At 42.1% G+C, this 144,179-nt stretch overlaps 3 protein-coding genes across 5 annotated transcripts in view; 1 reads left to right on the forward strand and 2 right to left on the reverse strand.

Annotated features, from left to right (window-relative positions):
- Positions 1-7,735: 7,735 nt before the first annotated feature.
- On the reverse strand, positions 7,736-79,719 carry gpr4 (G protein-coupled receptor 4). The gene is made up of 4 exons (XM_061719864.1): positions 79,651-79,719; positions 19,817-20,565; positions 13,448-13,712; positions 7,736-11,841 (listed from the first exon to the last, which is right to left on the reverse strand). The coding sequence occupies exons 2-4, from the start codon at positions 19,943-19,945 to the stop codon at positions 11,120-11,122; spliced, it is 1,116 nt and encodes a 371-aa protein (XP_061575848.1). The 5' UTR covers positions 19,946-20,565; positions 79,651-79,719; the 3' UTR covers positions 7,736-11,119.
- On the forward strand, positions 32,337-73,162 carry LOC133442576 (uncharacterized protein DDB_G0271670-like; the record flags this gene model as incomplete). The annotated part of the gene is made up of 3 exons (XM_061720583.1): positions 32,337-32,510; positions 68,943-69,160; positions 72,448-73,162. Coding segments are annotated over exons 1-3 (1,107 nt in total), but the record flags the coding sequence as incomplete, so codon positions are not given.
- A 21,524-nt stretch (positions 79,720-101,243) lies between the features above and the next one.
- Positions 101,244-144,179, reverse strand: part of eml2 (EMAP like 2) — a 57,653-nt gene continuing 14,717 nt past the window's right edge. For 2 of the 3 annotated variants that reach the window (XR_009782505.1, XR_009782506.1), the window contains exons 2-23: positions 138,209-138,436; positions 138,002-138,119; positions 135,512-135,613; positions 122,759-122,917; positions 121,583-121,732; positions 120,526-120,595; positions 120,259-120,369; positions 119,367-119,462; positions 119,147-119,281; positions 118,124-118,223; positions 116,901-117,055; positions 115,284-115,409; positions 115,068-115,199; positions 113,942-114,009; positions 111,652-111,740; positions 111,478-111,575; positions 110,494-110,581; positions 110,314-110,409; positions 109,195-109,282; positions 109,015-109,110; positions 105,612-105,742; positions 102,357-102,494 (exon numbers count right to left, since the gene is read on the reverse strand). Coding sequence is in view for 1 of the 3 variants with exons in the window: in XM_061719861.1 (XP_061575845.1) it covers positions 102,369-102,494; positions 105,612-105,742; positions 110,314-110,409; positions 110,494-110,581; positions 111,478-111,575; positions 111,652-111,740; positions 113,942-114,009; positions 115,068-115,199; positions 115,284-115,409; positions 116,901-117,055; positions 118,124-118,223; positions 119,147-119,281; positions 119,367-119,462; positions 120,259-120,369; positions 120,526-120,595; positions 121,583-121,732; positions 122,759-122,917; positions 135,512-135,613; positions 138,002-138,119; positions 138,209-138,436 (2,378 nt within the window). In the remaining 2 variants the exon portion in view is untranslated. Of the gene's footprint in view, positions 102,495-105,611; positions 105,743-109,014; positions 109,111-109,194; positions 109,283-110,313; positions 110,410-110,493; positions 110,582-111,477; positions 111,576-111,651; positions 111,741-113,941; positions 114,010-115,067; positions 115,200-115,283; positions 115,410-116,900; positions 117,056-118,123; positions 118,224-119,146; positions 119,282-119,366; positions 119,463-120,258; positions 120,370-120,525; positions 120,596-121,582; positions 121,733-122,758; positions 122,918-135,511; positions 135,614-138,001; positions 138,120-138,208; positions 138,437-144,179 lie in introns of all 3 variants that reach the window. The other variant, XM_061719861.1, reaches the window with a different exon arrangement.

Genomic DNA, 144,179 nt, shown 5'->3' on the forward strand with positions numbered 1-144,179 from the left:
ATACAATACAGAGCGTCTTGTCACCTTTTTAGACACACTCTACAGGGATCTCATCCCTGAACAAGAGAGGGCTCAGATTGGAGATAACTTGCCAAAGTATGTGATAGTTTGGGACAATGTCAGTTTCCATCGCTCCAACATCATCAGGCAATGGTTTGCCACCCACAACAGGATGCTGATGGAGTTCCTCCCACCCTATTCCCCATTCCTTAACCCCATTGAGAAATTTTTCTCAGCATGGAGATTGAAAGTGTACGATCACCAGCCACATACACAAATGACCCTTCTGGCTGCCATGGATGCAGCGTGTGATGACATCACAGCAGATGCCTGCAGAGGCTGGATAAGACACTCCAAAAGATTCTTTCCACGCTGCATCGCAAGAGAAGATATTCCTTGTGACGTGGATGAGAATTTGGGGCCCAACAGACAGGAACGTCAGGAGGTGTAAGAAGACTGCACTGTAATTCCTACAGTACTGCATGTACAGTTTTCCCTATGGAGATTGTCCTATGTTACATTTCTATTTTTGTTTTTTTTGTTTTTTGTCCTTTTGCTCTGCAGTGCTGTCTTTTTCTTTTCTGTATCGCAATGACATGATCTGTCAACAAATTGTGGTACAAACAATACAAATGTAAATGTGAATCTTGTCCAGTCTCTTGCAATCAATCTCCCACATACACTAAGGTGTAACTTTACAATTTACAGTAATTGTCATCAAAACTTTAGCCATAGTTTACATCAGAACATCCCTCCAGAGTACACTGACATATTGAACATGACTAAGCAATTTGACTGTCTTATCCGTACACAATGACACAAGCACTTGTGATTCTGATGCACTGACACGTTCATTGACACAGATATTTAATTTTGAGAGATGAACTAAGGATTTTGAGCAAGAGACTAGCTTTTGCAAGTAATCCATGGTGTTTTGCTATTTGTACGAACTGTTTTGAGAAATGCACTTACTGTTTTACAAATGTCGAGGATGATCTGAGAAATGTACCAAAGCGACTGAGAAAAACTGTAATTTCATCTACGCTTCACCTGCTACGCACCCTATTTTCAACATCAAAGGCCCACCCCTGCGTTTCACATTTTACATCTTCATTTCCTTCGGGATTGTTTTTTTTCGTGTCCAGAGCCGAATGTGAGTCCATGTATCCCACACTGAAGCTCGGCCTGAAGTGGGTCAGGTAAAACCAACAAGGATCTCAAACGCCTCAGAGATACTACTGCAGGATGACTGAAAAGGGAAATAATCAATATGTTGCTGGTAGAAGTCTGGATCTGGACCTGAGCTGTGAAAAGTAATTTCTTAGAAAGTTAAAAAGCCTTCTTTCAAGAAATAAGACTGTTTTCAGACTATTTTGCTACTTTTAAGAGTTCTAGACAAGAAAATCTTTCTTACTCCGTCATTGGCTGAGATATTTTTGCTCATAATAAGACAAATTTGACTAAATTTAAAAATATTAGACTTATTTCTAGCAGGGCTGTTTTTGTAGTGTGAGCTGTGAAACAAAAATATCTGCAACCTTCCCTGCCAACAAAAGCTCGTTCAACTTAGGGGCTGACGTCGCTCGCAGTTCAAAGATCTGAGCTGCAACATCACTGGATCTCCCCAGAGATTACAGATGATTACATCATCGAACTGATAAACTGATTTTCACTTCTACTGATTTTACGAAGGACATTTACACCAGCATCTTAAACTTGCGGTGGGAAAGTGTTGCATGTTCATCCACGTGTTTAATCCACATGATACTCAACTATAAAATTGATTAAAAAAATGAATTGGGTCCAGTGTTAAAAAAAATCGGAGATATTATTTGAAGGCGTATTGATCAGCCCAGATCATGTGACTCATATTTCTCTTGACTTTGCAGCAAAACAAAGCTGGAAGTAAAACTGATATTGAATGTTTTGCACATTTTCAAGGCTCTGCAGAGGGGTTTTAACAGCCCTGGTTTCCATAGCGATATAAAACGGATGTGCTGATAGATGTGTTTCAGACAGTCACACCGATCAGGTTGTTGGATAAAAGCCACACCACCTCTCTCTATTTCCCCGCGGGTTTAGTTTCTTCTCACCTGAAGAGAGATCGTTGCCGTAATCAGGTGAGCTGGTGGTAATGACATTGAGGCCTCTGGCGAACTTCTATTTATAGGCCGACGGCGGAGGCGGCCAATGAAGCGTGGAGGACGGGAGACAATGTTCCCGTCTGAGACAGCATGAGTTATGTCTCCTCTGAGGACATCAGGGCATGTAGGTGTGCAGTTTCCCCTCCTCTCCTTCACACACACACACAGCATATCATTACTGTGCTGCTCATTGCTCTTATTCCAGACCGTCCCGTCTTGTGTAAGACTGTGGACGTGCGTCCCCACGAGGACGGGTCATGAATACCGGGTTTCCTCTGATGTAACGGAACAATGGAAGGGACGGGGCTGCAAAACGCAGAAAATAAATACCCGAGCAGACGTGGTGCAATCGTTGCAACGCATGCACACAGAGACTTGCGCGCCCCCGCCGAGCGCACAGCGGGTCCTCGATGTTGTTCATTAGCGGTGCAGCCCCCAGAGTCTCTCCACAAAGTGAAGAGTGACAAAGGTGACTTTGTGTTGGCAGCATCCCAGACCTGCTCTCTCTGATCCCTCTCAAAACAGCGCTGCAGCTCTTACGCAACTCTCTCCGTGTTGTGTGATGTGCTGCAGTCGAACCTCCGGCCCGCAAACTGCTGTCCTCCAGCAACAGAGATCTCTTCTCCTGCACATTTGCTCAAACCTGACACAGGTAAAACACTTTAAACCTTGGGTCCCACCGGAGTCAGAAGTGATGCAGATGAGTCACGCTACAGCCTGAGAGACGTCACTGAAGAGACTCAACATATGCATCAAGTCGGCAGGTTGAATGTTGACCTCATTTAGGCTCATGCAGGGTGCATCTAAACTAAAAAACTGTAGAAATGAAAATCTTAAGTGTAGTATTTATTCACCAGGATCACTCCAGAGAATATGTAAGCATACATGCATCATCTGGAGTCCTGGCTTCAAATTGTAATTTACATCAAAGTTTTTTCTGCTCACGTCTGGTCTCTTTGTTCAATCCCAGTCTTGGGGTTTTAATCCCTCATGGAGGCTTTTGGGATTCGCTTTCTTATCGTGTCGGTTTGTGTAACTTACTGTGGCCCTTAAAGTGTCAGTTTATGACATGAACAATGATTCCAGCACCATCAAGAGCGTCCACGTGTCCTTGAGCAGGACAGTGAACAAGTTCCTCCACAGTGCACCTGGCTCTCAGTGTCTCCATTGACTTTACTGCTTTATCATTTATAATTTGATTTATTTAAGCACTCAAGTCACCTTTACAGTGAGCACAAACATCGATTAAAAGAGCAAAAAAGGACAATATAAATGCAATAAAATCAGAAATAAGGCTCTGGACCCCATAGTGGACAGACGGGCAACAGGCACAGTGATGCTGATGGAGGAGGCTGTGTTGTGACACAAGCTCCTCGCGTCCCCAGTCCCTCCCCTGCACGACATCATAGGGCGAGGGCTCGGCCAGCAGCCAGCACAGGTGTGGCTGATTCCAATCAGCCCAGCTGCTCCACCATGATCATCAAGGGATGCCTACATAAGCTGCTGAGAGACGACGCCCAGCGCTTAGACGTTGACTACTGTGGCAAGTACCTGCAACAGCAAGTTTAGTCTCTAGCGTGTGTGTTATTGTAGATCTGCTATTTTTGTCCTAACTGTTTCCCTTTGTTCCAGGCTCCCTCCACCCAAACCAGTGTCTCCCCGCTCCACCGCTCCATCCCCCCCTGCCCCCGTTTGCTAGCTATCCGCCAGGGGTCACGTTCTGTGGCCCAGTATACACTGCAGTTTCGCATCCTTGCGGCGGAGAGCCGTTGGAATGACCTCGCCCTGCTGAGTGCATATCGCAAAGGTCTGAATGATTCCTTTAAGATCTTATTGTCCGTGACAATCCAACGACCCTCAACAAGCTTGTATCCCTGGCGCTCAAGATGGACACCCGACTCCAGGAGCGCCAGGCCAACAAACGCATGCCCAGCCGCTCTGCTGCAGTGTCCCATGGCGTGTCTTCTTCTACGGCAAGTCCAAACCCCCATTCACTCATGCTTCCCCCTACTACGTTCAGGCCTGGGGAGCCCATGGAGATTCACCGTTCGTGCATCTCACGAGAAGAGAGAAAACAGAGAAGGTCCAACCAGCTGTCTCTCTACTGTGGGGAGTCGTGACATTACATCCAAGCCAGTCCGACCCGCCCAAAAGGTCCAGTTCGCCAGTAGGGGCAATACTGGTGAGCAAGGCAACTTCTCCTCAGCCCAAGAACAGTCCCAACCGTCTTTTCCCCACTACTCTCTCCTGGGACCAAGAGACGCTGTCTGTTAGTGCCCTCATTGATTCCGGTGGGGACGAAAGCCTCATGGACATCTCCCTAGCTCGCCAGGCGGGCATCCCTTTAGTTCCCCTGAACCGCACTCTGTCCCCCCGGGCTATCAACGGGAACTCCTTGGGTACCATTTCTTATTCCACTGAGCCTCTCACGCTCACTCTTTCTGGTAACCACCCCGAGTCCATCTGCTTTTTCATTCTTCATGCTCCCACTGCGCCCCTGGTGTTGGGTAGACCCTGGTTGGAGAGGCATGAACCGCACATCTCCTGGGCCTCTGGTCGGATCTTGGGTTGCAGCACTGCTTGCCATGCGGCCTGTCTGCGCTCCGACTTGTCTCCTCCCGGTGGTCCAGGTTCCATGTCCTCTCCACCTGATCTCACTGGTGTTCCCCCTGCTTACCTTGACCTTGCCCTGGTGTTTAGTAAAGATAAAGCCTTATCTATTCCCCCACACAGGCCATATGATTGCGCCATCGACCTCCTCCCCGGGGCACCCCATCCTAAAGGGGGACTCTACAACCTCTCCCTCCCGGAGAAGGAGGCGATGCACAACTATATTGCGGAGTCCCTGCTCTCAGGCATTATAATACCATCGTCTTCTCCCCTCGGGACAGGCTTCTTTTTTGTGGAAAAGAAGGATGGCGGCCTGAGGCCATGTATTGACTTTCGGGGTCTTAATAACATCACGGTGAAAAATAAGTATCCACTTCCTCTTATCAGTTCCACTTTCAAGCCACTGACTCACGCCTGGGTGTTCACCAAGCTTGATCTCTGCAACGCCTATCACTTAGTCCGCATCAGGGAGTGGGACGAATGGAAGACGGCTTTCAACACCCATCTCGGCCATTTTGAGTACTTGGTTATGCCATTGGTCTCTGCAACGCCCCGGCAGTCTTCTAAGCCCTCGTGAATGATGTTCTAAGAGACATGCTCAACGTCTTTGTGGTGGTTTACCTGGATGACATTCTCATCTTCTCCAAGTCCTTGGAAGACCACCACCAGCATGTACACCTAGTTCTCCAGCGGTTGTTGGAGAACCGCCTCTTTGTCAAGGCTGAAAAGTGTGTTTTCCACTCAGACTCTGTGACATACCTTGGCAATGTAGTTGAAGCTGGACAGATGCGTGCTGATCCCACCAAGGTCAAGGCAGTGGAGCAGTGGCTGCGTCCCACCGACTGGACTCATCTGAGACGCTTCCTGGGTTTCACCGGTTTTGTTCGCTGCTTTATCAGGGGATTCAGTCAGATCGCTGCCCCTCTCAATGCCCTGACCTCCGTCTCACGCCCCTTTTCCTGGACTCCCAAAACCGAGGCAGCCTTCTCCAAGCTCACGGGCCTCTTCTCTATGGCACCTGTGCTCATCCACCCGGATCCTGCAAGACAGTTCATTGTGGAAGTGGATGCTTCGGATTCAGGCATTGGAGCCGTCCTTTCCCAGCAGTCGGAGGAGGACCAAAGGATGCATCCGTGCGCCTATTTCTCTAGGAGCTATGAGCCTGCTGAGAAGAATTACGACGTCGGTAACAAGGAGTTACTCGCGGTCCACGACGCTCTGAAGGAATGGAGACACTGGTTGGAGGGAGCGAAGCTGCCGTTCATCGTGTGGTCGGACCACAAAAATCTGACCTATTTGCAAACGGCGAAGAGGCTGAACTCCAGACAGGCCCGTTGGGCCCTTTTCCTAAGCCGTTTTTATTTCACTCTCACTTACCGCCCAGGCTCCAAGAATGTCAAGGCCGACGCGCTTTCCCGTCAGTTCTGTCGAAAGCCCTACTGTCCAAAAGAGTTCTGACACCATCCTTCCGCCCGCCCGGGTAGTAGGTGTTGTCACCTGGGCCATCGAGTCTGTGATGAGAGAGGCCTTACAGGCCCAGCCGGACCCGGGTAATGGTCCTCCGGACAGGCAGTTTGTTCCTGATGCAGACCGGCCTCAGGTGTTGGAGTGGGGTCACTCTAGTCGGGTGGCCTGTCACCCCGGGGAGTGCCGGACAGCGACCTTCATCAGCCAGAGGTTCTGGTGGCCAACCCTTAAGAAGGATGTCAGGAAGTTTTTAGCCGCCTGCACCATCTGTGCTCGGAGTAAGGCTTCTCATCGTCCTCTGGCAGGCCTTCTGCAACCCCTTCCCATTCCTAGTTGACCCTGGTCTCACATAGCCATGGACTTTGTGACAGGGCTCCCTGTGTCCCAAGGCTTTGACACCATCCTGACTGTGGTCGACCGGTTCTCTAAGGCAGTCCATTTTGTTCCTCTCTCCAAATTCCCTTCTGCTGCTGAAACCGCAGACCTCCTCAAACTCCATGTCGTCCGCCTTCACGGAATTCCTTCTGACATCGTGTCTGACCGTGGTCCCCAGTTCGTCTCCAAAGTGTGCCAGGCCTTTTGCAAGGGAATTGGAGCCACAGCCAGCCTCTCCTCTGGGTACCACTCGCAGTCGAACAGGTAGGCAGAGCGTGCCAACCAGGCAGTCGAGGCAGCCCTTCGCTTCCTGGGCCAAGTACCTATCTTGGCTGGAGTATTCCCTCAACACCATGGTTAGCTCTGCCACCGGGATGTCACCTTTTCAGTGCTCGCTGGGTTATCAACCCCCTCTGTTTCCCCAACAAGAGCTGGAGGTGGCTGTACCGTCCGCCAGGGCACACCTCTGCCGGTGTCGTCGCATCTGGAAGACTGCCCGAGCTGCGCTATTCCACGCTTCTGTGCGTGCTCGGCATGGTGCCAACCGGCGGAGAGTGCGTGCCCCCCTCTACCAGCCTGGCCAGAAGGTTTGGCTGTTGGCCCAGGACCTACCTCTCCAGACGTCTACTCGCAAGTTGCTATATTTATTTACTTATCTTAATTTGCACTTTATATAAGGACCAGCACCTGCGATGAAGCACCTGTAATTTCATTATATATGAACATGACAATAAAGGATTGTAGCACGGCAAGTGCTACGGGGGCCGACCGACAGGATGGAGAGGACCCGGAGTTTTGTGCAGAACCCTTTTATTACAGCATACACCAGAGACGCCAACACACGTGCTCCAGCACCTTCTCCCACAGCATCAGCAGCAGCTTCTCCTCTTATAAGGTTGGCAGGGTGGGGCTGACGGAACACACCTGTGTCCCATCAGCCTGAGTGGCTGCACCTCCTCCACCCTGCCACAAGGATCTTGAATCAAGACTTTCCACATGTACTTGACTTTGCTGAAATTGATTTTGCTTGTTTATTATTAGTTTCATAAACGTTAACAATAATGAGTACAATGGTATAAGATTGGATACGAAGGATAAAAGCGGCAAAGAAACTCAGAATAATCCTTTACTCCCCTAAAAACGTGGGGTTGCTGATTCTGCAGAGCTTCCATCCAGCTTTGCAGCATCAAATGAACAAAGACCAGTAGATGCAAAGGTTCATATGCATAATTTATTTCTCACACAGACATCGTTGATGAACAAATGCACGTTCGGAAGCACGGCAGTCCTGTCAATGGCACGTAAAGCAGAGCTGACAGCGACAGCAGCAAGCCGGGGGGATGCACAGACCTGACTTCACATAAGCACTGAATCTAGTCATGCTTTCATGCCAAAACACAGGAGTCCCATATTTCTCTGTTGGTACCAAACAGAACCACCGTTCTGGATGGGAATTATACGAGCAATATGTGTTATCTCACACCAAGGCCTTGTAATAATGTAAACAGATGCTTTGATGAAATGTTATTACCACGAGTCCAGAAGTACAAAAACAGAGAGAGAAATGTTTTAAAAAAAAAAGGGAACAGTCGAGGATGCTTTTATGATGATAGACTTTGTGATGGATGCCCCATAAGTCAAGTAATAACAAATAATGTTGGTCTTCTACCAGCTCCAAATGTAGCAGTGCACTGCTGGTGTATTCAGATTTTATTGGGAGGAAGCACGTTTTCTTTACATGTTCATGAACAAAACAGTGACGTATCTAGTTCAGGCGACGACCTCGGAGGTGAGGCTGTGGTTGTCCGTAAAACTGTCTCAATAACCAAACTAAACACAGTAAAAACGTGAATTAGAACTGTGTAGCAGGTTCTAGGGCTCGAGTGAATGGAACATTACTGATTTCAGTTTGATGACGGGCCAGACGGACCGCTGTGTACGGTGTTCTCCACCGTATCCCAAGGATTCTTGCATGTGGTTCAGTTCTGGACTCTGTGGTGGTTTCTTGTTCCCTAGACCACTCTTCCACATTTTGAGTGAGTGGTTATTAACGGAAAAACCTGGTCAGTGATTGACCGCAGTCAGCTGAGGCGATCCCACATCATAACACTGCCACCACACACTCGGCTCATCACTTCACCAGGGAGCGTTTGAAAAAGGGTAAATTTGGACTCATGAGACCAGATGACCTTCTGCCCAATCTTTGGTCACTCCAGAAATATGAAACTTTTTTTTCTCCTTTCAATGAGTCTCAAAGAAAAGTCAATGGTTTTTTCTAAAGTTCACCGCTACCTTCCCAGTTTTAATAATATTTTACGATTCTTAACCCATTTTCAGTCGCGTCAGTAGTCTCCTTTCGTTTAACTCGATGCAGACTGATAATCTGACCCTTCTGAAACGAAAGCAACTTCTTTTCCGTGGCCACAGGATGTATCTTTGGACGTGGTTGCACCCATGGAGAAGCTACTGACTGCATCAGTTAAGGTTAAATTATTCTTTGGAGCTAAAACGAATTAATAACCGCAGTACTTTTTCATTGGAGGTTCCTGTCTAGTTGTGCAATGAAATCCAGGCAATGACTCTTTTGTGTGCAGTGTTGTGCAAAAGTCCTAGGCACCCCAAGTGTTGTTATTTTATCAAAGTATTGGACATGTTCTTAATCAGAAAACTCATATGAGTGGACCTCTGTCGGCAAGTTCGTGGTTATTTTTTGTTTCTCGCCTTCCTTTCTCATGTGTGAGGTTACAGCTCCGGCCATTCCGCCTCGTATCCTTGAGTCCCAGCGCGGTCCTGCTGGTGTTTTGGGCTGGACTTGCCCTGAGTTAGTTTATTAAACTTTTATTTGCCAAGTTGTTCGTTCGTGGGTCTGTTTCCCTGAGAACTGTTCAGCCTTTTTACAGAGCGTGGCCAATACTGATGTTTGACATGGTATTGGTAAGGATTTCATCTGTTATGGTTTAAAAGGTTCCCATATTCTCGGTTTGTGTCTTAAAGAGTCCGGGAAGTAATTGTTTGTCTTTAAAACGTGGATAAAGACAAGACATGGGGTGTATCAGACTTTTGTGCTTTATTTCCTTATAAAGCATTACGTTTCATTTTCTTTGATATCTTAAGTTAACTGGGATTCATTTGCTGGATTTAGTGGTTGTTAAATAAAAAAAAAATAAGAACAAAACATGGCTCACAGTAAATTAGACATTTCTCCTCTAAACCTTTTTGTTATCACAGTTTAGAAGCTGAGGTACTTAATATGGCTTTCAATTTATCCCACAAAAAAAAGAAGCAACATAAAGACATTTCGTACAAATGTGGCAAATCTTTCAGATCAGCAATCCTTGGTTGAGTAATTAGTGAAAGGTTTCTCTTCTCGGTCCCCGAGCAAGTCATGCAGAGGACAACCTGTTTAAATAATTTCTATTAAATATTCAAAGGTTTTTTGTAGGCATCATAAGAGACTCCTGGCTCGTTGAGAACTGGTCTAAATACCAACATTACAAATAGATGATGAAATCTTTATGAACCACACCAGTATGGGTCAGCTGTGGTGAAAATCAACACATTTGGTCCACAGCCGTCCTTGTCTTAAACCCCTGACAGAGTCCAGAGGGACCTGGAGTCAACCCCTGCTACCATCGGGTGAGGAGAGGCTTCGCCCTTTAGAGAGGTCACCTGTCCATCACAGGCTCACCTGGAGACACACGAGACAAACGACCATGCAAACTCGCACCTGAGGAGCCGTATCCACATAGCATGCATGTTTTTGGACGGTGGAGGAAAGCCGGAAACCCCACACAGGTGAGGGGAGAGCATGCAAACCCAACATCAAGGGGCCCCGGTCTTAACTCAGAACCCTGTTGATGCATCGCCTCAGCGCTCACTGCCACGTCGCCCAGTTTGGTCCACAGTGACGTCAAATTTACTGGATGGATTTGCATGACATTGGCCTGAGACCTGCAGACTTTTCCTCTGGAACCACCAGCAGGTCAAATCCTGCATCATTAAGATGCCTCTAATTGTAACTAGCTGCATCAGTGCTGGGACACAGGTTGGCCAGCGATGCAGACTTTAGACCGACAATCTCTCAGTCTGAGGCTAAAAACACCAACTGGGATGCGAGATCCTTACAAATAAAATGTTTTTACAAATTAAAGTCAGCTTGAAGAACCCTGTTGATGCCCAACATGAGCTGTTAGGTGGCACTTTTACCTTCCTCTGCTAATCTGTGGACCTAAAAAAGAAGATTTCTCCCGTGGAAGTTCTCCAGCCTGACAACGGTTACAGACTACGTTTAGTTGACTTTAATCTAACTCTGGCTTGTTAATACGTCCTGCGATGGAAACCTCGACCTGCCCGTTTAGATAAATCTTTTCCCACTGGCAGATTTTTCTACTTATTTCAAGTGAAAATTTACTTGATTGATTACGTCTGACTTCAACCTGTTCTGGTACAAATCCCACCATGGAGGTAGAAGACCGTCCATTTGGCTGAACTGGCCGCTTTGAACCTGTCGCTGTGGGCGGACTTCACTTCTTAACACTGAGAATGGTCATCTGCAGACACTCCTCCTTCAGAGCCACCAGCTCAGTCTTGTAGTTGCTGGTCTTGCCTCCGTCGGCATAGACACACGGCTGCTTCTTGGTTGACAGCGGCGTGTCCATGGTTACCGAGCCAGCGTTCAGCATGTCGGCGTGCGACGGTGAAGAGGACGAGCGCCTGTAGCAGGTTGCAGACATCATGGCGGAGAGGGCTCGGCCCACGTCGTGCCTCGCGCCCTCGTTGACGAAACAGTACAAGATGGGGTCGGCCACGCAGTTCAGGCTGGTCAGCGCCAGCGACACGTGGTACGCAGCGAACAGGGTCTCCTCCGAGCCACAGTCACACGGCTTCCTGATGAACATAATGCTCCGCACCAGGAGGAGGACGTGGTACGGTCCGAAGCAGAGCAGGACGATCAGGATCAGACTCAAAGCCAGCCGCTGGATTTTGGCTTTTTCCTGCCGCTCCGTCGAGACGTTGCACCGCACGGCGGCGAGGATCCCTCTGTAGGCGACCAGCATGGCGGTCCACGGCGCGAGGAACCCAAGAAATGTCCTGTAGAGGTTCATCCCCGCCACCCAGTCCTGCATGGGGTACTTCTCGAAGCAGAAAGTGTGGTTGAAGCGATCCTGGAAGAGCTCGTCGTGGAAGAGGGGAGCCGAGTTGGCGACGATCTCGATGATCCACACCATGACGCTGACCAGGACGGCTACAACATTCAAGAGAGGAGACACTGCAGTCAGCTCCATACTTACTAATGTCACAAAAGCCCCTAATACAGAAAAGTTTAAACAGTCATGCAGAAATCTAACAGACCATTTATTCATCAAACACTAAACCAAAAGGCTTTTACTGACCAGATGAGAAACATTGTCAAAATTCAGTAATGTGCTTCTAGTTGGTGATTTAATTTATGTATTAAGCTACATGATGCACATAAATGCTATTATTAATTTCCCAACATGGAAATGACCTGATCTCTTTTGGCTTTTACCAATTAGGACACCAAATACAGTATACTCACTCCGCAGTTTTGGGGGACAGATAATCGCAGTGGCCTAGTTTTGATTCAGGCCATGTTTACACGTAGCCGGGTATTTACAAAAACTGATATTTTCCCCTCTACGTTTTAAAAAATATCCTCGTTTACACGGACCCGCATGAAAACGTTGTTAACGTCATGCCAGCCAATCAGAATCCTGGAAAAAACATCAACAAATGACACGTGTAAGTTCCAGTTAAGGCTGATTTATAGTTCTGCGTTACACCAACGCAGAGCCTACGGCGTAGGGTACGCGGCGACGCGCACCGTACGGCGTAGGCTCTGCGTCGATTTAACGCGGGACCATAATTCAGGCTTTACGTCCAAGACAGAACGAGAGTCTTTCGTTTGGAGTGACAGAGAAGTGGAGTTACTTTTAAGTGTGACTAGAATATAAAAAATTTTGAAAAAAAAAAATATTGACGGTGGCCAAACTAATTGTAAACACAGGTCGCACTCATGACGCTGGTGAGTTTCTGTTGCATAATGTGACGTTCTGAAGCTTAAATCTCCGTTTTCCTCTGTTTTCCTCCGTTTTCCTCCGTTTTCCTCCGTTTTCCTCTGTTTAGACGCAAACGTGAAAACTGAGTTTTTGAAAATCTCCACTTTGGCCGGAGTTTTCAGAGATGATCGTTTTTGGTGACTTTGAGCTGCGTTTTTGTGTAAACGAACGGCCAAAACGCATGAAAACGCCTCAGTTTTTGCTCCGTGTAAACGGGGTCTCAGTGTCAGGGACCTGAGCCCGTTGTGTGTTTCCCCGTGTTTTTCCCGCACCCCCTAAAACGACCCCCGCTCCCTTTCACATTCAAACAAAAAACAATATATATATATATATATATATATATATATATATATATATATATATATATCTATATATATATATATATATATATATACACACACACACACACACACACACACACACACACACACACACACATTAAAATAAAATACATATGATACATATTATATATTAAAAATGCATATATATGCCTTGGGTTTTTACCAACTTGTTATTAACCATTAATATATATGCAGACAAAAAATAAAGGAAACCAAATATCAAAAAAATCTTTAATTTCACATAAAAGAGGATCATGTGGCGGATCTGAAAGTAGTTTCTCTTAATTATCATTAGAGTCAGTCAGTTTTCTCAGAATCAATATGACATCTTAGATTATTAGATTCATTATATTCGATTCCTCCTCCAGGGAAAGATACAGTTACATCAGCTGTTCTCCCAACATTTGAGTATATTTTCAGTGAGCCACACCTGTTTTGATTCGTCGAACCTTAATGAAGCGAAGGGGGTACGCCACCGCCAGGTACCTGTCCAGCGATATGCAGCACAGGAAGGCAATGCTGACGTAGATGTTGGTGTAGAAGATGAAGCCGAACAGCTTGCAGCTCTCCTGACCGTGGATCCAGTCATCGTGCTGCAGGAAGTAGTCGATCCACAGGGGCAGGGTGGTGATGTAGAGGAGGTCGGCCACCGACAGGTTGATCAGGTAGATGCCCAGCTCGTTGCGTTGGCGAACCTGAGAAGGTGCGAAGATGATGTAAATAAAAATATAAGAAAATAAAAGAGATGGACGTCAAAAGCTAGAAAAGCTCAAATTACATCCTTTTGAATGCAAACCTTTAAAATGTAACGAATGTATGATAGACCTGAACCTGAATCTGTGGACGGCGTAGAATCATCTGTTCTTACAAAACACCTTCTGGAAGTTTTCCTGAATCAATGCAGTAATTTATTAGACATATGTTTTAAATTAAAAACGGTCTAAAGTCCGAAGATCACAGCATCTTGTACCGGTTTTTAGCCTTGCCACATTTGCACTTTCTCCAGGTTTTTACGTGATAATAGTTACTGCAGATGAGTTATTCAGTGTCTTAACAATTTGCTTTAGACTATGAAACATTGTTCAGATTTTTATTTTTTTAGGGTTTTTATACATTGTTTTTATCCAGTCATGTCACTGAAATGCTCCTCTAGGTGTTTTTTTCTCTACCACTTACTTTTTCAGTCTTGGTTGCCTAAACTTAAATTTTGGACATGTGTTGCTGGTGTGTTAAATGGTCTCAGTGTTTTCTATGTTCTATTGTGAATAAAACATAGATTCATCATATTGATATTCAGATCATTTCAGTCTGTTTGTCTTTGCTTTTACACACTGCCCCAACATTTTAGTTGGAATCGGGTTTGAAGCTTTGCAAAATCTTCAAATCACTTGGTTTTCTGAACGTTGAAGCAACAACATTGATTCTTTGTTGTTTTTGTCTCTGTAAGGGGCTGAGCGGAAAAATCAGAGCAGCACAGAGGATCGATGGTTTCAGATCTTCCAAGCAATGCACCTGAAGCTTCAACGACACCTTCAGAAAACGCACGGTCCTTCCTTGAGCCAGCAATAGTGCATAAATGTTATTTATATACAACTTGGTGTATATAAACAGTGTATGTTGTATATAAGTGGTGTATATAATGTGTACAAATGTTATTTTATTTTTTTTAACAATAAAGTTGCCATTTGTGAACATTCAGTGTTGATTTCTTTACAGTTAACATGATTCATTTGTCTTGTAGAAATTAAATGATGAGGAATCGGAGTAAAGAACTGTGGTGTACCTGTTTAGAATTCAATTAAAGCTTCCTGTGTGAATTAATGTAATCTTCAGGTAACTAAAGGCTGATTTACGGTTCCGCGTTACACCAACGCCGAGCCTACGGCGTAGGGAACGCGACGATTTAACGCAGAACCGTAATTCAGGTGTAGTAGAAAGGTTAACAGTTTTATATAATCATTTTTGTTGAATACTATTAAAACGTAGGAAGTCAAAAGTCTTAAGATACTGAAAGCTTTGTTGACCGTAAAAAAAATCTCTGCAACTCTGCTCAACACAAAGGAATGCTGTAAAGCCTGTTTTGGGCCCAAATTGGAAGAAAGCACACGAGGCCTCTCTCCTTTGTGAGCGGATTGCTCCCCTCCCTGTGTGCAAACCCCCCCCCCCCTTTTTGTGTACAGATTGCCCCCTTTTTTTGAGCAGTTTACACTGAGATTCGTAGAAACAGGTGTCCTTCGGGGGCTCTCCCCCTGTGTGCGCACAAGACACAACATTCTGAGAAAAGACACAAAATTCAGAGAAAAGATGTGGGTGAGGGTGTTTAAAGTTTAAAAAAATGAAAGGTTGTTTCTCTTTCCTCCGATAAATTATAAGTGTGAGAACTAACGGAGGAAAATGAGTTGTAACCATGATAATAAATAAAAGCTGGGGGGTGTGGCCCCCAGGCCCTTTGAGAATATATAAGATTTTAGAGTTGTCTGTTCGAATGGTTAACTCTCCTGTGGTTGGTACTAATTGTATTCATACAATAAAAACCTCCGCAGTATTGAACGGAACACCACGCGATCTGACTCTTCGCATTTTTCTTCAGTCCAATTGGCAAAGGTGATATAATTATAGAAACTAAATTTATGTAGGGGGACCAGAATTATCCACTACACAGGCTTTAACATCCCAGGGAGTCGTTTACACCGTGTCATAACTGCATGCGAGCGTCCGACTATGGCGTCGAGCTGCGTGACATCGGACGCTCTCTGTCCACACTGAAACCGTTAAACTCACGGCCAGTTAGGACAGTCCAATACAAAAAAAATAAAGCAATGGAATTTATTTTGTCGCTGACGCTCGCTCGCATTGGACACGCTTTAATAGTGTCCCATGCTGCTCTTCAGCACGGAGCGAGGCTTTGTCTCCTCCCCTGCTACACGTCATTCAGGCAGCCAATCAGCACAGAGCCTCATTATCATAGCCCCGCCCCTCAGAATCCCTCACAGATAAAGAGGTTAGAAGTGGTAAAAATAGAGACATGGCCCAGAGGCTGGATTTTTAATTTCTGTAGAAAAAACAATCAAAAGCTTGTTTTTAAACCATTCAAGGCCTGTTTAAAATACACATTAAATACCATAATAGGTCACCTTTAAACAATAATAACTCAAATCAACAAGGTGACAAAATAAAATAGTCAACTAAATGTGTGCAATATTGCCAAAACTTGTTGATAATAAAGATTAAATATACAAAATAATTAAGTGTTTACCTAAAGTATTTGTGAATTTAATGAAACCAAAAAAATGTTACCAGACTTTGTTTGGTCTGCGTATGTGGACGCTTATGCAGTAATTCACAGAATTCTTCCAAGCTTGAGAGAAAGCTGTGATACTCCACGTTGTCCTGCAGCTGTATGCAAGTTTCCCAATTTGTCCCTTCACTGAGACATTTGAACCTGAACCTTTTAATGACATTAGTTCCTGAAATATATGAATAAATGAAACTGCGTGAATGGAAAGTTAATAAGGATGCTTCTCGCAGCTGCCAAAGCAAACCGACAGCTTATGGGAAACTAAATCTCAGACATGTTTGACGTTGTGTGGGTAAATATCTCAAGGGCTCTGTTGATCCTATCTGTCAGACGGAGTTAAACAGCAACTCACAGGCATAGCTCACGGCCCCCTTCATCTTCTATTTACTGAACCGCTTACTGTTTTCACTACAGACATCCAGTAGGTCTTCTGACAAGGATCAGGTGAACTTCAGGTGTAAATCTGATTACTGAACCTAAATAATATATAACCATAATGCATGGAAAAAAGACAGATTTACATTGTTAAGGGAATAGGCAACGCACAAGGGACAACGTCCAGTTGTCAAGCTGATGCCAAAATCTGCAGTTCCTCAACTGACCACTAAGAGCTGAATACAAATGCAGGTTGATTTCCATCCCCAAGTAAAAATAATCTAACTTTAACTTGATACTGATGCAGATATTCGCCCTTCCTGAATCTTTTTTCTTCCCGTTAAAGTTGAGTTTTCCTTCCCACGGTCGCCTGGTGCTTGATCAGGACAGGGATGGTTTAAATCTGTAGATCTTCTTACCAAAGCAGTACTTATTGTTGTTATCGTATTGGCTTTTGCATTAATTGGACTATTATGAGATTATATTTGTTGTGATTTGGCCCTACATAAATAAAGTTGAACTGAACTGAATTAGGTTTAATGTCCATGACCACTGACGGAGAGGGAGTTTCTATGTACCTTATCAATTAAAACTATATTCAACCACACATTTATGCATAAGTAGGTACATTTCTTCATCCCTCTTCCTTTCTGTTTGTTTTTCTTGAGTGAAATCTACACTACAGTCCACGGTGTCAACCAGTTGCCATCACTTGTAGCTATTAAGTACTTTTGATGGCTTCTGAGTTTTAACGAAGGACGAAGGCCAGTCGCTGGAGGACAAGAAGCCAGATTGCTGCTAGCTCATGAGATGACGGCTTCCCCGGCCGTCGGCTTGTGGTGGCATGATGATATACAAATTTGATCAAAATGAATAACATTCATATAAAAGTGATGGGTGAAGTCAACTCGTGCCAACATGGTGTTGACCAGAGCTTTAAAACGGGTCCTTAGGAAATATGAGGGTTACATCACAGTTCGATTGTTTTTATGCAGTTTATGGGAGTGCATCATATTGATCTGTGTGTGTGTGTGTGTGTGTGTGTGTGTGTGTGTGTGTGTGTGTGTGTGTGTGTGTGTAGTGCTGGGCGGTATACCGGTTCATACCGAATACCGCTGTTTATTTTTCTTATGATATGAATTTTTCATATACCGTAATACTGAGTATGTACAGTAGCGTACACAACGTTGGGAGCGCCGCTGGACACTGTTTGTGAGGGGACTGTTTAGCAGTTGCATTGTTTACAGCGGACACATGTGGCTGAAGATGGCCCACAACTGTTCCAGAACATGACACAGGGGAACTTGTTCCGAAAAGAGGAGCCGTGTCGGCTGTGTGGAAATTCTTTGGCTTTAAAAAAGACGACGCCCAACAAACAACAATCATCTGCAAGTGTTGTAAAGCTAAAGTTGTAGCCGCGGAGCCGGGAGGCAACACTAGCAACCTGCTTCACCACCTCAGCCGCAAACATGTGATAGAATATCAAGAACGCATGAAGCTGAGATCTGCGTCCACCACGTCTACAGCACACTAGAAGTGTGGGAGAAAAGTCAAGTCAGACAACACTTAAAGACGCCTTTGCTAGGGGGACTGCCTATGATAAAAAGAGCAAACGGTGGATTGAGATTACAAACGCGATCACGGTCCACCTAGCCCAGTGGTTCTTAACCTGGGTTCGATCGAACCCTAGGGGTTCGGTGAGTCGGTCTCAGGGGTTCGGTGGAGCCTCCGCCGCAGAGGTCCACCCCTCAGTCTAGTCTGCAGTTAGTGGCACAGTCATTGAAAGCGTCCTGTTCTGGGATTTCCTACCGGTCCGCTTTGAGAGCGCTGGCACCGGAATGGTGTGACGTTGGGTTAGCGTTAGTGACGCCGACCCCACGGACACCTCCAACCGCCACAACGTGTGACTGTCGGTGTGTCGTGTGATTTCTTACGGAATATTTTAATCCATGCTAACTATGTCGGGCAAAAAAAGAAAGTGGTCGGACGAATATATAAAACATGGATTTACATGTATCACGGAACGTGACGGGAGTCATGATTTGCAATGCCAAGTTGAGCAACTCTAGTCTCACACCTGTAAAACTGAAGGAACACTTCTTGAAGCTGCATGGAGATGGGGAATACAAGAACACAACGCTTGCTGAATTCAAGGTGAAGAGAGCCAGATTCGACGAAAAGGCCACTCTGCCCGCTCTTGGATTTGTACCCATCAACAAACCGATCCTCACAGCATCGCACGAAGTTGCTTATCTGATCGTAAAGCAGGGCAAACCGCACACCATTGGCGAAACACTCGTAAAACCAGCTGCGTTAAAGATGGCGAGTTCATGCACTGTGTTGGTTTTGTTATTTGAACAAGGTGATGTTAATGCACAATTCATTTCGTGCACCAGTAAAAAAAATCGTATTTTATTTTTACTAAAGAAGGGTTCGGTGAATGAGCATATGAAACTGGTGGGGTTCGGTGCCTCCAACAAGGTTAAGAACCACTGACCTAGCCAAAGACATGGTACCACTTAGTACCGTAGAAAAACACGGCTTCAGGGAGTTGATCAAAACTCTGGATCCAAGATTCGAGATACCGAGTCAAAAATATTTTAGCCAAACAGCAATCCCCAACTTATACGAAAAGCACAGAGCTAAGCTACAAGCAGACGTCGCTACCGCTCCCCACTTCTCCGCAACGTTGTTTGCAAATTTTGATAAATAAAAGGGTTCTGTATTTTGACTACAACTGTCATGCATTCTGATTCCTTCACTTCATTAGAATCATCTCATTGTAAACGGCATCATTTTGTGAGGCCATGCAAACCTGTATTTATACTAGTGTGGACATTAATGTTTTTCTACAATATTTCCTCCTCATGACAGTAAAATAGGTCATTCTAAGCCAATTTACTGCAGCAATTCCTTTCCAAATCATTAGAAAATGTGGTTAACACCCAGTTGTGCATGAAAAAAAAAATACCGTGATATACCGTGAAACCGATATCATTTTGAAAAATACAGTCATATACATTTTTGGTCATACTGCCCAGCACTATGTGTGTGTGTGCGTGTGTGTGTGTGTGTGTGTGTGTGTGTGTGTGTGTGTGTGTGTGTGTGTGTGTGTACACATCTCACCTGCATGTAGGCAGCCCACAGGGCCATGCAGTTGGTGGGCAGCCCCAGAACGATGACTATGATGTAGAGCGTGGGCTGGAAGAACTGGTCCACCTTACTGTCCACATCACAGAAGGAGATGTTGCACATTGTCCTGTGTGAGCCTCTCTTTGAGTGCGTGTGTGCGTGTGTGTGTGTGTGATAAGTGCCCAACTCCCCTCAGCTGTGTGTTTCTGCCGTCTGTAGTTTCACTAATTTCCCGCTCCAGCAGTTCGACAGTGACATGCCGACCCTGGCGTCCTGCTCAGCGGCGATATCGGAGTGGTGGCAGAAACCAGAGCTTGTTTTCTGGGGGTATCTCATGGTCCTTGCGATACAATCAAAGTCCTTCTCGCCCACAGGCTTTGGGATGTCGTCATCGTCTCTCACACTTCAAAGCCAGCCCCCATGTCCCCCAATGTGCAGCGAAGGTGGACGAGAAGAAAGCAGCAAGGGATAAAATGTGGTGACATAAAAGTGGCTTATCGACGGCGGGCCAGGCCTCCTGCACTCGGGCAGGAGCTCATCAATCTTTTAGAGATTAGAGGTCTGCCAGGTCTACTGTAAAAGGGATGGGGCTGAACACTAGTTCTTGTGTGCGTGGCTGTTCAAGGTCCTGATGGAGCACAAAGCACCGCGGGGACGGCTGCATCAAAACACAGGAGTGACTTTCCAGAGGGTCAGCATTGTGGAGCTGACAGGTCGTCCATTTACTCAGGAACTCCGGATCCCTGCAGGAGAGAGGCAGGCAGAGCATTAAATTATGATAGTTAAGGACTAAACACAGCTCAGGCGTACATAAAAGAGACAAAAGGCCCTGCTTTCCCTAGTAAAACTTTTGATTGTTGCATTTTTATTCATTTAAAAAGTATAATATGAAAAAATCTGCCACGAATAAAAAAAAAAATACAAGGGGATAAATCAAACAATTCAAATCAAACTTTGTAGCACTTTTCATACAATAAAATGCCCCCTCCCACGTTACGGCAACCGGATGCATAGGAAACACTGGAGTCTAAAAGTAAAAAGAAAAATATAGAAATAAGATAAAAGGATAAATATATAAAAAGAAAAAAAATTACCAAATAAAAATTATAATAGTAATAATACCTGTATATTGTAATATAAATAGACAAATGAGTAAATAACTATCAGCAATAAATAACAGTAAAGTGTGTTAGATAACATGGCTAAACAGAGAATATAAGATGGAAAGTTTAAAACAGGATTAAAACTTTATTAGTTAAAAGCAAGATTTAAAAAGTGAAACATTAACATTCTCTGGGGTGCAGTGTTGGAAAGCAGAGGGGTCTTGTATTAACGAGGGGGGCTGAGGGACCCGGAGGTCCACAAGGGTTCAGGTGGTGAAAGAAAAATTTTGGAATAAAAAAAAAAGAAATACCTTAAAAACAATTTTGAAAGACAAGAGGAGCCAATGCATTGATTTTAAAATTAGTGTAATGTGAGCTCGTTTTCTGGTCCTCGTCAACACACGAGCAGCCGATTTCTGAAGAAGCTGAAGTTGTGAACATTTTTATTGAGGAGGAAGACCAGAATGCAGGGCATCTTGGGTAATCAATGCAACTTGAGATAAAAGCATCAGCATCTCGATGTTGGTCTGAGATAGAAAAGAGCAGACTCTGGATAGATTCTTAAAATGATAAAAACCTATTTTAACCACACGCTTGACGTGTGGAATGACGCACAGGCTCTTTACTTGATCGGATGTCTTCAAATATAGTGCATGGAAATTAGACAAATGTTTCCCTCTCTTAGCGTTGGGACAGATAACTAAAACTGCCATCCATGATTTAATATCTAAAATACAGTTAAAATGTCATCAACTGGCCGTGTGTCTTCAGGAGACATGTTAGCGTACAGCTGTGTGTCATCAGCATAGCTGTGAAAATGAATGTAATGTCTCCTAATGACATCCCCAAGTGGATGAATATATCAATTAAAAAGAATTGGGGCGAGAACTGAGCCTTGGGGAACACCACATTTGATTTTATGGATCCCTGAGAACTATGAATGTGCATATGAAGACATATGAATGTGCAGCAAGAAAAAAAAAACTATTTTGAGAAAAAAGCTGAAAAAGGGGAGGTCAATTTTTCCCCCCTGTGTGATATCCAGGATTAGATTTGAGGTTTAGTCATGTTAAAGTGTTGGGCAGGGTTGTTAATTCCCCTGACCTGCACAGCACTGCTCCTTTCGGACGTGCAGTAATGAGGAGATGTTGGTTGAACCTTCAACAAACAAACTTAATTCCCAACTATGAAACCTTACTCACCTTAATATAATAGAACATATGTGCATTCATAAAAATGTGACGTAAAAATGGATAAAGGGGAGTGTAAAATAACTGTCTTGATGTTTCTTATTCTTATTCTCAAGATTAGATTATTATTGAATTTCCCTCAGGATTAATAAATTATCTATCTATCTATCTATCTATCTATCTATCTATCTATCTATCTATCTATCTATCTATCTATCTATCTATCTATCTATCTATCTATCTATCTATCTATCTATCTATCTATCTATCTATCTATCTATCTATCTATCCCCCTTCTCCCCTCACTGTTGATAATAATCATTGTAGTATGACATTGTTATGATGTACAGCTGGTTACTGCTGCAAAGGGTTTACTCTCAGGGAGTGGCGGTAAATGGGTCTATGATAGAATGAAAACTCATCAGTGTCTGTTTATGTGGAAATTAAATTGTGTTTGTTACACTGAACATGCTGATGCGCGAGGTCGTTTGGGAGCATTTCACAAAATGTGATATAATATGTTGCTAAGTGAATCTATTTTTGCATCCATCAGCATGATAGTACAAGAAAAGCTTTTGCAGAGACCGGGTTTATATCTCGGCTCACTTCTGTTACGACAGAGATCAGATTTGAGTCCCAAACAACTGGACTAAAAAGAAGATTACAAAAGCTGTTAAAACTTCAGGAAAAATGTACGTGGAAGACATACACAAAATTTGATCTAATGGCTTTACAAAGTGACCAAGATCAGACTTAACTCAGACAAACTCTTGTTTAATTATTGAATTGGGGTGTTTGGAGCAAAGATACATGCTGTGAGGTCAGTTTACAATTAAAGCACTTAAGTGTAACTGCTGGCGTCATGTTAGCTGAAACACTATGAAGCAGCTATGTATGAAGAGGACATTCCGAGTTAGTGTTGGTGTTTAATTCCTGGTCCAAAAACAAGGCCTCAGGGACGTCTGTCACCAAAACAGTGATGGGAAGAACAGTTTCAGCGACTGAAGAGAAGTGAGCTGGTGAGGAACTTTGAGCCGACGGCGACACAAACACACAAACACAGCAGTGTTAAATGAGCGGAGACCTTTCTGGTGAAAGAAGATTAGCTGCAGGACACAGCTGTCTTCGCACATCTCCACTGGAGCTAATATTGTTTTGCTTTTCCTTCAAATTCCTCAACAGGTTTTTGTTTGCAGAAATCCACTTAAACAGAAACCAGCAGCTAAAGATGAAAGAGATTTTCTGTTTCAATCTTTTACTGCAACTAAAGTGTGGGAGGAATATGATGTCTTCTTTCATTCACTTACTAAATTTGGGATATAAATTAAAAAGCAGCCTTGGTGGAAGATATATATATATATATATATATATATATATATATATATATATATATATATATATATATATATACATACATATATATATATATATACACACACACACACACACACACACACACACACACACACACACACACACACACACACACACACACACACACACACACACACACACACACACTCCAGTGCTCCTACTAACCTCATTCCAGTCTCAGAGGTATAATATATGTATAAATAATTGTTTTAATTCAATTTTAATTCAATTTGATGATTATTACATTATTAATAATTTATAATAATACAATTAACTTATTATCTGGACCGGCTGACAGCAGGGTGCAAACTGCCACTACAATAACAACAGTCCTTGGTGAATAAGAACAATAAACTCTGCGCTGGTTTAAACTTCCTCCTCCTCTCTCGCCGCTTTGCTCCTGCTCTACATTAATGATGTCTCCCCTTCCACTGGTGGGGGATTTGGGTTCTTAATCCGGATATAGTTTGCTATGGTTACCCATCATAACAGGTGGTTAAAAAGGTGGTCCTAACCCGAACCCTAGCTCCCCTGGCTGGGGAGAGGGAAGCCTGGATGGATGGATGGATGGATGGATGGATGGATGGATGGATGGATGGATGGATGGATAGATGGATGTTAGATGGATGTATTGTTGTTGAATAGCACCGGCAGCTTAATGCGATTAGCTCTTTGATTGGATTCTGCCTCAATCAATCGAGAGCAACGATAGTGATACTGCGACCCTGGAGACAAATTGAGCGTGACAGTCCTGCTCTGAAATGTCTTATGTCTTCCAGATAACTCAATTATACAATTCCTCATGTTACATTTTGCGTTCGTCATATCTTGGACCAGTTCATGCAATGACCAAGGAAAGTAACAAAACACTGCTGGTTGAAAGAAACGCTCCTCAGAGAGTAAAAGAGAAGCATTTCTTGCTCATCCTCAAAAGCTTTGAACAGTTGCAGCTGCCCTGAGCGGATGTGGCGGTTCAAAAGAGCGTTCCCACACCCCTCTGTAAGGCTCGCAGGTTTCAGAGCAACGTCAACCTCTATGATTTATTGCAGTTCATGCAATCGATGCGATCTGATAATATAATTTCAAGGATGCTTTCATGCAGAGAAGAGAGGTGATAACAGCAAACACTTTCACAAAGAGCGACTTGACAAAAAGACACTTATGTGGGAAGCATCTCTTATTCCTGACAGAAATGACAGTGTGGACTTTTCTAGAAATATATCTCTTTGTCCCTGCAGACACATCTGTCAGCAACACAGCGCACCATTTCTCTTCCTCGTTAGATAAATCAGAGCCACATACCGGAGATAAAAACCCAAGCCAGTCGGATCAGTCGCCTCGGAAATTCTGCTCTAAGCATGCGGCTTGTCCTCAGATCAAACTGCTTTCTGATTAAATAAAAGCTCTGTTAACTTTAGATAAAATTAAATCAGATTTAAGTAGCATACACTCTGTCCAGCAGCTACAGAAGAAGACGTGTGGCATCGCGTCTGGCTCAAAGGAACGCTGTCAGTCCTCATCAGCAACATGACTAACCCAGGATGACATAAGTTTGTGTCCCAGCACGTATCAAGCATCACTCGCGTTATCTCCGTGCACCTCGTCACCAGAAATGTTTTTTTTTATTATTGTACTGCAGGTAAGGATGCGTGGACTGTGATTTTTGCACTTGCACTTTTGTCCTCCTGCAACAAAGTTCCTAACGGAAAAATAAAGTACTTTTGAGTTTGAAATGTGGTCGGTTCGCTGTTTGCTGATCCTCCACGAGCATGAGATGCAAAAGGATTTTCTGTTGGTGCTTAAATGTTGATCCGTCTACTAGACTTGTAGTTCTCGAGACCGTACTTGTTCTCAAGACCACTTTTTTGTGGTCCTGATCTTGTCTCGGACTCGGATAACTGAGATGCCGTTACACACCAAGGTGACAGAATCTGGTCATCAGCAGTTCTTCCTCTTGTTAATGAGTTTTGTAAACTATTTGTATTTTGCATTTGATTTAATGTTTTGAGCATCTGCATGTGTCTGTATTTTATTACAGTTTTGTATTTATAACGGCCTTGTTTGAATAAACATGGATAATATTTGCATATCGTTGTGATTAATTAAGCATCAGGTCCATTTCACTGATACTGATATACTGTGTAATCTGATTACTATAACGGTAAATCATGTAATTTCAAGTCGATAATTGTATCTTTACTATTTAAAATTCATGTTTAATCTCCAAATTCAGTCCAATTTAAATCAGTAACATTTACTATTCATTCCTTTTCTGAGGTGGAGGGGGGTGTTGGAGCTGGTTATTCTGCTAGACGACTTTGGGACTAGTTAGTAGTCGTGTCAATCCTTAAAAGCACTGGAGTCAATCCTCCAATAGTGTAGAAATAGCGGTAGTGCAGTCGCCACACATATCTGATCTCAGCTGATGGATGAAAACATTTATAGTGAGTTCAACATCATCATCCACTTCTCTGTGTTATTGAGCTGCAGTTGAAAACAAGCTCATATGGAAACTAGCTGAACCAGGATGATGTTCTACAATCACGCAGGATCAGGACATTACTAGGTTTGTTTTTGGTCTCAGTCTCGAGTTGAAATAGTCTTGGTCTTGGTTTAGGCCAGAGGTCGGCAACCCGCAGCTCCAGAGCCGCATGCGGCTCTTTAGCGCCGCCCTAGTGGCTCCTGGAGCTTTTTCGAAAATGTTTGACCTTTTTTTTCCTTTTTTTCTTCTTTTTTTCCTTTTTCTCTTTTTCTTCTTCCTTTTCCTTTCCTTTTTAATCTCCACATTTCGACTTTTTTCTTGAAATTTTGACTTTTTTCTCGACATTTTGACTTTTTTCTCAACATTTCGACATTTTTCTCAACATTTCAACTTCTTTCTCAAGATTGTACTTCATTATTAATCCCGACATTTCGACTTTGTTCTAAAAATTTTGACTTTTTTCTCAACATTTCGACTTTTTTCTTGACGTTTCGACTATTTTCTCGACATTTCGACTTTTTTTTCTCAAGATTGTACTTCAACATTAATCTTGACATTTCAACTTTTTTCTTGAAATTTTGACTTTTTTCTCTAAGTGCATAATGAAAAAAAAATCTTCCCCCAGTTATACTTAATATAATACTATAACTAATAGCTACATGCAGCATGTGTTGCCTTCATTCTAAGGCTTATACAAGACTTTTCATTTTTTGCGGCTCCAGATGTATTTGTTTTTTTGTATTTTTGGTCCAATACGGCTCTTTTAACATTTTGGGTTGCAGACCCCGGGTTTAGGCGGTCTTGACTACAAGTCTACCGTCTACTCTCTTCACGAAGGTCAAGTAGCAGCAGGAGACAACCTCAACCAGGAACCACACATTTCCTCTGTGGTTGAACGTAGTTTCACCGTTACATGCATCTGCAGAGTGCAGTGAGCCATAAACCATCAACACATTCAATCTTTGACTCTGGTTAAATGTAACAGCAGCTATCTGGTCATGCTCAAGCGTGCTCCTCCTGCTCACCTTCATCTGAGGGTTTAGTCCACGACTGCCTTCACACCACAAATACACAACACCTTCAAATGATCAAATCAAGTGAAAATGATGAGGTTCTTCTGTTTGAATTTTAAAATACGTGCAGAAATAACGACGTAGTAAATTTGTGTACATGTCTGGTCAGAGTGTAGCGCCTGAAAGTCAGGGTCACATGCACTAGTGGAGCAGGCGGGGGCGCAGGGTTCTCTGCCCATCGCTGGATGAAACCATCCAGCTGTCATAATATTAATTATTTCTGATAACATTGTCATGACGCTGAATATATGGCCTTTCCTATATTGTTTGTTGCTGTTTGACCGCTGTGTCGCTCGGTCATTGTGTTAAATACATGTCGTCGCACATTGTAAACTGTTGTCGTGTATCGTGTTGTCGTTAAACACGTGTGTCTGAATTGTGCTACTCGAGAATAAGATGAAAACTTAGCCTTAAAAATATTCCCACGATAAGTCAAAATTATGAGATAAAAATCGAAATTATGAATTAGAAAGTCGAAATTATGAGATAGAAAGTCGAAATTATGAGATAGAAAGTCGAAATTATGAGATAGAAAGTCAAAATTATGAGATAGAAAGTCGAAATTATGAGATATAAAGTTGAAATTATGAGATAGAAAGTCGAAATTATGAGATAGAAAGTCGAAATTATGAGATAGAAAGTCAAAATTATGAGATAGAAAGTCAAAATTATGAGATAGAAAGTCAAAATTATGAGATAGAAAGTCAAAATTATGAGATAGAAAGTCGAAATTATGAGATAGAAAGTCATAATTATGAGATAAAAAGTTGAAATTACTTTTTATGTCATAAACATGACTTACCGTGGGGATATTTTTATTTCTAAGGCTAAGATCTCATTTTATTTGTTTCTTTTACGGGGGGAAATGGGCTTCCATCACTGGATGTCATTAGATTTTTATCTCCAGTTTGATACTTATATCTTAAAGTCTGCATTAGGCTTATAATTAGGTTTGACATAATGACTGGTAAATCCCTGGTGCTGAAACCTCATGTGAAGGTTCTGACCGTGTCGCCTGCTGCTGTGGTTGTGTGTCAGAGGAGCTGATCTGTGGCATTTTTTTTAGCGATTATGTTTTAACGGGGATGTTTAGGCCACAAGGGCCCATCGAGAATGCTTCGCCCCCCTAGGCTGGGACCCCTGCTCCGCCCCTGGTCACATGTCTCAGACTATGGAGCCAGGAAGGAAGACGCCACAAACAAAAAGAAGAGGAAACCTGAGGGTCAACAATGATGCCAGGTTCATAGAAAGATCGTAATTGCGACCCTTGGGAGGTAATTATTTGATTTCTGTATCTAAGGTCCGCCTCTCATTGTCAGATTAACGACTCACTTTCATTAGATTACATATAGCGGATGGTTTTATCCCAACGGAGCAATACCCCAATCAAACCCCGGGAACAGAGTAGATGTCGATGATTAAGTTGTGTGAAATGTGCTATATGAATACATTTGCCTTGCCTTGCCTTGCTGAAATGATATTAAAGTGCTCAGGAAGTTAAAAAGGGAGCAAAATTCACGACAGTTTTCAACACCTTCTCTTTCATCCGTCTTGGATCCATTATTACTATATGATTTTTATTAAAGTAGTTTTCTTTAATGTGATAATGCTGCATAAACTGTAGGACTTGCTAAGACCTGGAAACATGCTCATATTAATAAATCAGAGGAGCGGTGAAACAACCCGACACATCAGATAAAACCACATGATACAGCGGAGACGGCCCTAGTGAAGGAGGTCCGGGTTCAAGTCACGCTTTTCAGAAGTCATTATCACATCAAATTTACAAGAGGTGAACAAGAGTCAACATTCAGACTCATTGCAGTCAGGAGCACATCTATATCCTCCACATGAAACTCTCTCACCCACCGCTGCTTTAGCCATGACTGTATTTTTCTGAGTGATGTAAATCTGTTTGTCTCCACTTGGAAAACCTTATGGTAAATCAGCGCATCAACGCCACCAACGTAGAGAGAAGTCTCATGTGTAACTGCTGTTCTTAAACCAGTCTTAAATGCTGAAGTTTTTCACTTTGTCCCGCACACTGAACCAACGTGCCTCTTGGCCAGGTCTCGCTCCAAAAACAGATTTTATCTCGAGGGGCTTCCTGGTAAAAAAACAATCAAAAAACAAGCTGCCAGGAACTTTTTAAGCTTGTTGTCGTTGCAGTTTCCAGTAAACACTTTTTCCAAGTTTGTTGCATTCAGGCAATAGTGCTCTGATAGCTTTTGTGTGCGTTATTTGCGCGTGATACTTTTCAGAATCAGAATCAGCTTTATTGGCATATTTTTTTGAACATGCCAGACAGGGAATTTGACTTATTTCGATCACTGTACCCTGATTTAAATATTAGCAAACAGTAAATAGACAAATGTAGCTCTTATTAACATGTATACAATAAAAAAAAAGTGAAAGGTGCAGCAGTATGAGATAGTCATGGTTATGTTTATCATTCATTTAAGGTACCATCCCGTCCAGGAGCACCAGGAACCCCCTCGTCTGTGGTCCAGACTGAGCTGGACCACTTTCTAGTGCAGGGGTCGGCAACCCAAAATGTTAAAAGAGCCATATTGGACCAAAAACACAAAAAACAAATATGTCTGGAGCCGCAAAAAATGAAATGTCTTGTATCCGCCTTAGAATGAAGGCAACACATGCTGCATGTTTCTATATTAGTTATAACTGGGTGAAGATTTTTTTTTTGATTATGCACTTCGAGAAAAAAGTCGAAATGTCGAGATTAATGTTGAAGTACAAATCTCGCGAAAAAAATCGAATGTTGAGAAAAAGTCAAAATTTCAAGAAAAAAGTCGAAATGTCGAGAAAAAAGTAAAAATGTTGAGAAAAAAGTTGAAATGTTGAGAAAAAAGTAAAAATGTTGAGAAAAAGTATAAAATGTCAAGAAAAAAGTAAAAATGCAGAGAAAAAAGTTGAAATGTTGAGGAAAAAAGTCGAAATTTTGAGAAAAAAGTAAAAATGTCGAGAAAAAAGTCAAAATGTTGAGATTAAAAAGGAAAAAGGAAGAAAAAAAGAGAAAAAAAGGAAAAAAAAGAGAAAAAAGGAAAAAAAGAAGAAAAAAGGAAAAAAAGAAAAAGAAAAAAAGAAAAAAAAAGGTAAAACATTTTTGAAAAAGCTCCAGGAGCCACTAGGGCAGCGCTAAAGAGCACCAGAGCATGCGGCTCTGGAGCCGTGGGTTGCGACCCTGTTCTAGTGGGTCTGGACGGAGGAAAAATAAGATAAAGCTGAAGGGCAGCAGGTTGAAAGGTTTCTTGTTTTTTTTGCCCAAGATTAAAGTTCTTACTAAAACGTAACTACTTGAATTTCATTTCATGCCTTGTGAATGAAAAACGACTAAAATGTTTACAGGAGAAATAAAGCGAGAATCCACGCTTCGAGGGTAACGTCATGGCTGTTTGCCAAACATTCCTGTTGACAGTCAAACAGCGGAAGCAGGAAGACTGAAGGTAATGACACACATTAAACACACACACACACACACACACACACACACACACACACACACACACACACACACACACACACACACACACACACACACACACACACACACACACTCCGGTGCTCCTACTAACCTCATTCCAGTCTCAGAGGACGAAGGACAATAATCCGGACCGAGACAGGGATAATCCTCCGCAGGTACGGACACTAACCGCCCGTTTCCTGCCTGACAGGGAGGTTTATACGTTTGGACACATACAATAGAGAACTACAGTAGAAACCGAGGTCACGCCGGGTTAAAATGACTGTTACACTTCATAAATGTCAACACGTCCATTTTCCTGTCATAAATCTCTTCACAGCAACTTTTTTTAGCCGGTGAAATTGAAACTTCCTATCTGAAAGCTGGCGACCAAAGAGCTGAGCATTGTCTTCTTATTCTGAGAATAAAACTAATAAATCGGTGAACCCAAAAAAGCAGCATGGGAAACAAATATAGACTCAATTAAAAGAGTGAAACGAGCCCGAGGTGCTTTTCCTTAACTAAAATTTCTCCAACTCGATACATTTTCAGAGCTATCTGGCTCGTGACCCGTCCTGATGTCCTTATTTTTAGAGATGTTTGAGGTTGTCCATAATTTTATTTTGCCTAATCTGCTCTGATAACATTGCTTTTTATTGTATTTTCCAGTTCTGGAGACGTGTCCAGACAGATACCAGACACTTTTTTTTTTTTTCTAAGGAAACAGATCTAATGCCAGCTCACGTCTGTGAGGTCACCATGGAAACATCAGTCTCGTGGGTTGGGACGTGTCAGCTCTCCGGGATTCGATTTTCTTAAAGTGAAACAACAAAGGCGGGAACTTGAGCCGAGAGGTCGGCAGACACCGGGACAGTCGGGGCCGCCGGGGCCGCCGGGGCCGCCGTGACCCGGCGTTGTCCCCTCCGGGTCGGCCCACCCAGGTTCCCCTGTTCCTGACCTCAGCTTCCCAACATTCATGTTTTTGATACTTGCAGTAGTTTTGTTTGCAGTAGCGCGTCCCGAGCTTCAGTTACTTCATTAGTTTGTTGTTCAGATCTGAAGAAAGTCCATTTCCTGAATTAAATTAACTTGGAGGCCACCGACTTCGACCCTGACACCGACTACTAAAACATTCTGCACGCCAGAGACGATGCTGCTGTCCCACCGTGTTTTATGTCTTTGGTCACTTCTTCCTCCTCCTTACAGCTCAAAGAGATAATTATCATGATTTTATTTGATTAACATTTGCTATAAACACTGCGATTGTTTTAAGGTTGATTATTCAAGACATCTTGTCTTGTGAGGTTATTTTTCATTTAACCCTTGTGCTGTCTTCGGGTCAAAATGACCTAATTCTCCTATCCTTCTTTACTCCTGCTCTCTCCTTCCTTCCTTCCTTCCTTCCTTCCTCCCTTCCTTCCTTCCTTCCTTCCTTCCTTCCTTCCTTCCTTCCTTGACCCGAAAACAGCACAAGGGTTAATTCATGAACAACAAAAGAACAAGCAAGACTAGCAAATATCTGTGATAAAAAATAATAAATAAAGCCCCCACGAAGAGTGAAATGACACAAATCGATCAATCAATCAATCGATGAGTGTGACTGTGCCCCTTCCTCTCGCCTGAAAATGAGCTGGGAAAGGCTCCAGCAGACCCCCGTGACCCTACAAAGGATATAGCGGGTATAGATAATGGATGGATGCATGGACGTTTTTATTTTTTTGTGGATTTCCAGGGTATCAGATGGAAACACAACTTTAAAGTGGGGCTGCACATCTTTCATGCATCTAAGGAAACAAGCAGCAGCACTGGCGATGGCCGGCAGCACCGGGGCCGACCTGCTGGCTGCGTCTTCCGTCCACATGGCTCGGAGTCGGACACTGGCGCCCCAGAGGGGCCCGACTGTCACGACGAGCTGTAAACAGGAGGGAGGACGGCTCAGTGTCAGCTCCCATAAGTGTGGTGGGAAAAGCCCCAGCATCACCCTGGTGAATCATGCAGCAATAAACACAGCAAAGCGAGAGGGGAGGGGGAGGGGGCTTGTTGAGGCGATCTTGACTTATCAACGCCACGACTGTGAGCGTAGACACTGACTGGGTTCAAGCTGAACCGAGGACGCACGTCATGAGTGTCTGTTTGTTTGTTTGATGCAATTTTGTGCAAATCTGAGCATTAGACCTTCAGAAAGGGGACTTTTTGTTGGAGATATGTGGAAATATCCCCTAAATGTTGCTCATGTAGAAGGAAGGTCATCGGTTGTGTGAAAGTACAAATGCATAACACCATATGGATATGAGATATGTGTCAGGCCTGCTGTCAGGCTGGTGTGGTGAGGACCCAGATGCAGGAGAGCGAGGCAAGAGTTCAACAAAAAAAAACAGGGTTTATTCCAGAAAAGGCAAGAACCAAAAACCAAAAGCGCTGCTTGGCAGGATCAAAAAACAGAAACAGGGATCAAAACCTGGAGCAAAAACAGGAAACATGGAGGGAAGCACAGTACGGAACCGCAAGGAGCAAGGGATTGACAAGACCAGATATACACAGGAGATAACGAGACACAACGAGACACAGGTGCAGACAATCAGGGCAGATGGGACACAGGTGGGGCAAAACAGAAACTGAAAGACTGGGGGGAATGTCAAACCCTGACAATATGAGGTGTGAGATACCCAGAGCATATCTTCTAATCACTTATCCGGACTCGCGTCTCATTATCCAGAAGAAGAAACTGTTGCATCTCTTTCTGACATTACGGCCCAATCCCAATCTCCACCCTCGCAGACTCGTAGACTTACGTGCGCGCTCCCGCACCTTGCGTAAGGGCTTAGGGCTGTCCCATTCCTCAAGTGGTTAAGTGCGCGAGGGCTCCCGGCAGCCATTTTGAGCCCTTACTGCCCCCTTCCCGCAAGTCAGCATCCCAGCACACTTTTGGAAAGGGAATTACCCACAGTTCATTGCGTTTTGACATGAAAGGAGGTTACCAGGGAGAATGTAAACAAAACAGGGGGCGGAGGAAAAGGAACCATGTGCGACTGTGAGAAGAAAGTTCACCTGTAAATATACAACTGTTGTCCCGTGATGATTTTTCAACGGCCCTATTATTTCCTTTACAAACAGGGAGCGACCAACAAACATATTATTTAACTATTGTTCTTTGGTTTAAATATATATATATATATATATATATATATATATATATATATATATATATATATATATATATATATATATATATATATATATAAACATTTTTCAAAAAAAAAAAAAAAAAAAATATATATATATATATATTTTTTTTTTTTTTTTTTTTTTCTCTTTTCTTTTTTTTGAGCATGTTTGAAATAAAGTTTTTCATTCACACATTCATTCATTCAAACGGAGGAAAGAAATCCAAAAAGAGGACAAATGACGTTTTGGACTTTCTTCAACACTAAAGACAGGAAAAGAGGCTGAGGGAGCTGGATGAAAAGGAGGAGGAGAGGGAAAGGAAGAGGGATGACCAGTTATCTAAGTTCATTGACATTTGTGGGAAGATGGAGGACAAAATGTTGTTTTCTTCATCATTTTTTCATTCATAATTTGAGGTTCAATTTCATTTGTTTTCATTTTATATTAGACCAGTGTTTTTCAATCCTGGTCCTCGTGGGCCCCAGTCCTGCATGTTTTAGATGCTTCCCTGCTTCAGCACACCGTGATAAAAGTACCTGTGTCATCAACAGAACTGTGCAGACCTTGGTGACAAGCTAATGAGGACCTTTAATTAGAATCAGGTGTGTTGGTGCAGGGAAACATCTAAAACATGCAGGACAGTGGTACTCGAGGACCAGGATTGAGAAGCACTGTATTAGACAAATCCTCAGTTGACCTGCTGGTGTTGAATAAACAAGACTTGCTTTTATTTAATCTGAGTACAGTGTTTGATTAAGATTCCCTATGTTAACAGAAATGCATACATGTAAATACTAGCAAGATAGTTTTAGATCCAACACAAACAAGTCAGGCAGTAATTTGGTTATTAATTTATTTATGACCACAAAATTTAAACAATTTCAGCAAGTTGAACAAAAACGTTGCAGTAAATAGTAATAAGATAACTGTAATATTTAGCTCAGGTTACCATCAATTTATACGCTCTCTTACAAAAATGAAATGACATCATGCTGAAAAATGGAAAGTAATATTAGATGGTCATAACACAGCTGGAATATTTAACTCAGTTTACACGCGCTTACAAAAAAGAAATTACTGGGCGATTGATCCTGGCATACTGGATGTGCTGGTATGGGTAGATTGAAAGGAAGACAATGTTAACAAGGAAATACATATTGTACTGTGCGCATGTTTAAATTGTGTTCTTTGTTGAATTTTATGCTCCTTTATATAGGCTACCACTTGGTTTTCAAACATCCGGATGATCATTCCCAAACTTATACCGGTACCTAACATTTTGATCTGACTAGGAATTTTGTAAATTGAAATTTTAAATAAAGTTTATTGAAAAAAACCCCCCAAAAAACAGACGTTTTTATCTGACTTGTTTCCGGTTTCTGCTAAGTGTGTCCCATTCCTATTTATACCATTTGGAGCCCTCACACCCTCTCACACTTGATCACGTGACGCTGACGTCACTGAAAGTCTGTGAGGGCTCAGGGCTTGAGGGTTTAGGGTGGAGTTTGGGATTGGGCCTACACCTTCAAAGGGCAAAATGTGAGCTGGAACAAAGCAAAACTGAATCAACGACTTACAGAAGAAGAGATGATGACCCCAAGAGGACGGAGGAAAAGCCAGAAAGGGAAGACTAATAGCAGAAGGAAGGATGGAGATAGAGAAGCTATTTCCTGACTTATCAGTAAACGAGAGAGCAATCTGAGCTTCGGTCACACTTGAAGATACACAAAGAGAACGGCCCTGCGGACAAAAATTCTGTATCTGTCAACAGGAACAAGAACACAGGCATACCCAGGAGATTGTTTCTCCCTTTCTAGATTTGAACACACGCATCTTGATTAGGTTCCAGCAGAAAAGCAAAAGAGTGGGCAAAAGAAATATTGGCACTCATAAAATCAGGAAGGTTTAAAACAAACTTAAATTACATAAAATGTCATTACAGACACAGATTTACTAACATGGTTGCAAATCACTGAGGGGTGCTGGCGGGAGCGTCTGGTTCTTTATGATCTACAAGGACAACCGAGCCGTTTCGATAATGAGCCGAGTCACTAACAAACATCTGTTATCACCATTTACCCGTGACATGGATGAAGTTTGTCTCTGCAGGTTATTGTTTTATAGATGCACGAGTTGGAAGCCTGTGCATTGTGTTTTATTTTGAAAATTCACCAGCTATATGCCGTTCACCTGCCCGGGACACTTCTAACCTGACTAGAAAGGCACATCCATACATAACTATAGCCAGTACTCGAGTTGTAAAAAAAAATCAGGGGGGATGGTGGATTTTATCATATGGGGACAGATAATTTGTGCTGATTACAAATAATATAATATATTACAAATAATAGCACTGACCAAAACACCTGCAGAAATACTGCAGGAATGACATAGCAGCAGTTAAATGCAGCCTTCTGTAAGCTTTAAATATCCACTGGGCTTACATCAAATACATCAAAACACAACAATAAAAAACACTTTTCTGAACTTATCAATATGACTCTGTCCTTCACAGGATAAGTAAAATGGATCACTGCAAAAACTCAAAATCTTAACAAGAATATTTGTCTTATTTCTAGTTAAAATGTCTCATTTTAGTAAAAAAAATCTCATTACACTTAAAACAAAACTCATCACTGGAAAAAACAACAATTTTCACCTGTTTCAAGTAGATTTTCACTTGAAATTAGTAGAAAAATCTGCCAGTGGAACAAGATTTTTTTGCTTGTAGGATAAATCCCACTGGCAGATTTTCCTACTTATTTCAAGTGAAAATTTACTTGAAACAGGTGAAAATTGTCAAATAAGTTATTTTTCTGGTGATGACTCTAAATGTTGAAATAGCAGTAAAACCACATTCATTGATGAAATGACATAAGGGATGGAAAGGGGGGATGACAGTTTTACAGGGGGGATGATTTGGACCGTTTTTATTTCAGGGGGGGATGCCGGCCCCCCTCAACTCCAGTACTGGCTACAGCTACTTATACTAGTCTGCTACCATATATTGTGATATAGCACACAACACACAATATATAAGATATAAAGAGAATATATCAAGAATATATATATATATATATATATATATATATATATATATATATATATATATATATATATATATATTCTTGATATATATGATATATATATATATATATATATATTCTTGATATATATGATATATATATATATATATATATATATGATATATATATATATATATATATATATATATATATATAGGTATTAACCATGAATATATCTGCAGACTAAGGGGGAAAAATAAAGAAAAAAGGAATGGCAGAGAGGTTGCTACGGTGCAGTTTCACAGCACTTCTGCACCCGTGGAGGCTATTTAAACTCCTCAGTGAGCGGCAGAGGGCTTCACGCTATGGTTCTTGACTCGTCAGCACGTACGCTAAAAAGTCACCAGTGTTACGTTAATACTAGCAAAGTGTGTTTAACACTTTTAAAACCATTAATTATCTAACAATGAACCAAAAATACTGCAACACTGCATGGTGAACGTACGACCAGAAGGCTCACAATCCGGCCCAGGTAGCTAGTTGCAAGTTCAATAACAATACTGGCAAAAATACTATGTGGAATATTTCCACACAAATCCAGTTAAACTGCATCATTTTAACCAAATATTTCTCAAAAACTTGGTGTTTAATGAAGCAAAACTTTGCAGCAGCAACGTTAAACCACCTCTGCAGACATTGGAAGGGGTTTCTCTACCGAAAATAGGGGTGTGGTCAATTTAACACTGCAGGTGTTGAAAACCACCCAAAACATACACTATACTTGATGACATTTACTATGAAAGTGTAATTTCTGATCTAAAAAGTGTTAAACATGAACTCTGGCAGATTTCTGTGTATAAATGAGGCATGAGAGACTCAGTCTCTCCAACCTCCGGATGCGTCATCTGTTAAATGTGATGAAACCGACCCCAAATGTGGTAACAATGCGGCCCCCCGTGTATGTATTTTTGCATCCACTGACCTGGTCGACTGGTTTTGTGGCCGTTGCGCGTTTTGCTGCGAGGTTGAGTTATAAATACATCGGCCTCATCAGTTGATTGTTTGTCTTGAAATCGGCCCAATGAAGTCACAGTGTCTCTTTTCCGTGACGAGAGATAAAATACGTGTGTTTTCAAATGTCAAAAAAAAGGACGATGATCAAAAACTAGACTTCAGAGACAGAAAATGAGAAGCTACGAGGAAAGATCACGGCTGAGCCGCAGTGGAGTGTCTGCTCGTTCATGCTCTGCAGCTCCCAGATGGCTGAATCTATTCTCTTCCTGCGGGGCTTAAGGGACTCTGCACTGCCTAAACACGTCTTACTGTAATTCTCTTTTGAGCTATTGCTGGGGAAAAACAAACTTTATGCACCAATTAACACAACTAAACTCTTTTGTTGTCACATTTCATTTGCTAAAAGGAAGGAAACTGGATGCGATGCCATCTGGTTGGGGGCAGAGATGAGATCAGGTGAAGTTCCAGCTCGTTTAAGAGCTCACAAAGAGATTTCATCTCTTTTTAAATTGGGTGTCGAATTGAAAACAAACATTTGCTGTGCGAATTCATTCTGGATAGTTATTTAACCCCAGAAATAATGCTGGTTTAAACCGTGACCTTTCTCCCTGCCACTGCATAGTTTAGAGAGCATGTGCTCCATGCCGTCAATACGTAAGAAACTGAATAAAAAGCAGCATGTTTCAGACGCTGAACTGTAGCCTTGCTGTCCAGACCAGATTTCATGCATCATGGTTCTCCAAACACATCACACGTGAGTGTGTGTGTGGGTTCTGCTTGTTGCTCCTCACATCAGCTCGCCAGAGTTCCGATAAAAACATGAAATATCCCCACAGATAGTCACAGGCGTTTGGCTCGCTGGAGTAAACACAACATCTGAGGCGTGCTGGGATGTATCCGCCGTGTCACGTGGAAGCAGTCCAGCGGCTGCATCCTCGGCGCTCATGTTTCAGCGGCGCTGCAGGACGGAGAGCTGCTGATGACGGCTTCTTCCACAGTCATCTACTCGGCATGTAGCAGGCTTGTTTGTCTGGGCATCATGTTACATCCCATTGTAATTAGTAGTGAAAGAGCCACCGAGTCTGCACAGAGGAGACTGACAGGAGGCTGGGCGAACAAAACACTGGACCTTGAAGAGTTTCCACCTAAAAACTGAAACCCAGTAATACTTTATACTCCATCGCTGTTCTGAAATCCCACCTGCATGGTCAATACCGCACCCACAACCAACAAAAGCCGCGTTCGCTTTGATTCTTCATTTCTAAGATGCGTCACAATGCAAATGTGTACAACTCTGAATTGCATTGACGCGATATAAAAAAAGAGCCTGCAGCACACACACAAAGTTACAATATCCCATTAATAATTGGCGATTTTCCAGCCTCACTTGACACTAATAATAACCCTTTTCCACCAAACCGGTTCCAGAGCTTGTTCTGAGAACCGATTTGTTTTTCCATAGCTCGACTGCTAAAGGGAGTCACGTCATTACTTCACTACAAACGACTGCGTTTGAGTGAAAATTGAAGCAACAACAACGTATTTGCTTTTAATACGGACTTGGTCCTCGTAGCTCCTCCATGGACACATCTCTAAAAGACAGGTTGTCTCCTCCTCAGACCCATGATGCTTTGCTGTAGGGATGGGCGGTATGGACTAAAACATTTATCACCATCATTTCTGGCATTTATCCCGATAACGATAAAAATTACGATAAAAAAAATACCAATTCAACTCCACCTTTTTAACTATAAATCTATCACACTCTCAGATCCGCCATGTTTGTTACACAAAAACGTCATCAAGGGGAATTTATCCTTCTTTCTTTCTTTCTTTCTTTCTTTCTTTCTTTCTTTCTTTCTTTCTTTCTTTCTTTCAGGCTCGTTTCTTTCTTTCTTTCTTTCTTTCTTTCTTTCTTTCTTTCTTTCTGGCTCGTTTCTTTCTTTCTTTCTGGCTCGTTTCTTTCTTTCTTTCTTTCTTTCTTTCTTTCAGGCTCGTTTCTTTCTTTCTTTCTTTCTTTCTGGCTCGTTTCTTTCTTTCTTTCTTTCTTTCTTTCTTTCTGGCTCGTTTCTTTCTTTCTTTCTTTCTTTCAGGCTCGTTTCTTTCTTTCTTTCTTTCTTTCAGGCTCGTTTCTTTCTTTCTTTCTTTCAGGCTCGTTTCTTTCTTTCTTTCTTTCTGGCTCGTTTCTTTCTTTCTTTCTTTCTTTCTGGCTCGTTTCTTGCTTTCTTTCTTTCTTTCAGGCTCGTTTCTTTCTTTCTTTCTTTCTTTCTTTCTTTCTTTCAGGCTCGTTTCTTTCTTTCTTTCTTTCTTTCTTTCTTTCAGGCTCGTTTCTTTCTTTCTTTCTTTCTTTCTTTCTTTCTTTCTTTCTTTCTTTCTTTCTTTCAGGCTCGTTTCTTTCTTTCTTTCTTTCTTTCTTTCTTTCAGGCTCGTTTCTTTCTTTCTTTCTTTCTTTCAGGCTCGTTTCTTTCTTTCTTTCTTTCTTTCTTTCTTTCTTTCTTTCTTTCTTTCTTTCTTTCTTTCTTTCTTTCTTTCTTTCTTTCTTTCTTTCTTTCTTTCTTTCTTTCTTTCTTTCTTTCTTTCTTTCTTTCTTTCTCTTTCTTTCAGGCTAATTTCCTTCCTTCCTTCCTTCCTTCCTTCCTTCCTTCCTTCCTTCCTTCCTTCCTTCCTTCCTTCCTTCCTTCCTTCCTTCCTTCCTTCCTTCCTTCCTTCCTTCCTTCCTTCCTTCCTTCCTTCCTTCTTGTACGTTGTGCGTGGATTTATCTCAGAACCATAAATCAGCTTTACACAAAAACGTCATCAACGGGAATTTATCGTTTTTACCGCGAGATGACAAATTCTTACCGTGGGGAATTTCTTTGACGGAATATCGTGAACGGTAAAATATCACCCATTCTTACTTTGCTGCATCCGGATTCATTCTTATTTGAAAATGTCTCCGTCTCCCAGTCTTGCTATTTCCGTTGGTCATAATAACTCCTCTCTTAAGAGTTGGTGATACCTTGGAACTGGGTTTTCTGGCTCGGAGCCAGTTCTTTGTCAGTGGAAACAGAAAGCCCGGTTCCAAACTCAGCACTGGCCCAGAACCAGAACCAGAACCGGTTTGGTGGCAAAGGGGTAATAAAGTGACAGTTGTGTTCAGCTGCTGCAAAAGAACCAACAAGATGAAGTTATGTTTCACAGCTGTGACGTTATTCTAACCTGCTAACATTCTGAGTTATGAACCTATATGGGGGGGGTCTTCTGTCCTCACTGATGCTTCTTTTTCTCTGAAACAATCAGAGGTGCTTGATGGATTTTATTACTTGCTTTATGTCCTACAAATAAATACAGCATCTCCTAAAAAATGATGACATCTTTTGAAATTATATATATTGATTTAACTGAAGAAAATTCTGGTAAATCCACTCTTTCATTTGATCAGTGTTTGAGTTGGATTATAGTCTCCTGGGGAGATGGTTATATATATTTGTGTGTCATCTGCATAGTTATGTTATCATATTTAGTTCTTTTTCATAATTTGAGCGAGTGAGAGCATATAGATTGTTAAACAACAGAGGCCCCAGAATTGAACCCTGAGGAACTCCACATGTTATTTTTGTTGGCTCAGAATTGAAGGTACCTAAAGACACAAAATAGTCCCTGTCTTTCAGATAGAATGCCAACCAGGCAAGTGCTGTGCCAGAAAGTCCCCTCCCACTTCTTCAACTGGTCTATAAACATATTAACCGATGTTACTCATTCAAACAGCCACTGAGAGGCACCAGGTAAGCGTTTCTAACGCAGATCAAATATGAACCAAAGGATGGAATGAGGCGATTGTCCGGACAGGCTACGACGTTTTCTGGCATTTAATAAACCTCTCCTCTCGACCAATACAGCAAGATGTTGAAATGTTGGCTCTGATTCTGTCTTAAGGCTGATACTGAAGCTGTCTGAAGCTGGTAAAAAACCACACACCTTCCCCGGTGCCACCACCTTTCAAAATAAAAAAGCATATAGCTGCAACTCAAATAGACTGAAACAATAAAACTGACTGAACTAATTATGCAAAACAAACACAAACACAATGAAAATACAACATAGCAAAAACACATAACTGCATAGCTCCCACAACCGTTATTCCTTTAAGAAGTGTCGGAAGTTTCAATCCACAGCATGAAACAGACGTGTGATGACGTCACGAACTAATAATCCATCATTAGCAACTAGTTTTGTCAATGACTTTTATCGACTTCCTTGAAGCTCTTCATTTAGGTTTTGATTAAATATGGCATGCTTTGGTCAGTATGTCACAGGGAGACTATACAAAAGCTTATTTTTTTCAAACCATAAACATGTGAAAGATAGTAATTTCTCTTCTTTAGGGTACTTTGTGCAACTGGCCCCGGATCTCCAGCTTTAGATGTCACGGGTGTGGTTGATATGACCCAGACGCAGGAGACCGGGAGGCCAAAAATAGTGATTTATAAACTTAAACAAAACCAAAAACACTGCTTAGCAGGATTGCAAAAAAACAGAGATTAAACATGATTAAAACTACAAAAACATGACATGGCACATGGAGGAAGGAAACAGTAAGGACCAGCAGGGAAAGACGAGACCAGATATACACAGAAGAGTTGACGAGACACAGGTGCAGACAATCAGGGCAGATGGGAACAAAGGAAGTCAAGACATAACTGAAACAAAGGCACGGGTTTCAAAATAAAACAGGAACTAAATAACAAAACTGTGACATTAGAATAGTTCTGTCATTAACTGGCATAGGATTTGACCCATTGATGGTGTTCCTTATAACAAAATATGTTAGAAAATAAAATAAAATAAACCTTTTTTTAGTATTTGACATCATGGACCATGTATTTGGGAGTCTGAAGTAACGTCTGCCTCTAAACTTTGATGTTGCATAAGTCACTTTCAGTAGTTGTTTGTTCTTCACAGTGTTCGGGAGAACAATGAGATGGAAATTTTAAGTTTTATTATTTATTCTATGAAATTCTTGAAGCGGTTTAGAGTTTGTCAACTGTTTTTGTTTCCTGCAGTAATGGTAGTTTACATTTCTGAACAAGAGGCTCATTCTTGATCTAAAGCAAGGGTGTCAAATGTGCGGCCCGCGGGAAGAGAGAGATTTTCATGCGGCCCGCGAGAAGTTTCCAACGCAAAAAACTGAAATGTTAATTTACTAAAAAGGAAGGCATAAGTAATTGCCATGAATCGCAGCATATCTGATAATATATTTCTTCTACAAATCCATCGTTATTCCACAAATAGAGCAGTTTTCGACATTTTTTTAGTTTTCTAGAATGCATTTGCCGATTTTATTTCTTTGTAGACGCTCGTTTATTTTGACAACTATTATATATTTTCGCAGGAAAAATATCACTGCTAAAAAATATGATAGAAGATATTTATTTGGAGAATTTTCAGTTTTGAATACGCGCCAATTTTTAAAAATAAATACACTTAATTGTACTGGAAAAATCTCTAAATCACAAAGAAACACTCTCGGATGTAATAAGAAAGATTTTGCTTTTAATTAAATTTCCTATAAAAAAGCAAAATATAAAAAAAACATACTTGTTTCTGTTTATCTTTGTAAAATGATATTAAAAGTATGTTACATAATTTGAAAAAAAAAACGAGAAAAGATCCTGAAGAAATATATTTTACATAATTAGAGTGTAAACAAAGTGCATATTTCCTTTAAAATGAACTAAACTGATATTGGATTAGATAACAATAGTAAAAAAAAAAGAATTAGAGAAAACATTTTCCGCACTGTTTTTGTTATTTTTAGCGTGCGGCCCGCGAGAAGAAAATTGGTCAAATCCGGCCCGCCAAGCAAAATGAGTTTGACACCCCTGATCTAAAGTTAAGTTTCAGCTCCTATGTTAGTGATATTAAATGCAAAAACTTTCCATGATCTCTCCATCATGTTTTCTAAATCCTCTGGAAGAGGAAATGCTGACAGAAAGCTGTCAGCGGCGGCGCGACGGCCGTCCAGGATCGCTGTGTTTACAACAGTCAATCAAACGTCTCACCTTTTCCCAGGTGAGTCTCCACAGACGGTGACTTCAGATAAGATTACGCCGAAGATGACTGGGTACGTGTGCAGCAAACACAACCAGACCGTATTATTAGAAAGGCCCAGTCTTCTGCAAAGTAATCAGTTTTGGGTTTTATTTATATCTTTGGAGTAAACGGCCCATGCTAAGGCATCTGGCTTCACTGCTGCTGCAGGGCCTGAGTCACCGCTGTGCAGCATTCAGCCTGCATCAGCTGTTTCACACGTGTCAGGCTTGTTAAGCTCAGCAGGTCGTTGCAGCACGCCGGCCGTCACGTAGACCTGAACTGGTCCCAAATAAAGTTGCTTTGGTCAACGAAAATTATGACTAAATATCGTTGTCAACGAACCTTTATCACCTGAGGAAAACCAGATGAGACGCAACGAAAATGCTGGTCATGTGACGATAACGATAATTAAATATATAATGCAATATCGTAGAGGAATAAAAACCAGACTAAAATGTAGATTACAAAATAAAAACTCTGCTAAAATGTGTCTTCATTTTCGATGACCAAAACGAGACGAAATGTTCCAACAAAGATCCTTAATGTCCATGTTTTCAGTAGTTTCTCTGGTTTAGTTCTGCTGGGTGACGTTAGTCCTCAATCCCAGTCGCTGCAGCGGGGAATCAGATCCAGAAGATGCAGCTGCAGAGTTAGAGGCTGATGCCGTTAACGCAGAGATCTAGGTTCATGTCCATTAAGTAATATTCTAATTTTGTGACACAAGGAATTTTGGATTTTCATTTGTTGCCACTTCAAATCATCACAATTAAGTGAAATAAACATTTTAATGCATCAGTCTTTGTGCAATGAATACATATAATGTACAAGTTACACCTTTTGACTGCAATTACTGAAATAAATCAAGTTTTTCAAAATATTCTAATTTACTGGCTTTTACCTGTATACTGAACTGTATAAATCTCCCTCTGTGTTATAGTAATGACATGCAAGATTCATGCACTCAACACCAGCTTTTCTTTATAATCACCAAACGTATTTGCCCATCTTTTCTCAAGGTCTCTGCAATCTACTGTTTTTTTTGTTTTGTCCCTGTGACACGGTGTGTGTGTGTGGGTGTGTGTAATCTTGTCGTTTTAAGTGTGTCTTTTGCGTCTTTTTATTCTGCACTTTAAGGGTTTGTACTGCCAATTTTGTTGTACTGGTACAATGACAATCAAGACAATTTTAATTGTAATTCTAATTTTTTACGCTGTGGTGCCGCTGTGGTTGGCCGGACTGCAGCTGCACGATTTAACTCCGGTTATCCCTCCAGATGAGGTGTCGCCACGCGGCCAACGTGTCCAGCGTGGTGTCTTTTCCTTTTGGCGACAAAGTGAGACGAAGCCTCGCTGCTGGTGACGGTGATGAGTGACGTCTGCTTGTGGCCAGGCTGAGGCTGAATTATATTACTCCTGTATTATTTCCACATTTTAATAGTAAAAACAGAACAAAAAATAAATGAATAATTTCATAAGAATTCATAAAAATTAAAAACCTGGTGGCTGTTTAAAAAACATATATTTGAATTTTTGGATCTTCCATCCCTGAAGCGTTTACAGCAAATCAGCAACATTCCTCAGACTCATCACATGTCATAGTACCACGCTGAGGGAGCAGCAACAATAGTCTGGACCCAATAGCACGACTCAAACACAGCGCTAGGCAAGGTAACAGTTTTTACTGGAGAAAACCGGTTCGGTACACAGGTACCGGGAGCAAACTAAACAGATAAGGATTAGGCAAAAAGCCAGTACACAGGCAGGTGTCGGAAACCAGGAAACTAGAAAACTACTAAAGAGCGATAAAGGCAACGAGTAAACGCACAGGGATGAAAAGACGAACTGGCAACGAACTGGGGAAATACAGGGACTACATGAAGCTGCACAAAGAACAGGTGAAAGTAATAATAATAATAATAATGACTTGGATTTATATAGCGCCCTTCTAGGCACCCAGAGCGCTTTTACAGAAATCATTATTCATTCATACACATTCTCTCTGGTGGTGGTAAGCTACATTTGTAGCCACAGCTGCCCTGGGGCAGACTGACAGAAGCGTGGCTGCCATATCGCGCCTAACGGCCCCTCCGACCACCTCCGTTCACCACCAACATTCATACACACTCAAACACATTCACACGAGGCAAGGTGGGTAAGGTGTCTTGCCCAAGGACACTACGACAGCAAACTGGGACAGAGCGGGATTCGACCTTCGGATCATTGGACGACCCGCTCTACCACCTGAGCTACTGCCGCCCCGGTAAGTAATGAGGGTGGCAGCAGACAATCAAGGAGACGGATGAAACCACACGAGGGGAGGGGATTGCAATGAGAGGAGAAGTCAATACAACAAGATCACACAGAACACAGAACTAACACATAGAGCTTGTTATGGCCGTATTGTTGGGACTAGTGTTGTTTTTGTCAATTCACTTTCATCCTCCTTTTAGTCGTGTCAAGTTTCAGTCAACTAAAAGTCTGAGCATTTTAGTCTTATTTTAGTCAGAATTGTAGCGCCAGGACAACCGAATCACTTAAAGGAGCTGTATGTAAGAGCAATAATAAAACAAATCATAAAATGACCCCGATATGTCAACAGACATTTAAAAATCATGTTCATTTCAAATACTTATGTCACTGACAACAGCACTCAAGCCAGGATATTCCAGTTTAAAAAGAGGAGTTGCAGCCCTCAACTGATGTTTATGTTGTCATTTTTTGTTTTGGCCTGAAGCTCCACCCTCCACCTTTCCCCCCTATCACGAAGTCAGTATTGTTTCTGAAGCTCTACCCTCCACCTATCTCCCAATCACCAAGTCAGTATTGTTTCTGAAGCTCCACCCTCCACCTATCTCCCAATCACCAAGTCAGTATTGTTTCTGAAGCTCCACCCTCCACCTATCTCCCAATCACCAAGTCAGTATTGTTTCTGAAGCTCCACCCTCCACCTATCTCCCAATCACCAAGTCAGTATTGTTTCTGAAGCTCCACCCTCCACCTATCTCCCAATCACCAAGTCAGTATTGTTTCTGAAGCTCCACCCTCCACCTATCTCCCAATCACCAAGTCAGTATTGTTTCGGCATCCGGGTTGCCAGCTCGGCTCTAATTATGGCAGCCATGGCAGCCTACGTTCCTGCTGCATTCTGCAGCCTACCTGGCAACCTCTGGTCGGGGGGAGGAGGGGGAGGGTACACGCCGCTCAACAATATTTTGAAAGAGACTGCAGTACCAGTTGTGGACATTTCTTACAGACGGCTCCTTTAAGTTACTTGAGAAAATAAGGAGAACCAAGTCATTAATTACTTCTGTTAATACGGCTGCAACTACATGTCATCAGCGTAACACCATACTGGAGAAAAGTACGTTTGACTATTTTGGACATTCTAAATTTAAAGGGGTCTGAATAAAAGTAATCTGTAAAGATCGCAGCATTGAGGAAATGAGGACAGAAAATGAGTCTGAACCAGAAATGCTGTACTACTCAGCCTTAGAACCTCATCGAACGGCTTTCGGATGACAAAACACTTCCTGTTTGGAACGGACACAGATTCTGATACTAGCAGTAGTGGGATTCATGGTACCTGCACAATCACAGCTGCTACTTAACTACTACAACTACTTATCGTAGCTGAGTACTACCCAGAAATACTGCCACTACAGAAACTGCGTGGTACTTGGAGTACATCTAATTCGGGGTTGTGAAGACGTACCACACAAAAGTCTAGTACAACAACAGGTTTTACCACAAAAGCTGCAATTACTGACTCCTACTGTGGTGTTTTTACTGCGTCCACCAGCAGAACCAGTTAATACACCAACCGGACCTGCTGAACCTCAGCTTGGAGGTGTTCAGGATGTACAGAGCCCAGACCAAAGAGATGGAAAAGAATAGCTCCTATCTTCAAACATGGGCTGTAACCAGTTTTAAAGCAAGACTTGCTGGTCTGAGTGTTTTTTAGAAACTTTCCGAGAGGAACCAGGGGCCGGATTCACAAAACATTCTTAAGAAAAAAAATCTTCTTAAGTGTCATTTTTTTCTTAAATTCAGTCTTAAGTAGAAAAAAGAGAAGAAGTCATATTCTCCAAAAAAGTTCTTAAGTATTTTTTCAACTTTATTCTTAAGTTTCTTCTTAAGAAAAAACTTAAGAATAAATGGTATTCTTGAAATAAAAGTTCTCAAATTTGTTCTTGACTTTTTTCTTAACTTTAAGACAACCTTGACCTGTCTTAAAATTTCTTCTGTGAAAAGGTAAGACTCTAATATCACCTTTTTCAACACATTTTAGACAAGTTTAGACTAGTAGGCCATAGTTTGAGGATATAATTTGTAATTAATTACACAAAGAGTCTGTTAACTGTTTGTTAGCATGTTAGTTAGCGTGGTAGTTAATTATTATTAATTTTCCCCAATAGTATTTTTTTCAACACATTAATCTCATCCACCATAACCTTGAAAAGTTCCTGCATCTCTTTTTCTCCTTCTCCATGTTTAGTGAGTGACTGACGGTTAAAACGCAAACTACCTGTATAAATGTTGTTTGTTGGCGCCTGCAATACAATGACATATTTTAAGAAGTTCTTAAGTAGGAAAAATAAGAAATTCGTAAGAAATTACAGTTCTTAAGACGGTTCTTAAGAAAATATTGAGGAATTGCACTTAAGAACTTTCTTATGAACTTCTTAATTTTAGATCTTAAGACATTTCTTAAGATTGTTCTTAAGAACATATTGGTGAATCCGGCCCCAGTACGTCAAATCTGAATGCACCCTGAGCGAACTGCAAAGGAGCTCAGATATTGCCATTCATACCGTTTAAAGTGCGTCTTAGAGAATTAAAGGAGAAATCAAAGTCAGTCCTGCACTTTGCTACAACAACTATAACCGTACATGTCTTTATTTCTCCAGCAGGGAGGATCTCAACTACTACATGAGAGCGAGCAGAACATTACGAGTGAGGTAATGGTCAGATCGGATGTGTTGGGTCTGTGTCACCACGGTGCATGTCAGACACGACGACAGCGCTGCTGAGAGCGGCCCGGGACAACAACACAGATCAACCACATGATTGCAGCCTCCAGCCTCTCATCAGCTCCAGAGCTGAGTCATGAGGCCGAATCCCGCCGAGGCGTCACGCGCCCGCCTCCACCGTGACTTTGTGAAACACTGACTCAGTACTCTCCAAGTGTTTCAAGTCAGACCTGCAGGAGCTGCACAGAGCTGATTGACTTAAGTAACAGATCCACCGTGAAAAGTGGCAGCAGAGGAACAAGGATTTCAATAACTCAATCAAGGAATTGTGTTACCCATAATTATTGCTCTTTAAGTTGACGTCCAAAGGTAATAATTATTTCAGCGAATGAGTGTAGCGCACACACCGCGGCTGGGAGGCGCGGGAGGGTTAATGGTGAATCCACTACTTGTAGGGCAGGGGGAGAGAAAACAAGTCTTTCCTGGGAATAAATGTGTAGGGGGCAGACCAACACGACAAGCTAACAACAAACTCTAGCTATACTAAAAACTAACTAGAGGCTTTAGGGCTGGGCGATATATCGAGATTTTAATATATATCGATATATTTTCAAACGCGATATGGTACGAGACAATATTGTTTATATCGATTTAAAAAAATATATATATATGATTTTGATATACTGTAGCTTATTTTGTGACAAATTGACTTGAATGTTTTATTTGAGATTTGCACAAATGTTTTTTTATTTGCACAACTGTCAACCTCAGTGGAAAAGTCTGCCTGTTACTGTCTACATTGTATTAATTGCACAGTGTATTTTAATTTAATTGTTATGCAGGAAAGGGATATTTGTTTTATTTTATTCAATAAGCATTTTTATTCTATATATGCAGGCAGTTTATTTTTATTTCATTTGTTTTATACATTTTGATATTGTGCAGACCTCTGTTAATAAAGGAACCTGTGTGACATTTGGCACGAGGCATTGTATTAAAACGGACTGTTTTTTTAAGAGTTTGCCTCAGAAAATAATGAAGCTAACAGAGATGCTATGCTATAATGCTTGGGGGGAAACCCCAATTATGTCACAGAAAAAATATCGATATATATCGAGTATCGCCATTTAGCTAGAAAATATCGAGATATGACTTTTGGTCCATATCGCCCAGCCCTAAGAGGCTTTAGTGAACCCTAACTAGACGCTTTACTAAACACTAAAGCCTGAATTAAGGCTCTGCGTTAAACCAACGCAGAGCCTACGCCGTTGCCGTGACGCCGTCACTCCATTTCTCCGCGGTGCTGTACCCCCCCCCAGAGCGCTAGTTGATACTTTGTTTCGTTTCCGCCTTTTCCGGTCACAGTGAATCAAAGAGATAAGGAGAACTATTGTGCAAAAAAACAAAACAAAAAAAAAATCACACACACACACGCAGAAAAGAGCGCTGAAAGTTCACGACTGCTTCACGAACCGGAACCGGAAATGCTACCAAGCAAACCAATCACAGCTCTCTAGGTCTGCATTGGGTCCAATTTTTGGGAGGTGCACGTCAGGCTATGGCGTAGGCTCTACGTCGATTTAACACGGAACCATAATTCAGGCTTAACTAGAGGCTTTACTGAACACTAACTAGATGCTTTACTAAACACTAACTAGAGGTTTGGATCCAATGGAGTGAGGTTAACACTGGAGAGACGTGGTCTGTCCTGCTGATTCCTGTCAGCACTCGCGCTGCTACATTTTGGATCAGCTGGAGGATATTCAGAGAATTACTTGGACATCCTGCTAAGAACACAATACAGTAATCTAGCCTAGAAGATACAAACGTGTGAATTAGTTTTTCTGCATCACTCCGGAAGAGGATGTTCCTGATCTTTGCGATATTATGGAGATGGAGAAAGGCTTTCTTACCAACCTGATTAATACACGGTTTAAATGACAAATCCTGATTAAAATAACCTCAAGGTTTCTCACAGTTGTACTGAAGGCCATCACAGCACCATCTAATCCCTTCCTGAGGTGTTTGGGATCAAAAATAATAACCTGTTTTTTCTCAGAGGTTAGAGGCAAGAACTTAGTGAACATCTAGTCCTTGATGTCCCTAAGACATGTCTGAAGTTTAGCTAACGGTTCTGTTTCATGCGGTTTCATAGACAAAATACAGCTGTGTATCATGATTGATTTAAAATGATGGAAGTCTTGTGTATTTGGTTAAACTACTCTACAGGGGGTTGATTTTCACGTGTAGTTATCCTACTTTTTCATCTGACGTTCCAGCCTCAGCTTGGCGCTTCACAGCAACAAGACTCCTGGTTCAGTCCCGTGTGAACTTCTCCTCACACGGGTTTTCCCCAGTTGCTTCAGTCTGCCTTACACCATCTCCTTCGAAATTGTTTCGAAAACTCCCAAAAGATGCAAGTGATGAAGCTCGTGTCACCATCACAAATGGAGATCGACCTATCACACCAGCCAATGATGCTGGTCCAAACCTTCACAGCTGAGGGGCATGAACGTTTGTGGTTCAGGTTAATGAGGACAGCACACTGACCATAAACACAAAGTAATGAGACTGCGAGTTAGCCTCGGTTGCAAACAGGAATATCCATGAAGGAAACACAAGAATAAAATAAAATACACACAGAGTACCTATCTCAATTCAGAAAGGTAATTTCAACTTTCAAAGCCATGATAATAAAAAATGAGAGAAGAAAATGCAAGGAAAGAGACAAATAACCAGATTTAGAGCCCAATTGGTTTACGGCCAAAGAAATTGTTTGATTTTATTAGTTCATCACCTGAATTACTGAAAATGATTTGAAGACTTAAAGGCACAATGGCAGACTGGTCGGAGCTCTTATCAGCACAAAGCAGAGTACAAACTCAGATGTTTGCTGCACTTTCATGTGTCTCACTTCCTGTTTCTAAATCCGGCAACAAGAACCTAAAACTCAGTCAGGAAAGCTGCATTCACTCTGTCGTCCACAAGCTGAAAACCACGAAAGGAAACAAAGAGAGTGAATGAGGTGAAACGGTCACGGCGACGGGAGTTTTGATCTTTTGTTTAGGTCTCGGCTGTTTTATTAATGAATCTGCCACAGATTCTCTAGAAATAATTTCCCTGCTTTCATAGCCTCCTTTCTGTTTGATGTTTATGAGAGTTACGGGGGGCCAGAACTTCATCCTGTTGTTGTTGTTGTTTGTTTTTAAGATCATCATTGGATAGCCCAGTAGCCTACGGACCTTTGTGTGGCACCAATCCAGCGGCAAATGAAATCAAAACCCAGAATCTGTGTCCAAGACATCAACATGTGCAACCAAGAGTGCAACCATCTTTCTGTCACTCCTATCTTTATCTCTAAAACGAGTCAAATCAGCTCCGCGTCCATCTACGGTGAGGAAGTGGGACATAGCCGAGCAACTTACATCAGCCTCAGAGCACTAAAAACTTGCTTGTAGCCAATGAGCTCCTAGATCTCAGTTAAGTCCCGCCTCCCTGCGGTAGATTGACATGGCCCTGATTTGACATTTGTTTCAGAATTTCAACCACAAAAAGAAAAAGCGGAAGTGAGAAAGATGGTTTGAAAACGGCAATGGCTTCAGAGCTGATGAAGGGAAAAGAAGAGAATGGTTACAGATTCTGGATTTTGGATTGTGTGTGTGCACGGGTGGTGCTGAGAGTGTCTTTCCTTCAACAGCCTTCTTGACAGTCTAATATGTTTTATTGACCCCTAAGAGGAAAACAATTACCTGTTTTTGGACATGGATACATAACGATTACGTGGCAGTACCATTTGCAGCCCATCATAACTTTGTTAACTTGCCCTTTTTTGACAAACGGCTAGTCTTGCATTTCTGTGTTTGTAACCAAGGTTGGATAGGAATGCAACCGATGTGAGAAATGAAGCATGTGAGAGTGATAACCAGATTTGCATCAACAAAAGACGTCCTAAATGGCGTCCAGTCGTAACTGCGGTGAAAAACTGTTGCTGGTTTCTGTAGGTGTTATTAGCAACTCTGCAGCCGTCTGGTTTGTTTGGAAAATGGATTTTCCTGGACGCTCCAGGATGAGTCACAAGCCGGCTGTTGCCATTGGTCCAGTAGGTTGTGCAGCAGGGGGAAGACTTATGAATGGGAGGTGGACCAGAGCTTGAGCTTGAGCCATGTGAGCTGGCCGGGCTGCACTTTTGTTGGATCGTAAATTAAAAATAGAAGCTCTCTTGGACTGATTTGTTGCCTCAGGGATGATTTCATGTCACCACTGGGTCATTCATAAACATATCACTTCCTCTGCTCTACGTGATCGTAGGGCAGAGCCACAGAGACGGTCCAGGACCCAGAGGTCCCGGGGTCTGACTGCCTGACCTCAGCGCTGAGGTGCTCGGGAACGAGGAAACGTCTCCATCCAACTGCCTACGGCGCTCACGCGCGTTCACGCTCTCTAGTGTGTGTGTGTTGACAACGCTCGTAGTGTGTTCATGTCTTCAGACGGGTTGAACGCAGAGGTCAAATTCCTGGGTGTACGAGCACAATCAGTCTACTCTCACAGTAGCTCCTTTGTCAGGGCTTTGCTGATAATTCTGAATGAAGTTGACTGCTGCTCAACCCACAATATATCATATATTGAAAATGCATCATTGCAATTTTATCCGTGCAATGTCACTATTGTTAAATAATGCAATATCCTGACTGTCATGCCCTGAGTGTCTCTAAGATATGGCCAATCAGATGAGATGTCGCTGTGTTAGCTGACTGCTCCAGATTTAGAAGATAAAGCATGCACGAGTGTCGTGAGCAGTGTGATGACAGACGTGGCACAAAGAAAACATGTGCAAAGATGAACTCAAAAAAGCAGACCGCACAGCACTAAAAATATTACGGTCCATATCACCTCCAACGTTGACTCAAGGCATGAGCACTTCTACGTGGGTGTAGATGGTTCTTTATTCTAGTTTCTTTGCACATAAAGGTACAATTAAGGTTGATACTTGTTGTGTCTCCCTCTTTAATGGTCTAGCACTTTGCTTCAATTCTCCCATGAATGTCCACCCTAATACTCCAACCACTGGGTGAACGGATAGAAGGTGAGACAACTGCTCTAGGAGGTTCACATTTTACGTTTATGTCCAACTGCGCTGGTTAACTGCTAATATGTTGTCATTGCCTGGTGCATTTCTTTCAGGACATGTATGTTGTTGGAATAAAGTTTTTTTCAATGTTTTGAAACAAAGCAAAAAACGTTAAAAGCAGAACAAAGTAATTTTAATTCTTGGGATCCCCCTGAAAGGCTGGAGGTTAGGGTGCTTTTATGACATTTGCAGAGATTTTCTCTCATTTGGATTATTTTTCAGTCACCCTTTCATTTCTCTTTATTTCTTTTTTCCAACACTCCAGGTCTCTCAGCAACCCATCCATCCATCCATCCATCCATCCATCCATCCATCTATCCATCCATCCATGCATCCATCCATGCATCCATCCATCCCCCATCCATCCATCCATCCATCCATCCATCCATCCATCCATCCATCCATCCATCCATAGAGCTGTAGTAATCTGCTTGGAGATGGCATGTGACATGAATGCTACATTTTCTGCTGAATTTCTTGCCACAGATTCAAAAAATTTCAGACAACGATTCACATCCGTCAGAACTAACAACCTCTCTCCCACCCACTGCACAGACTCTATTCATTTCCTTCGGCTTGGTGAAACTAGCTGCTCCTATAGCAGCAGTCGATGAAAGTCCCAATAGACATGTGTGCAGCCAGGGTTAGGGTTAGGGGTATGGTTAGGGGGTTAGGGTTAGGGTTAGGGGTATGGTTAGGGGGTTAGGGTTAGGGAGTTAGGGTTAGGGTTAGGGGGTTAGGGTTAGGTTAGGAGTATGGTTAGGGGGTTAGGGTTAGGGTTAGGGTTAGGGGGTTAGGGTTAGGGTTAGGTTAGGGGTATGGTTAGGGAGTTAGGGTTAGGGTTAGGGGGTTAGGGTTAGGGTTCGGGTTAGTAACAACAAACATGTGAATGCCACATACAACGCCACATGCATCAAACATCTTTACTTCATGTGCGTGAAACGTGAACCAGAACAGGAGCCTTCCTTCCACAGAGGGCAGGTAGTTTACTCAAGAGAAGGTTTGATATTTCTAAAATCCCATGAAACAAGGATTCAGGGTATAATCTATGATGTGAGATGCACACTCCATATTTTGACTATTATTCACAAATTAGGTAAGAAATCAGCAGCAGCAACGGCTCCTCATGTGGCCTTCAAATGGCAGAAAATGCAGCACTCAAACAAATAACAAATGCCCCTTTTCCACCAAACCGGTTCCAGGGCTGGTTCTGGTTCTGGGCCAGTGCTGAGTTTGGAACCGGGCTTTTTTGTTTCCACTGACAAAGAACTGGCTCCGGACCAGAAAACACAGTTCCAAGGAAGCACCAACTCTTTGCTGGGCTAGAGGAAAGAAGTGGAGGGGGTGGAGTTATTAAGACCAACGGAAATAGCAAGACTGGGAGACGGAGACATTTTCAAATAAGAATGAATCTGGATGCAGCAAAGCATCATGGGTCTGAGGAGGAGACAACCTCTCTTTTAGAGATGTGTCCACGGAGGAGCTACGTGGACCAAGTCCATATTAGCCCAATTTTCGTGCCAATGCAAAACCCAGTGATGTAACTGACGTTTGCTGTGACATAATGACGTGGCTCCCCTTAGCACCCGAGCTGTGGAAAAGCAAACCGGTTCTCAGCTGGTTCGCAAGTTGAAACTGTTATGAACCAGCACCAGCACTGGCCCAGAACCAGCTCTGGAACTGGTTGTTAACTCTCTTCTTAGTTAGTTTGGTGGAAAAGGGGTAAAAGAGACCGGGACAGGACCTACGATCAGTTCTTGTGCAACAAGGACATACTTTTAACTCTCCTTTTAAGTCCTGAAGCTGAATAAAGCTTAATGTCTCATATGAACATGTGAGACACCACACTTAAGAAGAGAGTTAACAACCAAAGTTAGGAGTTTATTCTACATCTTAGAAAGGAAGCATTGCGATTGGTATGTGAATATTCCTCCATTTCTGCATTTGTCTCAGTAAAAGAGGCTGCTCCGCTCATTTTCTTTTTTATACGAGCTGAAATAATTTCGAGAGGTGCTAATGAGATTTCCGGACTTTCTCGATGGGAAAGATAAAAGCAGTCCAGGTCCTGAGGTGGAGAGATGGAGGCAGAGCCCAGGGCTGGCGGTAGTTAATCCTGCTGTTCATTTTACGCTCGGCCGATCGCGCCGTCGTCCACATTTCGGAGCCCTCGAAGGCTCCACCTGATGCCCCGCAGGGAAAATTAATGACTTTAATAAAAGTGCCACATTTTCCTGCGCTGAGCTTTATTGGACAGATCACCGGAGCTTGTTACTCTGCATGTGGGTAGAAAGGAAGGGCCTTCACGTGTGAGGGTGCAGATGACAACCGTGATATTTACTGCCGGCGACGATGGACAAGATCAAATGTGTGATATTTGTGTCATTATAACCTGGTGCGAGTGCTGGTGCCTAAAAAAATGGTATTGTGCACCAACTTTTGGATCTTCACTTCACTTTTTTACTAAAACATTCGCAGCACGATGACAAACTGCAGTTCAGTCGGCACCAGTTTAACTGAAACTTGCTGCAGCTGGATTTTGAAGCAGGACTTCGTTACCTGCTGTTTTGTTTTGTTCTTCCTCTTTTGTCTTACATGCATTGTTATTTTCTTCTCAGAAACCTTGTGGAACATGATGTCGACAGGATCGATATCTTCGACGATATCAGCCCGTAAAAATGCATTATCTTTGCATCAGACTGATACAGTTCCAGACACCGTCGGGTGGAAGTTGAGAGATGGAAACATCTTTACCCCACACAAAGATCAATTTCCTGTTCATGCCCCTTTCCATCCACTGCAGGTTAAACCCCCCCAACACCACCAGTGTGACATGATTCGTACGACGAGACCTCAGAGTAATGACATTTCAGTGAACGTCTGGATGTGGGGGTGTCGGCCGTTGTAATGATGGGCTGCATTTCTGAGGCCAACCTGCTGAACTAGTGTGTGTTTGTGGGTGGGTGTGTCTCTTTGAAAAGCATGCACATATATCTCTGTCTATTTCTCTTTTCAGCCGAGGGCACGTGTTAGATAAGAGATGATCTTAATGCACGTCCAACAGTTCGTACACACACCTGCAAACACCGACATATAGATACGGACTGCATAGATCACAGGAAGGTGTCAACTGTTGTAAAAGAAGGTGTAAAGTCACTTACACCTGCTGATGATAATGGTGCTGAGGACGTTCTAAGATGTTATCATCTGCTGGCCAGAGGGACTAGAAGAGACTAAATAAACCGGTAAAGAGAGCAGGTCTGTCCCGGACTGTACACTGGCGTCCATCCCAGAGGTGGAGGACCAGAGGATCTATGATGGACCACACCGTCATGACACCACAGTGCAGCAGAGAAGACTCATGCAGATCGATGCTGTGAGCTGTAAGCTGAACGTGACCACAGTCAGTACGTCTACATGCAGTAACAGGAAGTCAAATCGTTGCCTTAATCCGACCAATATTGAAGTTTTAAAAGCCACGTATACACCTTAGCCGGGCTGTAGTCAAACTGAACTGAAGCTCTTGAGATCGAGCTTTTAGTGCCAGATAATACATCCTAGGTTATTGCAGCATGTATACCAACCCACGCATAGCCGAGCTACTGGAAGTGACAAGCCGTGAAAGCCAGTATATCAACAAAGTAGGAGAAGAAGAAGACCAACGCACCTCACTCAATAATCAAATCCTTAGCTGGATTGTTGGCAATAGCTTGATTTAGATGTGCATTTAACCAGTTATACAACAAGCGCAGGTTCAGTTGATTCGCTCCTAAACTGTCTGGAAACCAGAAGTACAAATGAAGCTGAAGATAGTTTCTGATTCGTTTCTTCCAGCTTTATAAAAGCTAATTGATAAATGGGCCAAACCGGAGGCTTTGAATCAGAAACTAGCTTCAGGGTCGTGTAGAACACTAAGATGTCTAGAAAGATTCTGCCTTTTTTAAGTAAATAAGTACAAGAAACGGTTTTATTTCACAGGAATTATATTTCACCTGACTTAAATGTGAGTGAAATGCTCATCTCACATGGTTCAGGACATGAGGCACATTTAAAGATGTGCATGCATCAGCATGTGTCAGGTAGGAAATGATACCCCTGGTGCCTGATGAAACATGTTAGAACCGTCCCATGTCACATAGGGGCTTAACGTCAACGCACGCGACGGGATTACACGTGTTTACATCGTAGTGGCAGTGAGGTGCAGAGAGTTGCTGATGCTGCAGGACAGCAGCAGATGTGTTAATTACGTAGTATAGCGTGACTGCTGCAGCTTCTGCAGGGAGGTGGAGGTGGAGGTGTGGGTGTGAGTGCAGGACATAGGTGTCAAAAGTATTCATTACTCAGGTAGAAGTATAGATACTAGAGTTTAAAAATACTCCTGTAGAAGTTGAAGTATCAACTCAAGTTTTTTACTCGAGTAAAAGTATAAAAGTACTGGTTTCAAAACTACTTAAAGTATAAAAGTAAAAGTAATGTAAGGGGGGGAAAAGCCATTAAGGACAAAAGCCATTGAAAATGAATGTATCTTAGTATAATGCAAATATATTAAAGAACCATATATTTGTACTATTGAGCATTAACATGTGTTTCAGAGAGCAGGAGATATGATGACTAGTTGCCTATAAGTATTGTAATGGTGCAAAAAGTCAAACTTCAGAGGCATGTTAGCATTTATCCTAACCTTTATTGGAATGTACATCCAAGTTTAGTTGCAGGAATCTGAGGGAACGGATGTAAGAACAAAACTGGACAAGAACATCTGAAACAACCACAACCAAATTCACTCTATCCGGATGGAGCAATTTAACTGGATAGTTTTTTTTTAAGGCCGAAATGAAATAGAGTAACGAGGCTGTTTTTAAAATGTAAGGAGTAAAAAGTACAGATAATTGTGTGTAAATGTAAGGAGTAAAAGTAAAAAGTTGTCTGAAAAATAATGACTCCAGTGAAGTATAGATAACCAAAATTTCTACTTAAGTAAGGTAACGAAGTATTTGTACTTCGTTACTTGACACCTCTGGTGCAGGAGGAGATGGAGGTGGGGCCGGGGTTAGGTGTGTAGAAAGGTATAAGTCTGTGTTTATGGTCCAGTCGTCATGAAAACAGACGGCAGAAGGATGAAGCGGAGGAGAGTGGAAACCAAATAAGGGTGGCTTTTTATCAGTTATATATAAAATATATATATAGTTTTATAAGTTTATAAGTGAGGCTAGTACATAAGTTATATTAAGATTTATTTATAAAACTGTAGACAGGAGGAGGATGCAGTATTATTGTATGATTATTTATAGGGAACAAATGATGCGAAAACAAACACTACAGCTCATTCTCTAATGGCATTTTCCCACCAGCACCTACTCGGCTCTACTCATCTCAGCTCGGCTCCACTCAACTCGGCCTGGTTTCTTTTCCACTACAATCCAGCACCTGGAGCAGAAGTAGGAGGGTTGGAGCGAAGCTGCTGTGACGTATTTGATTGTGTGAACACTAAAGATGTAGAATCCCTTTTTAATTCTCTCCTCAGCCACCAGGTTTATGAACATTTGCACCTCAGAGTTGGATCACCAAACAGATTTTTGTGCTGCCATTTCCTGTCGAATAAAATGAACAAGAAGCCGCCAGAGTTGCTCTTTCTCTGATGTCACATCCTGACTCAGACGTCTGACTCCAACGCCCCGACCAATCGGTGGCCTGTAGTGTGATGACATCACAGCCTGACTCAGCCGCTTAGAACCTCGGCAGAATAGTTACAGAAAAAGTATCTACTCGGCACGTTAGACCCCTAGTGGGAAAGTGCCGAACCGAACCGAGTAGGTACTAGTGGAAAAGTGCCATTAGACGACTGAAGTAACAACATGCTCAAAAACTCTGTTTGTGGACGCCCACATTTGAAAATACGCCACACATTAGACCGTCCAGATTTGCAGGGTCCTGTGACATCACAGTCCCAGATCAGAGTGGGGTGATTATTATTATCATCCAAAGCTCACGTTCAAAGCTGTGACAGCGACCAAGAGGAGGAAGAGGGCCCCCCGGACCCTCCCTGGTGTCACAATCAGAGGCCTGAGGGCATGTTTGGATCTCTGCAGGGTGTTTTCGTTAAGACCACGGAAACCTGGGTCAGCTTTTCCTGAAAGGTCACAACAACAAGAGAATCTGACTGTTTTTTACTCACCTTTAAGTACAGTGAGTGTGTGTTTACACCGTCTCACGTAAATCAGCACGCAGGGATGCAACGGCAAAGACGCGTCTGTGCAGAGATCAGCGCTCATTACTGCCTTACTTGAACTTATCGTTCAGGGGCCGGATTCACAAAACATTCTTAAGAAAAAAAATCTTCTTAAGTGTCATTTTTTTCTTGAGTTCAGTCTTAAGAAGAAAAAAGAGAAGAAGTCATATTCTCCAAAAAAGTTCTTAAGCATTTTCTCAACAAGTTTCTTCTTAAGAAAAAACTTAAGAATAAATGGTATTCTTGAAATAAAAGTTCTCAAATTTATTCTTGACTTTATTCTTAACTTTAAGACAACCTTGACCTGTCTTAAAATGTATTCTGTGTCACGAACCGGGCTGCACGGCCATGACAAAGAGGGAGACGCAACACAAGGAAAGTCAATCAAAAAGGGTTTTTATTAAATAATACCAAATAATAAATCTAAAAGAAGAACCTTAATTAAGTATGGCGTGTGTAGTCAGTAGATCAGTGGTGTAAGTGAGTGCATGCAGGAAACAATGTGGGTGTATGTGTGTAAGGTGTAAAACTAAAGCAAAACCAAACCACAAACAAAATGCTGCCTCAGGGATGAGAGAGAGGGGAGAAGTGAGCAGCCAGAGCTTTTTAAAGGCTCATTGAGCACAGGTGCTGCCACTTCTCTGATGACCCTCAGCTCCTCCCACTGCTACCTGCAAGGGGGAAGACCAGCCACAAGGCAGGAAGGTAAAGAGGGTCGTCACACCCCCCCCCCCATAAGACGAAGGTCCCAGGACCGGAGTCCCCAAACAATAACACCTGCCTATAAGAAGAGAAAAAAAAAAAAACATAAACCACATGCAGGCAATATTAAAACTAGAGCCCGCGACAATGCATCTGCTACCACATTAAAATCATTGCTTCAAAACGCCAAAGCCTGCGCTGTTGGCAAATATCTAAAAAGGCTCCTCAAGTTCTTGAGGTCTCTGATTTTCTCAGCCGACCAGACAATAAAACCCTCATCAGGCTCAAACACAGCCTCACCTCCACACATCAGAAAACTCACCCACTGTGTCAGCAATCAAAACAGGACTCTCCCCCATTGACTCCTGCTGGACATCACTGGATGGACTAGCAGAGTGAGCATAGTAGGGTTTCAGCAGATTCACATGGAACAGTTTCAGGGGACCACACCAACGTCCGGGACTCAACCAACGTCCGGGACTCAACCAACGTCCGGGACTCAACCAACGTCCGGGACTCAACCAACGTCCGGGACTCAACCAACGTCCGACGCCCACCACAAGTGCGACGCCCACCACAAGTGCGACGCCCACCCAAAGTGCGACACCCACCCAAAGTGCGACACCCACCCAAAGTGCGACGCCCACCCAAAGTGCGACGCCCACCCAAAGTGCGACGCCCACCCAAAGTGCGACGCCCACCCAAAAGTGCGGGACGCAAAAGTGTGGGACACACAAAAGTGCGGACAAACAAGTCCAGACACGGTCCTGTTGCAAACTGGACCATGATGGCAGTTGCGCGGTTCCAGGTCTGTCCGGGCCACCTGCAGCCGAGGCCCCGCCGGCAGGTGACTGGTGGAGACCAGCGGACTTCACAGTGTCGACCTTGATGAACACAAACCGAGCAATCACATCCCCCAGCTGGGTTTGGAGCTTCCCCGCTATTTTTCAAAAACAAAAAAGGGAAAAGGTTAACCCAAAAGTAATGAAACAAAGAGTTGTTGGAGATCCCAGCCAAAAAGAACAAAAGAAGGGTCAGCACAGGGCCAGCCACGCAATGGGCCGTCGGACCACGCACTTTCCCCACTAAATAAGAAAAACCAAGGTAAACCTATACCCAAACAAAACCGATAACAGGACTACCAGCAATCTCCAACTCAAACTAAAGAACAAAATTAACTTTCCTATTCAAAACTGCATCTCCCAAACACAGGGTACACTGGACATCACCATAGCTGATGCCATGCACTCAAATCCCCAAATCATTTAGGGCACCAAACAGCCTGAAACAACTCAAACCTTGGATGAGCCCCCACTTGTCAAGCTGGTTACTCACCAAACAGCTACGGACGAGCCCCCACTTGTCACGAACCGGGCTGCACGGCCATGACAAAGAGGGAGACGCAACACAAGGAAAGTCAATCAAAAAGGGTTTTTATTAATTAATACCAAATAATAAATCTAAAAGAAGAAACTTAATTAAGTATGGCGTGTGTAGTCAGTAGATCAGTGGTGTAAGTGAGTGCATGCAGGAAACAATGTGGGTGTATGTGTGTAAGGTGTAAAACTAAAGCAAAACCAAACCACAAACAAAATGCTGCCTCAGGGATGAGAGAGAGGGGAGAAGTGAGCAGCCAGAGCTTTTTAAAGGCTCATTGAGCACAGGTGCTGCCACTTCTCTGATGACCCTCAGCTCCTCCCACTGCTACCTGCAAGGGGGAAGACCAGCCACAAGGCAGGAAGGTAAAGAGGGTCGTCACATCTGTGAAAAGGTAATAATAATAATAATAATAATAATAATAATAATAATAATAATAATAATAATAATAATAATAATAATAATAATAATAATAATAATACGCCTCTAATATCAGCTTTTTCAACACATTTTAGACAAGTTTAGACTAGTAGGTCATAGTTTGAGGATATACTTTGTAATTAATTGCACAAAGAGCCTGTTAACTGTTTGTTAGCATGTTAGTTAGTGTGGTAGTTTATTATTATTAATTTTTCCCAATAGTAATTTTTTTGCACCACATTAATCTCATCCACCATAACCTTGAAAAGTTCCTGCATCTCTTTTTCTCCTTCTCCATGTTTAGTGAGTGACTGACGGTTAAGACACAAACTACCTATAAATGTTGTTTATTGGTGCGTGCAATGCAATGACATATTTTAAGAAGTTCTTAAGTAGGAAAAATGAGAAATTCGTAAGAAATGACAGTTCTTAAGAAAATATTGAGGAATTGCACTTAAGAACTTTCTTATGAACTTCTTAATTTTAGATCTTAAGACATTTGGATTGTTCTTCAGAACATATTGCTGAATCTGGCCCCTGGTTCAGATGTAGGGCGGCAGTTTAAATCAGCCACAGTGGTTAAAGGGCGAAAGTGTGTGTGTGTGTGTGTGTGTGTGTGTGTGTGTGTGTGTGTGTGTGTGTGTGTGCGTGCGTGCGTGCGTGCGTGCGTGCGTGCGTGCGTGCGTGCGTGCGTGCGTGCGTGCGTGCGTGCGTGCGTGCGTGCGTGTGTGTGTGTGCGCGTGTGTGTGTGTGCGTGTGTGTGTGTGTGTGTTCCAGTATTTGTTTGCTGAAGCTGGGGTGCTGCCAGGATGCGGCTGTTTCCTGTGCCACTTCCTGTTATGTCTTAACATCTGATCTATTCTGGTTAATTGCGTGGAGTGACACGTGGGCGGCTCCGCGACCTCTGTCCTGCGAGAGCTCCACCTGACGTTTGACGAGAACTTAAACACCCCGCATGGCTGATACGCCCACTTGGACAGAAATACCTCACAGGTTAGCAACGAGAAATTCAATTCAACATTAGTCAATTGTAGTACAGTAATCCTTCGTTTTTCGCGGGGTTTACGTTCCAAAAAGGACTCGTGATAGGTGAAATCTGTGAAGTAGTAACCTTAATATTTTTTACAATTGTTATACAAGGCTTCAAATTGCGGAGGTCAGCACCGGGTTTCGGAAAAAAATTGCAAACTTATATTTGGCAAGCTGTTTTACGTACATGTACATGTGCAGTACATATTAAGCCGTAACAATATCGGCACACAGGAAGTGAAGAAGCGGGGAGACCGTTTAGCCAATCAGAATGCAGAACACAATGCACAATGCAAATCTGTGAAGCAGCGAGACCGTGAAAAGTGAACCGCGTTAGAGCAAGGGATGTCTGTAAATGTCATTACAGTTATTATCAACAAAAAACAAGACCAGAAATTTAGCTTTTTATATTTGACTGCAAAAACAAGTGCTGTTATGTTTCCTCTAATGATTTCATGATTTCATGCATGTTGCATCCAGTTAAAACGGCCTAATATCAATTGTTTATTCAGTTCAAGAGATTACATCTAAAAGAGGAGACCTCAAACTCTGTTAACTAAAGATGCATCTCAGTATATATGAACTTCTCTGAAAACAAACATGCTTCCCTGTTCCAGCGCGGAGCAGCGAGGTTAAATCATCAGCACTCACAAATCTGCCTGCCGCCACGGAGGAAAACACGACTTACTGCCAATTAAAACTGATGAAATATTCATTCAGAAGATTTGTTTTGGAAAGTAGGTGAAGAGGCAACCAGCCTGGCGACGTCAGAGTGAGCGTCATCAGCTTCACTTTCCCGCCTGAGGGACACTCGTATGTGTAACCTGCACTGATACTGCCGCTTAAACAGCAACATCCGTCCTGATGAATTTGTTGATGTGGGGGGCTGCGGATGACGATATATCCATGTTAGGATGCACTGGATGAGCATTTGCATGAATGAAAACACAGCAAGCTAAAACTTTGAAGATAATTTGAAATATCATAAGCAGCAACACTGATGCACACATTTAGATGGTCATATTAAACCTTGTCTGCCCTCGAGCAACCATGAATTTCATCTCAGCTACCGTAAAACACAGCAACCATCACAATTCATATGGGCGTTTACAGTGTAAGCATCCTTAACTTAACTTTATTTATTTACATAGCACCTTTCGTGCAGATAAAGCGCAACACAAAGTGCTTTACATTAAAAGTAAGAAGAAGATGAATTATAAAAAACGAGCTACTTTTTATGTGCTTGGGCACTTTTATGGTCGTTTGAACCGACAACTAACTCAAGAAATATGAACTAACTATGTATTGCAGGGAGTAATCCATCTTCCCCATCTTTACTTCCCGCTGATTTCACATCACACCGCATTTGTTGTTCTTCATATGCGTCACATAAGTATTCATGTATCCTTTAACACTTAAATGTCAGATTTTGCGGTAAAATTGTACGTACTTTAGCTCATTTAAACTTGTTGGGGGCGTGTTCATCAACGTTCATGATGTCAAACTTCCTCCTGCAGCAGTTGTTGCTGAGTCGTGAATTCTGTGTTCATTTGTTATGTTTTTAGTTTACGAAACAAAACGCATAAACACCGAAAAGTTCCGCAATACGGACTACAGCCTGTTAAAACCACAGTTGCAAATACAAAAACTCTTTTGCGTCATCACTTCATTATTAAAGAATTTATGGAAAAAATAAATATGTCCTTCAACAAAGTGGAACATCTTAATGACGCCTGGACCTGAGATGTTTGTGTTACAAGTTAAATATGATGTAATACTTTTTGCCAAGAATAAAGCTTATGTCTCTGAATTCAGAAATAACGATGATCAGTCATGTTAGGAAGCGAAAAAGACACGAAAAATCACAAACTAACAGATAAAAAGAGCTAGAGAACAAGCCCGTGTTGTCCTGTATTTCACAAAATAAATTACAATAAACAGATATAAAGATTAGAAAGCAGCTAAAATACTTAATGAAATACCACAGTTTACTGCATTTTGAGGGATAATTGTAGTCACTGCCAGTGGTGGACAGTAACGGAGTAAATTTACTTGAGTACTGTACTTAAGTACATATCCAGAGGATTTGTACTTTACTTGAGTATTAGATTTCTTTGGTACTTATTACTCTTACTTGAATACATTTCCAAGACAAATATTTTTACTTTTACTCGAGTAAATTTCTAGGAAGGCTGAAAAGTACTCGTTACTTTCAGGTCTGCTCTTTTTTCTTCTTCCCTAAAATCCTATTGGACACAAGCTGTTTTTGTCAAAGGAGGAGACCTATCACAGTGCACGCTCTCCACTGGGATGTACGTAAAGCGGAAATACGTCAAGCCTCCTCAAAACGATACCGCCAAAGTAGCCTGCGTTTGTCAAGACAGAGCCGCAACAATGGCTACAACATTGAGTTATTGAAAGCAGAGATGTAGTTTTTTGTAAAGCAGTGGTGTTTGAGGGGGATCCAGACTTAGTTGGTGGTGCAGGTTCATTTGGTTTCAGTTCATGATTGTTAATAAACTCTGCATCATCTGCTGTCCTCTTATGATCCCATTCATTTGATTTGTTTTTGGTGTTTCTGCAGGTTTTATATAACATTGTGGTTCTAAAAGCAGCACATCAGTGCAGCTGGTTTCAAAGAGTTAATTCTCAGAAACAAGAGTTAAAAGATCCTTAAATTAATTTAGAAAAAATATAGTAATTTGCTGATGTGGAAAATAAGAAATTTACTCTTACTCTTACTTTTACTTAAAGTAAATTTAAAAGCATTTACTTTTGGATACTTAAGTACCTTTTAAAAGCAAGTACTTTTCTACTCTTACTCGAGTAATATTTTGACTGAGCTACTTTTACTTGTAACAGAGTAAATTTTGACCAGTAGTATTTGTACTCTTACTCAAGTACTGGGGTCGAGTACTCTGTCCACCTCTGGTCACTGCTCACCGCACTGGCAAACGCTTTATATCGCTTGTGACTCCTTTACAATAAAAATGTCTCCACATTTGTTCAACAAAACACTTTCAGTGTGAAGTTGCAGCAAATGTTCTGTTGCTGTTTTAGCAGTAACTTAATAGAGAAAACACAGCTCTTTGACAAAAAGAAACGAGAAAAGTGAGGCTCTTATCAAAGAGATAAAGTTACAGAGCCTCACCTGAGATTTGTTTTCTCGTGAATCCCTGATTCATCAAAGGGGAGCTTGAAAGGACTGCAGGCTCTGTTACTTCACACAGAGACGTCTTTAACAATGGGAGGTTAACAGGGATAAATATATCAAATGACTGCTGTACATAATAGGTAGAGCTGAACCTGTGCAGCCGGAGATGCCAGATGTTGGCGTTAGACAATCGGGAAGTGCAGGATCAAGTTCTGACGTCCCGAAGCAACTTAAACCAGAACCAAACTGGTCTGTATGATGGGAAGTGATGGCACACCGTGTTATGTCTGCAAATGCACAGGGATTTGCAGAGGTGTCAAATAACAAAGTACAAATACTTTGTTACCTTACTTAAGTAGAAATTTTGGTTATCTATACTTCACTGGAGTAATTATTTTTCAGACGACTTTTTACTTTTACTCCTTACATTTTCACGCAATTATCTGTACTTTTTACTCCTTACATTTTTAAAACAGCCTCGTTACTCTATTTCATTTCGGCCAAACAAACAAAAAAAACTATCCAGTTAAATTGCTCCATCCGGATAGAGTGAATTTGGTTGTGGTTGTTTCAGATGTTCTTGTCCAGTTTTGTTCTTACATCCGTTCCCTCAGATTCCTGCAACTAAACTTGGATGTACATTCCAATAAAGGTTAGGATAAATGATAACATGCCTCTGAAGTTTGACTTTTTGTACACATTACAATGCTTATAGGCAACTAGTCATCATATCTCCTGCTCTCTGAAACACATGTTAATGCTCAATAGTACACATATATGCTTCTTTAATATATTTGCATTATACTAAGATGCATTCATTTTCAATGGCTTTTGTCCTTAATGGTTTTTTTCCCCCTTACATTACTTTTACTTTTATACTTTAAGTAGTTTTGAAACCAGTACTTTTATACTTTTACTTGAGTAAAAAACTTGAGTTGATACTTCAACTTCTACAGGAGTATTTTTAAACTCTAGTATCTATACTTCTACCTGAGTAATGAATGTGAATACTGAAGACACCTCTGATGATGGGAAGTGATGGCACACCGTATTATGTTTGCAAAGGCACAGGGATTTGTAATACTGGCAGCTTCCAGTAATTTTTCACAAGTATTTCACGAAAGATCTGCTTACAAAAAATACTTCATAAAAGGACACAGTTTACTATTTTGTTCAAGGATTATTGTGTAGGTCCACACCTACATAAAGCGCTGTATATTTTTTGTGGACCTTTCACAATAAAAGCTTCCCCGCATGTGTCTGCCTAAGCCCTTTTGTTTTGCTTTGGCAGTAAGTTACTACAGTAAACACAGCTCTATAACAAAAGTTAATGAGTAACATGCAGGATTTTCCTGGGAGCGATGATTATAAAATTTGTAATATCTGACCCGACACAAAGAAAGCAAGTGTGGCTGCTGGAAAGACAGGAAAGACATCAAATTCTTTATTCTTTTTGGCCTGATTTATTTAAAAAACCTGCATATACATATTTTGACGTGAATGAATATGGTTAACTGATAATAGGTGAAGATGTGCATGGAGATGGTGTGAGAGGTGGTGAAGTGGTAGAGATGAAGGAAAGGAGGAGAGGAGAGAGTGATGTTATCTAGGAAAGAGGTTGAAGATTAAAGAGAAGAGGCTGACAAAACAGAACCAGATGGAGGAGAAAAAGAGAGAATAAAAAGGCAGGAAAGAGTCACTGATCCTGCAAAATAACACAAGGTGGAACTGAACGTTGACGGAGAGGAAGAGGAAGAGGAAGAGGTAGAGGGACAGACTGAGGTTTAATGGGGAAGAGAAAGGAAGGATGGAGGTAGATGGGTATCGACCATCTGGAGCGGTTCTGATGCTGCTGATGCGTGTGTGTGTGTGTGTGTGTGTGTGTGTGTGTGTGTGTGTGTGTGTGTGTGTCTCTAACATGGCTAACAGTGTTTACAGACAGACAGGAGTGACATCATCACGTCCTGAGTGCATTTAGGCACACACACACACACACACAGACACACACACACACACACACACACACACACACACACACACACACACACACACACGGCGGCTAATCCACCTGTTATCTGCGTCTCCCTCTCTACCTCCGTTCTCTCTGCCTTTCTTTTGTCTGGGTTTCCATTCAGGCCGTCGGTCATCTCATCTCATCCGGCCACGGAGACGAGCACAAAGAGCCTCCTGCAACGCTCTGGAGAAGCCTGGAGGTTTGCTCCCATCAGGATCTCCCTGTTTCTCTGAGGAAACACGGCACCAGGGGTGACCTGTCACCGCCTGGAAGGTCTGGGCTGCCGCGAGCTTTGGAGTTGGACGCACAGACGACAGATCATACGGGCCTTCGGCTCTGGTGAACTCCTTCTGATAGAACTGGTCAAACACCCAGGATGAAAAGAAGCGTTACTCCTCCACCCTTCATTCACCGTGTTTTCTCCTCCTCCCTCGAGAGGTGGCTGAAGTAGTTCTCTGAAATAAACACTCACTAAAAATAGAAAAAAAGTCTCAGATTCCTTTCACAGACGTAAGATGAGAAGACGTTGTTGTGATGTGATTGTGTGGGCAAAGAGCATCATCTTACAATGAGCAAAAACCTGTATTCTACTCTTGATGGATGCCATCGATACGTAAATCTTAGCGTGCACACCGTTAATTACTTGTTGATCCTTATTGCAGCATCATAGTTTTGCCATCAACTCCACATCAACAATGTTTTCGTCCTGTCAATGGACCTAAATGTGCAGACAAGAGGCTTGATGTGGCCCAAACCTGGTCCAAACGTGGTCCAAACGTGGCCGAATCGTGGCCGAATCGTGGCCGAATCGTGGCCCAAATGTGGCCCAAACGTGGCCAAAACATGGTTTGAACATGGCCCAAACGTGGCCGAATCATGGCCCAAATGTGGTCCGAACATGGTCCAAATGTGGCCCAAATGTGGCCCAAACGTGGTCCAAACATGGCCCAAATGTGGCCCAAACGTGACCCAAACATGGCTCAAACGTGGCCCAAAGATGGTTTAAACGTGGGCCAAACGTAGCCAAAATGTGGCTTAAACATGCTCCAAACATGGCCCAAAACGTGGCCAAAACGTGGCTTAAACATGGTCCAAACATGGCCCAAACGTGGTCCAAACATGGGCCAAATATGGCCCAAACATGGACCAAACATGGACCAAACGTGGTCCAAATATAGCCCAATTGTGGCCCAAACATGGCCCGAACGTGGCCCAAACATGGGCCAAACATGGACCAAACATGGACCAAACATGGCCCAAACGTGGCCCAAACGTGGCCCAAACGTGGCTTAAACATGGACAAAACATGGCACAAACGTGGCCCGTCTGAGTCTTTGACTTGGCCAGCCACATATCCACCAGATGACGACACTCTAACCAGCCAAAGTTGGACCCGTCTCACGAGCTCTGGGCCACATCTGATCCATTCGTAGCCCAAGTCTGGGTCCGGGAATGTCTGCTGTCAGGGGCACGACCGGCACGCTGCTTTATTTTCGAGGTAATTGCTCCGTTTTCCAGAGGTACAGGAGAGAAACTCTTTGAAATCAGAGGAACCAGTAACATCTGGTCACTGAAACCTTCGAGAAGCATCTCAGCAGCCCAGACCTGTGCAGCACCAGTCGGAGGACGGCCAGCTAACAGCAGCGTTCATCGTGAATCGGTTCCTCCGATGCTGGAGACGTAACTGAAAACAAATAATGACCCTAAACCATGACGACACACTACGCACACGCTGGCAGGAGCTGTTGATGCAGATGAGCTCTGGGCTGAATGAAAACAAAAGCGTTCATCCACGACGGCCACGCGGCCATTAGCGCTGGACCGTACGAAGGTGTGACGAAGGTGTGACGAAGGTGTGACCCGTACTGAAACCTCTCCTGGAAGACTGAGCCTTGTCTGCATGTTTTCTCTCATCGGTTTTCGTACTGAAACCTCATACTCCAGATCCTGCTTCCTGGTGACTTTCCTTAATGAAATGCAATGCCCGTCCCAAACACGGATGCAGCAGACACCGTCTGTGGGTGGGGCCCACAGTTTAGTTTGTTTAGTTAAGCGCACATTTAGCTCGCGGTGCAGGTTAGTGCGCATATTTCCTCGTTAACCAACAACTACAGACCACTGATCCTAGTGGAAATCCTGATCTGTGGTTAAAAAACTCACACTCTCCCCTGAACTGTGGATTTACACGGCCAGGGTGGGGGGTTGGGGGGGGGGGTTCCGGTCCTCCTGCAAGCCAGCCCAGGTTATTATTTTCCAGAGCAGCTGTAATCACAGTAATCATCGTGTTACACGGGCCTTAAGTGCTGCTTATCACCGCTCCTCCAGAGAGCAGTTACACCGTCAGCTCCATATCCAACACATGCACACCCCCCCAAGCTCTTTTTTTATACCCTCGTCCTGTCACCCCTCCCATCATCCCTTTCTCCTGTGCTTTTCTTTTCCTGTGGTTATTTTATATCCCTCCTCTCATCTCCTCCCCTCCGATCACTTTCCACAACCGTTGTGTTTCTCTGCGTTTTTCTGGTCGTCCTCTCAGATGTCGACATGTTGGACAGGACGAGGGAACTCGTGTCCTGCTGGTGATGCTGTGGGAAATTAACCTACCAAAGCTGACCAAAGTCTGGAGGGTTCAAACTTTTGGTCCTATCATTTATTTTCATGGAGGCGGGGCGGCTTGCAGCAGCATCCACCAGCAGGATGGAGACCCATGTGGGGGCAGATACAGATGGGAGTCCAGCATCGGCACATGGGGAGCAGGCTTTAGCTGCCCTGCAGCTGTGGGCTGTAGAGGTCATTAATCAGGTTCGTTCCTGGTCCTCGTTAGATGTTCACAGGCTTCTAACGGGGGAGTGGTAGTCTAGTGGCTACAGAGGTGGGCTTGGGTCTGGAGGACCAGGTTCAAGGTCTGGAATGGCAACCAAGAAAAACCACCATGGGCCCTTGCGCAAGGCCCTTAAACTTTTTAGTTAGTTAGTTAGTTTTATTTTGGTCCATTAGTCAATCAAACATGCACCACAGTAAAGCTGGATATATAAATAAATGAACCAAAAAAGGTGTAGACTCCAAGCCGTAGCTTATATAATGCCTACCCTTTTTTACAATACATCACATCACATCACAACAAATCCAAATAAAAAGTATTACAGAGATCAATTACAACAAAAGCATGTGATATTTATCAATTGCCCTAAGTTTAAACATTTTTTGGAATTTGCGGATAGAACTACACATTTTTAGCTCATCACAGAGACTATTCCACAAGTTTACCCCCTTTAACAGAAACACATCTACTTCTAAAGTTTGTCCTTACCTTTATTTTTTTAAACATACAAGTTCCCCTGAGTTCATACCGACTTTCTCTGGGTGAAAACATTTCCTGAATGCAGTAAGGAAGTAGGTTGTTGTGTGCCTTATACATTATAAGAGAAGTCCTTAGCTTAATTAGATCTACAAATGTTAAGGTATTTAGTTTAATGAAGAGTGGGTTCGTTGGGTCGCAGTATTTTCAATTATTTACAATTCTTATGGCTCTCCTTTGTAATTTAATTATTGGATCAATGTTTGTTATGTAAGTATTTCCCCATACCTCCACACAGTAAGTAATATATGGAACAATGAGTGAACAGTAAACCTAATTGCTCCCTGGGCAAAAAGCGTCTGCTAAATGACAGTAGTAGTAGTAGTAGTAGTAGTAGTAGTAGTAGTAGTAGTAGTAGTAGTAGCAGTAATAGTAGTAGTAGTAGTAGTAGTAGTAGCAGTAGTAGTAGTAGTAGTAGTAGTAGTAGCATTAGTAGTAGTAGTAGTGCTAGTAGTAGTAGCAGTAGTAGTAGTAGTAGTGCTAGTAGTAGTAGCAGTAGTAGTAGCATTAGTAGTAGTAGTAATAGCATTAGTAGTAGTAGTAGTAGTAGCAGTAGTAGTAGTAGTAGTGCTAGTAGTAGTAGTAGTAGTAGTAGTAGTAGTAGTAGTAGTAGTAGTAGTAGTAGCAGTAGTAGCATTAGTAGTAGTAGTAGTAGTAGCAGTAGTAGTAGTAGTAGTAGTAGTAGTAGTAGCATTAGTAGTAGTAGTAGTAGTAGCATTAGTAGTAGTAGTAGTAGTAGTAGTAGTAGTAGTAGTAGCATTAGTAGTAGTAGTAGTAGTAGTAGCATTAGTAGCAGTAGTAGTAGCAGTAGTAGTAGTAGTAGTAGTAGTAGTAGTAGTAGTAGTAGTAGCATTAGTAGTAGTAGTAGTAGCAGTAGTAGTAGTAGTAGTAGTAGTAGCATTAGTAGTAGTAGTAGTAGCAGTAGTAGCATTAATAGCAGTAGTAGTAGCAGTAGTAGTAGTAGTAGTAGTAGTAGTAGTAGTAGTAGCATTAGTAGTAGTAGTAGTAGCAGTAGTAGTAGTAGTAGTAGTGCTAGTAGTAGTAGTAGTGCTAGTAGTAGTAGTAGTAGTAGTAGTAGTAGTAGTAGTAGTAGCATTAGTAGTAGTAGTAGTAGCATTAGTAGTAGTAGTAGTAGTAGCAGTAGTAGTAGTAGTAGCATTAGTAGTAGTAGTAGTAGTAGTAGTAGTAGTAGTAGTAGTAGTAGTAGTAATGACAGTAGTAGTAGCAGTAGTAGTAGTAGTAGTAGTAGTAGTAGTAGTAGTAGCATTAGTAGTAGTAGTAGTAGCAGTAGTAGCATTAATAGCAGTAGTAGTAGCAGTAGTAGTAGTAGTAGTAGTAGTAGTAGTAGTAGTAGTAGTAGCATTAGTAGTAGTAGTAGTAGCAGTAGTAGTAGTAGTAGTAGTGCTAGTAGTAGTAGTAGTGCTAGTAGTAGTAGTAGTAGTAGTAGTAGTAGTAGTAGTAGTAGTAGTAGCATTAGTAGTAGTAGTAGTAGCATTAGTAGTAGTAGTAGTAGCAGTAGTAGTAGTAGTAGCATTAGTAGTAGTAGTAGTAGTAGTAGTAGCATTAGTAGTAGTAGTAGTAGCAGTAGTAGTAGTAGTAGCATTAGTAGTAGTAGTAGTAGTGGTAGTAGTAGTAGTAGTAGTAGTAGTAGTGCTAGTAGAAGTGCTGGTAGTAGTAGTAGTAGTAGTAGTAGTAGTAGTAGTAGTAGTGCTAGTAGAAGTGCTGGTAGTAGTAGTGATAGTAGTAGTAGTAGTAGTAGTAGTAGTAGTAGTAGTAGTAGTAGTAGTAGTAGTGATAGTAGTAGTAACCTGTGAACGTAGCCAATCAACCCCTGGTGAATCTGCAGGGAACCCCGGGTTGTTAGACCTGCAGCACCGGCCCTGATCAAGAGGTCATTATAAAGGTTATTCAATACGTAATTATGATTTAATAAAGTTCATTTTCTCCATGGCTTTACAATTTAACTATTTGTTGGACAAGAATATTTAGGGTTTTAAATACCTGACATGTTTCGGTGATTGCTTCTGGTGACTCTGATGAAGGCGGAAGTAATCGCTGAAAAATGTCAGGTATTTAAAAACCAAAATATTCGTATCCCACGAAAAGAATCAGCAAGTTAAATTGTGATTCAATACGTGTTTATTGAAGCTCAGCAAATGTATGCATAATTTGTCATTTTTAAAATATAATATGGTATCCTATGGAAATAAAAGTACATCAGTTAAGAAGAGACACGTGCCTTCGACTGCTTTGATTTCTGAAAAGGGTCAAACCCCAGTAAAAATATGATATACAGCTCTGATGCACGATGACAAGACAAAAACAAAAAGAGGAAGAGGATGTGGTGGTTGGTTCTGCGGCCTCAAAAACACAACGGTCTGCGGTTCAGATCCGGGCTGGGAGACCTCTGGGGTCTGATTGATCTCCCTGGGCTCCAAAACAACAACAACAACAACAACTATCAAGCTCGTTTGTTTAGTCTCGTCTTGTGCAAACTGTGTCACTCCAAAATGCAATTTGTGTCAGGGACAAATTAGGTCCCCTGATGTCATTTCATTCACAAAAGAGTCCAACTGAAGTCCCGACCCTGCAGACCCTGAAGTCTTTCCGTTTCAAGCTCTGACTTCACTTCTGATGCGAGACACTTGTCCTTTACAAATGTTTATAAAGTCCCTGCTGGCGGCTCTCAGTTGTTTGCAGCAGTGTTGGTTATGTAGAGGACGGATGGACAGGAAGCTCATTTGAAGATAAAGAAACAACTAAATGAAGAGCTAAAGTTATGCAGAATCTGAGGCTGCACGAGCAGCTTCACATCGCAGACATCACTTAAACTGTCAGAATGAAAAAGAATGCAGACGCAGATGCTGCAGTCATGCTGGAGGGATTTCAATTCAATTCAATTTTATTTATATAGCGTCTAATACAACAAAAGTTGTCTCTAGACGCTTTCCAGAGATCCATACCCAGAACATGACCCCCGAGCAGTTATTACATAAACAATGGCAGGTAAAAACTCCCCTAGTGGGAGAAAAACCTTAAGCCAAACAGTGGCAAGGAAAAAATCCCCTTTAGGAGGGAAGAAACCTTGAGCAGGACCAGAGATGGGATGCAGACGCTGCAGTCATGATGGAGGGATGCAGACACTGCAGTCATGCTGGAGGGATGCAGACGCTGCAGTCATGATGGGGGGATGCAGACGCTGCAGTCATGATGGAGGGATGCAGACGCTGCAGTCATGCTGGAGGGATGCAGATGCTGCAGTCATGCTGGAGGGATGCAGACGCTGCAGTCATGATGGAGGGATGCAGACGCTGCAGTCATGATGGAGGGATGCAGACACTGCAGTCATGCTGGAGGGATGCAGACGCTGCAGTCATGATGGGGGGATGCAGACACTGCAGTCATGCTGGAGGGATGCAGACGCTGCAGTCATGATGGAGGGATGCAGACGCTGCAGTCATGATGGAGGGATGCAGACGCTGCAGTCATGATGGAGGGATGCAGATGCTGCAGTCATGATGGGGGGATGCAGATGCTGCAGTCACGCTGGAGGGATGCAGACGCTGCAGTCATGGTGGAGGGATGCAGACACTGCAGTCATGCTGGAGGGATGCAGACGCTGCAGTCATGATGGGGGGATGCAGACGCTGCAGTCATGATGGAGGGATGCAGACGCTGCAGTCGTGATGGAGGGATGCAGACGCTGCAGTCGTGATGGAGGGATGCAGACGCTGCAGTCATGCTGGAGGGATGCAGATGCTGCAGTCATGCTGGAGGGATGCAGACGCTGCAGTCATGCTGGAGGGATGCAGACGCTGCAGTCATGCTGGAGGGATGCAGATGCTGCAGTCATGCTGGAGGGATGCAGACGCTGCAGTCATGATGGAGGGATGCAGACGCTGCAGTCGTGATGGAGGGATGCAGACGCTGCAGTCATGCTTGAGGGATGCAGACGCTGCAGTCATGATGGAGGGATGCAGATGCTGCAGTCATGCTGGAGGGATGCAGACGCTGCAGTCATGATGGAGGGATGCAGACGCTGCAGTCATGCTGGAGGGATGCAGACGCTGCAGTCGTGATGGAGGGATGCAGGCGCTGCAGTCATGATGGAGGGATGCAGACGCTGCAGTCATGCTGGAGGGATGCAGACGCCGTTTCACTGCCACATCTGGTTATGTTCACTTGGATTCCCACAAGTCTTAACATCCATTTATCAATAAGAAGCGGCATGAATACCGGTTATGAAATAAGAATCAAGAAGCAATATCACAATCTGCTTCTATTTCCTGAAGAGAAGTAAGTTAAGATTCTGGTGTTTATTCCAAAGCTCCAATGTTTCCAGATTAAAGTAAAATGCCTCAAAAACATCACGTCGAAGCCAAAAACAGATGAAAATGCAAAACTGAACTGGAGATGGTTGTCCTGCACTGGTATTCACCAGAATGTCCTTGTTCAGGTAAGGGCCGCCGCAAGGGGTGTGCGAACCGTGCGACCGCACGGGGCCTCGCGTTTTTTTTCTTCCTTTTTTCCCTTATAAATATCAACAGTCACGTTCCATTACAGACCTAAATGTGTACCAGTCTGTGCATATCAATAAATATATGTGCAATGATGACGTGTGTCTGTTGTTCAATACAACTGATCAGACCAAGCGCAGACACAAGCTGCTCCGATCCAGACGGGTGGAGTGTGGAACAAACTGTCACACAATGTCGAGAGAACGAGACAGATTCAGGAAATTTACATCAGGGGATGAAAAAAGAAAAAAACTAAAGAAAATGGAAGAGTTTAATGCCTCTCTGAAAGGCTCGTTTGATAAATTTGTTACAAAAATCACCGATCCGACCGGGTCTCGAGCAGCCGCGGGGCCCCGCGTTGAGGCAAGCCCAGATGATGATGAGGCAGGGGAAGGTATCCAGTATTTTGCTAATTGGAGAGTTAAAATTGCGCATATAGACACCCGATCCGACCCGAAAAACCCCAAACTTTCGCGAGGGCCCCCCCCGGCCATTTCGCACAGGGCCTCGCAAATCTCCCAGACGGCTCTGGTTCAGGTAGATGACTGCACTTCCAACGAATCGATCTACGTCAGACAAGGATGGACGGGGGAGGGCTTGCTCTCTCTCTCTCTCTCTCTCTCTCTCTCTCTCTCTCTCTCTCTCTCTCTCTCTCTCTCTCTCTCTCTCTCTCTCTCTCTCTCTCTCTCTCTCTCTCTCTCTCTCTCTCTCTCTCTCTCTCTCTCTCTCCGTATCTCCACATACAGCTGGAGGAGAAGGTTGATACTGTATCTGCTGCAGCTCCAACCACAGCCATCTCTCTGCCTTCAAGGTTGGATCTGAAACAGTTTATCTCCCTAGGGAGGTCAGAAATAGTTCAATACAGGAGAGGGGGGGATTGTTTACTTGCCATGTTATAAATGATGCAGGATATGGAGAACACAGAGCGGCTCGGTGTGACATTTAGAGCCAGACGATGGTGAATTACACCTGATCATTTTAATGAGATGTCTCATTATCTGCTTTACTGCGTCTCTAAAGGTCTTTGTGAACAAGTTCACAGCTGAGTAACGTTAGATAAGGGGGAAGTGCAGAAATAAGACCACTTTCATAATACTCACACTGGAAACATTGAGAGGAGGAGAAAGGAAGACATGTTGTTGGAGGAAAAAAACAAAGACTAATGCAAGAGGAAAAGATGTGTGTCAACGTTTCACTGAAACCACCAGAGTTCCCAGACTGCTCGGTGCTCCCTGGACATCAGCTCATGCCTCATCTTTTTAATGAACGTGTCTAACACACTAATTTCTCTAATTATACGTATCAAAGCAAGAGTCTGAGGACTATTTTTAAAGCAGAAATGATTAAATGTGAACCAAGTGTCGTTCTCTCAGAAGCGACTGCCATGTGGCACCAGGACCGGTGCCATTAAAGACACATCGACTACTTGATGTGGTCCAAATGCGGGAATCCAGCTCAGTCCTTGAGAAATGTAAACAAATAGCTGAGGGTCATTAAGCTTTTCTTCTCATTCCAGCTATCATGAGAGGAAAATGAAATGAATCTCGGGACGCAACAAACTAAACAAACCGAACTCTCTATATTTCTAATAGAAGCAATCTGCTCCGCATTTGTGACTCCACAGACCTCACACTGGCTCTCCTCTAAACCAGATGAGGAGAATTAAGCTCCACACACCACTTTGTGCAGAATGAATGGTTCACTTACAGCCAGTACTCGAGTTGTAAAAAAATCAGGGGGGATGGTGGATTTTATCATATGGGGACAGATAATTTGTGCTGATTACAAATAATATAATATATTACAAATAATAGCAGTGACCAAAACACCTGCAGAAATACTGCAGGAATGACATAGCAGCAGTTAAATGCAGCCTTCTGTAAGCTTTAAATATCCACTGGGCTTACATCAAATACATCAAAACGCAACAATAAAAAACACTTTTCTGAACTTATCAATATGACTCTGTCCTTCACAGGATAAGTAAAATGGATCACTGCAAAAACTCAAAATCTTAACAAGAATATTTGAAGAAAAATCTGCCAGTGGAACAAGATTTTTTTGCTTGTAATAAGAAGATAAATCTTGTCCCACTGGCAGATTTTCCTACTTACTGTATTTCAAGTGAAAATTTACTTTAAAATACTTGAAAATTGTCAAATAAGTTATTTTTCTGGTGTTATTTTTCTGGTGATGACTCTAAATGTTGAAATAGCAGTAAAACCACGATGAAATGACATAAGGGGGGGATGTTAGTTTTACAGGGGGGATGATTTGGACCGTTTTTATTTCAGGGGAGATGCCATCCCCCCTCATCCCCCCTCAACTCCAGTACTGCTTACAGCTTCCCAGCTTCAGACTCAAGGCAGGGAGTTAAACACCAGAGAGCCGCTAATCACATCATCAAGTTCTGTTTCATCCCTGGACCGAGACGCACCATTAAGCCCCGCACGGTCCGCCGCGGAAAGTCAATCTGTTCTTCATTCTCGTGATTTAGTGACTGTCATTTCTGCGCTCATTTCTGCTCCGGAGCTGCGACAATAAGAGGCTCAATAATGTCGGTTCGCTCCGTTCTGGTTCTTTACAACTTCACTTTTCCGAGTCAACACGAGTCCAGTTAATATGAGTCTTATTAATGAAGACAAAAGTGGAAGTAATGTTATGTAACAGATTAAGAACTTCGCAAAGGAAGTGTTTTTTCTCGGATGTCATAAAAGGGGATAATAATGAAAACTGAGCGCTTATTAATGCGCGTAAATAATCCACTTATACTGAGCTAAAAAATAACTGACAGATAGATAGATAGATAGATAGATAGATAGATAGATAGATAGATAGATAGATAGATAGATAGATAGATAGATAGATAGATAGATAGATAGATAGATAGATAGATAGATAGATAGATAGATAGATAGATAGATAGATTATGGCGCAGGTGTGCGCGTACTCACTCAGCAGGTCGGTAGATTCACGGTCATTTCCCCCAGGTCAGTGTGTATCCAGATTTCTTTCTCTCTTTGTTGTTCTTTCCTCTCAAAGTCGCTCTCCTTCATTCATCCTCCGCGAAAATCATTCAGAGAAAAACAGCAAAACAGCAAAACAGCGGAGCGCCTGCTGCCGCACGGACCGAAACATCAGCCCCAATGAACCAAGTCGGAGAGAGAGCAGTCATATACTCTCTCTCTCTCTCTCTCTCTCTCTCTCTCTCTCTCTCTCTCTCTCTCTCTCTCTCTCTCTCTCTCTCTCTCTCTCTCTCTCTCTCTCTCTCTCTCTCTCTCTTTCACTAACAGGAAACCTGCAGTCATTTTAAACATGTTCCATCTGATCCAGAATGAACTTCGTACAATATTCAGATTTTATTGATAAAGCTACCTGCATGTTCATAGGGCAGTGGCGTTAATTCAGTGGAAGCTAAGGTATGGCAAGGTTACGAGTCACAGAACTTAACTAGAGTATCAATCAACACGTCCAGCAAATACTCATCACAGAAGTCTATGTAGCTTATCTGTGTGGTCAAGAACATTGGAACTTTTTCAAACGCAGTCTCGCTCACTGCAAAAACTCAAAATCTTACCAGGAATATTTGTCTTATTTCTAGTTAAAATGTCTCATTTTTAGTCAAAAAATCTCATTACACTTAAAACAAGAGTCATCACCAGAAAAATAACTTGTTATTTGACCATTTTCACCTGTTTCAAGTAAATTTTCACTTGAAATAAGTAGAAAAATCTGCCAGTGGAACAAGATTTATCTTCTTATTACAAGCAAAACAATCTTGTTCCACTGGCAGATTTTTCCACTTATTTTAAGTGAAAATCTACTTGAAACAGGTGAAAATGGTTGTTTTTGAGTCTTGTCTTAAATGTAACGAGATTGTTTTGACTAAAAATTAGACATTTTAACTAGAAATAAGACAAATATTCTTGTTAAGATTTTGAGTTTTTGCAGTGTAAAATAACTAGTGAAATCGATCATGTTGTTCTGATTTGCATTTGTAGTTATTCTATATGTATTAAGTAATAGAATAATCAATACAAATAGACACAGAGTAATTCCATAAATGTATTTAAAAAACAAACATTTACATTTTCCCCTGAAGCCGAGGTGTGGCGGCTGCCGTACCTTGCCATACCCAATTGACGCCCCTGTCATAGGGGTTGCCAGATGGAGCCAGTGCACCCCACTGCAGTGGTGCAGTGGGGTGGCCAGCAAATTTGTAAGGGGGGCCGTGGCCACCCCAGGCCCTCAGGTCTTCCTGACCCCAAAATAACTGCATAAATATTAAAAAGCAACATTTTGACAGCATTTTTGTGAAATGCCACCAAGAGGAAGGATTTATCACACCGACAGGTGATAAAGTCCATGTAGTGTTTGGGATCATGTCATTGTGTTGGCAGCTAGGGGCTACAGCCGACCTGCTAAACTGTTACCATGGTGACAACACATACAGTTTCTTGAATGACCACCAGGGTCTCTCTCCAAAAGCGAGTCCGTGTCCATTAATCAAATACATTAAAATATTTACATCCTGTTAGTCTCCATAGTTAAACTTTACATCCAAGATAACAATAACATCCCCTCTCATAGTTGATCTTAGCAACATATCCTCCCCCTGGATTACTGTCTGACGTGGTCCGTCTCCCTTTTCTTGTGAAGAAATAAACGAGAAATCAATTAGTGATGTTTCTGCCACCTAATTTACAGAGAACTGCTCTTCTTCTTCACCCGTAATCACCGCCCCACCCTTTCTAAGTTTCTAACACTGACCTCCATCATTACGTTTTAACGGCTGTCTGACAGTACAGACTGATGACATCTATTATACCTGCTGAAGTCTAACCTGCTCGTTTCCTGGAGGACCGGCCTCGTCAAAGTGACCTGTCATGAATTCATCCCTGAAGAGATTCTAGCAGATATTTGGTTTTAGGTTTGTTTTTTTTTATTTATTTATTTTTTATTTAACCTTTATTTATCCAGGAATAATCCCATTGAGATTAAAATCTCTTTTGCAAGGGGGTCCTGGCCAAGAAGGCAGCACAATAGGTCCACATCAGTTACACATTGAACAACATCAACAAAAGAGACAGCTAAAACAGCTAAAACAGTTTGGCAATCACATCACTACAGTAAAATCACTCAATGTTTGATAAAAGAACATGTGCATTCAGTAGTCAGATAGACCTTGATCCTACCTTTAAAATCTAGCAAACTTGGGAGATAATCCAATTTAAAATGACTCTGTAATTTATACCAGGACGAGTGTGCAAATGCTTTGAAGGCACTTTCCCCAAAAACAGTCCGCGTACACAAATACAAATAAGGGGGCAAGTCACACAAGATGGCTTTATAAAGAAAACAATACCAGTGTTCCCATCTACGATTGTACAAAGAAGACCAGCCAACCCTCTCGTAAAGACTACAGTGATGAGTACGAAAACCTAAATCTGTTACAAATCTTAATGCTGCACGATACACCGAATCCAGCATTTTCAGGGAGGAGAGATTTGCATGCATGTATAAGATGTCACCGTAGTCAAGTATTGATACGAAAGTGGCCTGAATCAGTCTTTTTCTAACATTAAAGGAAAAACAACTTTTGTTTCTATAATAGAAACCAAGTTTAACCCTGAGTTTCTTTGTAAGACACTCAACATGGTATTTAAAAGACAGATTTTCATCCAAATAAAATCCCAGGTATTTGTAAACTGAAACTCGTTCAATCACCTTTTCATTTTGTGTAACAATCTGACAGTCATCATTTGTCTTCCCGGATTTTTTAAAGCACATCAATTTAGTTTTGTCAGAATTAAGCACAAGTCTTAATTGATTAAGATTACTCTGAATGACATTAAAAGCAGATTGTAACTTTTGTATGGCACATGTTAATGATGAAGCAGAACAGTACAAAATAGTGTCATCTGCATAAAAATGAAATTACAGTTACATTTTGACACAAAACATTTATATAAATAGTAAATAAAATTATGGGGGAGTATGGGTGGAGCTTAAATAGATGATGGCAGATCAGAAACAGCTGGTTGGTCGTCAGCAAATGTGACGAGGTTCATAGAACCAAATGTTTTTGGCTGATCTGGAAGCCTTTAGATGTGTCTGTCCATCCATCCATCCATCCCTCCATCCCTCCATCCAGTCTGGATAAAAATCGTCACCGTCTCTGACAGCCAGACGTCCTCTCATCTCATCCTCTCATCTCATCCTCTCATCTCATCCTCTCACCTCCCCAGGGCTCACCGGTGGGTAAAGGCTCTGGACGTTCTCTCTTTGTCACTTCCTTGTCTGCTTTCTTATTTTGGCTCTCTTTTCCTCCTTTTGTCTCTTACCGATTTTGCTATTCCATAAACAACAGTGCTGAACATCTATAGTATCTATAAAAGATACTATAGATCTGACAGAGGACACATTTGGTTATGTTTGTTACATTCGTACTCATTTCATTACAGGATACTGGATCATCAAACACACAGATGTGAGGTCTCATAGTGCTGGATTTAGCCGTCGTTGCCAGTAGAAACACATTTTTGCACTCAGAGAAGCCGGCGTAAGTACAGAAGAGCCTGGTTTCAGACAAAGCGACGCAGGAAGGAGCAGGATAAAGGCCCATTCTTCACATACCTCCCCAGCACACGTGCTCTGTTTTCCCGTCAACTCACCCTCAATCATCCTCCAACAGTCATTAGCTTCTCTCCATAAATAGAGCATTGCTCAAACTTCTCGTTTGCCGTATCATTATTGGCGCGACACTGGCCTTGTGTTTACTGATGCTCCGTCCTGCTGCTCCTGGTTGGGCCAGCAAGCGTAGCCCTCCTTGGTAATGCACCCTGCCCTCGTTTTCCCGTTAACAACTTCCCAATAGGGATGGGTGATATTTTACCGTTCACGATAAACCGTCAAAAAAATTCCCCACGGTAAGAATTTGTATCTCACGGTAAAAACGATAAATTCCCGTTGATGACGTTTTTGTGTAAAGATGATTTATGGTTCTACGTTAAATCCACAACGTATGTGAAGGAAGGAAGGAAGGAAGGAAGGAAGGAAGGAAGGAAGGAAGGAAGGAAGGAAGGAAGGAAGGAAGGAAGGAAGGAAGGAAGGAAGGAAGGAAGGAAGGAAGGAAGGAAATGAGCTTGATATGAGCCTGAAAGAAAGAAAGAAAGAAAGAAAGAAAGAAAGAAAGAAAGAAAGAAAGAAAGAAAGAAAGAAAGAAAGAAAGAAAGAAAGAAAGAAAGAAAGAAAGAAAGAAAGAAAGAAAGAAAGAAAGAAAAATTCCCATTGATGACGTTTAGTAGCATACAGTATTCTTTTAGAGCAGTGTTTTGGCTCCAAAGACTGAATGTGGTGATAGATTTATAATTAAAAAGATGGAGTTGAATTGGTATTTTTTTTATCGTCATTTTTATCGTTATCGGGATAAATGCCAGAAATTATCAAGATACATTTTTTAGTCCATACCGCCCATCCCTACTCCCCAACAACGCCACTAAACCGCGATAAATAGTAATAAATGGCCTAAATGATCAGCTGATCTCAAGTGTTGAGTCATTTTTCTAAGATCTTTTGTCATCTGGAAGTTCTCAGCACAATCAAGATTAATCTCCAACTTCAGCAGCGTTTTCTCTCACTGAGCGTTTCCAGTTCCCCCCGTCCGGCTCGGTGAGCGGCGTATGTGCCATTGTTATCTAATGTGCTCACACGAGCACGTTTCCCCGCACGGATCACACCCACCACCCTGGAGCAGCTCTGTTGAGACAGGTGGAGCCTCCAAAGCTCTGGAGTAGATCCAGGTCAGTGTGAAGCGCCGGCAGAGGGAACGCCACGCAGAGATGAAAGACCACGCTGCATTCTTGCTGCTAGTCGACACAAAGCCTTATGATGAATACTTCAGGACAACCCTGCAGACTCTCTGTGAGGCGGGTAGCGTGGTTATCTGCTGCCCAGAGGTGTCAAAAGGATTCACATTCATTACTCAGGCAGAAGTATAGATACTAGAGCTTAAAAATACTCCTGTAGAAGTTGAAGTATCAACTCAAGTTTTTTACTCAAGTAAAAGTATAAAAGTACTGGTTTCAAAACTACTTAAAGTATAAAAGTAAAAGTAATGTAAGGGGGAAAAAAGCCATTAAGGACAAAAGCCATTGAAAATGAATGCATCTTAGTATAATGTAAATATATTAAAGAACCACATATGTGTACTATTGAGCATTAACATGTGTTTCAGAGAGCAGGAGATATGATGACTAGTTGCCTATAAGTATTGTAATGGTGCAAAAAGTCAAACTTCAGAGGCATGTTATCATTTATCCTAACCTTTATTGGAATGTACATCCAAGTTTAGTTGCAGGAATCTGAGGGAACGGATGTAAGAACAAAACTGGACAAGAACATCTGAAACAACCACAACCAAATTCACTCTATCCGGATGGAGCAATTTACTGGATAGTTTTTTTTTTAAAGGCCGAAATAAAATAGAGTAACGAGGCTGTTTTTAAAATGTAAGGAGTAAAAAGTACAGATAATTGTGTGGAAATGTAAGGAGTAAAAGTAAAAAGTCGTCTGAAAAATAATTACTCCAGTGAAGTATAGATAACCAAAATGTACTACTTAAGTAAGGTAACGAAGTATTTGTACTTCGTTACTTGACACCTCTGCTGCTGCCCAAATCGGCCGGTAAAGTCTGAGCTCATTTTATATTAATTAAACACCTTGCAGTCAGTCAGCTCCTCGTTGGTTTGGTTTTCCATGCACAAGTAACGTTTAAGGACTGCAATACAGCTCTGATATAGTCTTGCACAGTTCTCATTCAAAGCTCTTATCTAAGCAACTATTTTGTGAGGTTAAGGAGGTCCAGGAATTAAAAAGTTAAATTAAGGCATTCATTAAGGGACATTTATGGGCTCAAATTAATGCCATAACTATTTTGTATCTGTAAATAAACGTTGTACTTGTAGAAATATTTTGTTTGTGTGCAAAAAATATTTGTACTTGCAAAAAATATTTGTACTTGTAGAAATATTTTGTGCGTGTGAAAAAAATATTTGCACTTGCAAAAAATATTTGTACTTGTAGATACAAAGCTACAAACTTTTTTAGAAAAAAAAGTTTGTAGCTTTGTAAAAAATTTGTAGCTTTTGTAAAATAGTTTGTAGTTTTGTATCTACAAGTACAAATATTTTTTGCAAGTATAAACATTTTTTGCATGTACAAATATTTTTTGCACACGCACAAAATATTTCTACAAGTACAAAGTTTATTTACAGATACAAAATAGTTATGGCATTAATTTGAGCCCATAAACATTTTCATGTCCTTTTTTAAGCCAGCTCTGTTTGCAAAGCACACAAATGTGGCGCAGTCGCGAGAGAAATCTCCAACCGATATATAAGTTGTCAGAACATCTGGATCTGCACAAATTCCTTCTCTTTTATTTGTTGCCAGTTTCACATGTTAGCACTTGCTTTAGCTCAGGGTGCTTTCACGCCTTCAGACTTTAGTTCTTTTGGAGCAAACTCAAGCTCAGTGTCCTGCTTGGTGTGACCCACTTTGTTCCCCCGTAAACACGCCGCTTGCACTCAGTTGTGGACAGAACCAACAGGATTGAGGTCCCCAGACGGGTGTGGCCTCATTTCCAATCACCTGGGGAACATTGGTGCAGTGCTTCTGGAGATGAGGTACACGGAACCACAACGGGGACGAAAACCCAGAAATACATAACATGACAGTTTTGGCTGATGCCTCTGGCCTCAATTCAACAGCAAACGTATCAGAAGACCAAAATCTGCAACCAAGAAATCCAGATCTCCAACCGATAGTGCATTCATCTTGCTTGGTAACGCTTTTCTTTTTTTGCCATCAGCTCAAAAACCATCTCTGTTTTCGCCCCGACGGTCTCGGATGCACTTAGCTGAGATCTAGTAGCTGATTGGCTGTTAAATGACTCCGTCAAAGGTAAGTTGTTTGTGTCCTTAATGACATGGAGAACTTTATCAAGGGCATTAGGCGAGGCAAGTTTATTTCTGTAGCAAAATTTAAAAACAAGATTCAAAGTGCTTTACAGAGACATTAAAACATAAATAAAAGATATGATTTAAAATTTTAACCAAAAAGAAAGATATAAGAACAATAGATAAAAATTGGTAGTTAAAACATGATTACGTTTTGGGACTGCAGGTTTAGAGCTTTACTCAGGTGCAGCTGAGAACAGGTGAGTCTTCAACCTGGACTTAAATAAACTCTGAGGCTTTCTGGGAGTTTGTTCCAGACATGTGGAGCATAGAAGTTGAATGCAGCTTCTCCTTGTCTGGTTCTGACTCTGGGAACTGATAAACCAGATCCAGATGACCTGGACCATGATTGTCAGGGTGCCATATATTTTGTCTTTTGTTCAAAGCCTTGCTGAACTATAAGATAGCGTGTCTCTTAACATCTTCAGTTCACTCACTCACTGACTGCTCTTCTGATCAGTTGTGCATTGTGTGACTCCATTCATGAATGCCTTTTATTAAAACTCAAGAAAGACAGCTGACGTGTCAAGACATTCTTTTGTGAACACTTTATTGAACGAACAACAATTTTTGCCACCACAGGGGTCTGGGAGGTCCCTGATGTATTCTGGTCCTGGACCATTCAGAGCTTTATACACCAGCATCAGCACTTTAAAGTCCTCTGAGGGACAGGCAGCCGGTGTAAAGACCTCCGAGCTGGACTGATGTGGACTGATGTGGTCCACTTTGTTGGTCTTAGTGAGGACTGGAGCAGCAGAGTTCTGGATGAGCTGCAGTTGTCTAACTGACTTTTAAGGTGGACTGTAAATATTCTGTTACAATAGTAAAGCTACTAAAGATGGATGCAGAACTAGTGTCTCCAGGTCTTGCTGAGACATCAGATCTTTATAGTAGACTGACTTTGTTATTGCAGATTTCTGGCCTGGTTGGTGGTTTTTAGGTGGATAGATTGAAGCTGTGGTGACATGTCATCGTTTCTCTTTGGCTCCAAAGACAATTACCTCAGTTTTGTTTTTGTTTAGCTGGAGAAAGTTGTGGCACATCCAATCATTAATCTCCTCAATGCATCTACCGAGAGCCTTAACAGGGCGTCGGTCTCCTGGTGACACTGTAAAACAGTATATATCTGCGTGTCATCTGCATAGCTATGGTAGTTTATTTTGTTCTTTATGATCTGTGCCAGTGAGAGCATGTAGACGTTAAACAGAAGAAGTTTAAAAAGAAAAAAGTTTAGAAGATTAAAATGCATATATATGCTTTGGGTTTTTACAATGTATTAACCATTAATCTATATGCAGACAAGGTAAAAAATAAAAATAAAAAAAAAAACAGAAGAGGTCCAGGATGGAACCTTGGGGAACTCCACATGTGATTCTTGTCTGCTCAGATGTAAAGTTACCTTTTGACACAAAGTACTTCCTGTTCTCTAAGTATGTTTTGAACCAGTTTAGTACAGTTCTGGAGAGACCAGGGGCCTCATCTATAAAGCTTGCTTGCGCAGAAAAAGGGCCTGAAAGTTGCGGAAGCCACCATCTACGCAAAGCCTCGGATCTAAAAAGAAAAAACTAACTAGAAAAATCTGCGGATCCCTACGGCAACCCTCACCATCCCGTAAGAATTTACTTAAGACACGGGGAACTGGCGACGCAGGCGGTGAGGTGGTGAAATGAAGCCAGATTCATGTCATACTCTTAATAATGTCATCACATATCAGACTTATAATAAACTAGCGCTGATCGTGTCCCTCTGTGTGTGAATGACAGCGTCAGTCAGGACTCTGGTGCTGCTGCAGCCGCGGTGACACGCCAGGAACCTCCTCACACCCACCGCTTTAGGACAGAACAAATGAGGGGCGCCGTAGAGCGTTTATGGGCTCTAAAGGGACACAGATTTTTTTTCATATATATAAGGAGTTTTACGCGCGCGTGAAACCTTTACGTGCAGGTGTAAGCCTAAATTAGGGTTCCGCGTTAAAACGACGCAGAGCCTACGGCACGCACGCACCTACGCCGTAGGCTCTGCGTTGGTGATGCGGAACCATAAATCAGCTTAGAACAGCTCTTAGGGGAGGGGGAAGCGGGGGGTGAAGCGAGGCTGCCGGGCTGTTCTCGCATCGCTTTCGCACAGGGTGTGTTGATGATTTGCAATTATAGGATGAGCCTACCGTTAGTTTTTAAACTGTAAAAAGTGGGGGGGACAAAAACATGATTTTGAGAAGACGGGGGGACATGCCCCCCCTGTTGCGTCAGGTCACTCACTGCGTTTAGCGCAGCAACGGTGTGCTGCCACTCACTCGCTTTATTTTATAGCCTACTATTTATATACTTTTTCTACTTTTACTGTCACCACCAAATAATGTGGTTTTCCTGTCCTCCACCTCATCCACAACATTTCGATCTCAGATCTCAGTGAAATTCAGTGGCACGGTGGCTGGACACCCTTTCATTCATTCTGACGCCAAACAGGCTGCAGGAAGCCACGCTCATGCTCAGCAGGCTCATCCATATGCAAATACTACTTTGCATTACGCTTTTAAGGTAAAAAGTGGGCGTGTAGAGGACGGGATATGAGGCGAATTCACCTGCGCAACCTTCCAGCTGGACTGTGATTTATAAAGCGAACATTGCGTGCAAGTGTGCGTGCACGCGGTTTTATAAATCCGGATTTTTTTTTGCGCCCGCCATTTTCAGCTTTTGAGATTACGTGCACTTTTAGTATGAATCCTACACACTCTTTTATAAATGAGGCCCCAGTTCTTCAGTTGTTTGAGTAAAACATTTTGGTCATCTGGATCAAATGTGACAAAGAAAGAGCAGATTCTTGATGCTTTTTTTTTGTATTCATGACACATTCAACTTATCTCAACTGTTTCTTACTTAATTCAGACGAGGCGGTATAAAAAAAATTAAATGAATGAAATCTGTTTAAAAACACTGTTGAACAAGTGAACGTCTAAACATCTAAAAGTCAGGAGTTAAACACATGGCTATCAGCACATGGACAGCCAGGAGGCTCCAGTTCATCTCCTGTTTGATCGGATGTTTTATTTACTTTACACACCCTCACACACCTCACTGTTTACTTCCAGCTAATAAACCACATGGTTTGGTTTCAGCACGTCTTTCGTGGTAATAGATCCTCTTTCAATTGACAGGAGTCACCTTAATATGACATTATTCAATGTTCATCCAACTGAATATAAGGATATTTGTTTAGTACTCAAATGATCACATTTTCTGATCAGATACCTCCAACCTTTATCTTTAGTCTCTTAGTGAGTGTCGCATCTACCGTGGGAGGAATCCTTAGCAAGTCATGTATCTTTCCCATTTTTTTCACCCCCTTTTAAAACATAAAAGCAGATGTGAGCGCAGCTTTCCAAATCGGTCAAGTACAGACTGTTCATACGTATTTATAAGCTTAATTTGTTTAGGTTCACACAGCTTGGGTTCAACGCAGTCTGACCTCCTGGAGGATATCGGACAAACTGCTGTCTCGCTGAAAAATGTGTGTTGTGGAGCTGGTTTCCTTTTAGTACAGTCAAAGAGGCTCCACGGGGGTTTGTGAGCCACCGCCGTCAGAAACTAGAGAAAGATGACAAACACTTTGAGTTACTGGATGATTTTAAAGCAACATCCGTGCAACCGGTGAAACTTTGAATTACTTGTGCACGACCCCGGCAGCTGTGCTCCAGAGGTCAGACAGACAAAGGTTGTTGGTTTGCTTCACTTGCTGATCGGGGCGGCGAGGGATCAGTGCGGCGCCGCTACGACCAACTTGTGTGTTTTGTAGATGAAGAGGAGTTAACTTCATCACTAAACCCCTCCAGCCTCTGAACATGGACGTCTTCACCTTCCCATCCTCTGTGACGAAGAGTTAGTGGTTTGGGGTTTGGTGCATGGAACAAGTTTTACACAAGTGTAATCATAGACATATATACGTAAACGCTGCATCAAGTGTTCCTGCCCGCTGCTGCGATACGTCATCGTCGCCGCCATATTGGATGTTCAAGACTGCGCCGTAAACTAATACAAGTAAATGGACTTATTTTCATAAAGCGCCTTTTATACAAAGAAATGTACGTTTTACGTCTCATTTATTCATTCACACACGCACTAATATACTTGGGAAACAGTTAGACACCAAATATAATATATTTAATTTTCTCTGACGGCAAAAATAAGAACTTTATTGATCCCACATAGGAGTAATTCATATTATATCAGCTATAGAGAACAAGGTAGTGCCGAAAAACAATATATATCCCCCCTCACAAAAATAAGAAAAATAGAGAAACATATTTTCTCATCAACAAAGCATATTTTACATGAACATATTTAAAATTTTTCAAGTAACAAAATAACATATTTGAACCATTTTTCAGTTATTTTATTGTCTGAAAAATGGTTCAAATATGTTGTTTTGTTATTTGAAAATTTTTTAATTTGTTTTGTTGATGAGAAAATATGTTTCTCTATTTTTCTTATTTTTGTGACGGGGGATATATATATATATATATATATATATATATATATATATATATATATATATATATATATATATATATATATATATATTGTTTTTCGGCACTACCTTGTTCTCTATAGCTGATATAACATGAATTACTCCTATGTGGGATCAATAAAGTTCTTATTTTTGCCATCTGAGAAAATTAAATATATTATATTTGGTGCCTAACTGTTTCCCAAGTATATTAGTGCGTGTGTGAATGAATAAATGAGACGTAAAACGTACATTTCTTTGTAGAAAGGCGCTTTATGAAAATAAGTCTATTTACTTGTATTAGTTTAAAGCGCAGTCTTGAACATCCAATATGGCGGCGACGTACGGCTCAACGCTCGATGGGGCGTCTACGTATATATGTCTATGGGTGTAATAACAGTGTAATAACAGTCTAATACTGTGGAAACCTGCAGGATGTAAAACGACTGGTGCATGAAGGGGTTTTTTTCCCGCTCGGCAGAATGACCAGTTGTTATGCAGCAACGCCCCGAACATCAACACGTCCTTCAACAGGCCCTTGGCATCAGCTCCGGCACCCTGGTGGCACAGAAAATAGGTTGTTAAACACAATGTGCATTCCTGCTGCTCTCCCCGAGCGCTTCCTTTCGCTCACTCCCCTTTCCTATGTTTTATCTGCAGAATTCTCTCGACCCCATTTTCAAGCTTCTGTTCACAAACACAAAAATCCCACTGGACTTTTTCTCTCAGTTTTCAAATCCAAGTGGATATTTATGGAAAGATCCTGACACATTTGATGGTTTTCATCTAGGTTACTTTAAAAGTTTGCAAAAGAAACAGCTTCAGCTCTTTGCTTGGATTTTTCTAGCTTACAACAATATTCAATGAAAAGTGGTAAGTTTACCGGATCCAAGTTGCCCCAGAAACCAAATTAACCCGAAGTGCTGTCTTCGGGTCAAGGACGCAAGAAGGGAAGAAGGGAGGAAAGAAGGAAGGAAGGAAGAAAAGAAGGAAGGAAAGATGGGAGAAAAGTAAGGGAGAAAAGAAGGAAGGAAGAAAGGAAGGAAAGAAGGAAGAAAGGAAGGAAGAAAAGAAGGAAGAAAAGAAGGAAGAAAAGGAAGGAAGAAAGGAAGGAAACAAGGAAAGAAGGAAGGAAGGGAAAAAAGAAGGGAGTAAGGAAGGAAGGGAGAAAAGAAGGGAGTAAGGAAGGAAGGGAGAAAAGAGGAAGGGAAGAAGGAAGGAGAGAGCATGGCAGGAGGAAAGAAGGACAGGAGAATTAGGTCATTTTGACCCAAAGACAGTACAAGGGTTAAAACATAAATAAAAGTAGGTCTAATTTAAAAAAAATCATCACATGAAGCCAAAACTGAACCAAATCAGAAATGTGTGATTGAGCCGCCATAAAATGACCCATTTTTCTAACTAACTTATCATATGAGAAGTAGAAATCAGGCTTGACCGTGTAAAATACAAGCGACACTCCTGCAAAGTTAGAATATAAAAGCATACGTTCCAGAGGCTCTGATGGCTCTCCAGGTCCTAAACGTGTCAGCAAAACCTCCCAGGAGCTGGTCGCGTATGCAGTACTGGAGTTGTAAAAAAAATCAGGGGGGATGGTGGATTTTATCATATGGGGACAGATAATTTGTGCTGATTACAAATAATATAATATATTACTATTACGTACTCTGCTACTAGGGATCACAGAATACGCAAATGAAAGGCAGGTTTTGCGAGTAAAGATATGTTTTTATTTGACCCAATGGTTCTTTTGTTCAAGTTAAAATGCAGTTGATTACTTTACAGTATGGAAGCAGTTTACAAATTATACCCCAAAACCTAAAGTTTATATAAAGAAAATAACTCCAACGTAAACCAAAGAAATAAGCATAAGGAACTGGACCCTAACCTTAAAATAATAAATCCACTAACTAAACCTAACCTTTAACCAAAACAAAATTACAATAATATTAACTATGCTAAACTAACTACTCTAAACCAATCCTCACAAATTAGGCTTGTACATCCACCCATCTAATATTTCCTTTACTGCCTCCATTACTTTCACAAGTTAATCAACCAACAAGATTTAGCAGGGCCACAAACTGCTTGGGCAGATAGGCTGAGGGAAACCAAACATTTGGCCCCAAAGCTCTCACAACAAGGCAGACAGAACGGACAGCACGTCTTCACACATGGGTGGTGTGAGACGACTGACAAAGAGCACTGCTCCAGCAGCAGTTTTGTAGGGGAGAGGTTTCCTCTGGTTGGCTCCGGTGGAGGTGGACGTCGCTCTCCATCAGACCTGCAGCAGCTCCATCTCCTCCCGCACCAGTGGACCTGAGCTGACAGGTGATTTAGTAAAGGCCACCTCCAACAGGGAATACACTCATCCAACTAAACCTCTGCACCCCAGTACCAGATACAAATAAGTAATAAATAAACAAAAATAGTAAATAAAAATAGCAAATTTACAGGGATGTAACAATTACAAATAATAGCACTGACCAAAACACCTGCAGAAATACTGCAGGAATGACATAGCAGCAGTTAAATGCAGCCTTCTGTAAGCTTTAAATATCCACTGGGCTTACATCAAATACATCAAATACACAACAATTAGAAACAGTTTTCTGAACTTCACATCCTTCACAGGATAAGTAAAATGGATCACTGCAAAAACTCAAAATCTTAACAAGAATATTTGTCTTATTTCTAGTTAAAATGTCTCATTTTAGTAAAAAAATCTCATTACACTTAAAACAAGACTCATCACTGGAAAAAACAACAATTTTCACCTGTTTCACGTAGATTTTCACTTGAAATAAGTAGAAAAATCAGATTTTTTGCTTGAAATGAGAAGATAAATCTTGTCCCACTGGCAGATTTTCCTACTTATTTCAAGTGAAAATTTACTTGAAACAGGTGAAAATTGTCAAATAAGTTATTTTTCTGGTGTTATTTTTCTGGTGATGACTCTAAATGTTGAAATAGCAGTAAAACCACATTCATTGATGAAATGACATAAGGGATGGAAAGGGGGGATGGTTTTGACCGTTTTTATTTCAGGGGGGATGCCATCCCCCCACATCCCCCCTCAACTCCAGTACTGCGCGTACGTGTTCTTGTGGTATTTTGTTATGACTTTAAGGTGCGCCTCTCTCAGGCGGGTCAGACCTTCCAGAACGTTGTTCTCCGAGTCGACGGCTGCTGCATCACAGACAGGTCTGGTTTCAGCCGTGGTTCCACTGAGACCACAGCTCGCCTTCATCCTACATAAACATCTGTTAAAGGTTATCTCTCTGCAGCTGCAAACAGACATGAATATTTGGATTTGTGCGAATAAACAGAATGAAGAGGTTTCGTTTGTGCTCTAGCTGTTCAGTTTCTGTTAGCGAGGGTCAGATCGGCAGCGTCCATCCCTTGGACCGGTACCTACATCCTTATGGTCCTCCCTTTGAGTCAGAGCCCATACCGGATAGGTGCACAAGTAAATCTGCTTTTTGGTGTCTGTGATGGAAAATTCAGCCTTGCCCACTTGATTAAACCAAAACTGCTGAGAGCAAAATGTCCCCTTGGTCCAGCTAAATGTACAGACTGGTAGTCTGCTCAAAAAGATTAACACTGACCTTAAAGATGTTTTTCTTTACTTGAATCGTAAGAATGAATCACCCTTTGTGCCTAAAAATCATTATACTTCCTTTGTTTCATTGTCTTTCTGCGTCAAGACGCCTGATGGATGTTCTGACCCTTTTACATGCAATTAAATCTACTGAAATCTGGATCATTTCTCAAGTCTTTGAATTTCCCCTCTGGGGGATCAATAAAGTTTTGTTCTATTCTATTCTATTCTAATCTAAGTCTTATTCTTGGTAACTTAGATCAGTCCAGTTTTTCACCTAGTTGGAAAGAACACATTAAAGAGCATTTGATGGGTTTTTCCACAACAGTGTCACAACAATAAGTGGATATATTTTATTTTCAGTTTAAGTTCAATCAAAACGACTGACTTTGGAATCGTCCTCGAGGGCGTCGTCACTCGAACATTAATCACTGAAGCAGCTGGAAAATGACAGAAGCAGTTGTTTCTTTCTCCCCCACATAAATAATGTGTACTAATAACGTACTGAATACATTTTACACGCCTGCATATCCTGTAATCACCAAGATCCCCAGAATGTAAATAAAAAGTGTTGTTATGGTACATTAAAGACAAGTCTGCTGGGTTTTTTAGCCTTTTCTCCCTCTTGGTCTTTGATACTGTTATGAAACTGCGACCAGATTATTCGTTGCCCTTTTCATAACTCCAAACACATCCCGGCCGATGCTGGCGTGTCCTCAGTAAACTACAACGGGTTATAAACTGTTGGGTGATGCAGAAGTTGGAGCCAGCTGCTGATAAACCCCCGACAAAGCACCGTGTTTGATGTTGAATCAAACAGTTGATTCATGCAGTCCAGTCGTTTTCATGCAGATTTCACTTCAAAGCAGCACATTTGAACAGGTTTATGATTCTACAAGCAACTACACAGGTAGCCGACACTTGGAACTGATGTCGTAGCTGTTGTTTGTATTTGTTCGTGTCACTCGGTGGTAGACTTGTAGTCAAGACCGCCTAAACCGAGACCAAGATCAGCGAGTATCAAGACCAGGGGCCCCATTTATAAAAGAGTGTGTAGGATTCATACTAAAAGTGCACGTTCGCCCAAAAGCCGAAAATGGCGTGCGCACAAAAAAATCAGGATTTATAAAACTGTGTGCACGCACACTTGCACGCAATGTTCGCTTTATAAATCACAGTCAAGCTGGAAGGTTGTGCAGGTGAATTCGCCTCATATCCCGCCCTCTACACGCCCACTTCATATCATAAATGGGCAATGCAAAGTAGTATTTGCATATGAATGAGCCTGCTGAGCATGCGCAGCAGCTTCCTGCAGCCTGTTTGGGCGTCAGGATGAATGAGACGTGTCGAGCCACCGTGCCACTAAATTTCACGGAGACTGAGATGGAGATGTTGTTGATGAGGTGGAGGTCAAAGCCACATTATTTGGTGGTCACAGTAAAAGTAGAAAAAGTATATAAATAGTATAAAATAAAGCGAGTGAGTGGCAGCACGTCGTTGCTGCGCTAAACGCTGTGAGTGCCACGGACAGATCTGTTGCAGAAAAAAAAGAAGTGGTGTGATTTGAAGGTGGAGGCCAAGAGGTACGGAGCCCCTAAAGGGACACAGATTTTCTTTATATATATAATGAGTTTTATGTGCGCGCGTGAAACCTTTAAGGCTGATTTATGGTTCCGCGTTACACCAACGCAGAGCCTACAGCCTGAATTATGGTTCTGCGTAAATCGACGCACAGCCTACGGCGTAGGTGCGCGTCGCTGCGTAGGCTCTGCGTCGTTTTAAACGCGCGCGCGCGTAAACCTCATTATATATATAAAAAAATCTGAGTCCCTTTAGGGGCTCCGTAGAGTGGCCAGGCACTCATTTGTTCTGTCCATTCATTGAATGTGCGCCTTATACTGCAGTGCGCCTTATAGTGCGGAAAATATGGTAGTTGTTTGAACCAGGATGTAAACATGTTTATTTCTGCTCTAAAGTTGGGCATTGGAACATGAGTCAGTGGACTGACTTGTGTGTGCAGCCAGCCCCTAGCGGCCAGTGGAGGAACTGCAACGGATCTCAGTTCTGCATGAACCTCAACCTGGAAGTTAGAGGATTGGCAGTGCCACTTAGACGTTTATTGTTCTTTATACTTGTCCTTGTTGTTTCTAGCCCCTTGTAATGACATAATCTTAGTTTACTTGTTGACTTCCTTTACACGGCTCCGGCAGCGAAGAAAATAAAGTGTGTTTAACGTGAGCTGGTGAGCAGAGTTTGCTGCATGAAACCTGACGGAGCATCTTTGTAGGTGCAGCAGGGTGTAGGGAGGATAGCTGGTGATTCAGGTGAGGATGTCATCGCTGTGGTTGGTGTAAAGTCAGAGAAACCCCTGGAGACAGCCCGTGTTCGTGTGCTGGAGCCGCTCGGCCTCGGGGCCGAGACCCCCCGCTGCCTCGGCCTTCCTTCTCTTGTTTTATTAAGCGTCTCAGGGAACATGAGAACATCTGAGCCCACTCTCCGTTCTCACGGCTCGCCTCCCATCACTGCTTTGGTTTCATTTGTGTATTTTATGAGACTTCTGCATTTTTCCCGATCACCCTCGATAGACGAAGGTTTTACTGTTTAGATTCTGAAGGGTCAGACACTTCCTGAAGTCTGTCAGAGAGCTTGGCAAATCCTTGGTTCTCAGATTTGTCCCATCAAGCAGACGTCCAACAAGGTCTCGTCCAGAACCGAACAGGCTGGCTGGTTGGATTACTCAGCAGTTATCCCGGTGCCTCCGTCCCTAATTATACAGGACTGTCTCAGAAAATTAGAATATTGTGATTTTCTGTAATGCAATTACAAAAACAAAAATGTCATACATTCTGGATTCATTACAAATCAACTGAAATATTGCAAGCCTTTTATTATTTCAATATTGCTGATCATGGTTTACAGCTTAAGAAAACTCAAATATCCTATCTTAAAAAATTAGAATATTCTGGGAATCTTAATTTTAAGCTGTAAGCCATAATCAGCAATGTTAAAATAATAAAAGGCTTGCAATATTTCAGTTGATTTGTAATGAATCCAGAATGTATGACATTTTTTTTTTTTTTTTTTTTTTTTAAATTGCATTACAGAAAATAAAGAACTTTATCACAATAATCTAATTTTATGAGACAGTCCTGTAGTTGACAAAAAAAACTGTAAATTAAAAAAATAAAAAATATGCTTGGTTCTATTAAACCCTGACAGCGTTTCATGTCGCCATGGCAACAGATAGGAAATCGGTCCGTATCGTGACGTCGAAACCACACAGGGCCCGGATTCACCAATATGTTCTTAAGAACGATCTTAAGAAATGTCTTAAGATCTAAAATTAAGAAGTTCATAAGAAAGTTCTTAAGTGAAATTCCTCAATATTTTCTTAAGAACTGTCTTAAGAACTGTCATTTCTTACGAATTTCTTATTTTTCCTACTTAAGAACTTCTTAAAATATGTCATTGCATTGCACGCGCCAACAAACAACATTTATAGGTAGTTTGGTCTTAACCGTCAGTCACTAAACATGGAAAAGGAGAAAAAGAGATGCAGGAACTTTTCAAGGTTATGGTGGATGAAAAAAAATACTATTGGGGAAAATTAATAATAATTAACTACCACGTTAACTAACATGCTAACAAACAGTTAACAGGCTCTTTCTGTAATTAATTACAAACTATATCCTCAAACTATGACTTACTAGTCTAAACTTGTCTAAAATGTGTTGAAAAAGGTGATATTAGAGTCTTTACCTTTTCACAGAAGACAAGGTTGATCAAGGTCGTCTTAAAGTTAAGAAAAAAAGTCAAGAACAAATTTGAGAACTTTTATTTCAAGAATACCATTTATTCTTAAGTTTTTTTCTTAAGCAGAAACTTAAGAAGAAAGTTGAGAAAATACTTAGAACTTTTTTGGAGAATATGACCACCAGATCTGACATGTGAACATCGGACCTGTCCAGGGTGTCACCTGTAGGGAGCTGGGGGGCCGTCAGGTTACCTGACGTCAGAGGGGTCAGCGAGGTCAGCGGGGTCAGGGGTCGCTTGCTCCCCGGGGGATTTCTTCTACACGCCCTGAGAGAAGAACCACCGTCCTCCATGTTTCCAAAACACCGTAGGCCTACATGACGGATCGGAGCCGAGAATAAGCTCCTGGAATCGTGTTGACATGATCCAACGATACGGAGGATGGAGGAGGAACAACAGAAACCGGAGAACTTCACCTGCTCAGACTGAGGGGGGAGGGGGAGGCGTTCTTACCTCCATCTTCCTGAGCTTGTTGGCTTGTTGGGTTGTGACCTGGACCGGACTTTTGCTGCGATGTTCTTCCTTCACTGGCTGTTTCTGTGACTTTGGTCCAATCCCAATACACTCCCTACTCACTACCAGTACCCCTAAAAATCAAGCCACAAATTTTAGGGCCCTTGTAATCTTCCCAGGGCCCTGTCCCAATACTCCCACTACCCCTACTTTTCAGCACTACCCCTACATTTTGCTTGTATTAGTTACGTTTGCACATACGTCACACAATATCAGGAAGCCGAGAGATAAAAGCTGTTTTAATTTCAGCTGTAGTGCTGTTAATATGCCACTTTATTAAGTTTTAATATTTTTTCAGGCGTAAAAGTAACCGTTAAGATCCCCAACCTGGGCTCAGTTTATCCAAATAACGCCTGTTAAGAAATTTTATCCCATGTTTTCGGAGATGATAAGAGCCCGGAGCAGCAGCAGCAGCAGCACGTCACGTACAGATGTGATCGCCAGGTCAACCTGCGCCGTCGTCCCGGGGGAGAAACCTGCAGCTCTGTGGAGAATTACCGCTGGCTGAAATAAATCATTTAGGAAGATAAATGTTGGTTTAATAGATGAAATCTAACAGTTGTAGCTACGCCTGTTAAGAAATTTGCTCCGAAAATTTCGGAATGAAAACTGCCTGCCGGCTCGGGAGCTGATTTATGGTTCTGCGTTAAATCGATGCAGAGCCTACGGCGTAGGATACGGCGTAAGGTACGGCGCGCGTTGCTGCGTAACCTACGCCGTAGGCTCTGCGTTGGTGTAACGCAGAACCATAAATCAGCCTTTATTCTGGCGAGGTTTGAAAAAAGACTTGTGATTATGTACATTCACTGAGTGAATATTATGAAAGTAAAATATACATTTCTCGCTACAAATGTAATCAAAACACATTTTTGAAATGTCCACCATGTTTTTATTTTATTCAGTCCGCAAATGACGACGAAAAGCATTCTGGGAAATTTTTCTGGCCCTAGGTCAGCTAGTGAGCATCGGAAATCCCTATCTCTGAAGGGCTAGATTGATGCCCCCTAACACTCGTTTAAGCCACTACCACTAGGTGAAAAGAGGAATTGGGACACCACTACCCTCACGGTAACGCGCAAAATTTAGGGGTAGTGATGAAAAGTAGGGGTAGTGGGAGTATTGGGACTGGCCCTTGGCATCATGTGAGGCTGATGATAAACCAGACTGCACGTATGCACACAGTGATCACCGTTGTGATGAAGTGGCACAAAACAAATAAAACAAACTGAAATCTTTAAAATCAACAGGACTCATTTGGACCGAGGACACAGCGGAATGTCCTCCTGGGATCCGGTCCAGGCCGAGAGCACCGGTACTTGTTCAAATAGAGGGTAAAACAATAAAACAGGATGTTTAAAAATGACTCAGCCATGTGTTTGTTGTGAAAATATTTCTCAATTCTCTGCCAGGTATATAAGGGGGGGTCAAAGTGGCCGCGGGTCCTTAAAAAGTCTTAAATTCCATTTTCCTAAAATAAGGCCTTTAAATGTCTTAATTTGTCTTAAATTTTAATTCAAGGTTCTTAATTTTAGAGGGATTTTATCTGGTTATCATTGAAAAGTTTTCTTACACTTTGAAAAGGGAAAGGTTTATTTCACCGTTTTGAGGAGAAATACATCCGTTTACCACTTGTTTGACTGAGGCGTCTTTGTTGCCAGGTTGAGCGGGTTTGATCAAATTTGGGCTGCTTTTTCTGGTTTTTACTAAATATTTAGGAGAAATTATGAACAAAAACGTTTCCATTATGGTATAGAAAAGTAGAAACTTATACAATAAACTCACTACATTTTATTTGCTTTAATCTTCTCAATTTAATAGTAGTCTTTGTTTGGAGCCTGAACTTTTTTTGGCTTCATTTGCTGATGACGAATGAAGAAATTTATTCTGCATTTAATAATTGACAGTTTTAACATAGAGAATGTATGATTTGGGCTGTTTTTTCATTATTTCGGTGGGTTTTACATCGCGTTTGGGCTGGAACAGGTCAGATCTGGCGCTGGATTTCTTAATGACAGTCTTTCTGGTCTTCAATTTTGTTTGTAAATGGTGTTAACAAGTCTTAAATTTAACTTGGTCAAACCTGTAGACACCATGAGAGTACATGGGTAAAAAACTTTATTAACAAAACAGAAGAAGACAAAGCACAGCTCAAGCAGCAACCTACAACACATACATCACCTCTCTGAGTGCTAAAAGTGCCACATTAACATCATTACTGTTTTAGTTAAATATTAAAATAACACAGCCACTCGGATATACTGCATAATACATATATTTATATGTATATATATATTTACTCTGGAGACCTTTTGCAACATTGACAGCGTCGTCGTGAGGAGCGCAGCCTCAGTCGCTCTCTGGCGCCCTCTGGCGGCTCTGCAGCGCAGTTACAGCAGTAGTACAATCAAACACTGCAGCCACGGACTGGGGGGGTGAAATGAAACAGACACTTGGTATCGTTACACTAGCTTCAGTTGCAGTAATCACAAACAAACCGGACCTACGGAGGTTAGAAATCAGACTAGAGGACTGAGAAGTGAAGGGAAACGAGGCGAGGGGGTTAATATTTACTCTGCTAAAATGGTGAACCCCGTCCATCTCAGGTCCGTAGGTGATCCCTCTGCTCAGGATTCCTCCAAGCATGCATCACGAGCTCTTATCGCCCTTTTCTGTGTTTACATTCTGTTATATACCCCTGCACAAGTGAGCATCAGGCCTAAAGGCGATAAACGAGTGCATGATCTCCAGGGGTCGGGGCCAAGCTTCAGCTCTGCAGACCCAAACATGCATCCATCACATCCCTACACCTCCTCTGTGACATTAATGGTTAATTGGTGCCCCCCCCCCCCCGTTCAGTGTACTCTGTAGGATAAATGGGAACTGGTGAAGATACGAGGTGAGGGAATGAAGAGCTGAAACGCAGCACCAACCTGGCATTTAAAACGGCATGGGGTTCCCATTAAAGGGTGTTAAGGTTGATAAAGCTGAGGCACGGCGATTAGTAACGCTAGGAATCATGAGGTCACGGCCTGCAGAGGTCTAATCGTTACGGTGATGCTCGTGATCTGTGTGGGGTACGAGGGCGGCGTTTGAAGCTTCCGGTAGGCACAGACGGGTGCTGCCACCTGGTGGCAGGGGAGTGGCGTGGCGAGGCGAGGGGGGGGGGGGTCACACGGGGTGCTGGTCCCGGCCCACGGGGGACCAGACCCGCCGGGGGGCACGGCTACACCACCGCCCACTGCAGGATGCTGGTGTCCTTCCCGCCGGTGGAGATCAGGCGGCTGCTGTCGTGCAGGAAGGCAACGTTGGTCACGTGACTGCTGTGGCCGCCGTACTCGTGACTCGGAGCCTGCAGAGGTGGCAAAAGTATTCACATTCATTACTCAGGTAGAAGTATACATACTAGAGTTTAAAAATAATAGTATAAAAGTACTGGTTTCAAAACTACTTAAAGTATAAAAGTAAAAGTAATGTAAGGGGGAAAAAAGCCATTAAGGACAAAAGCCATTGAAAATGAATGTATCTTAGTATAATGCAAATATATTAAAGGTATTGTGACATGAAAAACACATTTTTCTTGATTTTTTGTGTTTTGTTGGGTGTCTTGACATCAATTACACCCAAAAAACAACGAACTTTTAACATTCAGTGTATTGTGTGCTTTCTGGGATTTCCGCATAACTGTGCAAAAACGGCGCATGTGGTTTGGTGGCGGATCGTTACGTAACGACCCGCTAAATCACCGCCCCCTCCACCCAGCCCCCTGTCTCCTCTCCTCTCCAGCGCACCATAAAGGCTGATTTATGGTTCCGCGTTACACCGACGCAGAGCCTACGGGGTAGGGTTACGCGGCGACGCGTACCGTACGCTGAAACCTACGGCGTAGGCTCTGCGTCGATTTAACGCGGAACCATAAATGAGGCTTAACACGCCTCTTTTGTTCTAATCACCGGAGGAAAACTGCTAAGAAGACCCGCGGCCACTGACTGGACTTAAGATAAGGGGACAGTGCTGCTTGCATGCCTTTATTTTTATGATTGTTTGCTGTGGTTCGCCCTCCTGCTTTTCCGTGCATGCTTCGCCTGTCGCTCCGACGCCGCTGTGAGCGTATGGCTGGAGGAGGAGGAGGTTGGGAGGAGGAGCGGAGCAATGATTGACAGGAAAGGGGGGAAAGGAAGCGTTTTTCACTGCGCAAAAAAACACTGTAATAAAAAGCCAGGAAAAGAGTACTAGAGTGAAGTTTTTCTTGTTACACTCTTTTAGACACATTTGAGGGATGTTGCCCAAGACTTTTAATAGTGTTAAAAGCATGTTAAAAATGATGTCACAATACCTTTAAAGAACCATATATGTGTACTATTGAGCATTAACTTATGTTTCAGAGAGCAGCAGATATGATGACTAGTTGCCTATAAGTATTGTAATGGTGCAAAAAGTCAAACTTCAGAGGCATGTTATCATTTATCCTAACCTTTATTGGAATGTACATCCAAGTTTAGTTGCAGGAATCTGAGGGAACGGATGTAAGAACAAAACTGGACAAGAACATCTGAAACAACCACAACCAAATTCACTCTATCCGGATGGAGCAATTTAACTGGATAGTTTTTTTTAAAAGGCCAAAATGAAATAGAGTAACGAGGCTGTTTTTAAAATGTAAGGAGTAAAAAGTACAGATAATTGCTTGAAAATGAAAGGAGTAAAAGTAAAAAGTCGTCTGAAAAATAATTACTCCAGTGAAGTATAGATAACCAAAATTTCTACTTAAGTAAGGTAACGAAGTATTTGTACTTCGTTACTTGACACCTCTGGAGCCTGCAGAGGTGGGAGAGAGGTCCATTTAAGACTTTTTAATAACATTTTCAAAGAAAATGTAAGATTTAATCCAGCGCTGAGGTCAAGGTTGCGAGATCTGGCTGACAGGTTCCAGCACAAACGTGATGTAAAACCCGCCCAAATAATGAAAAACCAGCCTGAACCAGACATTCTCTATGTTAAAATCATAAATTATTAAATGCAGAACATTTCAAGCTTCACAACACCACTAAATAGCCAAAAAAAGTTCAGGCTCCAAACAAAGACTACATTAAATGGAGTAGATTAAAGGAAATCAAATATCAATGAGTTTATTGTGTATGTTTCTACTTTTCTCTGCCGTAATGGAAACTTTTTTGTTAATAATTTCTGATAAATATTTAGTAAAAACCAGGAAAAGCAGCCCAAATATATATTATTCAGCCCAATTGGGCTGAAACTTGTCCAACCTGGCAAATGATTTAGACCCTATGCAGCAGATTCACCTCGAAACGATGAAATAAACTTTTCAATGATGACTGGATACATTCTCTCTAAAATTAAGACCCTAGGATTGAGATTTAAGAAATTAAAAAGCCTTATTTTAGGAAAATGGAATTTAAGACGCGGCCACCCTGGCCGGACTCAGATTTTGGAGGAGCAGCACGCAGGAGTCAACGGGTGGAAACCGTTTTGCACGATTAGGACAATTATGTTGATGGCTCTAATCTAAAACGTGTAAAAGTAAATCCGAGTACTAAAACGTGTCCGTGAGGCAGAACAAACACCTGGGAGAGATTAAAGTTTAGTGACGCTCCAACGCTGAGCCACGTTCATTAACACCTAGTGAAAGTGAGGGTTGGCGGCGCTGTGGGTGAGCGTGGGTGGGTGTAGGGGGTAGGCCTGTTGTTGAAAAAAAAATCGATTTCCCAATTCTAAATTGATTCTCATATTAATTCCTAAAAATCGATTCATATGTCTAAAGATCGATTTTTTTTTTCCTCTTTTATTTATTTATGTATTTTTTTTTTCATCATTACATTACAACTTTTGGTTATTTTTTTGTTTATCCCCAAAAAAAGAATGTTTTGTTGGACACGAGAATAACTGGTGCCATGTTTTTGCCTTTAAATATGTTTAAAGGTATGAAAACATTAAAGTGTTAGGTTATAATTGCATAAATTGTCTATATTTCATTACTTTATATACTGTCTTGGGGTTACATTTGCAAAAAATGCTAAAAACCAAATGCTCAAAAATTAAAAACCAAAATAGACCGAAAATGGAACAAATAAAAACGGAATGTGGGAAAAAATAAAACCGATTTCATCCGTCTCTGTTTCCTCCCTGGATCTGTTTGGTAATTCTGACCCACATGATGTTTCTGAAAGCAGTTCTATCAGCATTCTGGGAGCTGATTGGTCCTTACAGCATCATTAGCTGCAATACTTGCTGTTTAATCTCAATATAATACTAGTAGTAATATTTTGCATAACTACAGTCATATAATTCATGCAACAGCTCAAAAACTGTTTTAATAACATTAACCCAAATCAATATCGGAATCGAATCGAACCAAATCTTGATAATCGATTCTGAATCTTAAGAATCGGAATCGAATCGATTCTTGACATTTGAATGGATCCCCAGCCCTAGTAGGGGGGGCACTCACCCTGGGCTGGCAGCAGGGGAAGGAGAACAAGTGCACTTTGCCGAAGTCGTCGGCGGAGGCCAGCAGGGCTCCGTCAGGTGACCTGCACACGGCGTTGATGTCGGTGCCGTCGGCGCCGTCCGGCCAGATTCCTGGGAGACAGCGGGGGGAAACATCAGGAGAGATAAATGATGTCTGAGGAAACACGCAGGGCTTTTCTGGAGGGGAATATTAACCCGTTACAACATGATCAGGTAAAAGAAAGAAAATCAGCCTCAGAAAGGTTTTAAATGAGACGAGTTGGTTCAGGAGCTTTTGTGCACTCTTCTCTCCTCTACAAGGTTCGTTAAGTACGACCACGAAGTTAAGAGGTCTATTTAAAGGGGACCTATTATGAAAACCAGGTTTTCTCTTGCTTTAACATAAATAAAGTGGTCTCCCCTCAGCCTGCCAACTCAGAGAAGGAGGAAACAACCAAATTCTGCAGTGTTTGTACAGCCGCCCGGATGAGCCGTCCAGTGTGATGTGGATCTACGAGCCAAAAAGATTCTGCTCCCGTCGTTACGTAACGACGGATCGATGTGTGAAACCACTAACAACTAACTCTGGCCGGAACAACAACAACAAGTCAAAATGTCGAGAAAAAAGTCAAAATGTCAAGAAAAAAGTCAAAATGTCGAGAAAAAAGTCCAAATGTCGAGAAAAAAAGTCCAAATGTTGAGAAAGAAAGTCGAAATGTCGAAAAAAAAGTCAAAATGTTGAGAAAAAAAGTTGAAATGATGAGCCGTCCAGTGTGATGTGGCTTCTACGAAAATGCAATTTCCATAGATTGGCCTCTGATGCGTGAAACCACGCCCACAACTAACTCCGCCGGCCGGAGCTTCCGCCATTTTTTCGTAGCGGTGTATCGCGTCATTCAGGCAGCCAATCAGCACAGAGCCTCATTATCATAGCCCCGCCCACTCAGAATCCTGCATAGATAATGAGGTTAGAGACTGGGAAGATAAAGACATGGCTCAGAGACTGAATTTCTAATTTATTTAGCAAAAACAATCAAAAGCTTGTTTTTAAAACATTCAAGGCCTGTTTAAAATAGGTATTAGATGCCATAATAGGTCCCCTTTAAAGCAACACCATGCAGATGTTGTTTTAAAATATCAGGTTCCAGTTCATTTGGAGTCTTTGATGACTTAAGAAGTGTCGTCCAGCTCTGGTGGACTCCCGTCCCTACAGTCAGATAGAAAATGACCCAAAGTGACTTTGAACTCCTGTCCCGGTTGTCTTTAGCAACAACTGGGTACAGCCGACCTGCAGCCGACCTGCAGCCCACGGCCGATCCACAGATGACGGGCAGTATTGTAAAAGCTGCTCAACCTCCAGACCACTAGGGGGAGCCTCTGAGCCAAAAATACAAACTTTCTTTCGTGCAAAGTTCCTTTAAAAAAAGGACAAATGGGGCCTATCCCTGCGTTGCCAAGGCAACTGCTCCCCACCCCTCTGGGCATCCACCTGCAGGGTCTGAACATTAGGATGCTGCTCATCACCACCAGGGTGTCATTGAAGAGTATTGGCCTTAAGCCTTGATGCCTAACTGATCATCAGGGACGGAGCAGACGGACGTGAGATAACCACTAACTCTACTTCAGCATAAAACATTATAAAACTAACCTACTGCTGATAAATTTGCATCTTTGTTAGTTGAGGTGACACTTAGCAACATCTAAAGCCACAAGTTTGCTTATTTAATCAACAACAGAGATTAAATCACACTAAAATAGACGTTAATCGACAGGATGATGTGTTTTAACAGTGTTGAGGTCCTGAAGAGACGTAAACCTGCAGCAGAACGCAGGAACGCCACTAACTGACCCTTTGTGAGCCTTCTGATTGGTCCCTGACTGACCAATCAGAAGAATCTGAATATCCGGTTGGACCAAACAGCCATCTCTCTCTCTCTCTCGTTCACATCAATGGAAAAAAGTCGTTTTTACTTGCCTTGTATCAAAATGTAAATCACTTGTTTTTTTTAAACTTTGTATTAGTAAAAAGGAGCACTTGTAGTGTCATGAGGGTGCAGCATATTTTTTATCCCCAAACTGTCAGAAATTCCAAAACAAAGTCGGCTCGGCAGCAGCTACAACACGTAGCTACAACTGCGAAAGCGTTTTATTTGTTTATCTTAAAATGGTTAAAAAGTGACACCCGCTACCCGGAGAGAATCTCAGGAATACATTTCATCCCAAAAGCAACGGTTAATTAGGATAAAGCTACGTGAACGGCCGCATCTTCCACCGTGTTATCAGCTAAACTCATCAAAAGATCTCGTTTTCGGCCAAAAACCTCAGTTTTTTTTAACTCTACGGTACCTGAAGTACTTTTTATTTATATCTAGTTGCTGTTGATTTTCTTTGGTACAATAATTGGTAATAAAGTGATGTAAAACCCAGTTTTTACAATGGAAGTGTACGGGAGAGATGACAGTTTAGTCCGACGTAGCAACTAGGCCTGTGTTGAAAAAAATCGATTTCCCAATTCTAAATCGATTCTCATATTTATTCCTAAAAATCGATTCATATGTCTAAAGATCGATTTAAAAAAAAAAAAATGTCTTTTATTTATTTATGTATTTTTTTTTTTTCATCATTACAAGTTTTGGTTATTTTTTTGTTTATCCCCAAAAAAGTAATGTTTTGTTGGACACGAGAATAACTGGTGCCATGTTTTTGCCTTTAAATATGTTTAAAGGTATGAAAACATTAAAGTGTTAGGTTATAATTGCATAAATTGTCTATATTTCATTACTTTATATACTGTCTTGGGGTTACATTTGCAAAAAATGCTAAAAACCAAATGCTCAAAAATTCAAAACTAAAATAGACCGAAAATGGAACAAATAAAAATGGAATGTGGGAAAAAAATCGAACCGATTTCATCCGTAATTCTGACGATGTTTCCTAAAGCAGTTCTATCAGCATTCTGGGAGCTGATTGGTCCTTACAGCATCATTAGCTGCCAATACTTGCTGTTGAATCTCAATATAATACTAGTAGTAATATTTTGCATAAATACAGTCATATAATTTATGCAACAGCTCAAAAAACAGTTTTAATAACACTAACCCAAATCAATATCAGAATCGGATCGAATCAAATCTTGATAATCGATTCTGAATCTTAAGAATCGGAATCGAATCGATTCTTGACATTTGAATCGATCCCCAGCCCTAGTAGCAACGGAGGCGGGGCTTGACGAACGGTCAATCATGAGGAGGAGTTTGACTGAAAGCTGCTGAGAGCGACGGCCGGGGACGTTTTCCCCGTCTAAGACCACAGGACCGTTTGAGTTTCGCTGTCCGTGAAGAAAATAACCATCGTCTCAAATGTCTCCGTCTGAAGCAACCACAGACATCTGAGGACGTTCGTACCGAAGGTGCTGAAGCTCAGCGTGCAGGTGGAGCTGGCCCAGTCCAGGTTCCGCACCGCGTCCATGCTGGTGACGTGTTTCCCGCTGGACGCCTCCCCTGGAAGAGAGACACACCGTCGGGTCAAAGGTCATGTGACGCGAGCTTCCCAGATCCAGAACCAAGCGAGAGGCGAGGACCCACAGAAGAGGATCTCGTAGTCCCCTGAGTTGGTGACGAGGTACTGGCTGTCCGAGGACCAGTCCAGGTGGGTGACGAAGCTGGAGTGGCCCTGAAGAGGAAGAGGATGAGGAGGAGGAGACAAGACTGTCAGCAGTAGGCCTGTGTTGAAAAAAATCGATTTCCCAATTCTAAATCGATTCTCATATTAATTCCTGAAGATCGATTCATATGTCTAAAGATAGATTTTTTATTTATTTTTTTTTTGGGGGGGGGGTTAATTTTTCTTTTATTTATTTATGTATTATTATTTTTTTTCATCATTACATTACAACTTTTGGTTATTTTTTTGTTTATCCCCAAAAAAGGAATGTTTTATTGGACATGAGAATAACTGGTGCCATGTTTTTGCATTTAAATAGGTTTAAAGGTATGAAAACATTAAAGTGTTAGGTTATAATTGCATAAATTGTCTATATTTCATTAGTTTATATACTGTCTTGGGGTTACATTTGCAAAAAATGCTAAAAAACAAATTCTCAAAAATAAAAAAAACAAAATAAACCGAAAATGGAACAAATAAAAGCGGAATGTGGGAAAAATTAAAACCGATTTCATCCGTCTCTGTTTCCTCCCTGGATCTGTTTGGTAATTCTGACACACACGATGTTTCTGAAAGCAGTTCTATCAGCATTCTGGGAGCTGATTGGTCCTTACAGCATCATTAGCTGCCAATACTTGCTGTTGAATCTCAATATAATACTAGTAGTAATATTTTGCATAAATACAGTCATATAATTTATGCAACAGCTCAAAAAACAGTTTTAATAACACTAACCCAAATCAATATCAGAATCGGATCGAATCAAATCTTGATAATCGATTCTGAATCTTAAGAATCGGAATCGAATCGATTCTTGACATTTGAATCGATCCCCAGCCCTAGTAGCAACGGAGGCGGGGCTTGACGAACGGTCAATCATGAGGAGGAGTTTGACTGAAAGCTGCTGAGAGCGACGGCCGGGGACGTTTTCCCCGTCTAAGACCACAGGACCGTTTGAGTTTCGCTGTCCGTGAAGAAAATAACCATCGTCTCAAATGTCTCCGTCTGAAGCAACCACAGACATCTGAGGACGTTCGTACCGAAGGTGCTGAAGCTCAGCGTGCAGGTGGAGCTGGCCCAGTCCAGGTTCCGCACCGCGTCCATGCTGGTGACGTGTTTCCCGCTGGACGCCTCCCCTGGAAGAGAGACACACCGTCGGGTCAAAGGTCATGTGACGCGAGCTTCCCAGATCCAGAACCAAGCGAGAGGCGAGGACCCACAGAAGAGGATCTCGTAGTCCCCTGAGTTGGTGACGAGGTACTGGCTGTCCGAGGACCAGTCCAGGTGGGTGACGAAGCTGGAGTGGCCCTGAAGAGGAAGAGGATGAGGAGGAGGAGACAAGACTGTCAGCAGTAGGCCTGTGTTGAAAAAAATCGATTTCCCAATTCTAAATCGATTCTCATATTAATTCCTGAAGATCGATTCATATGTCTAAAGATAGATTTTTTATTTATTTTTTTTTTGGGGGGGGGGTTAATTTTTCTTTTATTTATTTATGTATTATTATTTTTTTTCATCATTACATTACAACTTTTGGTTATTTTTTTGTTTATCCCCAAAAAAGGAATGTTTTATTGGACATGAGAATAACTGGTGCCATGTTTTTGCATTTAAATAGGTTTAAAGGTATGAAAACATTAAAGTGTTAGGTTATAATTGCATAAATTGTCTATATTTCATTAGTTTATATACTGTCTTGGGGTTACATTTGCAAAAAATGCTAAAAAACAAATTCTCAAAAATAAAAAAAACAAAATAAACCGAAAATGGAACAAATAAAAGCGGAATGTGGGAAAAATTAAAACCGATTTCATCCGTCTCTGTTTCCTCCCTGGATCTGTTTGGTAATTCTGACACACACGATGTTTCTGAAAGCAGTTCTATCAGCATTCTGGGAGCTGATTGGTCCTTACAGCATCATTAGCTGCCAATACTTGCTGTTGAATCTCAATATAATACTAGTAGTAATATGTTGCAGAACTACAGTCATATAATTCATGCAAAAAACAGTTTTAATAACACTAACCCAAATCAATATCGGAATCGAATGGAATCGAATCAAATCTTGATAATCGATTCTGAATCTTAAGAATCGGAATCGAAATCGAATCGATTCTTGACATTTGAATCGATCCCCAGCCCTAGTCAGCAGCGGTCCATACCCGGACCAGACCCGGTCCGTCCTTCAGATCCGCTCCACTTACCACACACTTCCCCGAGCGGCTGTACTTGCGGCCGCCCTCCGTCACGGCGTAGATGTAGACGAAGTTGTCGTGGGACGCCACCGCCAGGAAGTTTCCATCTGCAGGGGAGCTGAGCGTTAGCAGGAGGGGAGGGGGGTTACAGAAACCGGCTCGGCACCGGCCGCGCCGGCTTACCTGGCGAGTACTTCACGTTGGAGATGATCTCGTTCCCGTCCGTGTGCATGGAGACCAGGTCCCGGGTGTCGGTGTCCAGCACCAGCCATCTGCAACACAACCACGCGTCAGGGGGACGGGGCGCCAAGTTCATTTCATGTTTCATTTTATTCTTTATTTCATTCCAAAAATAAAACAAACAATTCAATTCAATACAAATACAAATACAAATGTTCATAAATTGTGAATGAAAGGGGAGCAGAAAGAAGAAGAATCTTATCTAATCTGCCCCTTTTTCTTAGAAATAAATTCACAAATAACAAGTAAATAAAAAACTAAAATAAAATAAAATTACCGCCGTCTATGGGTATGTCAATCAAACTTAACTAACATATTTCATTATATTTACTTAACATACAGGCTTTAATTGTTCTTTTGAATGTAATGTTTGATTTGGATTCTTTGTTTTCTTTATTCAGATTGTTCCATAAACTGATTCCTTTCACAGAAACAACGTTCCATCAATTTAGCCCTGAATCTTGTTTTTTTTTTTTTAAATCTCTGTTCCTTTTAAGTTGTACTTATTAAGGTATACTAAGTTACACTTTCCTGAATGTTGATTGGTAAAGTTTTTTTATGAGCTTTAAACATAATTTGCAGAATACTATAGTCTACTAATTCATGAAATTTCAACAATTGTAACTGAAGGAATAATGGATTTGTTGGATCTCTATATTGTTTTCTACTGATTATTCTTATGGCTCTTTTTTGCAGAATGAAAATTGACTGAATATATATGTTTTACAGGCATTTCCCCAAACTTCAACACAGTAGGTCAGATATGAAACAATCAGAGTGTTATATAAAATGTACAATGCTTTGTTGTCCAATGAATCCTTTACTTTGTGTAACAGAGTAATTGTTTTTGACATTTTTATCTTTGTATAATGTATACTGTATGTGATTTCCAATTCAAATTCTCATCCAGCATGACACCCAAAAACTTGGTTTCCCTTACTCTATTAATTTAAGTTTGTTTTTTCAAGATTCAGTGATAATTTATTTACCTCAAACCATGTTTTTATTCTTTTAAATTATTTTTTAACCACATTCAACACCTGTGTTATATCTTCCCCAGAATAACATAAAGTCCAGAACCCGTAAAAAACACATTATTGAACAAAACCTGGCAACCTGAGGTCAGTTATAACATTTATAATACCGTATTTTCCGCACTATAAGGCACTTAAAATGAGTTTATGTTGCCTGAACAAGGATGGAGCAGTTCTGCTGGACTGCCTCTCGGTTCTGTGGTGCCAATGACACCAGAACCAGTTTAACACTTAATACGGAGTCAGCGGTGCTTTAAAGCAGCTGTTATGATGCCATGGGTCAAACAACTGAAGATATCAATGATTTGAAATACTGCATTTTCTGTAAATCGCACTTAAAATCCTTAATTCTTCTGAAAAACCTGCAGTGCGTCCCATAATCCGGTTTCCCCATGTATGAATCTTGTTGTTCCTACTGACCTCAAACCAGTTTTATGTGGAACACTGAGCTTAAAAATCTGTCACATGTTTTAGTGACTCGACTGATGGTTGGACCGTTCAGACACGTTAAAGTTGGTCCATGGTTGGACACGGTTTGCAACGTCAGACAACGTTAGATAACTAATTATGAGGCGCTGCAAGCAACAATTATCCAACATCTAGTCCATGTTACTGTAATTACTGTAGACGTCAACGTTAGGTAAACACAGTTTTCAAATCTGTATAATAATTTAATTATAATCAAATGTTGGAATACAACATTGTTCCAACCTCACAGTAACTTCAGGTGTCTGCTACCGCTGGCAACGATGAACCAATCAGAGAACAGGATGTAGTACGACTCTTACCTCCTGCACTTTTTAATGGTGGATTCATGGAAGACAAATTATTTAAAATGTGAGTTTATTTTTTTGTTTTAGTTACAACTGAACGATATTCGGAGTTGAATAAAGTTCGACTTAGCTGACTGTTTTGTTTCACTTTATATTGTTTTATCATGCACCTTATTATGTATGAGCATAGACCCACTCATTGATATCGCGCCTTATAATGCGGTGCACCTAATGGTCCGCAAAATACGGTAACTTTAATCCCTAAAGTTGCATTTACGGTGGATTAAAATAAAGAAACTGAGAAATGATGGGTTTGAAACATCAGGACGGGAAGCCCAGAGCAGCAATAATCAGGTGATGACATCACACTGCCAGAAACGGCTCCCAGGACCTTCAGGACCGTCAGGACCCGGAGGCCGAGCCCACCTTCCAGTCATGGTGCCGACGGCCAGAACCGCCCCGCTGGGGTGGAACCCTGCAGACCTCCCGGGATCCTGGAACAGACGCAGGCAGTGGCGTCAATTCAGTCAAAGCTAAGGTATGGCAAGGTTACGAGTCACAGAAGTCTGCTATGTAGCTTATCTGTGTGGTCAAGAATCCTGAATTATGGTTCTGCGTTAAATCGACGCAGAACCTACGCCGTAGGCTCTGCGTCGGTGTAACGCGGAACCATAAATCAGCTTTTAGAGAGCAGAAAAAGCGTATCTGACAAACGCAATTTAACTCATTTCTGTTCACTTCATTCACTATGTCAGTGCAACAATATCAACGTGGACATCCCAGTTTAACTTAAAACAGTTAGTCCAAATGCAAAAAGGAGAGGGAGGAAGCAGAAGAGAGAAAGAGAGAGTAAAAAAAGTAAAGATTTATAAGATTTACATAAGATTTATTATAAGATTTATACAGATTTATAAGAGGGTAGGGTGATTTGATATCTTACCTTAAGCAGTGTGCCTTTGTAGGCGTACTTTGAAATAAATTAAACTGTGAACTGTAGGCCTATTTCAGTGTATATATATGTAAAAGTAAAATAAAAAAATACCCCACTTTAATATAAATACAAAATGTAGCTGCAACTTAGCAACTTTAAAAATAAATATAGAAATTATAAATAGTTCTTTTAAAATTAGATGGTATTAACTCAAACTCCAAGATAACTGCCCAACAAAATAAACTAATAATATGACTAAAAATGAATTCAGAAATATAATTTATTTATGTTCGGGGTTTTTTTCAAAGCCAAAGGGAGCCGCTACAATGAGGATGAAGAGCCACAGGTTGCAGACCCTTGACCTAGTGAAGTCCATCATGTTGTTCTGATATAAATTTGTAGTTATTTTATATGTATTAAATAATAGAATAATCAATATAAATAGACTTAATATTAAGAGTAATACCATAAATGTATTAAAAAAAAAAAAAAAACATTTACATTTTCCCCTGAAGCCAAGGTGTGGCGGCTGCCGTACCCAATTGACGCCCCTGGACGCAGGTATTTCAGCACAGCTGATGGGTACCCCCCCCTCCCCCCGGTCCCCCGTCCCCCCCTCACCTCGATGGTCTTGCTCCAGACCGGCTGGTGGCTGCCGGTGTCCCACAGGTGGACCTGCTTGTCCTGCGAGCAGCTGACGAACTGCTGCGCGGAGGGATGGACGTCCAGCCCCCAGAGCTCGTCCGTGTGGCCCTGCGGACACAGGCGTAGGTCAGCACCCCGTTACCACGGCAACGGCTGGAAGAACGAGCGGCGTAGAGCCGGACGGAACAGAACCTGCACGATGGGGACCAGGGTGTCGGGGAAGGCGGCTCGGACGATGGCGTTCTTGGTGGTTCCCACAAAGAGTTCTCCGGGTTTCCCCTCGGTCAGAGCCCGGACCGGGCCCAGCGAGTCGCCCACCTGGAGGAACACAGACATCACATCACACACAGACCGGGTCCCATCACACACCTGGGTTTCACATTCACACCCAAAGCGTCTAGGGCAGGGGTGTCAAACTCATTTTGCTTGGCGGGCTGGATTTGACCAATCTTTTTCTCGCGGGCCGCACGCTCAAAATAACAAAAACGGTGCGAAAATTTTTTTTTCTAATTCTATTTTTTTTTTACTATTGTTATCTAATCCAATATCAGTTTAGTTAGTTTTAAAGGAAATATGCACTTTGTTTACACTCTAATTATGTAAAATATATTTCTTCAGGATCTTTTCTTGAAATATCTCGTTTTTTTTCAAATTATAAGATACTTTTAATATCATTTTACAAAGATAAACAGAAACAAGTATGTTTTTTTAATATTTAGCTTTTTTATAAGAAATTTAATTAAAAGCAAAATCTTTCTTATTACATCCCAGAGTGTTTCTTTGTGATTTAGAGATTTTTCTAGTACAATTAAGTGTATTTATTTTTTAAAATTAAAAATATTTACGCTAGTGTGCCGAAAAAGTCAGCACTTCTCTTTTAACCGTTTTACTTTGTCACTATCCTCGTATTCAAAACTGAAATTCTCCGAATAAATATCTTCTATCATCTTTTTTAGCAGTGATATGTTTCCTGCGAAAATATATAATAGTAGTCATTTAATAAAAATAAACGACCGTCTACGAAGAAATAAAATCGGCAAATGCATTCTAGAAAACTAAAAAAAATGTCGAAAACTGCCTTCGTGGAATTACGATGGATTTGTAGAAGAAATATATTATCGGATATGCTGCATTTCAATTATTTATGCCTTTCTTTTTAGTAAATTAACATTTAGTGTTTTTGCGTTGGAAACTTCTCGCGGGCCGCATGAAAACCTCTCTCGGGCCGCACATTTGACACCCCTGTTCTAGGGGGTCCGGCGGCCATTCATCGTCTATGGAAGCTGCGAGAGGCGATGGAGCTTCAATTTGAAGTTGAGAGAATCTCAACATTATGCAAATGAGCAGCGGCGACGCCGAGGCAGCGTCCAATCACAGACCGGGATTCCCAAAGAACACACAAACGTACACTCATTCACATGCACACATGAGCAGAGCTGTAGACTAACACACTTATTTTATCAGGAATTAATATATTTTATCTGGAAAAAAGACATTTTTGCTGATTTGACTGCTGTTTTTACCTGAACTAAATGTTTTCACGTGAACTAAATGTTTTTACCTGAACTAAATGTTTTTACCTGAACTAAATGTTTCTACCTGAACGAAATGTTTTTACCTGAATTAAATGTTTTTACCTGAACTCTGCTCATGTGAAACACGTAACTGATGTTTGAGGAGCTGGATGGTCTTTATTTTATTTTGCTACATCGATCCAATGCAAAATCATTAAAAACGTGCTTATTAATCACAAAACACAGTTTAAACAATATGACCGGATGTCACTGGTCCAGGACGGCGGCGCCTCACCTCCATCTCGGCCTGTCTCTTGTAGTTGTGGTCCCACAGAACCACCTTGCGGTCCTTCCCGCCCCCCGACACCAGGGTGCCGTCCTTCAGGACGCAGACGGAGAAGACGCCGCCCTCGTGGGCGGCCGGCACCGCCTGGCTGATGCGGCTCCCGCCTGCAGAGACATTTAACTGGTGTCAGTGACGGAGCTCCACTGGTCCGTGAGCTTGGACAAAAAAATGCTACCTAATGGTTTTCTACCTTTGTAGAGCTACAATTTTACTGTGTTTTAATTCATGTCATGGGTCGTGTATTTTGAAGGATCAAATAGGCCTGTGTTGAAAAAAATCGATTTCCCAATTCTAAATCGATTCTCATATTAATTCCTAAAAATCGATTCATATGTCTAAAGATCGATTTTTTTTCCTTTTATTTATTCATGTATTTTTTTTTTTTCATCATTACATTACAACTTTTGGTTATTTTTTTGTTTATCCCCAAAAAAGGAATGTTTTGTTGGACACGAGAATAACTGGTGCCATGTTTTTGCCTTTAAATATGTTTAAAGGTATGAAAACATTAAAGTGTTAGGTTATAATTGCATAAATTGTCTATATTTCATTCCTTTATATACTGTCTTGGGGTTACATTTGCAAATAATGCTAAAAACCAAATGCTCAAAAATTAAAAACCAAAATAGACCGAAAATGGAACAAATAAAAACAGAATGTGGGAAAAAATAAGACCGATTTCATCCGTCTCTGTTTCCTCCCTGGATCTGTTTGGTAATTCTGACCCACATGATGTTTCTGAAAGCAGTTCTATCAGCATTCTGGGAGCTGATTGGTCCTTACAGCATCATTAGCTGCCAATACTTGCTGTTTAATCTCAATATAATACTAGTAGTAATATTTTGCATAACTACAGTCATATAATTCATGCAACAGCTCAAAAAACAGTTTTAATAACACTAACCCAAATCAATATCGGAATCGAATCAAATCAAATCTTGATAATCGATTCTGAATCTTAAGAATCGGAATCGAATCGATTCTTGACATTTGAATCGATCCCCAGCCCTAGGATCAAATACTCAACATCCCATATTATCCATTTTACATCATGCAAGAAATGATTGGCGTAGCAATCAAACTTTGAAAATCCACTGTGCGCGTGCGCAGAACCACAAAGTAGCATTTCTCGGCAGGTAGCAAGGATTGGCAGAACACCGGGTAAACCGTACCTCTGGCCCAGACGTAGATGTTCCCGCTGGAGTCTCCCGTGATGGTGTCCCCGTTCTCAGCGAACGCCACGCACAGCACGTACTTGGGCTTCTCGTGTTTCTGGAGGAGGATGGAGAACGAAGGACGGGGTTAACGCCACCGAGCTCCGCCGGGTCCAGTCAGGGTTCTAGTGTTGTTTCTGTCAGCCTGTTTCAATCTTAGTTCTAGTCTAGTCTTTGGGTCAAGCTATCATTTTAGTTTTTATTAGTTTTAGTCACGTTCATTCTCCTTTTAGTCGTGTCGAGTTTCAGTCGACTAAAAGTCTGAGTATTTTAGTCTTATTTTTGTTCAGGACCATTTTAGTCAAAGATTTAGCCAAACCCATTTTACAATTCAAACAAGATTATCTTATTATTATATTATTGTTACCTTATAGACTCAAGAATACATTCATTCTAGATACAGAAGACTCTAATTTGAGTTTACAACATATTTACTTTTCCTAATTTCTCCCCATCTTTTTCTTTTTCAACGACACATTGGGTTTTCTTTTCCACGTCTATGTAGGAAAGTGTATCCAAAGATGGTTCTTCTTCTTTTTCCAGAGCAGATCCCTGCGTTTCTCTATGTAACTTTGTTTTTAATTGACGTGAACCTAGAGCTCTGCGTTAACGGCATCAGCCTCTAACTCTGCAGCTGCATCTTCTGGATCTGATTCCCCGCTGCAGCGACTGGGATTGAGGACTAACGTCACCAGCAGAACTAAACCAGAGAAACTACTGAAAACATGGACATTAAGGATCTTTGGTAGAACATTTCATCTCGTTTTGGTCAACGAAAATGAAGACACATTTTAGCAGAGTTTTTATTTTGTAATCTACATTTTAGTCTGGTTTTTATTCCTCTACGATATTGCTTTATATATTTAATTATCGTTATCGTCACATGACGAGCATTTTCGTTGTGTCTCGTTTTCCTCAGGTGATAAAGGTTCGTTGACGACAATATTTGGTCATAATTTTCACTGACAAAAGCAACTTTACCTCGAACACGCCCTGCTTCTTGGTAAGCGTGTTTCCCTCCACGGTCCAGAAGTTGAGGTGAGATTTCCCGCAGGTGACGATCAGGTTGGCGTCCATGGGGTGGAACACGGCGCCCAGCACCGACTCGTTGGAGCACTGCGGCGACAGGACACACGGTCAGTTTCAGCTGCTGCACCGGATCAGTGACCCGATACCACCGAGGCCGGCGAGGCCGGCGTACCTTCACGTCCGCCAGCTGCTTCTCCTTCTGCCAGTTCCACACCGACAGGATGTGGTCGTTGGCGTCGTCCACGGCGCACAGGAAGCTGCCGCCGTTCTGAAACGAGGACAGAGAGACGGCCTTCGTGAACCGGGACTAGAGGTGGCAAAAGTATTCACATTCATTACTCAGCTAGAAGTATAGATACTAGAGTTTAAAAATACTCCTGTAGAAGTTGAAGTATCAACTCAAGTTTTTTACTCAAGTAAAAGTATAAAAGTACTGGTTTCAAAACTACTTAAAGTATAAAAGTAAAAGTAATGTAAGGGGGAAAAAAGCCATTAAGGACAAAAGCCATTGAAAATGAATGTATCTTAGTATAATGTCAATATATTAAAGAACCATATATGTGTACTATTGAGCATTAACATGTGTTTCAGAGAGCAGGAGATATGATGACTAGTTGCCTATAAGTATTGTAATGGTGCAAAAAGTCAAACTTCAGAGGCATGTTATCATTTATCCTAACCTTTATTGGAATGTACATCCAAGTTTAGTTGCAGGAATCTGAGGGAACGGATGTAAGAACAAAACTGGACAAGAACATCTGAAACAACCACAACCAAATTCACTCTATCCGGACGGAGCAATTTAACTGGATAGTTTTTTTTAAAGGCCGAAATGAAATAGAGTAACAAGGCTGTTTTTAAAATGTAAGGAGTAAAAGGTACAGATAATTGCATGAAAATGTAAGGAGTAAAAGTAAAAAGTCGAAAAATAATTACTCCAGTGAAGTATAGATAACCAAAATTTCTACTTAAGTAAGGTAACAAGGTATTTGTACTTAGTTACTTGACACCTCTGACCGGGACCCAACCCCCCCCCCCCCAGTGCATGCTGGGACGCCGCTCACCGACTTGGAGAAGGACACGCAGGTGACGGCTCTGTCGAACACGCCCATGCCGAGCACGTGCAGCGTGTTGAGGCTCACCGAGTCCCAGACCCGGACGTGCGGCGCCAGCAGCTGCAGGGAGAGGAGATCAGGATTAAAACAAAAAACTAACGCAGACGTGGGACGAACATTCAAACATTCACTTTTATTTCTGCTCTAAAACTTTACTTTTCACAGAAACCTTTAAGAAAAAGAGATGGAAAGAGGAAAAAGTGTGGCTCACTGCACCTTTCCATCTTTAGAGTTTCCAGCCACTTGCCCCGTTGCTATGGTAACCATGTCGGGGTGCACGCTCAAGCTGGGGGGGGCAACATGTAGAAAATATTAGTTTCCTAATTTGTTCAATGGCTTCAAGCAACAAGACACCAGTTTCACCAGACAAGTAAACGCATCACAGTCTTCTTTATGGTCCTGTCCGGTTCTGTCGGGCTCCACTGGGCTAAACTTTAAACTTTGACCAGAACTTTAGAGCGGGACAGGAATTCTTAAACCCACTTTATAAAGAGACCAGCAGGAGACAGAATGACGCCTCCCTGCAGCATGAGGCACTTCTATGCACCTGGGGTCCGGTGTTTACATCCTTCCAGGCAGAACCGGTATTTCTGATGCTTTGCCAAAAAATGCTACTTAATGGTTTTCTACCTTTGCAGGGTTACAATTTTACTGTGTTTTACTCCCTAAACCACTTCCTTTTCCCCCTAGTGGTCCTTGTCTCTAGCCAGGCCGTCATTCTAAATAAGAATGTGTTCTTAATGACCTGCCTGGTTAAATAAAGGCGAATGACGTAATGAATATCAAATATCAAAAAGCGATAGAATTGATTTTTTTTCTCTTTATCATATAATGTTCACAAAGTGTAATGCAATTCATGTCATGGGTCGTGTATTTTGAAGGATGAAATACTCAACATTCCATATTATCCATTTTACATCGTGCAAGAAATGATTGGTGTGGCAATCAAACTTTGAAAATCGTCTGTGCGCATGCGCAGAACCACAAAGTAGCATTTCTCAGCAGGTAGCAAGGATTGGCAGAACACCGGCGCCCGGGACTGAACCCACGGGCTCCCCGGTCCCAGACCGACCGGCCGGTGGAGGTGCAGGTGGAGGTGCAGGTGGAGGTGCAGGTGGAGGTGGAGGTGCAGGTGGAGGTGGAGGTGCAGGTGCAGGTGCAGGTGGAGGTGGAGGTGCAGGTGGAGGTGGAGGTGGAGGTGCAGGTGGAGGTGGAGGTGCAGGTGGAGGTGGAGGTGCAGGTGCAGGTGCAGGTGCCCCCCCCCCCCCCTCACCATTTGACGTCGTCGTTGTGGCCCAGGTAGTGCCGCTGCTGCTGCTCCTCCGTGTTGTACAGAACCACCGCCGAGGCGTTGAAGTACACGATCTCCCCGGTGGGCAGCAGGTACAGGTTGGAGCGGCAGTCCCGGCCGCGGTAGCCGTACCTGGGCCGGCTCCGTTAGGGAAGACAGCCGGGACGGGACGAACAGGTTTAGATTAGAACTTAAAAAAAAAAAAAAATATATATATATATATATATATATATATATATATATATATATATATGGTTTTGAAGGTTCAGAAGGTCGTTGTCCAGAATAAAACTGGTCCAAACACGCCAGCTACAGTGGTAGCCCTGGTAACCCTGGTGACCCTGGTAACCATGGTAACCATGGTGACCCTGGTAGCCCTGGTGAACCTGAGACCATGGTAACAATCACGCCCGCAGATAGTGGGGGGGGGGGAGGCAAACGGGTCCATTGTCCCGGGCCCAGGGTAGGTGGGGGGGCCCAGAACTGAAAAAAAAAAAAATATATATATATATATATATATATATTTTTTTTTTATTCTCATTAAATTATGGAATCATTTTTCAAAATGTTTCAAAATATGCCTATTTGTGGAACAAATAAGTAGTATTTGAGTTACATAAAAGCTTGTTATTTGTTTTCTTCCTAATTGTCCTTGTGGTCAAGAACCCCCAACACAAAAATGGTTTGGCCGCTGATCAAAATTTTATGTAATCATTTAATTCAACCATTAGAATGGTCAAAATGTCCGGTCAGCACAAGTCTGGTGCTCAGAAAAGAAGAGAAAAGAGAAGAAGAAAATAGAGGCCTCAGAGATTCTCAACACAAATATTTTAAAAAAGGTGGTGACGGTTAAGCTGGAATTAATAAAGTCAGCGTAGAGCAAGGTAAGACACAGCGCAGCCAACGTTTACCAACCTTGTAACTTAACCTAACTGGCTATCTCTAATGTTAACGTCCATCAGCTTGTATAAAAACCTGAAGAGCAGAGGGAGAGGAGAGGAAGACTGTCAGCTGGCCTAGTAACAATAGTGACCCTGGTAACCATGATAACCATGATAACCCTGGTAACCATGGTGACCCTAGTGAACCCTGGTGACCCCGGTAACCAGTGACCGAGCAGAGACCCGATCCCGGTCCCGATCCCGGTCTGAAGGATACACCCACTCCAGCTTCAGCTTGCTCTCCGGCAGCGCCACCTTCTGGTCCAGAGCGTAGCCGTCCCTCTGCTGGTCGGGGACGTGCATGGTGACGGGTCGGCCGCGCAGGAACATCCGCACGTAGCCGTCCTCGCCGTTGAACGTGCACTCTTTGGATTTACTGAAACAGATAAAAAGAAAAGTGTGAAGGTCCATCTGCACGATCAGAACCAGCTTCTAAGGAGCCAGTGAGGACAAACACACACTCCTCAGACCCCTCTGTGATATCAGTCCATTACGTCCCAATTCATTATTTAACGAGGTAGGCAGGCTGCAGCTCTCAGCTACGTTCCTCTGGACAAACCGGAGCGGCACTGGAGAGCTGGACGGCTCAGAGTCAGCAGACCGTCTTCATCCCGCTGAGCAGAGGCGACAACTCGTCATTTCACATCAACAATTAATACGCTGACTGGACGAAGTCAAATCAACCGTCTCAGCAAAGTTCATCCGTCAGGAGATGTGTGGAACAGTTTAAAAGTTCTTACAGTAAACAGGTCTGAGGCCTTTCATGGGTGAATAAAGGGGATTTGTTCAGACTTTTTAACCCACTTTCAAAAGACCTTTTAGATGACGTGGAAGTCTTTATGACGCAAACTTTGAAAACAACAAAGCGTTAGAAGGTCCGTCTCTAATGTGGCTGTTAGACGACGCTGCTGCGATGCAGGAGCCTTTGATCCGTCAGCAGACAGTAAACAGAGAGGTTGTGTTGTGCAGCTCTGAGTTGAGTGCATGTGTTTAAAAGAAAGAGGATAAAAGTGAAATGAATGAATCTGAAACGCCCCCATGGCGAGTCAGCGTGAAAGCAGAGCTGTCAATCAAAACCTGCGGCCGGTTCATGACTCTGCAGCTCGGAGACCTGAATCAGCCGTCTGGCCACCGAGGGCATCAGCATCCCGGGACGCCGTCGCCCGGCCGATCAGCCGATCAGCTGATCAGCTGACAGGCGGGCACCGCTGCGGGCCGAGTCAATGACATGACGGGGATTTAGAGCAGAGGGAGGGGGACAGTGGAGGGAACATCTGATCCCTGCAATTAACCGAGAGCATCTACATGTCCTCACATGAACTTCATTGTTCAGGTTTTCCACAACACCGATCATTTAGGGAACAAAGAGTCCAGGAAACAATCACACTGGTGATAAAACCCGGATTAGAGCTCGTCTCACGCAGCACAAACATCTGAGGACGGTTAGAGGACAGGTAAGAGACGGTTAGAGAACCGGTTAGAGGATGGTTAGTTATAGGATTGGTTAGGGGACGGTTAGATGAGGGTTAGGGGACTGTTAGATGAGGGTTAGGGGACGGTTAGATGAGGGTTAGGGGACGGTTAGATGAGGGTTAGGGCACGGTTAGATGAGGGTTAGGGCACGGTTAGATGAGGGTTAGATGAGGGTTAGGGGACGGTTAGATGAGGGTTAGATGAGGGTTAGGGGACGGTTAGATGAGGGTTAGATGAGGGTTAGATGAGGGTTAGATGAGGGTTAGGGGACGGTTAGATGAGGGTTAGGGGACGGTTAGATGAGGGTTAGGGGACGGTTAGGGGACGGTTAGATGAGGGTTAGGGGACGGTTAGGGGACGGTTAGATGAGGGTTAGGGGACGGTTAGATGAGGCTTAGATGAGGGTTAAGGGACGGTTAGATGAGGGTTAGGGGACGGTTAGGGGACGGTTAGATGAGGGTTAGGGGACGGTTAGATGAGGGTTAGGGGACGGTTAGATGAGGGTTAGGGGACGGTTAGATGAGGGTTAGGGGACGGTTAGATGAGGGTTAGGGGACGGTTAGATGAAGGTTAGGGGACGGTTAGGGGACGGTTAGATGAGGGTTAGGGGACGGTTAGATGAGGGTTAGGGGACGGTTAGATGAGGGTTAGGGGACGGTTAGATGAGGGTTAGGGGACGGTTAGATGAGGGTTAGGCGACGGTTATTTAGAGGACGACGGTTATAGGACCGGTTAGAGGCTGGTATGAGGCTGGTTATGGTGCTTTTCCACTAGTACCTACTAGGGCTGGGCGATATATCGAGTATACTCGATGTATCTCGGCTTCTACTCTGTGCGATGTACAAAACTACTATATCGTGAATATTTGAGTATACATTGTCACACATTTGCTTTTAGCCGCGGCTATTAAATTATCTTATTCCTTATCACCCGTCTACATCCCTTTTTTAATTCTCTCCTCAGACACCAGGTTTATGAACATCTGCACTTCAGAGTTGGATCACCAAACAGACGTTTGCGCTTTATAATAAAATCGCCGCGAGTCACTCTCGCGCTGACTCCCGCTTCCTGATTAAAACGTGTGACGGCCCCGGCCCCCGACCAATCAGTGGCGTGGAGGGTGGTGACGTCAGATATAGTGCCGGCTCAGCCCGGTTAGAACCTCGGCAGAATGGTTACAGAAAAAGTATGTGCACGGCTCCACCCGCCTTGGCCCGTAGTGGAAAAGCGCAAGACGGGGCCGTGGCGGGTAGAAGCGAGCGAGTAGGTACTAGTGGAAAAGGGCCATTAGAGGCCGGTTAGAGGACTGTTAAGGGCCAGTTACAGGACAGGTAAGGGACGGTTAGAGGAGGTTTAGGGGCCAGAGTCGTAACAACCCCACCGGTGTTTGCTGTCTCTCCCAGCAGAGCATCCACTCTGTTTAATAACCACATAAAGGCCTGTTTGTTTCCTGCGCTGAGCGTGTGAGTGTGTGTGTGTGTGTGTGTGTGTGTGAATGCTCTGCCAGGAAAACGAGGCGTGTCCTGCTTCTAGCCAATGACAGACAGACTAACAGAGACGGATCCAGGACCTGTAATTAGTGCAGGGCGAGCAGGGGAGCTGGCAGCCCACCGGGGCAAATACCTCCACAACAAAAACCCCGGCGGCGGCGGCAGTTTGAGCCTGGAGTCTCCAGGGAGACGGATGCACAAACACAACGCTCATTAACATGCAGTAGGGGCCGACTCTGGAGACCATGTTCTCGTAGGAGACTCGGGGGAAACGGATACACCCCTGGGTCCAGATACAACTACTCAGTCACACGAGAACCGTTTAAGCCCCATAAACTCTGTCTTTAACAGTCCCAGGTAAAAGAAACACGGTCTTATCGTTTCACTGTGAATTAAACTGTAGTCCTGCTCTGGATCCTGAGGGACAGGACTGGTCTAGGACCTGGGAGATGCAGGACGGTCTCCCTTAGGCCTGTGTTGAAAAACAATCGATTTCCCAATTCTAAATCGATTCTCATATTAATTCCTAAAAATCGATTCATATGTCTAAAGATCAATTTTTAAAAAAAAATTTTTTTCATCATTACATTACAACTTTTGGTTATTTTTTTGTTTATCCCCAAAAAAGGAATGTTTTGTTGGACACGAGAATAAATGGTGCCATGTTTTTGCCTTTAAATAAGTTTAAAGGTATGAAAACATTAAAGTGTTAGGTTATAATTGCATAAATTGTCTATATTTCATTACTTTATATACTGTATTGGGGTTACATTTGCAAAAAATGCTAAAAGCCAAATGCTCAAAAATTAAAAACCAAAATAGACCGAAAATGGAACAAATAAAAACGGAATGTGGGAAAAAATAAAACCAATTTCATCCGTGTCTGTTTCCTCCCTGGATCTGTTTGGTAATTCTGACCCACAATGTTTCTGAAAGCAGTTCTATCAGCATTCTGGGAGCTGATTGGTCCTTACAGCATCATTAGCTGCCAATACTTGCTGTTTAATCTCAATATAATACTAGTAGTAATATTTTGCATAATTGCATAACAGTCATATAATTCATGCAACAGCTCAAAAAACAGTTTTAATAACACTAACCCAAATCAATATCGTAATCGAATCGAATCTTGACATTTGAATCGTTCCCCAGCCCTAGTCTCCCTGCTTCAGCCTGCCTCTGCAAACGGATCGTGGGAACAATTTATGTCTCTCCAGGTCCCCCTGGACTGGTCTCCAGCAGGACCTCATAGTACACGTCAACTACACTTTTCACTCAAGTTTATACTACACTTTGTAAATTAGCACATTCAAGTTCTTTCTGTATTCGGCGTCCGCCCTTTTTGCACATTTGACCTTCATCTCCCTCACAAACACCATCTCTTGACAGCGTGACATGTTGCAGCTTCACCATCAGGGCCAAACATCGCCACGACACTTGTGCATAGATGCAGATTACGTTCTGATTCATCAGCGTTCTGAGTCTTCACTCATATTCCTACATCATGATGGCACATCTCTCTAGTGCACTTATGGCTGCAACCACTTAAGAGGATGAAGGACGGAGGAGGGAGGAAAGTGCTGATCCACAGACCGTCATGCAGGAAATCGCTGGTACGGGACTGACAGAGTTGCGATTAACCCTTTTCTATCGCACTTTCAAGGGCAATGAGTTAAGTTAACATTTCTTTTCAAACTAAACATCTTCCATCCACACAATGTTTCAAAATAAACCTGATTTAAGTGCAATCAGCTGCTATTTGTTACAAAATGTAAAAACAAAAACAGAAAAGATAATCAAACTCAAGCAAAGTTTATAAAATCAAGCAAAATTGTGGATCGGCTTATACACCGGTTTAATATTCATCTCCGTTGATCCGTCCCTAAATATTGGGATTGATATCTGATCAGTTAGTCTCTGATGATTAACGTTTCCAGTTTATTGGTCTCTTTTCCCATCATGCCATGGGAACCATTTTCAACAGAAGAGATCAGGCTACGGTGTGATGCATTGGATCTTGACACTATCTACCCCTACACACCTGCTCAAATCCACCTTTTATACCAAAAACCAGCAAGAAAGTTTAGGTTTTTTATCTTATTTTGAAAGACAGCTTTAGTTTAGGCATAAAAAAGGTAATTTTTGTCAGTAAAGTCTTGAAGAAAAGACGACACCCAGCTCCGGGACGTGATGGGTTGTGGTGTCCTGAACTGGTGATCTATGGGAGTGCTCAAACCTACGCCCACTTGCTCATCCATTATGAACAAAGTGCTGCAGCAGGCAAGCTGGTGTACACAAACACTTTTTCCTTCACATCCAGCTCTCTCTGGGAAACTATAATCAGACATAATTATATTATACTGTACTAACAGTCTCTGACATTACTGTGGAGTCGGAGGGCAGAAGAAACGGCGCAGAGAGAGATCGGACAGATAAACTTTTTTTAAGTATAAATGGAGATTATGCAAGTTTTTCAGTACCGGGTTGACTTGTTTATTGTGGTGAAAGTACTCGTCTCCGCTGCATGTTTGCTGCAGGTTCAACGGGAAGTCCAATCAATGGCCAGCATGAATAATAGAAACATCTGTCCCACAGCAGCCTCATGCTAGAGTGATGCTGCACCAGGAGAAACAGCCTCTGCAGCATTTCTCACAGCAGTTTAACCTCAACATGAGCAACGCGTTGCAGCTTAAGAAAAAACTCAGATATCCTATCTCAAAAAATTTGAATATTCTGGGAATCTTAATCTTAAACTGTAAGCCATGATCAGCAATATTAAAATAATAAAAGGCTTGCAATATTTCAGTTGATTTGTAATGAATCCAGAATGTATGACATTTTTGTTTTTTTAAATTGCATTACAGAAAATAAAGAACTTTATCACAGTATTCTAATTTTCTGAGACAGTCCTGTATATGACTCCTTGAAGAGGTGACGTATTACAAGAAAACACACAAGTCCCTCTTAAGTCAAACTTCAGTCCTTCCTAGTTAAAAGCAGACCATGACGCACTTCCCTGCAGACTTTTGTTCCTCGTCTGGACCCCACAGTACATAATTTAATATCCTGAAACTTTTGGTCCACACGTGCAACTGTTTTATTCATGTTTGCGTGCTGCTGCCCCTCCCCACGGCTCTGCAGACGGAGCCGACCGCATCCCTGCGTGCGAGGCGACAGTTTCATAACAACCACTTCTGCAGGCTGCCAACATGCCAGATCTCCAAAAAACAACCAGAAAATACACAACACTTAAATGCAACTTTAAAACCAAAGTAAAATGTATCTAATCTGGTCTTCCAGAGTAAAACTACACACTTTAGATAACTTTATATATGAATGAATTAGTAGGAGAACGACGTGTTCTGCTGGCAGCTCTCAACCCAACCTGCTACCTGCGGCTCTCCTGTCGACCATTCTCCAGCTGTTATGAGGCGCTTGTTTACCTGGAGGATCGTTTCATGTCTGCAGCGTTTCCGTGAGTCAACAGAGAGGTTTGTGTCCTGGTCCTGTCCCGATCCAGTCCTGCAGAGACGCACCGACTTCCTCCTTGGCTCGAAACTTTTATTTCAGCCTGACGGACCTCGCCGTCCAATCAGAACGCAGCCCCTGACCGAGAAACCACGCCCCCCACGTGTAACCACGCCCCCTCCTACCGAGACGTCTGACAGTCAGCAGAAAGATGATAAAAAGGAGAAAAGAAAGGAAAAGAAAGATTAAATGATGGGTTTAAAGAAAAAAAAAAGACTGGGATGCTTGAAAATGTATTTTCTTCTTCCAACTCTGGAGGAACTTCCTCTTGACTCCCTTTAGCGATGACAAAACCCCGCTCGTGTTGCGTTTACTGACACCTGAGCAGTCTCGTCACGCCAACCAACAGCCAGCAACAAAGGTCAAACGTCTCCATGACAACCCGCTTCAGAAAGCAAACACAAAAAACGGAACCAATCTGATAAAACACCCGGTGTAAATGTTTTATTTAAAAGCGCGGAGGACAGAGCACCTTTTATCTGCAGGCAACATGAGTGCCAGGGTTTAGAGCCAGTATTACAAATATATGAGTGAGTTTGTTATTATATGAGCTTTTTCATCTGGATTTTTGGGGACAGAGCATAAAATGCAAATGAGAACAGAAGGAAATAAGCTGAAAAGAATTTCCGTCCTTAAAAGTTTTGAATACTAATGGTTTTAAACGTTTGGACTGCACTTCTTGTACCAACCTGATCTCACAAAAATCCGTGAAATGCCCACGAACTCTCACCACTATTTTCCGTGGTACCAACACGGAAAGTGGTATAATTCCGTGTGAGCACCACGGATATTGTACCATGCAAAGTCAATGGGATCCATTGTCGTGATATATACACGGAATATGACATTATTATTATTATGTATATATTATTCTTTGTTATAGTGGCTAAATTATGAGTTTTTGTCACGCAAGGTACTGTTTGTTACTGTCAGTTTGTAAAAGCATGTTTTTAACGCTGTTTTAGCAGTGTTTTTATTTTGGTTTTAATGGGAGCACCACGGATATAGTACTATGCGAAGTCAATGGGATCCGTCACCCGATTTGACTGCTGTCATACCATTGAATGAAGGACAAAACAATAACAATCATCCCATAGATATGGGCCAGTAGGGCCCTATTTTTACCTACTAGTAGGCGCAGGAGGCTGTTATCGCCCCTTTCTATGGCTAACCCCATGTTATTAATGCTTGCTATGGAGCTCACACCTCATTATCGCCCTTTTCTATGGCTAACCCCATGTTATTAATGCTCAGTAGGCACAGAAGTTTTGTTATGAAGCTCACACCTCACCTCCCTTTTTTATGTATTTAGCTAGAATTTTAAAACATGAACAATAGATTTCAACGTAAAATGCCGGATCTTGTCCATTATAAACAATACTTTTTGGAACATAGTGTAACGACCACAGATAAGATAAGGCCTTGCCCGCCTGGGCAACACATCAGCATTTGGCCGACTGGTTAGTGCAGTTGACTGTGGTCTGGGAGACTGGGGTTTGAGACACGCTCCTGGCACGACTTGTTCGCCACAGTATTTTCCTCATTGTGTTATGGTTTTCTTTTAATATCTTTAAAGGGAACCCTGCATATTAAGACATGTAGTCCCTAATTAGCCACAATTGTTCTCTTATACTAAAATATGTTGTTAGAAACACATAAAATAATCTAATTGCTTTAAAAATCTACAATGTTTATTACATATTTTGACCTGCGGGAGGCGCCATGTTTTACCTGCGCAATGTATTCTGGGGGCGATGACGTACGACGGTGGCTCTGGGAAGATAAGCCCCATTAGTTTAACTGGGACAGGTATCTAAAACATAGTTGAGCAGCTCTCTCCCGGCCGTGGAGGCTGACGAGGGAGCCCATAAGACGTCTCGGTTCAGGCAAACTGGATCAAAGTTCTGTGATGCAAGGGAGATCTGCAAAAATGATCAATGTTGTGCGCATCTTACCAGTGCATTAGGCTCCTGCGTAGACGGCGTAGCCTACGGCGTAGACGGCGTAGGCTACGCCGTAGCCTGCGTAGCCGGGGCTCTACAGCCCGCAGCGCTCCGCCACCCGCTCTCCGCTCTGCGCTCTCCGCTCTCGCTGCAGCCGCCGGGATGGAGACGCCGGTGGGCAATATGCACGTTTGAGTGGGCATAGCCCCCCCCTCTCCCCCCTAAAACCGGCCTCGGTGCTGGGTGATGACAGACCCGACGCTGAGGGGACTGGCCCGGGACTTTGACGAAACGGCGCAGACTTCGCGTCAAATAGGCAAGAACATCTTTATTTAATTTAATGACGCCAGATCTGGCTGGGGTTTTTATTGTAGCATCGGTTATCTGCTAGTTGAAACGTGTGGTCTGTTAGTCTATCTGAGTTTTATGGTGTTTTTATAGTTCATGCTGTATGGGGCTGCACTTTTTTTTAATTTTATTTTACTTTTTTGTAGGTGCGCCGTCACCTTAATGTTCAGCTGTGTTTTCATCTGTGTTTCTGGTGCGCCGTCACCTGTTTAGCTGTGTTTTCATCTGTTTCTGGGTGTCAGAACAGTGGACGGGGGTTAGCAGGTGCCACCGTGTGACGTACTACCCAGAACGTAAAAAACAATGGCGACCTACATGTTAAATTATATTTTCAAATTTTATAAAAACGAAGACATCAACAAGGTTTTTTATATCACATTGTTATAATTGATACCAACATTTATCTTTTAAGACCTACATGTCTTAATATGCAGGGTTCCCTTTAACATTTGTAAACACAAAAAAGCGAAAGTGTCCTTTATAATTCAATAATACAATAGGTTCCTGTTAAGGACATCCGTTTTAATCAGTTCTCCTTCGATTATGACATGTTATTAATGCTCAGTAGGCACAGGAGGTTTGTTATGTATTGTTATAGGTTTGCCTATGAGGCCTATTTCGTGTCTTTTATTGCACAGTTCACTAACGCGTTGAGCTAGGAGGCTGAAATTCTAGACTTTGTATCAGGAGACGACTCTCATCCACTGTGCCGAGGTCCAGACCCTGCACCTTGTTCTCACAGATGAGCACCATCACGCTTCGCCTGCATTCCTCAGCCATCCCGTCGCTCTCTGAGATCTCAGGCACTTCCATACCTGTACAGCTGTATAATCAGGACCACCTTTCCACTCTTCATCCTCTTCAACGCCCTCCTAACTTCACCTTCACTATTCTTTGGTACCTCGTGGTCCACAGCACTCGCCTCTTCTGCTCTTTGTTCTCTCTCATTGTCCTCGTTCATCAACTCTTCAGAGTTCCAGCTTCTCATCACACTTCTGGGTCCTGTCAGTACATTTCCCTCTTCATCCTGACCTGCTGCACATCCTCCCGTCTCTGCATCTCCGACCTGTACAGATCAGTTTCTCCCTGATAACTGTCCAGCCTGGTCACGATACGCCCTTTGTTTGGCCTTTGTAACCTCTCCTTTCACCTCACGCTGCATCTCCCTCTAGTCCAGTCTCTTCAGCCCTCTGGTACCCCTTTTCCACCAAACCGGTTCCAGTCTGGTTCTGGTTCTGGGCCAGTGCTGAGTTTGGAACTGGGCTTTCTGTTTCCACTGACAAAGAACTGGCTCCGGTCCAGAAGAACCGGTTCCAACTCTTTGATGAGTTTAGAGGAAAGAACCGCTTACATAAGCGGAGGGGGTGGAGTTATTAAGACCAACGGCAATATCAAGACTGGGAGACGGAGACATTTTCTTTTTTTTAGATTTTTTTTGGGCTCTAGTGGCCCTTTATTCAAGCTGCAGATATGAAAGGGGTAGAGAGAAAGATCGGGGATGACATGCAGCAAAGGTGCGCAGGCCGGGATTTGCACCTGCGACCGCTGCAGAAGGATTGTAGCCTCAGTATATGAGCCGCTGCTTAACCCGCTGCGCCACCGAGCTGCCCGACGGAGACATTTTCAAATAAGAATTACAGGACTGTCTCAGAAAATTAGAATATTGTGATTTTCTGTAATGCAATTACAAAAACAAAAATGTCATACATTCTGGATTCATTACAAATCAACTGAAATATTGCAAGCCTTTTATTATTTTAATATTGCTGATTATGGCTTACAGCTTAAGAACTCAAATATCCTATCTCAAAAAATTAGAATATTCTGGGAATCTTAATCTTAAACTGTAAGCCATAATCAGCAATATTAAAATAATAAAAGGCTTGTAATATTTCAGTTGATTTGTAATGAATCCAGAATGTATGACATTTTTGTTTTTTTAAATTGCATTACAGAAAATAAAGAACTTTATCACAATATTCTAATTTTCTGAGACAGTCCTGTACACTCCTGCACCTCCTCATCCCACCACCAAGCCTACTCTCCTCACAGATGACACAGCGAGTGCTCTCCTGCCCGTCTCCCTGATCCCATCACCTCCTCACCACCCAGAGCCCGTATCAACTTCCTTTTCTCAGCTTCCACCACTTCATCCTCTGCTCCGCCTTTTGTCATCTTCATCTTCTTCACCCCCAGGGTTGTTCTCCACACCTCCATCCTCTGCTGTCTGGCTACAATCTCCCCTTTTACAGTCACTAATCTCCTCCGGATTACATCGTCTGCACAAGAACTCACTCTGTCACTCTGACTGGTCAGACCACAGGACAGTTTACACTGGTTCAGTCCACCTTAACAGAGATTGGACCCAGAGAGGGAAACAGCTTCTGAACCGTGTTTATATTTGTCCTTTTAAACGTTCACATGGAGGCTGAGACGAACTGTTTCAGGGATGATGGTTTTGATAAATGTCCCTGTTCTCAGCTGTTTTAGTGAAGCAGCTCCCTGAAACGAGTTACTCCGATACCAGAATGACAGATTTACTTTTCAAAACTAACACTTATCAGCCTCAATATCACATTTTTCCACGTTTTAATTCCACTTTAATTTCCACTTTTTAATTATATAATCAACAAAAAGTTTGAACTCTTAATTTACACATCAGCCCAACTTTCCTGAGCTCCTGATGCATTTAACAGTTTATTACATCTCATCTGGATTTTCTTATCAGGCTCCTTCGGGAGTGTATCCCAGCATGCACTGCAAGACGGTAAAGCCACACCCAGGACAGTCTGTCTGCGTTTTAAACTGATATTTATTTCTTTAAATGTACATTAAATGCACATCATGCACATATTTTTTGGAATTGCAAAAAAGTGAAATCTTTTCTGGAAAGATGTACATTCAGTTCTGACAAAAGTACTTGGGTATGAGATTCCATTGACATGTACTGTCTTATATTTGTGTCACATTGCAACGGTAGTGCAGGCAGAGGATCGCTGGTTGGTTAAGACGCTCCTTACAGCTGCTAGGAAAACCATCACTAGAAGCTGGTATAAACCTGATTCACCTACGGTACTCTAAAACAGTGGCTGGATATTTTGAAAGAAATATAGACGATGGAAAGACTGACCCATATGCTGGGTTTGAGGGAAGGGCTGTTTGAGAAGAGATGGCAAAAGTGGACAATTTATCTAGAGAAAGTATAAGGATGCGGACAACTTTTTTCTTTTCTCTTTTTGGATAGATTATTAATGTGCTAACCCACAAGTTTATGTTCATGTTTTTCTACTTGAGGTGAATATACAGGTAATCTTTGTAATCTGGTAAAAATGTGCAGTTGTAATAACCTGGAAATCCAATAAAGACAAAGTGACAAAAAAATAAAAATAAACTGATATTTAAGTTACTGTAATTAAGTTTTCTGTTTACAGACCGAGAAGACGGTGCAGGAGGAAGACGACTCGTCATCACAATCTGAGTGACAGCCGTGATCACATGACCCAAACGTGGGCCTCGGGTTTGTCAAGCAAGCACAGCAGGTTGCAGGTTTCCCGTCTCAGCCAATATTTACAGATGTCATGACCAGAGGTGTCTTCAGTATTCACATTCATTACTCAGGTAGAAGTATAGATACTAGAGTTTAAAAATACTCCTGTAGAAGTTGAAGTATCAACTCAAGTTTTTTACTCAAGTAAAAGTATAAAAGTACTGGTTTCAAAACTTCTTAAAGTATAAAAGTAAAAGTAATGTAAGGGGGAAAAAAGCCATTAAGGACAAAAGCCATTGAAAATGAATGCATCTTAGTATAATGCAAATATATTAAAGAACCATATATGTGTACTATTGAGCATTAACATGTGTTTCAGAGAGCAGACGCGTACAAACCAATAGGGTGTCGGAATGGTATTATGTTTATACTTCTCATCCAACCACAACCAAATTCAGTTTTTTTTTTAAAGGCCGAAATGAAATAGAGTAACGAGGCTGTTTTTAAAATGTAAGGAGTAAAAAGTACAGATAATTGTGTGAAAATGAAGTAAAAGTCTGAAAAATAATCACTCCAGTGAAGTATAGATAACCAAAATTTCTACTTAAGTAAGGTAACGAAGTATTTGTACTTCGTTACTTGACACCCCTGGTCATGAGACAGGCAGCCCCCCCCCCTCCCCCCCAGGAGTGTGCTGCTACCTTTTGCCACCCGAGGAGCTGCTGGAGGACGTGGTCCGACTGCGGCTCTCTGCTGCCATCTCTCTCCTGGCCAGGGTAAGTCGCTCTGTGGACATGCTCTTTCTGAGGGAGAGAAGGGGAGGCAGAAACACGAGGTAAAGCTTCAGGACCAGAGCTGGTAGAGGAGCCAAAAATTGTACTCAAGTAAAAGTACTGTTACTTCAGAATAATGTGACTCAAGTAGAAGTAAAAAGTAGTCATCCAAATAATTATTTGAGTAAAAGTAAAAAAGTACTTGGTGAAAAAACTACTCCAGTACTGAGTAACTGTTGAGTAACGTCTGATTTATTTTAACACAAACATTCAAAAAGACAAAAGTACAAAATAATCATCTTCAGGCAAATTAAATCAATAAAATAAAATAAATTAAAATCAATAAAAAATAAAAAAGCTTAAATTAAAATAATATTAAAGTAAATTCAAGTACTTTAATAAATAATAAAATAAATAAAACCGAATAAAAAAATTAATTAAGCACAAGTAGCACAAAATTTCAAGCCTTTGTACTTTTCTTTTTTAACCAGGCAGAACTAGAACAAACATGAACTCATAGAAACTCTGTGTGTGTTTGAGTCTGTGTAAATGTGACAAAACATGCAAAAACAAACATTTTTCCCAAAGAATCACTCAGTGATGTCATGAGATTGACGCGTACGTGGATAAAAGCGATAAAAGAAAAGTAACAGCTCAACGTAGCCTAATGTAGCGGAGTAAGAGGAACAGTTTCTTCTTCACAAATCTACTCAAGTAAAAGTAAAAAGTATAGTGATTCAAAACTACTCCTAAAAGTACAACATTTCCCAAAACTTACTCAAGTAAATGTAACGGAGTAAATGTAACTTTTTACTACCCACCTCTGTTCAGGACACATCATTTACAATCAAGAAAAAAAGATCTGAGGAAGATTTCAACATTGGGTTTTTGAAGGTTCAGAGTCTCTGTCACCATTTTTCCAAAAACATTTCCTCGTCACCAGTTTTCATTTGTAACATTTCAACCGTGGGTATATCCAGGGGCGGTACTAAGATTTCCGTGGCCCTTAAGATTCTCAACTTTCATAAGAGGAGGGTTTCATGGAATAATATGTTTATGTGTTAAATGAACTGAACCGAACAATTCAATTTACTCTTCAATCATTGTAGCAGCCAAAACAGCACATTTTTGCTTTGCTTAATTATAATGGCACTTTAAGTTAAGTTATGGATAAATTTGAATTATAGAAATGTTGCTTATGTTACGTCACCACGTTGGGGCTTATGGGTGTGGCGTTTATTTGTTATTTGGTTGGTTGTGTGGTGGCGGGAGGTAGACAAGGGAAAGTGCTTATTTGGCAGGCTGATATATTTTTTGTTGACCGTCACCGTTTTGGAATCATTGTCTGTTATTTTATTTTTGCATTATAATAATTGATTGCTGCCTTTTGATGTTTTTGTTACAATAAACCTGGATCCTCTTCCCGCCCTCTTCTGGTTCTCTGTGGGGCTGCTGGTTGCCTGGGTTCCGGTTTATTCCTTGTCAGCTTCTTGTTTTCACTTTGCACACACACAGTTACACAGACATTCACACCTGCTCACTCACCTACATACTAACCCCACAGTTTTAGGGACAGATAATCGCAGTAGCCTAGTCTTGATTCTCTCCCTAAAACTTGAAGTTTTAGGGACCTGGAATGGTTGTTGTTTGTGTCTCTGCCTGTTCCCGTTTCTGTTTGTTTGTTTTTCTCTCTTGCAGATTCCAACGGCTTGTGTGCTCGTTGTGTGTTTTCCTGTGTTTCTCTCATTTCAGACTTGCAGCGGATGCCATCCCTCAACAAAACTTGGTATTAACCATTAATATACCGTATTGTCCTGAATATAAGACGACCCCGATTATAAGACGACCCCCTCTTTTTCAAAACTCAAGTTTGAAGAAAGACTTTCCGAACACCAAATTACATTTTTATACAGAAAATAATTACAGTACATCTGAAACAAATGATTATAACAATATATTCGAGAGAAAAAGCATGTTATTTTGCCTCATTGAAATCATTATCTTGAAGTTTGCATCATAACTTCTCCTCAGCTGCCGGTTTACCTGCCGAACTTCCACTTTTCTCCAGATTGTCGCTACGTTTCTCCACTTTCTGTTATCTCTTCTCTTATTTTCTTCTCTTTTCTTTCTTGTACTATTTTTTATTTTTATTCTTCGTGACAGGGGTTCGCTTTGGCCTGGGGAGTTAAGTTCAGCATTCGCTTTAAAGATATCTGGCGCCATCTAGCGTTGTGAATGGGTATAACGTCTAGACCCCGAATCTAAGACGACCCCCACATTTTCAGTCTTATTTCAATGCAAAAAACACCATCTTATATTCAAGTACATACGGTAATTCAACAGCCTTTTCTTTTTCCTTTTTTGAGTGAGGCATCAGCAAGCGGCCTCAGCAGCCTGTTTTTGTTCCTACAATCGTACCTCTTTATGGACTGCAGCACTTCCTTCCTCGGAGACGACGGGGAGGACAGGAGGCGTTTCTGCTGGATGTAACCGTTGCTCACGGGTTTGGAGGGGAGAGACTGCAGGAGCTGACGCACTGCAAGGTAAGACACACCATCAGCTTCAGGAGAGGAGAACCTGCCCACTCAGAGGTTTATTTGGGACCATCCCTCCAGCATGGCTCACCCTTGGTGGGAGCCATGGACGCGGCGGCGGCCAGGGGCCTCCTGCCAGCGCGGGCCCCTCCGGCGGGGGGGCCCTGGCTCTGATCCTCGCAGCAGCCCAGGCGGCGCAGGGCGTCCGCCAGGGCGGACTTGAGCAGCTGGATCTCGTCCTCCTGCAGCTGCAGCCGCTGCTCCAGGTGGGAGACGCGGTCCTCCATGTCCATGTTGCTGCTGGCCGACACCGTGTCATCTGTGTGGGAGGACAGAGGTTCAGCTGGAGACATGACGGCAGTGGGGATGAAACTCAGCGGAAATACCGGCAGCAAAGCATGATGGACATTCAGATACTTTCATATGGACATGTATTTGCGTATAAACAAAAGCAGCTGCGTCTGCAGCCGTGGTTTCACGTTTCCCCTGACGGAGATCATAAAGGATCGGTGAGCAGTTTTAATTATTAACAGGGGACTGAGTCTGCACCGGGGATGAAACAGAGACGGCTGACGGCAGATCCGACCAATCAGAGCAGAGCTCTGAGGAGAGACTTTTGACCTTGCGATTAAACTTCATCCCTGAAAACTGCTGTCAGAAACAAACTAATATAATCAGGGAAGTAAATGCAACTTAATCTGAATATTAATGTCCTGATTAAGTAAAAATGCTGATTTAATTTCCTGATGAAGCATTTGTACTTTATGATTCACTTTTTTACCCCCAACTGTGATTCAATACTTAATAATAGTAATATATATATATATATATATATATATATATATATATATATATGTATATATATATATATATTATAATATGTAATAATTGCTCGGGGGATTATATTTATAATTATATTTATGTTTATGTTCATGTTCTGGATTTCTGGAAAGCGTCTAGAGACAACATCTGTTGTATTAGACGCTATATAAATAAAATTGAATTTAATTTAATTGAATTGAATATACATCATCTTTTAAGTCGTGCTGTTATGAAACGTATTCATGCATTCATTTTCAGTAGGTTGGATTATTGCAATGGCATCTTTACAGGCCTTAACAAGAAAACCATCAGGCAGCTGCAGCTGATCCAGAACGAGCCGCCAGAGTCCTTACAAACACCAGGAAACTGGACCACATTACACCGGTCATGAAATCACTCCACTGGCTTCCAGTGAGTCAAAGGATAGAGTTTAAAATCTTACTGCTGGTCTACAAAGACCTGAATGGTCTTGGACCAAAATACATGCTGGATCTGTTAGTTCCTATGAAGCTCCCAGACCCCTGAGGTTCATCTGGATCTGGTTTGTTGTGTGTCCCAAGAACCAGAACCAAGCAAGGTGAGGCAGCGTTCAGTTATTCTGCTCCTCACCGGTGGAACAAACTTCCTGTAGACCTGAGGTCTGCTCCAACTGTAGATCCTTTAAATCAGGGTTAAAAACATTACTGTTTACTGAAGTGTACTCTTAAATTAAACCTGCTGTACTCTACTCTACTGCCCTTGTTTTTTTTAACAGCTTGTGCTTTTTATTATTTTACTTCTTTTCTTATTCTTACCTATTTGTTATTATGTCTTGCCGCTTTTAATGTCAATGTAAAGCACTTTGAATTACCTTGTGTTGAATTGTGCTATATAAATAAATTTGCCTTGCCTTGCCTTGCCTTGTTATATGAGTGAACAAAAAGACTTTTACAAATAACAACAACAAAAAAAACAGCATTAAAAGTATTTAAAGGACCCTGATTTGAAGTGAAGAAGCAGAAGCAACAACTTTGAGGTTTTTCAAATTAATTATTTGAAATGAAAGTTGAAAACTGTAGAAAATAAATAAATATCTACAGGTTTGACATTAAAAACCAGTGTTTTTTTTCTGCATTAATTCGAGCTATCTGAGGAGGGAGTCACATCAGACTGGACCACATCGGTCCCGTCTCCAGGGACATGAACGCCACTCTTGTTTTATTCGTTAAAAACAAAGCAGCTGCTGGTCCCTTCCCGGATTTGCTCGGATGTTTTCAAGCACCAACCGGACAGCTTTGGAGTTTTATAATCCAGTTGTGTATTTATTTGCTGTTGAATCCAGAACCCGCTCTCCTCTCACCCCCCCCTCCCCACAACGTGACGTCTCTGGATTATGAAGGCAAACTGCGGATTATGTATCTGCGGGCAACATGGACAGATGCGACCTGATAAAAATCAACAGCGGATGTAAAGTTTTTTTTTTTTTTTTTTAATCAGACACTGAAACTCCAAACTGCGTCTCCTCCCGACCACGTGATCACAGAAATAGAATTACATCCACAAGTTATTTGGAGTTTAACTAAAGGGAGACAGATAAATGAGCATCTTCACAAAAAAAAACTTTCCTGTACAGTTTCTTCCATCAAACTTAACCCTAAAGCAAATATCACCTGTTTTCTTTCTTTTTTTTTTAAACCATATTTTGCCGGTTTATCCTTGATCTCAAAAGGGATCTGTTGAAAAGTTAAGGTGGGTGATAAAACAACCAGATAGAACCAGAACAACACAGAAGATAAAGACACAGAAAAGCTTTTACAACCACAAACTATCCACAAAAAGAGAAAAGCATCTAATCATGTGGTTGAGGGGAACGGCCTCGTGACGTCAGAGCTGCAGCAACAGCTTCACCTACAAATATAATCTGGATTTAAATAAAGAACATTAAATATATGCTATACTCGCAAATGTCGGCACTTTGTTGGTTGTATCCCTCAGAATTAACTAAATCAGGGGTTCATTATTAAAAACATTGTCATTTAAACTGAAAAATAAGAATTTACTTTTAAGTTTAAAGCAGAATTATACTGTAGTATATAGTTCTTTCGTCTGTGATTCACACTGATGCATGTATATACAACAGAAGCCGTTAACAGACAGTTTTACTAGATTGAAGTGATGAAGAGAATGGCTGCATTAAGAAGAAAAAGAAACAAAAATATTTTAATTATTTCATAGAAGAGGGAACAAAATGAAAAATAGTTCTTTAATAGTTCTAACATGACACTTAAGACCTTAAAAATCCCAACGATGTGCAGCTCGCAGACCACAGTTACAATTACTGCAACATTTCACTGTCAAACGAGGCGGGAAGAGGCCACAGGGAAATCAAGCTGCTGATTTACATACGAGTATCAGACTCAGGGAGATTTGCATGTCAGGACCGACCTGCAGCAGCGATGACGTCTGCTTATCTGCAGCATCCATCAAGCTCTCTGCTTTACTGGAAATGAGGCGTTTGGGGGATGTGGGGGGGGCGGGGGCTACCGCTTTATAAGACCTTTACATTCGTCCTCATTCGGATCTAAATGCTGAGTCAGCGCCAGAGCGCCATTTGGAGATTAAAACTGGAGCTAGTAGATCACATGACAGCACTGCTGAGGTCAACAGCTGCTGGAGGAGAAAGTCTGACGGCGCTGGCTTCAGTTGATTCAAACAAACCAAATGAGCAAGTAAAAGGAAAAAAAAACAAACAAAACAATTAAGAAAATAGTTATCAAGCAACGTACAAAGGAGCAGCCTGGAATACGGGTCGGGTTGTGAACATTTTCAGTATTGTTTAGCATCATAATCTGAAAATACATTTCCAGTTCCACCTCAGGATGGTACGACTGCATTCGTCTCCAGAGAGGCACCAGAGGACTCGCTTATCTTGATCCAGAAATCAGAGGCTGGTTTTTGTTTTGTCTTGTTTTTATCTGACGCTGCTTTATCTCCTCCAGGGTCTGGTTCTGCTCGCTGGACCTGGACCAGCGGATACCAGCGGATACCAGCGAGCTCCCAGCCAGCTGAGCTCCACCCTAATCTCATGCAAATGTGCTCATACACCGACGGCAACAGTTCAAAGGTCACCAGAAATGATTACAGCTGTTTGGACGGAAAAACAAACACGGCCACCGAGACCGGGAGGCAGAGCCAATGAGGAAACGCAGCGCTGTGCACTTCCACCCGTGGCCACTAGGAGGAAGAACATCTCTGACCTTAAAAGGTATTATCCATGATTTTGGAGAGCTAGCAAGAAGCTAGCAAGAGAGCTTTGAAAGTGGCACCTCCTCAAAGCCCCGCCCTCTCCTCCCCCTCTCAGCTTTAATCCTGTAAAAACTCTAACCAATCCGTTTCATTCGGTCCGAATGAAACGGATTGATCCAGGACCAGAGGCTTGGCAGGGGGGGGGAAGAACCAATCAGATGCCTTCATGCCGCCCACGCCCACGGCTACGCCGTAGGGTACGCCGTAGGCTATGGCGTAGGGTACGCCGTAGGGTACGCCGTAGGGTACGCCGTAGGCTACGGCGTAGCCTACGCCGTAGCCGTGCTCAAGAGCCTGCAGCGCACCGCCAGCCGCTCTCCGCTTTCCACTCTCGCCGGGATGGAGACGCCGGTGGGCAGGATGCACGTTTGGGTGAAAAACCGGCCTCGCTTACAGGTGAATGAGACATGGGGTAGTTTTGTTGAAAATGTGCTGTCCAAAATATCCTGGAAAACTCGATTCCTGCAAATTCGGTTTGGTGGCGTGGCGCTGCTGGACACGGACGCTAGAGACGGGCGCCAAGTTTGTCTTTGTTTCGCCAAGTAACGTGTGCTGCTGTATGAATAGAGGGATGTGCAATAATGAGTATACTGCTGTATGTGTAGAGGGAAGTGCAATAATGAGTATACTGCTGTATGTGTAGAGGGAAGTGCAATAACGTTGCTGTAGCAAGGTATTTTTTGTGTAGAGGTGATTTTTTAGGACATCGCGAGGGGGCATGCAAAGAGCGGGGGGATATGACGATGTGTTTTTGTTTATTGTGATTTTATATGTTTTGTTATATATGTGGTGCCTGGAGTATCTAGTTTTGTCCAAGACAAATTTCTCTCAAGGGAGATAATAAAGATTATCCTTATCCTTAAATTCGCGTTCCCCAAACTTTGTGGGGGCGTGGCTTTGGACGGAGCGCTGACGGGAGGGGGAGGAGGGGGCGGGGCTTAGAGGAGGTGCCACTTTCAAATCTTGCTAGCTCTCCAAAATCATGGATAATACCTTTAACTCATCTGAATAAAGATCCAGGATACCGACATTTAAGAGTCAGCAGGAGAGAAGCTTCGACCAATCAGAATGCAGGAAAACGCGACAAAGAAACAGGAGACGGGAACTCAAAGATCAACATTAATCAGGTTTGTTTGCACTCGCTGAGCAGGATTTGATGCAACGATGGCAGGAGTGCAGGTTTCCTGTTCTCGTGTCCACGGCTCGACAAACATGAAAAACGAGAAACTTCCAGTTGTGTTCAGAGCCAGCTGAGCAGAACGGGTCAGTAACGGTACTGATGGGACAGATTTGTCATTTATACGATGGCTGGAACTGAGCAGAAGGATGAGCTGAGGGTTAAATCTGGATGTAATTCTGCTAGAAGGGTCGTCCCGTCACCGAACAGTCTCCAACTTCAACACTCACAGGATTCAAGTCCATTTATAGACAAGTTTAGTCTTGTTTAGCCTTGTTTAGTCTTGTTTAGTCTTGTTTAGTCTTGTTTAGTCTTGTTTAGTCTTGTTTAGACTTGTTTAGTCTTGTTTAGTCTTGTTTAGACTTGTTTAGACTTGTTTAATCCTGTTTAGACTTGTTTAGTCTTGTTTAGACTTGTTTAGTCTTGTTTAGTCTTGTTTAGCCTTGTTTAGTCTTGTTTAGTCTTGTTTAGTCCTGTTTAGTCCTGTTTAGACTTGTTTAGTCTTGTTTAGTCTTGTTTAGTCGTGTTTAGTCTTGTTTAGGCATGTTTAGTCTTGTTTAGTCCTGTTTAGACTTGTTTAGTCTTGTTTAGTCTTGTTTAGTCGTGTTTAGTCCTGTTTAGTCCTGTTTAGTCCTGTTTAGTCCTGTTTAGTCCTGTTTAGACTTGTTTAGTCTTGTTTAGTCTTGTTTAGTCGTGTTTAGTCTTGTTTAGGCATGTTTAGTCTTGTTTATCCTTGTTTAGTCTTGTTTAGTCGTGTTTAGTCCTGTTTAGTCCTGTT

This window comes from Cololabis saira, chromosome 4 (assembly GCF_033807715.1).
Source record: "Cololabis saira isolate AMF1-May2022 chromosome 4, fColSai1.1, whole genome shotgun sequence".
Lineage (NCBI taxonomy): Eukaryota > Metazoa > Chordata > Actinopteri > Beloniformes > Belonidae > Cololabis > Cololabis saira.

What these genes read in the sequence shown, in the direction of transcription:
- gpr4 (XM_061719864.1), bottom strand. Translation starts at nt 19,945, where the DNA reads ATGTGCAACATCTCCTTCTGTGATGTGGACAGTAAGGTGGACCAGTTC. An exon ending in TGTGGGCTGCCTACATGCAG is followed by an intron (nt 13,713 to 19,816) that starts GTGAGATGTGTA and finishes GCACCTTCTCAG; the next exon opens with GTTCGCCAACGCAACGAGCT. An exon ending in GGTTCGACGAATCAAAACAG is followed by an intron (nt 11,842 to 13,447) that starts GTGTGGCTCACT and finishes TGAATGTTGTAG; the next exon opens with CCGTCCTGGTCAGCGTCATG.